Source organism: Opisthocomus hoazin, chromosome 2 (assembly GCF_030867145.1).
Source record: "Opisthocomus hoazin isolate bOpiHoa1 chromosome 2, bOpiHoa1.hap1, whole genome shotgun sequence".
NCBI classification, from domain to species: domain Eukaryota; kingdom Metazoa; phylum Chordata; class Aves; order Opisthocomiformes; family Opisthocomidae; genus Opisthocomus; species Opisthocomus hoazin.
This window is the reverse complement of record NC_134415.1, coordinates 5,164,559-5,286,454: the sequence shown is the minus strand read 5'-3', so window position 1 is coordinate 5,286,454 and position 121,896 is coordinate 5,164,559. Positions and strand designations below refer to the sequence as shown.

Here is a 121,896-nt window from a genome sequence, read left to right as displayed (position 1 = left end):
TCAGGCAGAATCATATTACAGAATCATAGAATCATAGGTTGGAAAAGACCTCTAAGATCATCCAGTCCAACCATCCACCCAACACCCCCACGCCTGCTAAACCATGTCCCCAAGTGCCACATCCACACGTTTTTTTGAACCCCTCCAGGGATGGGGACTCCACCACTGCCCTGGGCAGCCTGGTCCAATGCCTGTCAACCCCTTCAGTGAAGAAATTGTTCCTATTATCCAATCTAAAACTCCCCTGATGCAACTTGAGGCCATTGCCTCTCACCCTATCGCTGGTTACCTGGGAGAAGACACCAACCCCCCCACCTCACCACACCCTCCTTTCAGGGAGCTGTAGAGAGCGATAAGGTCTCCCCTCAGCCTCCTCTTCTCCAGACTCAACAGCCCCGGCTCCCTCAGCCGCTCCTCGTCAGCCTTGTTCTCCAGACCCCTCCCCAGCCTCGCTGCCCTTCTCTGGACACGCTCCAGCCCCTCAATGTCCTCCTTGGGGTGAGGGGCCCAGAACTGAACACAGCACTCAAGGTTGCGGCCTCACCAGTGCCGAGCACAGGGAGATGATCCCCTCCCTGCTCCTGCTGGCCACACCATTCCTGATCCAAGCCAGGATGCCGTTGGCCTTCTTGGCCACCTGGGCACACTGCTGGCTCATGTTCAGCCGGCTGTCGACCAGCACCCCCAGGTCCTTCTCCGCCAGGCAGCACTCCAGCCATTCCTCCCCAAGCCTGCAGCGCTGCATGGGGTTGTTGTGACCCAAGGGCAGGACCTGGCACTTGGCCATGGGTAAACCTGCACAGGGAAACCGCCTGGAAAGCTGTCGCTGCCGGTTCTGGTCACCTGCACCAGGATGGAAGCGGCGAATGAATTCCTCACTTGGCTTTGCCTACCTGTGGAACCGCCATTCTCTCGCCCCCGGAGGTTTCTCACTCCCTCCCACCCCTCCAAGTCTCTCCCCAGCCTGCCCGGGGGAGGTGGGCAAGCGGCTGCGTGGTGGTTAGCTGCTGGCTGGGGTTCAACCACCACACACGGTTTTCAAACTGCTCTGGGAATCTTGACCCAGAGGCTGCATCTCCCCTACGAGGAGAGGTTGAGGGAACTGGGCTTGTTCAGCCTGAAGAAGACAAGGCTGCGAGGGGACCTTATAAATGCTTACAAATATCTGCAGGGTGGGTGTCAGGAGGATGGGGCCAACCTCTTTTCAGTGGTGCCCAGTGACACGACAAGGGGCAATGGGCACAAACTGAGGCACAGGAAGTTCTGTCTGAACATGAGGAAGAACTTCTTCACTCTGAGGGTGACGGAGCCCTGGCCCAAGCTGCCCAGAGGGGCTGTGGAGTCTCCTTCTCTGGAGATATTCAAGACCCGCCTGGACAAGGTCCTGTGCAGCCTGCTCTGGGTGACCCTGCTTTGGCAGGAGGGTTGGACTAGATGACCCACAGAGGTCCCTTCCAACCCCTACTGTTCTGTGATTCTGTGATTCTGTGAGATACTGGGGTCTGTCTATTAGTGTGTTCGGTTTCGGTCTATTACAGCGAAGCACAAATAGATTTATATTCTTTTTATCAAAAGTCCCAAATCTCACCCTGTGCTCAGCTGTCAGATACAATCACAAAGCGAAGACACTCCCCCGAACTGCCTCACTGCAAGACTGGAAACCAGCTGCAGCGTGTTGATTTCCCACCATCCCCCTACCCGATCTGAAAAATTCAGTTTCTAGATTCTAGACCAGCTCATTCTCAGCTGCCTCTCGGGCAGATTCAAGGTGCCCCAAACAGAATCACAGATTCACAGAATAGTAGGGGTTGGAAGGGACCTCTGTGGGTCATCTAGTCCAACCCCCTGCCGAAGCAGGGTCACCCAGAGCAGGCTGCACAGGACCTTGTCCAGGCAGGGTTTGAATATCTCCAGAGAAGGAGACTCCACAACCTCCCTGGGCAGCCTGTTCCAGTGCTCCGTCACCCTCAGAGGGAAGAAGTTCTTCCTCATGTTCAGACAGAACTTCCTGTGCCTCAGTTTGTGCCCACAACTCCAACAACATGGAGGAAAGCAGACTGTAAAGGACAATACACAAAGCAGCACAAAAGCCTCAAATGTTATATTTAAAGTGACTTTATTAAAACATTGTTAATATAAAATGTGACCAAGTACAATTTTTTTTGTAAGAATATTTGATAAAAACATATTCAAGAAAGAAGGAGCATCAACTCTCGTCAAAGCACAGGAAAAAAACCTACCAGGATAAGTAAAAAGTTCTGCAGCATGTTCTACCAGCTGGTCCCAATGTGTATCAGGGTCGAGTTGGCCGAGGGAAGAGAGAGGCAGCCCAGCCCTTCCCTAAGAAGCTGTGCGGTATTTAGAGGAGGTTTGAGATCCCGCTCCCCAGCAGCAGGAGACCGGGCTTTCCGATCTCCCCGCATCAAAGCAAGACGGGAATGGGCACCCTCATGCTGGATTTACAGCTCTCCAGCAGCTGAACGTACAGAAAAGCGGATTTAGTGGTAACAGTAAACCCTGGGGTTAATGTTTGCGGGCGCTGAAGTGAAGGTGCAAGTCAATACTGATTATTTGCCTAAAGGATTCGTGCTGAAGTTGGCCCGAGCTCTATTAATGCTGGATGCTTGTAGCAACCACTAAGAAAAGGTCAGCTAAGAGAACACCAGCAGGAAAATCCAGGCTGTACTTTCTGAAGCGCCGAATGCAGAGGTAACATTCACCAATTACCGGGGTTTGTACATCTCGGGAAGCATGGAAAGCAGCTTTCAGAAGTCTGCAAATCAGGCTACGCAACGACTTCTACTCTGTGGCAATCTTCCCCTTTAGCCAAGAAACCTTTTGAGAAAACACTAGAAAAACAGGAGGTTTATGGGCTTGGTGGCTCTATTTTTTTGGAGGTGGGAGTAGCTTACAGCATTTTCCTTGATCGACAGGGGAGTTTTAATGCTCTGTCAGATCCTCTGCTTGCTCGGCGCAAGCAGCACACCAGCTAGAGGCACGGATTCTCAAACTCTTCCTGTAACAGGGAGAAGAAAATCCTGCGGCATCCAGTCCCGGCAGTTTAACAGCGTCAGGTGCTAATCCACGAGAAGCCCAGCACGACCGCGGTCTAGGAGACGGTGACCTCCTTACAGCCCTGGCCGGGACCCACTGCACCCATCAGAGCCCTGTGTTTTTACCTTCTACCCCAACAAATGCTACGGGACGACCGGTGAGGTAAAGGGAAAGGTCAGACCTTTGGCATTGGAGGCAGCCCAGTCGCTGGCTGCGCGTAGGGGGAATTAAGGCTTCAAGGTGAGGTAAACACAGTGAGAGTCAGTGTGTAAATCATGCTGCATTTCAGAGACGACAGACTCAAACCACAGCTAGTCTCGTTCTCTACATTTTAAACACCAAAGAAAGATCATTCAGGACAGAACTGGAGGCAAGGCTGCCGAGGGCCACCTCGAGACGCCTCTCCGCACCTCGGGACCAAACGTCGCCCAGATGTGGAACGCCGAAGAGAATGTACCCACGAGGAGGAAAAAGCACCAAAGTCGACGAGTCCTTGAGACGACAAGCTGCTTAAAAAACAAAGAAGCCTTCTTCTGCTGTGACCTCCCACAAACATGGCGGTTTCCTGATAGAAAGGTAATCTACACACCAGCGACTCCCAGTGCTGTACTGGGAGGCTGCTGTACTCCGAGGAGTTATGCTCTAGGAAGGAGGCAGCGAAATCAGGCTTGCGTTCCCTGAAGAGAGTTTCTCCCTCGCGTCCGGTGTTGTCCCATTCCCCTCCACCCGCCGCCAAGTCTTTAACCCAAAGACCACAAACACCCGTCATTTCCCCAGGTCATTTCTGTAACACTCTCGGGTTGTTTTAGCAGGTCGGTAGGGTACAAACACAACGCTTCTTTGGATCCATCGTTTTGGCAATGCCTGTGCCCTCTTCAGAGAAAAAGCGTTTTCAAAGAAGTGGTACAAAAGTCACTTTCAAACTACATGAAATATAGAAATTAATGCGATTCTTCTGTATGTCTATTTTTCATACTGTTCTTGAGAGTTGTCTGAAGTATGGAATTCTTTGCTCATTTGGACCCACTGCATGTACAACACTATTTCTTACAAGCTGTGCTAGCAAGGTTTCGACTGAAAAGAGCGATCTGATCCTGCAGGTTCCATTTCTAGGACATGGAGACTCTCCTTTGTTTTTCTTTAACGTGTACGGTAACTTCTCCCATCCTCTCAATACAGTAGCTACTAAAAATTTTAACAGATATTAAAAAAATATTCAAATGAAACCACACTTCTATCACTGTTTAAAAAACAAAAACGCGTATGGTATTACAAAAGTTCATACAAAAGCAACATTGAAGAGTTTGAAAGTTACTTCTAGAAAAAGACACAAATGCTAGTAAATTAACATACATGGAGGAAGGTACTCCACTCCTTCCCCAAAATTCGTTTGATCTATTCCGAAGTATCTTTTACCAGTTGTCTAGAAAATCAAAGCCAGTCTTCAAGATTACATTGCTTGTACTAGTCTGCAAGGAGAAAGAAGAAATAAGATGTGGTTGTTAATTCTGGTATTACAAACTCAGTACTTGTCTGCCTATCTACAAAAGAAAGTTTCAAATGTTGTCTGCCAATATTTCAAGTTCTTCACCTTGCTCCGGGGTACCTAAGAACCTACCCCAGAAAATGCTACACGTGGAAAAATACTGACAATGACCAAGAAGGCAATTCCAGATAAAAATAAAATTCTCGTAGTGGTCTGCAGGCAAAACGTTATTTTTTTTTTTCCCGTGGAAAAAATCATGAAGGTCAATTTTTAGACTAGAGTGGGAACTGCAGAGAAGGAAACACAGAATGCAAGCACCGCTAATTCGATGGATCGCCCGTTGCAGTGACAGCCGGTTGTTTCCAGAAAACCACACAGGTTAAACTGTGTCAGCAAGTTATTTATTCAGCTATCAAGAACATGCTCACTCCTTCAGGGCTGCACTTTGAGCCGTGATATTTAAGGTGATATTAGTGGTCAGGAAGACTATTCAAGGGACAGAGCTGAGTGTCTGGATTCTCCTCCTAGAGCATGGCGCTCTTCCCCAGAACAGGGAAGATAACACAGGAAACTAAGAAAATTCTATCACGCTGTCTTCTCTGCTACTCCGTTCTCCACAAGGAGAAAAAAACCCCAGGCTTTTCAAACTATTTCAGTTAGCTGGAAAACATTTGCAAAGGAATGAAAACTGTAACAAACCATTAATTTGTAGGAAAACATGATAAAGCCTTTAACTAAAAATAAAGGACTACCGCGGTCACGATTTGCAGCAAAACAGCTCAAGAAGAATTACGTCTGAGCTTCTGAAAAAAATAACTAAACACAGGGCTCGAAATACTGAAGTGGCTTAAGTATTGTTCTCTCCTAGGTGCTCCCACTTACTACTTCTTGCAAGTATTTACCTCACCCTGCATCTTTCTGACCTGAAATTATCTTGTTCGGAATTTAGACAATCACTGTTGGGAAAATACGGTAGAGACAAAGCTGTGAGACACCAAGCTTGGGTTGTACAGTAACTCGTCAGGCTCATGCCAGAGTGACGCTACGGACTCCACACAGAGCTCTCCCTGAAGGACCACCCCTCTTCTCTGCTTCACAGCTTCCAGGCTTCAGATTTCCTCCTCTCCTTTCCCTCACTCTGTCATGTCCTGTCGTTCCCTTTCTTTTCTCACAGGTCAGCATCTGCTTTTTCAATAGCTGCAACTGGCTAGCGAGCTGCTTAAGGTTATTTTTTTGTTGTTGGGTTGTTTGAGTTTCTTTATTAAAAAAAACATTGAGAAGGCTAATTCTGGAAGCTCATTCCATTTCCATTTTGGACTTTAAGAGAAAACACATTTGCAAGCAGCCCAGCTGCCTGGGACACAGCACTGGGAAGCAGCTCTTGGGCTACCGCTTAGAACGGCGGAAAAACTAGTTAGCCACTCACCGCCACGCTGGGTGTGCCAATGCAGTATCCTGGCCTCTAGCTTATCTACTTACCAAGCTAAAAATCTTCTTTTTTTCCGTTAAGTGTTTTGCTGTTCCAAGGAAAAAACCACCCTCTTTTACTTGACATAGCAAGCTCTTTACCCCAACCTGTTAGGCAGCCTGCTGTCAGGAGCCACTGGATGCCACACCGGCATTCCTGGTGTTGCATTTAAATGATGCCTTTATCCTATGCACTTTATTATATTAAAAAATACTTGACTGAAACCAACAATGGCAGTTAACATGTTGGCTAAACAGACTTCTTTAAATTCACAGGATAAAAAGCCAGCAAGCTTAGCTATGGCTTAATGCTTTATGGAGTCCCTAATCTTCCAGAGCTGCCTTGTCAGATTTTCACGTTCTATACAGTTTTTAAACCTAAGGACAGCGGAGGTAGCAGCCCTTACCTGTCCGGGCATTTGTGGATCCGTGAGTACAGTACCATCAGTATCTTCCTTGTTTGTCCTAGCAGATGCCAGGTCCTGTGGCGGGTCAGGAAGAAAGAAGTCATCTAGAGAACTAGCAGGGAGTTGAGTGGGCCGAGGTTTCTCCCATTCGAGAGATGCAGAAGGTAGGCTGGGGGCAACAGACTTCTCTGGTTTAGTTATGCTGGGCTTCTCAGCTTTCGCCATCTCCTTTGGAGCAGACTCTTGTCTGTAAAAAGAGGGAAGGGGCTTCTCTCCTTTCTCCATGGACTTGATCTGGCTGGGGGTCAGGGACTGGAACTCAGACTTGTCTCCTTCAAACTTCGAGCGTTCTGCGTTTATCTTCCAGAAAGAGGACTCCTCTTCCTTTCTGGATGCTATCAACCCATCAGAGCCAGGGGCCTTACTGGCCTGAGAAGGTTTGAGGACTTGGACACCAGGTGCTGCTTTCACGGGCTGCCGCTGCTCGTTTTGCAACTGGGCACCACCTTGTTCTTGTATGGACAGAGACGCAATGCTGAACTCCATCTGACTCTGTTCAGGGTTAAAGAAAAACAGTGTTTCAAAGCCCTTCAGAGACACAGTTCTGAACTTGAGATCTTGATGCATGTAGGTAACACCTTTACCCATGGCTAGGCAACTCCCAGACAGCAGATACCACAGCAAAGCTAACTTCTTTTCTCCATAAATGTCTATCTTTGTAGCTACGTAAAAATAATAATTTTCAAAAGTCTGAACTGCAAGCAAATGCAAGAGTCCTAGACCTGCCTCAGAGGAGTCAGAGAAAGCACTTGTACTGGGGTTACTTAGTGCCATCCAAGACAGCAAAGCACAGCATGCATGGCACTGAAACGCTGGAATAGCGGCACTAAACCATTAGAACAGTCGTGGAAGCATTTTGAAAGCCATAGATGTTATACATGAAAATATAAAGCAAAAAAAGCTTTACAGTGTAGTTTAAAAGGCAATCTTCCATCATAGCCTTTTAAATACTTGGCAACATGTCACAACTCCATCTACTTCCAAGATAGAGGATGAGATGTAATGGGAATGCATAGGTAAGTGGGTTTTACAATTCTAATGCCCCTCTGAAGGAAGAGCAACCACTCCAGCAGGACCAGTTCTTCACTTATTCCAGAGCCTTGTGTTGTTCCTACTTGCAGTGCAGATAGCTGCACTCACTTCTGAGAGGTAACACTGGGTCAAGGAAGCAAGCGACTACAGTTAAAACATGATACAGATCTTGCAAAAGCCACCCAAAAGCACACAGCGCTTCAAAACGTTCACTTTACTTACCACCACTTCAGTAATCTGGACTGTCGACTAGCTGGACACCTTTTAGGCTAATAAAAGTTAAGCCTACTTTCACTCTGAGGAACACGCAAGGGTTGCTGTATTCAGGAGCACAGCACCACAGCAAGTGCCAGAAAAGAACAACCTAACATCTAGACTTTCGTTTGTAAAATGCAACAAAAAATGAAAAAAAAAACCCCAAACCAAAACCAAACAACAAACCACCAACAAAACACCTTCATTTACTGTTAGAGCTATGCTGTTGTCATTATGGGCCTGATGATTAGTTCTGAAAAAATTCAGAGGATACTTCAAATACGAGCTTTTGCTACAAGTGGTTAATAGATATTTTTGAAGTTCATTACAGATCTGTGACGTTTTCCCCATTCTGCTTCATTACCCGGCCTTTCCTGAGTAAAACTCCAACAGCACCTATGGGCCTGAGTCTAAACCAAGTCCCAGGTGCATATCATTTTCACTAGAAGCGTTTGATCTTGAGTTCTGCGTTACCGTGCATGTTCAGTTCAAAGGGACTCCAGATCTAGCAGGTCTCACACGCCCAGTGTTGAATATTCAGAAACTTCTCATCAAAGTTCAAATGTTAACTCAGCAAGTGATTATTTACAAAACAATTTTTTTAAACAGTCAGCAGCTGACTACGCATCATTTGATTCATGGACTGACATCTAACCTTTCTAAAGAATTAGACACATTAGATATTTTTCCAGAGTTACAGGCAAGGAGGCACCAACTTCCACGTTTTCATTAAGAACATACCGTGTTATCAAAAGCTGCAGAACATAAACAAGCTGTAAGTAATTATAGCTCAGCTAGAATAAGGTGAGTGCAAGGACAGATGCAACTCTCGCCAAACAGCTCAACACCCCTCCCTGCCTGCAAAAAACTAAGATGAAAAACCTTAGTACTCCAGTGGTTTTTTTTTCTTTAAACGGAAGTCATGTCGTAAAGTTCAGAACAGGAGATTTTTCCTTAGAAAAATTCTTCATAAGCGAACTACAGCTGCAATGGTGTTGAGGATTACTGACAATGACTGCCATTCCCTATATTAAAATATAGAGATTTATTTCCCTAAGCTCATTTGGCAATACTACCAAAAAGAGATTTACTGCCCTGAAGTTAAGATGCTTTAAGACTTCAGAACTGATAAAATCCCAGCTTAAAAAATCCACAATGCAATATAAAATGGACCTGCACTTCCCCAATACCGGGGGGGGGATTAAAAAAAAATTCCATCTTGGAAGACTTAAGTACCTTGTCAGGTGGGAATTTCAAAAGAGCTGCTTTCTGCCCTTCAACAGCCCTCATTCTTCCGAGCAGCCTGTCCCAGGGCTGACACCAGAGGTGACAGCAGCAGCAGTTTCGGCGAAAGGATTCCTTCACCCTCCAGCCCAAGCGAGAGAGAAGGTCAGTGCCCAGAGGGGCCACCACAGCCCCAGATCCACCAGAACAGTGCTGGAAACAAAATCCAGGACAAACACCGCTGGAAGGGAAGCAGGGCTCTGTTAGAACGAAAATTAGGAAAAGGAAAACCAACGAGATGGCTTTGCCTTACGGCATCAAGACAGACAAGTAAAGCTGGGCCTCATGGGAAGATCTTACGCTGTGGAGCAAAAGCCTGCGGTCATGTTTTATGTTCTTCTGTATGGGCCCAAATATCAACTCGGAAGTCTGGTGTGGAAATGGCAGATCGCTTCTAGTGGAGAGAAAAGCGTGGCACTGCCACAAAACTTCCAGCAGTTGTGCCCTTCCCAACCCACTCGTGGATGCTGTGTTCTGGAGAGGATCCCTCTTTGTCCTTTCAGAACGGAGACTGTGGGGCGTACCTTCCCGTTCCAGAAGACACGACCGCCCAACACTGAAGACTGCGTATCTGTGTCACGGTATGTTTTGGAGATCAAACAGCACAACCTGGCACCGAGTAATCTGAATGAAAATACTTCTTCGGGGGTTTGCTTTCTCCCCCAAGGAAGGCAAACAAGACAAGACCACTCCGACAGGTTCTGAAAGCACTGCATCTCAGCACGATGTCAATACAGCCCCGCGAGGTCAGATGTGGAATTCTGCTTCTAGGATTTAGCTTGAGAAGCCAAGAACTTCTGTGGACCAGCCACAAGTTATTCTATTTTCCTTGAAATGTATAATGCTTTTTTTTTTTTACTTTCAAGGTTACTTAGGACATCTGAACCCCTAAGAAAAACAGCTGATGAAAGAAAAATATTAATATGCAATATCTTTCAAGTCACAAAATTGGCAATAAAATATTATAAACACCCTCCCCCCCCACCCCCAATCCAACAGAACAGCAGTATAAGCAGGGAGATAATTTCCTGCAGAGATGGAGAAGATGCATGTGTGAAACACCCCATGCTGACATCGAAGTCATGAGCAGTACTGTATGTTCTAATGAGTCACCAGGCACTAGAAATGTGAGCTTAATTAGCGTTCTGCTCTCAGTTTCTTACATTGGATTGCAAATTGGCAATTGATTGGGTCAGCGGGAGAGGGAAGGAAACGACATTTAAAAGCCTGTTATCCCCCCAAAAACTTCTCCTTTAAGTTTGCCAATCAAACTGATGGCAGCAGCCAGTCTGTCCAGGGCCGTGCCACGCGTCCGCCTTCCTCGGGCCGAGGCAGAGCTGCTGCGAGCTGCAGTTGCACACTTGAGCATTCAGCAGCAGAACCGCACTTGTGGCACTCCACCAGCTGCCACCTTGGGAAGCAAACCCTGAACACGGCGGTAAGATCCGATGGTCAAAAGTGAAATGTCATCCAGGCACAGTTTGAGATTCTAAAGGAAAGGTTTCAGTCACCAGCTGCTTTCATAGATTTTGTACGACTTCGAATGAGCTGCAGTTTCTGTACTTTAACTGCCCATCTAAGGAATAAAATAAAAATACTTTATTTTTTCTACCATTTGTCCAAATTGTATTTCTGGAACCGTTCAGCCCAGAAAGTCTCCAGAGCTTACCGACAGGCTAGTACAGTCCCAACTGCAATTTCTAGAAGTTACCAGAATTTAAATAAAAGCTATTAACATCGGTAGTATTTTCAAGATGTTGCAAGAGCAAGTCATTCTCAACACATTAGGAGAGAGAAGGGGAGAGAGAGTGCATGTGAAAGCACGCACAAAGTAGTATTTAGAGGCAGAGCAAACCTAGAAGTCTTTTCAGTCTTATCCCTCTGGTCCTAAACCACTGCAAGGCTTAAAATAAAGGATGCCTAGGTCTTGGATAATCTTTCTGTCTAATAAATATAAGTAATATTAAAAATTGTGGGGTTTAGGAAGTTGCGTGTCCGTCTTTCTTTAAAAAGACTATATTAAGGTACTTAGGAATTTTATTTATTGGATAAAAAAATTTAGACCTAAATTCAGTGAGAAGGCAGAGATCACGCACCAAATCATAATATTGGCTCTTTGTACTCATGGGAAGCAACGTATTCTGAAAGAGGGGCATCACACACTAAGAATGTAATGATTTAATCATACTGTACAAAATCAGGTCTCAGTTCATAAAGTCTATATTAAAAACAAGATGACCACAAAGAACCCAGGAGCTTTTTTTTTTTTTTTTAAGCATCTTATTCACTCATCAGGAATGTGTAGTATTTTACTAAACAGTCAAGCAAACACAGCCAAAGCAAATTGTTTTGCTTGGCAGCCGGAAAAATCCAAACTGTTGAGACAAAGACTGCAGAAATGCTGTCAAAAGCAACTACATTTAAGCACAGCCTGATACATGCAGAGGTAAGAAAGCCAAGTTTAAAACGATTTAAGAGATGACTTTGCTTTGCTGAATGGACAAAATCAAAACAAATATGGGACCCAAAGTAGCTGCAGTTTTTGCTTTGCTTCCTGTGCACACCGTGGGTGTTTTCAGGATCTTTTCAGAGTCAGAAGGAGCTCCTCGAGTCAGCAGAGACCAATGGCAAGGGCAAAAATAGAACAAAGCACTCAAACACAAGCTAAGTAATTTTAGTCCGTACAGAAAGTCAATGCCAAAGATGCATAGCGTGGGGCTTCGGAGGGAATTTCATGATCTCCTCTTTGGTGATACGAACAGTGTGCTAGTCTGCTGCTGGTTAGCACGAGCAAACTCCTGCTGACCGTATCTGCAATGTGCACAATTTTACACTCAAAAACAACTGTCTAAAGATTGATGCAGGCAGTTGAATCCTTAGCTGAGAACATCTGGCCATGCAGATTAAAATAAACCTTGAACACAGCTACCATTACCACAAGCTGCCTTTTCCTTTTTGCTCAAGGACTAATAGTCAACAGTAGTCTGACAGCACTGTTTTAAAGGTCTGTCGCCTAGATCAAAAAGGGAAGGGAAAACCCAAAACCTCAGGCATCACTCTTCTTTCCTGCAAAGGAAGCACTGCCATTTATGCCAGCTTGATAAAAATAATCACACTGAAGTATAGTTTGTAACAACCAATTCTAATATCAGGCTGCTAAGGAAGGAGGAGAAAACAATTCTTTTCTGCCACTTCCTTCCGATTGCAGAAAAAGAAAAAAAAACAAACAGAAAAACAACTAGGACTTGTCCAAAGAAGGCTACTGGAGACTGTCTTTTAGTTTTAGATAAAGGCAACAGTTTGCAAACCGTGTTTTTTAGAAGTGCAACATGATTTTTTTCTTTCTAAACCATCATTGGGATTAGATCGCTTCTGTAGCAATATGATCAGGGAATTCAGACAAGGAGTTGGCAACCAGATTACTGAAGCAATGGATCGGAGCTTGACACTTTCTCTTTTCACTTTTTATTGGTTTGTTTGTTTTCAAACACACCTGGAATGCTTCTCTTTTCAACAAATATCTGAGGGCCTGCTGAAAGTAGAAGAGAGCTGGAGGAGGGAAAAAGCCAGGAGTTAAAAAGTACAAAAAGGACTCTCTAAAGATACCTTTGCAACTATTCTACTTGTGTCAAGACCACCAAATTTTTAGATGTGTATGTGTCAATTTTAAGCGTTTGGAATAAAACCTATTTTAGTTAGGAGCACGAATTAGAAATAGATTCCAACTTATTCCCATGCTGCTCTGTGCAGTCAATGTGCTAGCTGAGGTGGCAAACTGAAATTGTATTTTCTGCCCACTACTAAATTAATTTCAAGAGAAAACAAAAATAAAAAAAACCCACACCAAAACCAGAAAGTTCTGAGTTCAGGCAGAATTGCAGAGAAATTTAATTTATTTTTTTATTTAAAACCCAGGCATGATTCTTCTTTTTCCATTTATATCTTGGGGTCCGTGCAGAGTTCCACTCAATTTTTACTTCAAACAAACCAAGAAACCTCAAAGGCTAAACTCAGCCAAACTGTCGGCTTTCATCTCACTTCAACCTGAAGCCATAAATAGAATGCCCTGAATTCATAAACCTGGCTTCAGCTCCAGCTAAAAATGCAACCCACATTTCAAGATGTGTTATGTTCATGAGGGCTCCACCCATGAACCAAATGACTCCCTCCAGTTCAATCTCTCATTTTAACATGTCAGCTTATTTGCAGTGCCGTAAGAACTCATTGCTTCCAGAGTAGTTTTCCTTCTGAGAAGCGCTACAGTTTTCTAGTAAAAATATTAGTGCTTTAAATGCTGTCTAACAGCTAACTCAGCAATTTACATTGCATTTCTGCTTTGGTTGCCTTGTTTGAGGGTTGAAAAATGAAGAGGTAAGACAACAACTTTAAATACACACTGAACAGCTAAAAATGGTGGAGATATTCATGCAAGTGCTTGCTGCGATACAAATGACTTCAGCCGTACCTCACATCTGTGTTTAAAATCAGAACACAGAATATTTACTTTTGACAGAAGTGATCAAGCCCTTCAACGATGTTCTGCCCAAAATGACAGCAGTTCAGTGCACTGTTCTCTGGGCAAGTTTGACAGCCATGGAATTAGGGAATCCACTGCACTAGCTACTGCAAGAAGACGTTGCCCACGCGTAATCAACTAGAATCACCATTGGCATCGCTGTCCCAGCTGAGAGGGGCTCCAACTTGCAGAAAACAGGCCCTCCCCTCTTCTCACTACCCTCGCAGTTTTCCTGAAGTTAGTTACAGACAAATACCAGTTTTGCTGCTTCATTTTTCTTTGCATAAATGTTAAAAAAAAAAAAAAGCCTATTGGTTTTACTGATTTACATCGCTACTTTCTCCTTCTGTGCAAAAGCAGAAAGCGAATACCACATTCCCTTCCTTGGGCAGGCCAGAGCATACTCATGCAAAGCTGCAAAAGAACAAAGGAATTTTGTCATCACAGCAATAACATGCAAAAAAAAAAAAAAAAACCACCAAAACCTCTGCTTTAAAGGGAGATCAGGGAAAAGAATATCGTGGAAAGAACAACCCATCATGGGGCAGAGCTCATGGAATGGAAAGAGCCTGACAGCCTGAATCAGCAGTGGGAACAGACCTGGCTCACAAGACACCGAGTGTGCATTGGAACACGTCAACCTTCTTAAACATTCAGGTTTGTTCACTGTTTCCCCACGCTGGACCAATCTGGCAACGATACTTCTCCCTCAGCCAGTACCTCACGGAGAAACTGCCTTCCAATATTATCTTATGAAAGTACTGGTTAGGGAAGAGATCAAAGAGTAAGAACAAAGCAAGAGCTCCACCTCGAGAAATGGAAGACTCAGCAGTTGAAGGATTTGGTTGAAAGACTGACACAACATCGGGCACTGGGGAAAAACCGAAAGGAAGCACCCACACAACCCAACCAACCCACACCCCGTAAAGCCGGACAACATGGCTTCTCTAGAGCCTTGCTAAAGGAAAAGGTCACGCAATTTTTTGACCTACAGGCACAGCTTTTTTTATCTCTGGTCAGCAAGGAGGGAGGCGGGGAAAGATGGAAGCAAAGCTTGATTAGCCGAGACCATTATTTCTGAAGCAACCTCCTCCCCACCTCTCTTTTCTTCAGCAGTCAGACGAGTGTTCCCGTATCTTTCTGTGATCCTCCGTTCATCACCGAAAAGCATGAAACTAGAGCGTCTATCCATTGCAGTCCCTCATTTTGAGACACCAGGAGGACAGTAAAAATAATCTTAATCAGCAAGGGACAAACCACAGGCTGGGTTGAAAAACACTTCACTAGACACACAAGCATTTAAAAGAAAAGACAACTATCAATCAAACAGAAAACCCATTTGAGCGCAGATGCAACTCATCATAGATCACTAGTCCGTGCGTTACACGAAGCAGAATCTCCAGGAAGTTCCAGTATTCAGAATGCACAAAATCCTATCAAGTCACAGCTTAGAAACACAATTACAGCTGCCACGTTCCCAAAACTGAGTTCTAGGCTTTGCACCAAAAAGTAGGGGAGAGACAACACTGCCGTCTCCAGCATATGATTTATGTCACCTTATTGTCAACGAGGTCCACACTCTTCTCACTACTTTTCTTTTCTCGACAGCTTCAGTAAAAAGCCTCTTTAGTATTATGCTAAAAGCCTCTTTCTTATTATACTAAAAGCCAGTGGCTGCTTCTTCTAAGGCTCCTGAAAGACCTTTTCAGGAGGGCTTGCGTGAGCTACCAGGCTTCCACTGCAGGAAAGCCTCTGCTGGCTCCTGAACCACCACAGCTTGCAAGGGAGTTTTCAGGCAAGTGAAGGAGGGCAAGGGTTTCTCTCCAGCTGCAGCACCATGGGCTGCAGGGACCCAGTAGTCACACCAAGTTATGGGTTAATCAGCATCTGCAAAGCACAGATGGGCTGCTAGCTACAGGCAGTGACCTTGAGCAGGGAAGGCTGACAACAAGTCTAGGGTCAACCAGATTAATTAAGTATTCACCAGCATTTCCAAACAATTACTCTGCATTAGGCTAAGATTATATTCATAAGCTCACACACGATTATCTACATAGTTCAAGGGCAAAAAGTGGAAGCAACAGTGGAGAAGCAGCTTCCTCTGGCAGACAAAGCCAGAAAACACAAAGTCTGAAACATGTGATTAAATTAACATGCCCACCATACCCAGCTAAGAAAGGCAACGAGCTGTGTGGTTTTGCTCCCAGATTTTCTTCAACAAGAAGAATTAAACTTGATTTCACACCACAAATACGGCACAACCGTATTTCTTCACACTGCGGGTTCAGAAAGATGGAGAACCCTGGCTCTGTGTTAGCCTTATGAGAATCCCATCGTAAATAAGGCTTGAACAAACTACCAGAGTTAAAGCGAGGGGGGAGAGAAAATAAAAAAAAACAAAACCAAAAACCAAACCAACCCACCACATAAAAATACACTATTTTTTTGCAGGAGCTGCATTTTGGAGAGGCAATAACGCAACACTTCTAGCATAGCCCCGGGCTAACAAGTTTCATTACATTCTAGTAGGTAACAAAAAGAGGAAGCGTAAGACAGGTTTTAAGAAAGAATCCAGTGAAGTTACTAGAAATCTCTACCTGTCTCACCTCATTTCCTAGCTACTTTACTCCTGACTTCAAAAACGAAATGCAGTTATATTTATACAGTACCTGAGACACTGGTCTTGCTAAACATGGCAAGTTGTTTAAAAAGCTTACAATGAATAAATCAATTTGTAACAAATCAGTTCTACACCTGCACTTGAAGGCAGAACACTCTTCCATGAAGCACATTTTGCGTTTCTGTTGATGTAAATCAAAGCACAACAGTCCTGTTTCATCTGCAGGACGGTGACTTCACACATTTCTCACAGAATGTGGGTGACATTAGCCTATCAAGTCTCAAAATGAAGACAATATAAATGCACAAGGAACAGTATAAAACGACAAACCAACATAAAAAAAATTGATGCATATTTACCTTTGTTTCCCAGGAGAACGGAGCCGAGTGTTCATCTTGCCAAGTTATGTCCTGAAATAAAATTCAAGAATGACGAAAAATCAGAAGAGCAGCTTTACCTGCTCAGGAGCATCACACAGATGAACGTTACGTTGCGCTGCGGGAAGCATAACCACCGCTACCACGGAACTTGCCAAAATGTGAGAGCACGACTTAAGAGATGGCACTGATTACATTTTAAAAGCTGAAAGCAGGTTCTCTGAGGGGAAGATTAGAAATTAGTACACCAATTTAACCTCCAGAATACATGCAGGTTTAACCTGGTCTAAACCTCTTGAAACAGCTTCTCTACAAAGAGCTTTGAAATGTATTATATTTCCAGTTTTCTACTAGGCATTTTCTTTGGTAGCCACTAGCAGCACACAGCGACAGAAACAACAAGGGAAATGAAGTCCCGTTTCGTCCCCTCCGCAGACCCAAGCGCACGTGCGCGGCGGAACAGCTGTGCATCCATCAGGCCCAGCCACAGCTGGATCCAGCCCTGACAAGTCACATTACCCCACCTCAGTGTCGATCAGTCTGAAATGAGCGTTCAGTGCCGTTGGAAGAACCACGCTATGTCCAGAGGAAAATCCCAATCCGAAACGGTTTCTTTTAAGAAGGTATTTTTCTGAAAACAATCCCAATTTGAGAGATATAGCTAATCCCTTCATACACGGCACGCTCTCCAGAAATACACGTGACCCACATCGAAAAAAGAAGGGGTGGAAAATCAGTAAATAAATTATCGTTGTTCATGTGTGTTCAAAATGTGCATGACCCCCAGTGATGGATGCGTCTCATTCGGGCATCGGATGCTCGCGCGGGTCGAGGTACTGAGTCGCACCCTCCGTACCGAGCTCGGCCACCCCAGCACATCACGGGAGGAACAGGAGTGGGAACAGCGGATGGAAGGAGAAAGGCCAGGAGTAGCCAGGTGCAGGGAAGGAGAGGACAGGACAAGACCCAGGGCGCTTGTTTCACGCTCCCGCTGTTCAAAGAGTAACAGAACCAGACCATGTTTTAAGCTAACGGAAGGAAGCCCACATCTTACCACGACTGCCCTTTTCTTATTATTTCTGACCTCTCCCTTCACAGAAATACATTTCTCAGACATCTAATAGCGTTCTCCCGATCTGCCACCTCTTATTTCACCCTAGGCTGATTCTGCTGGCCAAGGGCTATGAAATCACAATTACAAGCGTCTGAAACCATCTCCTAAACATGAAAACGTGCCATTCTCCAACTATTACTCATCTGTGAAACACCAGGTTTCTAACAGCAAAGTATTTGTGGTATATGTGAGGGTGATCACACGCTCCTAAAAAGAACTGGGGTGATAGAGACCATCCAAAAGATAGGCCTGAGCTCTGCTGGACCACACACCCTGGAAATTTGGTACAGGAAATTTCCACCAAGAACACAAGTGTAATACCAGGTACTATCAGTCCAGGCTGTTGATACCCGTATTCATTAACATTCAAGGGAAACAAAGGCAGTAAAAGTCTGCTTTTCAGTAGCTGTTCTAACTCCTATCAGTGTTTGCACTGCGGAGCACTGCAGACCACATGGGAACGCCACGCCAGTTGGGTGGGATGCCTCGCAGCAGGCCAGTGCCAAACTACCTGAAACTCATTTCAGGACCATGTCCTCTGCCTCCGAAACTGGTGGAGCTGGCACTTCATTTCTGAAGCACGCATGACAGGAATCATGGTCCAGGAGGGAAGAGACAGGAGAGCCCGGCCACCGGACTGAGTGTCATGCACAAGGTAGGACCGCAACCCTTCTGTCCACCTTGGGTTGGCACACATCAGAACTCGACTTCAGCCACAGCAGGAAAGGACAGAAGCAAAGCCCTGCAGACAGTGTCACACTCTGACACGCTGTCACAGCACCTTAAAGCTCCAGACCCGTGGGCATAGCTGTCACTGGGTTTTACCTAAGGAGTTTAAATGCCTATAAATATCTGCAGGGTGGGTGTCAGGAGGATGGGGCCAGACTCTTTCCAGTGGTGCCCAGCGACAGGACAAGGGGCAATGGGCACAAACTGAAGCAGAGGAAGTTCCAGCTGAAAAGGAAGAACTTCTTCACTCTGAGGGTGACGGAGCCCTGGAACAGGCTGCCCAGGGGGGCTGTGGAGTCTCCTTCTCTGGAGATATTCAGACCCTGCCTGGACGTGGTCCTGTGCAGCCTGCTGTGGGTGACCCTGCTTCAGCAGGGGGTTGGACTGGGTGACGCCCAGAGGTCCCTTCCAACCCCGACCATTCTGTGATTCTGTTTAAAAGAACCTCTGGCTTCTTGCCATTTACAGGACATGCAAACCAGCCATGGACCAGTTTTTAAATTTAGGACCGAGTCAAGACGATCCTCGTCCTGGATCAGAGACTGCCAGTTCTTTATTCTCCTGTATTTGAGGCAAGCGCAGACAGCACGGGGAGGGACATGTCTTCACCCCACGCTCCCCGCACATCCTCAACGGAGTGATGACGCCGCTGCTGTGAGCGAGCCCTGCTGGAAACAGGCTGCCCACAGAGTGGTGGAAGAGCAGCACAGGGAAGGCAGATGGAAGATATGAGGTTGTCGTGCACCAGGATACCTCATTCCCTACCTACAGGACGGAGCAAGCCAGCTTCCCGCTTCATAGAATCCGATGTCTTCTCAACTGCCATCATGCTTGCTGGCACCTCAACTCACCTCAGCTTCCAGCTTAGGCAGACAAAAAGCTCCTGAAATGAATTAACGGTATTTTGGTATCGGTTGCTAAAAAGTTCTTGTCAGAGCAAATATCTAAGACTTTCACAGATTATTTCAAAAGATGGAAGTAGTAGACACTCCTTAGGCAGGAGTAGTTCCCTGAAAGCAAAGGACCACAGATTTTTCTTCTTAAAAGGATGGCTCGTTGTCTCTCAGGCTGCACAGCCCAGCATGCCTCTGAGCCAGTAAAGCCTGAGGAGCTTGGCCCACATTCAAGAGATCTTCCATGGGATCTAGAACAGGATAAAATAGGTTCAGACATGGTTTGAGGACACAAAGCTTCAAGGAGTTGATGCCTGCTATTACTTGAAGCGTACTTGAAGCTAGAATGAAGGAGACAGTTGTCAGGTTCTGTCTGTTGTCAGGGAACGGAAGGAAGTTTGTGGTCTCCACTCTTGTGCCCTCACACAGAGGACATGCCGAGGACCAAGGGAGAAGTAGAACACCACAGTTCGATAGTTTCCTGTCCGATGTGCCTGACTGATGCTTATCACCAACAAAATCTGAGAAATAACTTTGCTTTCTCTAGAATAAACAAGTTCTCACACGCTTGAAGAAAATGGGAGCAAAAGCATCAACTGTTTCAAAATTCACAACAGTAAATTATGAGTGGAAATTCTAGAGAAAAGGGCTTCAAGGCTATTTCTCATCAACACTGATCAGAAGAGATCCAGATCTGATCAGCTTTTGTTTTCAGCACACAACAAAGCCTTCTTCCAGACAGAAGGCAAATAAACAAACTTTTGTTCACCAGTGTTAAAGACCCTGTTTGTAAGAAACGTGGCCTCACGCAACGCATTTTTTCTCCTTTAGTTTTTTAGCTATAAGAGAAAGACAAGGAGAAAGACAGGCAAAAATCCAGTCATACACTTCACTTCAACAACCACCTGCAGAACATATAAAGAAAAATCACAAACTACATTTGCTATATGTGGACAGCTGGCTGCAAAACAGCATCTGAATTTCAAAATGGAAGACACTGGTAGAAACGTGCCAGCGTGTCCAACACGAGCATTGCTCAGAGCAGCTGACAGGAGTCAGGCAGTCACAAACCTCCCCACCAAATGCACCTCGGAAGTGTTACCCGAACAGCACTTGCTGGTTATTGGGGTTTAATCGCAATCAAAAGCTGTCCTGCACTTCTTTTTTTTTTTTTTAAAGCACAAATCTGTAATAGACCCACAGAATCACAGAATGTTCGGGGTTGGAAGGGACCTCTGTGGGTCACCCAGTCCAACCCCCCACCGAAGCAGGGTCACCCAGAGCAGGCTGCACAGGACCACATCCAGGTGGGTCTGGAATATCTCCAGAGAAGGAGACTCCACAGCCTCCCTGGGCAGCCTGGGCCAGGGCTCCGTCACCCTCAGAGGGAAGCAGCTCTTCCTCATGTTCAGATGGAACTTCCTGTGCCTCAGTTCATGCCCAACATAAAAGTTATTGCTATATTGAGTATTTGTTGTGGCAAAGCACTTTAAAGTAGCAGGTTAAAGGGTCGATGCTTTGGCTTGGTGCCAAAGTTCTTAAGGCTGAGCAAAACAAAGACAGTATCTGCCTTCAGGTAGGTAAGTCAAGCTTCCCTATTAAAAGGTGATGAACGAAGCTGACCGAACTCTCTTACTTGTCTTTCCTCCACACAAAACATTTACCACTTCCTAAAGCACACAGCATTTTCTTCAGTGAAAAGTTCAGTTATTTCAAGTTCAATTCTCTGAGCTGCTGAATACTGCTCAAATACTCAATATTCCTTTAAAAAAAGAAAGAACTAATAAATAGAAAAATCAGACCTTAAATCCATGTGTATGCCACACGCTTGTGGATAAAGAGGGAGTGTACTACGAGAAGAGTGAGAACTTGCAAACTGAATATCCAAACTATCTTTCACTGAACTAAACAGGAAGGATCCACTGGCATCAACGAACATCAGGTCAGGTGCTTAACACAAGCTGACCACTGCGGTGCTCAAAGGGCAGCAGCCTCTCACACACTGCTGTTTTTCCACCTATTCCCCTCATGACAGCTCATAATTTACAGCGTATTTCAAAAATAGCCCATTTATATTACATTTATATTTAATCCTGGATTCTATTTCCAGATATCCCTCTGCCCAGTTACCCTTATTTTCTACCTCTACGAGTATTAGATATAAACAGAGAAAAGCCAGCAACTGGAGCCTTGTTGGGAAAGAGGAATCCCTGCTCGAAGGCTGCAGCCTCCAACAGCCCTCAGCCAGAAGGCTGTCTAGACACAGGCAGTGATGGTGAAGCAACAGCCTCCCGGTTCTGGGCCCACGCGCGATGACAGCGAGCCAGTCTTCAGCAAACAGGGCAAAACCTCTTTCACGGAGGTGTTAAGTGACCCTATTAGCCTCGACAAGATGAAAATGATACGCTTGACCTAGACCACACAACTCTAGAAAACACAAGAAGACAGAGAAGCAAGAGATGTAGGGTTTCACCGGGAGGAGGCGTTGGAAAACACCAAGGCCTGCAACCCCACCATGGTTATTGAGCTGGTGTATTTTGGGGTCCGTTTCAACCAGCAAGTCTTAACTTGTCCTGGCGAGGCTGACGGTGGACACGTAACGGCCAGCACTACCAGCTGTGGGCATCCTCACCATGACTGCGCGGTGCACACCAATAGATGCCAAGCAGGTGCCGCCCAACCCAACTCCTGTTGTCTGGGGAATCAGGGAGCCCGATTCCTGTACTTCCACTTCTTTCATCAAGCTTTCCGAGGCTTTTTACAACACCTTCAGCCCTTTGACAGCAAGATGGGAGATCAAAAAAGCAGCTGTGGTGTCCTGCCACCGCTCCCCTTTAGGAACTGCCTTCACAGTGCACGTACAGCTTCACTTACTAACTCCATGACTGGCAGTGCCATCACGAGGATCAGGTAATGGAAGAGAAGGAGCAGGGGAGCTTGGCTGGCTCTAGGTGTTTGCTTAGAGTCACAAACGGTGCTGCAGAGCTCTAGCATGATGAAATGACTGGATCATGGCTACCGGATGCCATGGTTCTGTCACCGCACATCCATCTTCTGTCACAGCCTTCCCGCACCGCCGACACAGCAAAAGGTGTTTTGAAAGTCTAAGAGATGCTTCTACTGCGAGAACTTACAAGTTCAGGAGATGAGTTTGGTGTTGGAAAAGTTACGTGGGAAACGGCGGGGGCGAGAAAGAGGGAACCAACTGCCCAGAGATACAAGCCCACTACGTGTATCTTCTGGACCACCTTCTCAAAGCGGTCACATGCATGAAAGTGGGACCGACATAGCGAGAGTCCTGGATGAGTAAATCAGGATCTTCAGCATTCATCCTTCTATTGCTTTCTCGCAAGTCCTCCGAAGAACACGAGGTGAAAGAGATCAACTTTCCACGCTTAAGCAAGCACAGGTAGATCACCACAGATTTCAACATCAGTTAACAGGGAAGATGAGCTGCGGCTGGAAACATGAAGCTTCTGGAGGAGGTGTCAACAAGAACATCACCAGACCAAACCACTCACACAGAAAGCACTGCAGCATCAACAAGTGACTCTGAGGTATGCAGGCTACCCTTGTTTCCTTGCCCCGGGGTACCAAACACCAGGAGACAGGGACAGCAGCCAGGACCAGCCTCATCGCCCCGACCGAGGGCTGGGTGACCATGGCACGAGCTGTCAGACCAGAAGACAGCAAGATAATAAAGCTCTGTAGGCAAAGCATTTGCAAGCCTGGGAAGCTGAACCAAAATGGCAAGAGACCGGCCGCAGCGGCTCTGGAACAGCAGGACAAGGAGGAACAACTCGTGAGCCAGGGCAAATGTCCAGGAACCAGGCCGGGAAGCCATCAGATGAGGGGCCGGGAAAGACTCCAAGGCTCAATAGCGCAGTTGGAAGAACTAAAATGGAAATGGAGGATGCCAAAATGAGTGGAATCTCCTTTCTTCAGAAATCTGATTTATATTAACTTCAGCTTGGAAGTCAGTTGAGGCAGATGCTTCCAAAATTAAACACTCTGCATCAAGCACTTTGATGAACCAGGCTTTCTTTGGTTAATGGCTACAGAAACTCTAACGACAGCAGTATTGGTATCATAGCTGTATTTTTGGGGAAGAGGGGAAAGAAGACAACTTGCCAAATTTCTGATGGCCTCCCTAGCTGTTCTGTCAAGCAGGAAATGATTACTTCCATACAGAGCAGCACAACAACCTACAACCTGCTTGCTTTCCTTCTGGATCCACATAATTCAAAGCAGACAGCACGGCAGAGCTGTCTGAGACTGGGAAAGCTGAACGTATTTACTTTCCACAGTCATCAACCTAAATCCTCTCGCAACTAACTTCAGGTTTAGGTCTCCTTTCACAGACTGCCTGCACAACCACATTTGCTGTCTTGCAACCTTCTATAGCTCTTTCTCACCAGAAGTTATGGTCTATTACTAGCAAGTATTTACCCAGAATTTCTGGTATCACGGACTAAACAAAACCGAGCTTGCCCATACGTTCTCTGACTCCAGAGACGACGTGGGACATCATCAAGCCTTCCTGACAGGCGAAACGCAGGCAGCAGTGGCCTTCTAGAATCAAGCGGGTTGGGAACCACGATGCCGAGTATCAATGTGCTTCAAACGCTTTTTACAAGTCCCGCTGCCAGGGATGTGGGCGAGGAGGCCAAAAGCAGCGCTGTTCTCTTTAAATTAGATGATGATTACAAACACAGGTTATTTTTTTCTGGTAGAAGTCACGTAAGTTCATTAACAACAAGTGACTTTAAGATGTTATGTGAAGATAGTGAATGATACCAGCTCCGTAATCACACCAAGACGTAAAAGACAACAAAACGAAGTCTCAAGCACAGGATAAGAGTGACACAGTATCCGAAGAGCACCGTTGGGTCTTTGCAAGCACCATTGGACCTTCTTCTTTGAGGGATTCGCGGTGACGTGACCCACGGCTCCGGACCAGCTACCCTCACACCCACGGATTTCTGGAAGGGCTGCCACGCTTCGCCGTTAGACGGCTCCCAAAAACGTCAAAACCCAGACTTTTTGCCACCTATCTTTCCACACCCTTGTTTTTCCTGCCGTGCAAGATGGAACAGGCTGGGTTTTTTTTTTTTTTAAGGTGTCAAAAAAACACTGAGAGCTGGAACGTTTCCAGCGTTGTATTTTTAACTGTGTCTAAAATTAGCAGCAAAAAGGAAGAGATTTAATTCGGCGTAAACTCTCCCCGCATTCAGCAGGGGACGGTTTCCAGAGCTGGCGACGGCCGTGCCCCGCTCTCGGTGGGGGGGAGGTACCCGGCCGCTTCTCCAAGCCCCCCGTCTCGCAAACCCACCTCGGGGTTACCACAGAGAGACAAACCCCGCGGCCTGGCCAAGACCCCCTCGCTGGCAGCGCAAGACCCCGCCATGGAGAGGAGGGGGAGCAGAAATCAAGCCGATCACCAACGGCAACGCCGGCTCCTCTCCTCAGCGGGGCCGGGCGGCGCCCCCCGCCCGCTCCCCTCTCCTCAGCGGGACCGGGCAGCGCCCCCCGCCCGCTTCTCTCCTCAGCGGGACCGGGCAGCGCCTCTCGCCCGCTCCCCTCTCCTCAGCGGGGCCGGGCGGCGCCCCCCGCCTGCTCCTCTCCTCAGCGGGGCCGGGCGGCGCCTCCCGCCCCCTCCCTCATCTCCTCAGCGGGCCCTGGCAGCGCCCCTCGCCCCCTCCCCTCTCCTCAGCGGGGCCGGGCGGCGACCCTCGCCCCCTCCCCTCCTCAGCGGGGCCGGGCGGCGCCCCCCGCCCCCTCCCTCCTCTCCTCAGCGGGCCCGGGCGGCGACCCCCGCCCGCTCCCCTCTCCTCAGCGGGGCCGGGCGGCGCCCCTCGCCCGGCGCCCCCGCTCCCCTCCGGCCCGGCCGTACCTCCTCGCCGAAGCGCACCACCTTCCGCCCGGTGTCAAGGCGCAGGCTGGGGTAGGAGGCGGGCGCGGCGGGGCGAGGGGGCCCGCGGTGCGCGGCGTAGCGGGCCTGGACGTGCGGCTCCACCAGGCACTTGTCGATGATCTCGTCCTGCTGGCGGGGCGGCAGCCGCTCCCAGTCGGGCCCGTAGCGCTGGCGGATCCGCTCCTTCTCCGCCATGATCTTGCGGGCCATGGGGCTGAGCGAGGAGAAGTAGCTGAAGCGCTTGCGTTCGCGCTCGTCCAGCGGCCGGTTGCCGTTCATCACCGCCGTGCGGGAGGCGGCGATCGCCGCCGCCATGGAGGCCATGGCCAACCCCCGCACGCACCGAGCCGGGCGCGCCCGCACGCCGGGAACGGGAACCGCCTCCTCCGCCCCCCTCCTCTTAGCTTCCCGGCTCCGCTCCCCCTGCGGCCGCCTCCCCTCGCTCCCTATAAAGGCCGGCACCCCGCCTCCCGCACGCCCGGCGCTCCCGGGGAGGGAGGCGGCTTCCCTGCTTCCCTCCCTCCGCCCGGCAGCCGGCGGGGGAGCGGGGCCGCCTCCCGGCCTCCCCTCGGCAGCGTTACCGGCGCCGAGCGGCGGGGAGCCGGAGGCGAGGCCCGGGCTGCGGCCGCGGCCCTGCCCGCCCAGGCCCCGCAACCGAGCAGCTCCATCTCCGCGCCGCCGGGGCCCGCAGCACCGGGAGAGGGCTTGTCCCAGCTGGCAGCGCAGCGCCGGAGCCAGCAACCTGCCTGCCCCCCTCCCCGCAACAAGCCTGGCTTGTTCCCGGCAGCCAGCCTGCCTGGGACGGGCCGCTTCGCCCAGCTCGGCAGGTTCAGCAGCCAGTCGGTCCGAAGCCTCTCTGGTCCGGCACGATAAAAAAGCTGCAGCCTAAGTGGAACAAGTCCAGGCGGTAGGCATGAGTTAGATCAGTCACGTATCTCCTATAGGTTTTTGCAAAACGCAGTGTGCTGCAAGGGGAAGAATGCTTTCTTCCAGATGGTCAGTGAACAAGGGGTGGAAAGCAGTTGCTGAACAATAATTGCAGCAGAACACTAAGATCTTAAAAGAATGTTTCTTTGCCAAGCTTTCTCAAATTGACTTAAGTTTATGGCCTCAAGTTGTGTCAGAGGAGGTTTAGTGAGGCCCCATCTGGAGTACTGTGTCCAGTTCTGGGCTCCCCAGTTCAAGAAAGATGAGGAGCTACTGGAGAGAGTCCAGCGCAGGGCTACGAGGATGGTGAGGGGACTGGAGCATCTCTCCTACGAGGAAAGGCTGAGGGAGCTGGGCTTGTTCAGCCTGGAGAAGAGAAGGCTGAGAGGGGACCTTATAAATGCCTGTAAATATCTGCAGGGTGGGGGTCAGTAGGATGGGGCCAAACTCTTTCCAGTGGTGCCCAGCGACAGGACAAGGGGCAACGGGCACAAACTGAAGCAGAGGAAGTTCCAGCTGAACATGAAGAAGAACTTCTTCCCTCTGAGGGTGACAGAGCCCTGGCCCAGGCTGCCCAGGGAGGCTGTGGAGTCTCCTTCTCTGGAGATATTCAAGACCCACCTGGACAAGGTCCTGTGCAGCCTGCTGTAGGTGACCCTGCTTCGGCAGGGGGGTTGGGCTGGGTGACCCACAGAGGGCCCTTCCAACGCCTACGATTCTGTGATTCTGTGATATTCGGAAAAACTTCTTTCCTGAAAGAGCAGTCAGGCCTTGGACCAGGCTGCCCAGGGCAGTGGTGGAGTCACCGTCCCTGGAGGGGTTCAAAAACCGTGTCGATGTGGCACTTGGGGACATGGTTTAGCAGGCATGGGGGTGTTGGGTTCACGGCTGGACTTGGTGATCTGAAGAGGTCTTTTCCAACCTTAATGATTCTATGATTCTAAATCGTGTTGCCAGCGTTATGACCAGCTTGTGTCAAGAGCAGGGTTCTGTTTAGCCTTAACTCTGAGTACTCGGAGAGAGATTCTGTGTTACACCAACCCTCGCTCGAGCACGCTGCCCGTCCTGGTGGCCCTTCTCCAGGCTTGGTGCTGGCTGAAGACATCTTCACTGACAACGGGCAGCTGGAGTTGTCCGCCACAACTCCCCAGCACACCAGCATTGCAGGGGACAGCCCAGCAGCGCTGCGTACCGTCTTCAAAACAAAAATCTCGACTAAGAATAGCTTTCCCGGCCTATGCGAAGGTTTCTGTATTCCTTTTCCACAGCCACCTGAGGAGCTGCAGCTTGTATTACCTAAGCTTGGAACTCAGTCTTTGGAAATTACAAAATACTTGGGATGAAATTGTATTTAATAAAATCATTTCGGGTACTTTCAGATGTTGAGTTCTCCATGCTTGCTATTCTCTGCCTCCTTTTTTCAGCCCACCCAAACCTTCCACAACCCGCAGATTTCGTTGGCAGACGCCGCTGCCGCCCTCAGCTCTCCTGGCAGCCCACCGCCGCCTTGCTCCTCCCGCTCAGACAGCTCCTCGCTCACTGTGCACGCGCTCTCTTTTCCTGCACCAGCTCCTAACATTGTGTGTGGCACCTCAGCAAGTGCTTTGCCAAGCTCCCAAAAGACCCCCAAAGTCTCCTGGGGGTGGAAAGCGTAGTTCCTTTACACAACAATAAAGCAAGCTTACCAAAGACAGGTAAATAGGGCGGAAGATTTATCTGAGGCTAAATCTATTTTGCTTTGTGTCCTAGGTAGCTGCACGGCAATTTTTTATCATCAAAATATATTACAAAGTTGCACAAATATTGAGGTTCAGATTAATGGCTTTTCATTGCTTAGTCTTTTTTCCCCCCCATCATTCTGCTTTCTTTAATATTATTCTTAATAGATAAATGGTTGGGGCTGCAACACATTAACGGCCCCATTTCAGAGTCCACACGATATCGCTAGGCCGGCTCTCCAAGATGACACAGAAGAGGATGGAAACTGCTAATTAGATTTTTCGACCTATCTGGTTCTTCGGAGGTAATTACAGCTCTCCAAGTCATCGCATGCCAGCCCCGTTACGTAATCTGGTTTTGTCTGTTCAACTTGTTTGAGAGCCTTTGACTTGAGCGCGATTTCTCTCTTAGTCATCTGCATCACGCCCAGAGAAAGGGGCCTTTGGAACACAAATACGCACGCTCACGGAGGTGTCACACGGGCTGCACCCACCCTCCCCTGCTCTCCCATTCATACCTGCTTTTTGGCTGTCAGCAGAGGGATGGGTAGGAAGTCAGTCACAGGGGTAAGAGAAAGGAGGGCAAGGAAGCCCGGAGTAAGAGAAACGAGGGCAAGGAAGCCCGGAGTAAGAGAAACGAGGGCAGGAAACCCAGAGTAAGAGAAATGAGGGGAAGGAAACCCAGAGTAAGAGAAACGAGGGCAAGGAAACCCTGCCAGCTGTACATGGTTGCTTTGTCCAGGGAATTAATTTTCTTCTTCCCCACTACCCCGTCTCAACTCCCTCCCGTCTAATCCCTAAAGCAAGAGACTTCTTATTTCCAAGTTCCAAGAGCTGTCTGGTCAGTGCCAACACAGATTTCCCCTTTCTCAATGAATAATGCAAGGTAAAAGAAAACTTCCAGGCTCAAAGGAAGGATCATACTATTAGAATACAACCAAGGCATAAAGTCGGGCATCTCATCCTGGCTGCTGTACCTGCTTCTCCGTCAGGCAGGCAGAAAACAACAATTCCTTTCCTCCATAATGAAATCTCATAGAGCTTTCTGAGACTTCTACACCTCGAAAACACCAGAGAAGCAAATAGTGCTTATGTGCAGTGGGGGAGGGGAAGACGCGCAAGCCAACGAATGGTGGGGAAATCCTTCTGTCGCAATCGGCCAGCAACCCAGTTCTTCCAGTGAAAACTCACAAGCCTCCTCTATCCTTACTGGGAAAGAAATACCTACTTTCATCCTCTGCGTAAATTCTGACGCAGAGAGAAATGCATGTTCATTCGTACCAGCCAGACAAGCGGTCAAATTTGCCTTTGTTACGGTTTGGTTAATGAACCTTAGGTCTGCATATAAAATTCTGCTTCTATTTCCCCCTCCCCCCCGATGAGTTTTACTTGCTTACTCAAAATTGTACCTACCCTTGCAAATGCTTAGCAACTTTACAAAGTGCATCAGTGCTCACTAGTAGCTACTAACATGGGTTCCAAACAGGTGTTTCCTGAGTTTTCTAGACTTCCTTGCATTTTGGGCACTCCTCTGTTATGCATCCCCCGATCAGATATATGTACCTGAACTTACTTAGTAATTCCCCCTGCAAACAAGAAGAGAAAAATGGGCTCGGACACGGGCATACTATTTGCTTTCTAATATTTGCAGCACAAATGTTGATTTCTACAGTTCGAGATATTGCACATTAGATCATTCATCCTTTGGCTGGGAGTCGGGGCACTTTTTTAATCAAATCTAACCATATTATCAGTGTAGCTCTAGTACAGTCCATGCAAATTTTGAAATAGATTCTAGACCTACTCTCAGACATACTAAAATCAGGATGAAAAACATCTAACAAAAATGCTGCTTCCTATTCCATCCCCTGCCTTCATACAACATTACTTCTGCTGTGCTTACAAAGTCTGGTAACAGTACCATAAGTCAGCGTGGAAAGAAGTTAATTCCGTAACAGGAATCGTTCTTGGGGAGGAAGAGTTACTACACAGACAGCAACATTTGTTTCAGCAACAGATGGCAAAAGGTGTTTAGTGGAAGGGAAGCACATTCTTTCCCTACCCTTGAATTTTCAACACACAACCTCAGAATAGAAGAGTTCATGAAAAACGTTCCTACGGGTATATGCACACTGCTGGTTTAACCTGGATCAGGAGCACGGTTTTGAAGCGAGTCTCCTCGTTTTCTCCACTTACCACATTGTGGCTCACAGTGCAGAGAGGTTTCAGAATACGTGTTGCTCCATCAGTTAGGACACTGTCTCCCACAGCATTCTCCTGGAGAAACTGGCTGCTCATGGATTGGACGGGTGTACACTTCACTGGGTAAAGAACTGGCTGGATGGCCAAGCCCAGAGTGGTGGTCAGCGGAGTTAAATCTAGTTGGCAGCTGGTCATGAGTGGTGTTCCCCAGGGATCAGTTTTGGTGCCAGTTCTGTTTAATATCTTTATCAATGATCTGGACAAGGAGATCGAGTTCTCCCTCTGCGAGTTTGCAGATGACACCAAGCTGGGTGGGAGGGTTGATCTGCTGGAGGGTAGGAAGGCTCTGCAGAGGGATCTGGACAGGCTGGATCGATTGGCTGAGGCCAACTGTATGAGGTTCAGCAAGGCCAAGTGCCAGGTCCTGCCCTTGGGTCACACCAACCCCATGCAATGCTGCAGGCTTGGGGAGGAGTGGCTGGAGAGCTGCCCGGCGGAGAAGGACCTGGGGGTGCTGGTTGACAGCCGGCTGACCATGAGCCAGCAGTGTGCCCAGGTGGCCAAGAAGGCCAACGGCATCCTGGCTTGGGTCAGGAATGGTGTGGCCAGCAGCAGCAGGGAGGGGATCGTGCCCCTGTACCCGGCACTGGTGAGGCTGCACCTCGAGTGCTGTGTTCAGTTCTGGGCCCCTCACCACAAGAAGGACATTGAGGGGCTGGAGCGTGCCCAGAGAAGGGCAGCGAGGCTGGGGAGGGGTCTGGAGAACAAGTCTGCTGAGGAGCGGCTGAGGGAGCTGGGGCTGTTCAGTCTGGAGAAGAGGAGGCTGAGGGGGGACCTTATCGCTCTCTACAACTACCTGAAAGGAGGGTGTAGCGAGGGGGGAGTTGGTGTCTTCTCCCCAGTAACCAGTGACAGGACAAGAGACAATGGCCTGAAGTTGCATCAGGGGAGGTTCAGATTGGATATTAGGAAAAATGTCTTTATTGAAAGAGTGGTCAGGCACTGGACCAGGCTGCCCAGGGCAGTGGTGGAGTCCCCATCCCTGGAGATATTTAAAAGACGTATAGATGCGGTGCTTAGGGTGGTAGACTTGGCAGTGCTAGGTTAATGGTTGGACTCAATGATCTTGAAGGTCTCCTCCAACCTCAATGATTCTGTGACTCTGTTTCTATGATCCAAAAGACTTCCAGACTGGAAGCTGCCTTGCTAACATGCACTCCAAATGCAGTGAGCAGACAAAAGTAAAGCCTCCGAAACACGTATAGTGTGGGAAGTGAGCAGCTTGTACTGGGTGGGATGCGCTGCCTGCTAACGTAGACATCGTATGCATCCACCTTCAGGGATTAATTTTCTCTCTCTGTGGAGATCCTTCATACACGTAAACACTCAGGTCTCTAGCTACCCATAGCTGTCCTATTCTGCCAGTGATTAAGGTAACAAACAGCAAAATCTAACCTTAAATCAACAGGACTTTTAATGGATGTCAGTACTCACAGCAGCTTCTAACTTACCTTGTGGCACTTCCACCCTAAACACACACACACGCACAGAGTCCACTTAATCTGATAAATACTTGTGTGGACTAATCAAGAAAAGCCCCTCCATTCAATAAATCCACCCTGTTTTCAGTCCCATTATTAAAGTGGGTCACCTATATCAACATTCTTGATGCTTTGCTGCACTTCTTTCTTCATTAAAGAGGGGACTGAGATTGCCCTGTGCTGTAGCCAGAGAAAAGCAACCACACCGCTGCTCTTGGTACACGTGCAGGATGCTCTCCCCTGTCCCTTGGTAAGGAACTTTTGCATATGACATATTACATATTACATGGCTAGGACAGATATTTGCAATTGCCCAGCAAAGCCCTAACCTCTAGAAAACTGGAAGCAAGCAAAGGGAAGAATAGACTATTTGTGTAGAAGATGACAGCAACACAATCACAGTTTAGACCATCAATATTAAATAAGTTGAAAGCTGTATCTAAAACAGAACAGTTTCATACCCTTTTTGAAATGCTGAATATTCAGTCCGGAATTAAAAAAAGTTGGTTAAAGCCACTGAGGAAACCAGAGATTTGCCTCACCATTGCTTGCTGTTTCTGAAATCACTTAGCCTGATGAAGAGCTCTGAAGTCACAGAGCTCAAGCTAAAATGAGTATAATTCAGTTGGACTCACCAGAAACAATATCATCACTGTTACAGCCACTGTTGGTTCATGGTACTGTCCACGTTGTTTGAGCTCCATTCGCCCTGCCGTACAGGACGCCTGCCTTGGCAGAACGCGGCCACTCTCCCTTCCTACTTGGAAAGGGAGGCTGAGGTACAGCTGCCGTGCTTCTGGCATTTACTCGCCAGGAGCCTAACTCCAAACATGTCATTTGTTTGGTTTTGTTTCCAGAGGATGTTTTCCTGAAACCCATTCTTTTAAGCTGACATCTGTTCCTTCCCTGGATTGCATTCCATGAAGTGCCTGGGTATTTACCACTTACTCACACATCTACAGCTCGTGAAGTTTTCCACACAGGAGACAGAATCACAGAATCACAGAGTGTTCGGGGTTGGAAGGGCCCTCTGTGGGTCATCTAGTCCAACCCTCCTGCTGAAGCAGGGTCACCTACAGCAGGCTGCACAGGACCTTGTCCAGGCAAAGGCTTTGAAAAAAAACAACACATGGGAAGCAGCACAGTGGCATTTCCAACGCAGATTACTCGTCTCTTCCCCCCCCCCCAATACATTTTTACCTGCAGTATGTTCAGATCATAACTGTGATGGAAGTTACTTACTGCTCTTTGGTTTGACCCTTAACAACTGTATTTCTTGTTAGAGTATGTCTCAATACAAGAAATCAGCTGATATACTTTTATTCTTTTTAATATTATTGGTCACTGAAAGATTCCTTATATTCTCACGATAACTAGTCAAGTAAACTTACTCTATTAAAAAAAAAGAAAAAAAACCCAAACCATTTTGCCCATAATTTCCCCTTCAAAATAATTTATGAAGCAGTACCTCTTGGACTTTTATTTGTATAAATTATACAACAACTATAGTTTTTTTTAGACAATGAGATGAGTCTGTATTTAGTACTTCAATCATCGTTCTCAGGGTTGGAAAAGACTCTGATACCGAGGGTAAGCTCTTGTAAGAAGGTGAAATACTGAAAAGAGAGAAAAAAAAGAAAATTATTTACCTTTTGCAGAGGTTTATGATTTACCTGGAAGTTAACACATTAGCTTATACTTCTCTTCATCCCTTCTCCAACAAATTTTGGACCTGATGAATCTGTTGCCCACAACCAGCTCCTCACTCACTGTACCGAATGAAGATAACGGCTACGTGAAGACCCTTTGCAAGTGGCAGAAGTTAATGCAAAATTTTATTGCTTTAAGTCTTCAAGCCTTACTTACCTTATGCAGTATTGTTCTTCTACCACAGACAAATTAGCCTCTCAGGTTAATTACCTTCATATTATTACTTCAAGTCCTTTGGGCTGTGGTTCTACAAGTATTTTTCTCAGCATCAAGCAAAGCCAACTTTAGCATTTTCTCCACTCTGGCTCATTCCTCGCCCATTATACCTCTCTCACTTGAGCCAGCAATACTATCGGTGGGACTATGCTGCGAAAAGGTCTCGATTAAAAATGGATTTGGTTTTGGAAAGGTTATTTTAAACACAAATCAGTTCCCTGACGTGGTTTGCTATGGATTACCACAGATTTCAACAGTACAGCTGAGAGGGTCAGAAACACATAGGCAGGGTTGAAATGGCTTAAGCTGACTTTGCTCCCAAGAGAGAAGTTCTCCTTTGGTAAAGATATGTCCTTAAAAAAAAACCAAAAAAAACCACCAAACAAAAAACCAAAACACAAACAGAGGATTAAGAAAGTTGAGTATACAAATTGGGAGATTTACAGTAAAAAACTGTGGGAACAATAAATATTTTACATTTCCAAGACAACCGAGTCACAATATTTGTGCAGTCTGCTTAATAAAAACCGCAACTTGCTACACTGTAGTTTAAAAATGCCACTCCTTAATAAATGCTGAATTTAACTGCATTTACATGTAGATTTTTAGCCTGAGCCTAACAAAGATGTCCTTGAGTCTTCTTAATAGCCTTCTTCATTTAGGAAGGATTTTATAGTCTAGAGAAATTCACCAGCCTGAGGACCACTGATAATGAAGTTAAACAACACTGATCAGTACGAGATATTCGGCACGAACAGCAGCTGCAGAGTTCCTCAGGCCCTCAGAATAACTCAGGCCGGACCAGACCTCAGGAGGTCTGTGATCTAACATCCTGCTCACAGCAAAGTCAGCTGTGGAGTCACACCAGGGTGTCAGAGCTTTGTCCTGCCCAGTCTTGAAAACCTCCAGGGACGGAGACCGCACAGCCTCTCCGGGCAGCCTGCTTGACTGTCTTCAGGGTGAAAAGATCACGCTCAGTCTGAACCCTGTTTCAACTCACATGTGCTGCCTTTTGGCCTCCCACCAAGCACTGCCCGGCTCCATTTCCTCAATGCTCACAGGTATTGCAAAGCTCCCGTTAGGTCAAAGCCTTCTCTTCTCCAGGCTGAACGAGCCCCGCTCGCTCCCGTTAAGGCAGGTGCTCCAGTCCCCGACCACCTCGGTGGCTCTCTGCTCAATTTGCTCCAGTTCAACAGAGTCTTTACTGCAGCTGCCCCCACCCTGGATGCAGTATGCTAGGTGTGGTCAAGGTGCTGAATACCCCCTAAATCTGGTTATCCAAACAGCTTTTTACCCATCTAGCTGTCTGTTCGTCCAGACCACAGTGTGCTATCTTGGGATGAGAGCACTGTGGGAGTCCTTGCTGAAGTAAAAATAAACAACATCAGTTACTCTCTTCTCATCCCCAAATCCAGTCGTTTTATCACAGAAAGCAACCATATTGGGTCACATAACATTTGGTAAACCCATGTTGCCTGTCCCCAGTCACGTTCTCCTTCGCATACCCTGAAATGCGTTCCTAGAGGACTCCCTTCATGACTCGCCCAGGGGCCCAGGTGAGGCTACCACCAGCCCACAGCCTCCCTGGCGCATCCATCTGGCCTTCCTGAAGATGCAGCCACCAAGCACATCCCCTGATGTGCCCAACCCTTCAGAGGTTACAGACAGTCTTGTAAGGACATCGGCCACTTCTCCCAGCACCTTTTAAGTGTCTCGACCCTGACTTGAAGGATACTAAAACTAGTTTTGTCTCTGGGCTGATTTGTGGATTTTGTATGGGGAATAACCACTAAGGGACAAATCAAATGCACCAGATTCATAACAGTGACAAGGAATTCACGTGTTCAGTATTCAAAAATCAAGCCATAGGAAAATGAAAATTTTAAAGCATTATACTGAAGTCGCAGTTATACTAAGTAACATAATTCTATATTGAAAACATCCATCTACTTTGAAAATACTTATTCTCCAAATTAAAATACCACTAAAGGATAAGCAAATGACTTTTGGCATATAATTTGAAGAGATCTGTAAGAATGGGAAAAAAAAAAGTTAATTTTCCCCTGCTTTTTTCACTCACTTGCTAGACTTGTTAATGATAAAATAATAAGGCAAATTTGACCCCTGGACAAAATGAAGAAAATATTAACCCAAATAATTTTCTCAGAGGATAACACTCACCTAACTGAATGTCTAGACTACTAGCTACTCTGTTAGACCAAAAATAAACTACTGTCTTCATAAATTAAAATCTTGTCTTATCAATTCCTAAACAGTGTTAAAAAAATACACTGAATCATTTACTAAACTCATCATTTCTAAGTAACATATTTTAGTATAGGTTTAAATTTTACACATAAAGTCTTTCATAATTTATATCCCCACCTCCCATCTAACAAAAAGATTTACCTTTTTAGATTCATCCAGCTCCTTGCTACCTTGCTAAAAGCTTCAGACCCTGGTGCTGTCATTGCTTCAAAATCAACCAGCTGAAAATGCAACAAAATTAAAAAAAAACCTTAAGAAATTCGAGAAGTTTTAAGTTGTCTAAGTTCAGAAAGTTAATCTTCAAATATTCTTAACATACAAATTTACAAATTCCACTTTAAAAACATACTCTTCCTTTTGTGACAAAATCCAGTTATTTTTTTATCTAACAAGACGTTCATACTAACGAGTCAGTGCCAGAAAATACTGCTTGTCTTCAGCCCTTTATTACAATGTGCAATTAAAATGGGGCTATCTCTCATTTCTACATACTGTAGTCTGTAAAATACTGTATCACGTGATTGGTAGATTTATACTGGACTGTCCAGGCATTCTGTATTTCTTCTTTCCCCAGTGGGGTTTCAGACAAGTTTCACTACATAGAGCCAAGAACTCTGTGCAACTTCGTATCTACAGCTGAAAATAAGTTTTCGGCAAAACAACCTTCAGTCAAAAACGTTGGCTCACTGGTACTGAAACACTGAAGCTGACATGTTTGTGGTTCAGTGAACTTAGGCTGAATTCAAGGATGGGCTCTGAAAGCATGCTGTCTACAGTCTTGGTAAGACAGGAGTAAGCTTACTAACTGCTCTGTGCCCAGACTACTTTGTCCCTCATCACCAGGGGAATACCGTTCCTCAGGACTCTGGCAAAAAAAGGAAAAAATCCCAGTTTCGTACAACTGTGGAAGACAATTTCTTCCAGTTGGTGAAGACTTTTCTGAAAATATGGTTTTGTTCCCATTCGGGCACTCTGTTTCAGGAAAAACCTTCAAATGTAAAAATGTCCCCAAAGCTTCCCATAAGTCAGAAATCCTGCTTTCTAGTAATCCTGAAACTGCTTGCCCGTGTAAAATCAGTCAGCAAAATGCACTACCCTACTGTGTCCCAAGGAGAGGCATAAGAAAACCTACACAAGTCTTTTACCTTAGCTTGAACTCCCACAGAACGGTGAGGACACCAGCTCAGTGGCGTAATGAAAAGGAAGCTTTCTTGCTACTAAGCAAGTGTAGTTTGCTCTTAAAAGCTACTACGGGTAGCTCTCACTCCTTTCATGCTGAAAAGGTAACACAGCTAACAGACCCACAGCTGCACAAAGAAAGGGAAACCCCTTTATTGAGCAAGGTGGTATAATATTTGAATGTAGTCACTTAAAAACTAGGCCTGATTTTAAATTAAACTGAATACAGGGAGGAAGTAGAAATCAAGAGAAGTTGCACATACATTTCTACTTACCAAGCCCTAAATGCTCTGGAATACCTTCAGAACACAGAAACTTTCTGCTGTGTGCCAGAAGAGTCACTAATTCTGCCCAAGCATTCTCAGCACCCTTCCCAAAGAAAGCTGGCAAGAGCAGCTCAGCACACTTGAAGTGCTTCAGTTACAAATACATAATTACTGGGGGCACAAACTGCTACAATTTGACTAAGCAGAATTATTGCAGGTACCATCTCTAAATCTCACCCGCTGTCAGAACAGCATTGAACTTTTCAAAACTCTCTCAGGCTGCAAGACACCACAGTACACAGCTAACCCAGCTCCAGCAAACAAGTGTGCCACTTCTGTTCATTCTTACATCTCCTTCCTCACGTTTACAAATATTGCTTTCTCCACTAAGGCTGAACCAGTGTATTCTGATACTTGCCTTTCCTTTAGGGATTTTTCCTGATACTTCTTTTCCACTTGCCATTAGTGCTCCCATGATCACTGAATAAGCTATCACACTAAAACAAACAAAATCGAAAACAAGTACAGTAAAAGTCTTTCCATAACGCTATTTTAGACTACAAAACAAATAGAATATAGTACTGTTTCACAGAAGGCTAGTAAAAATTACTGTGCTAGTTATTTTATTTTAGAAGTAAAAACAAGCATGAAAAAACACAAAATCACTGTTACTCTCCCAAACCACTGGAACGAAGTTACGATCCTGCAGACTGTAACTACTGAAGAGCACTGTTTCTACAGTAGTCAGCATTATAATTTCAGACTTACGAGTTCTTACAACTCCACAGAGCTGAAAACAAAGCAGACTCCTGTTCCCAAGAAGCTCAGCTGCAGCCCCGAAGAGTTTTTGAATTCTACTGCAACAGAGCTAGAGGCACTGTAAAGCTGTTCAGCTACCTAACTTTTTTTAACTTGTGAAACTCAGAGAGAATTTCTGTTAAGTTTTACATTCTGCAAGATAAAGGCAAAGTCTGAGCCTTTAAATGAAGCTTTTAAAAAATGAAGTCTTCGGATTTTTAAGATTTTATTTTCTACTGAACTGTGTTTAATAATAAGCTTAAAGATCTTAAGTGTTCTGTGGAATGGAGATTCACAAGTCTTACATGTAGCCAGGTTTGAATTCAACTAGAATTTCTGCTTAAGAGATCTGCAACATGTGGGACTTCATTCTAGGGTTTCATTTGGTGACCCTAACAGTTGCATTAAGTTACTAAAACAATATTTTAGTGTATTTTATTAAAATAAGTTATCTCAAAGTGCATTTCATCTTAAATACATGTTTTGGGAAAGCTTCTTGAGTGAAATTACAGTGGTTACATCAGAGGGATTAGGAACCCAAGCCCTACAATTTAAAAATGACACTTCTCAATCTGTGAGCTGAAGTTCATAAACACAGACCACTAATCATCTGAAATATACACGCAGTTATGAATAGTTACCATCAGCAATTACAAACTAGTTAAAACAGTACTAAGTCAGTACCTATCATAATGGCAACACAAAATGAGAGACTGTACAGGACACACAGCTCAACCCAGAGATTTTAGTTGGGTTTTTCTTTTTTCTATTAAAAAAATACATTAAGATACTGTAACACCTGGACATTTTACAGCATGCATCCAAGATAAGAGACATGATAAAGACAATCACTAACCTAGATCCTCTTGAAAGAGGCATTAAATTATAGAAGTAATAAACTAATGACAGGATCAAGTTGCAAACAGCATCTACCTCCTAAGCAAGAGAAAAAAAAAAGGAATTAAAGGTAATTACATAGCCAGGTAACACCATATAAAGGAATACATATTGGAAAGTCCTACAGTACTGTGATTACTTTTTTTTTTAAAGAGCCATTTCTAACATGAAAAGTGTCAAGCTGACAAGTTGAAATCTGATTAACAGATGTTTAAGAGTTATTTTATTGTATCTTTAAAACTTAGGTGAAACAGTTCATCTACACCGTGTTAAAGGATGAAAAGTGGAAAGCACAAGCTGAAACGTAGTCAGATGATCACTGCAACACAAATCAACACAAACACAATTCTAGTGATTCTTATGAACTTGTGTTATTTCTCGTCTTATATGCAGCCACCGTGAGCCAAATCCTAAGCAGTGTTTGTAAGGATGACAAAACAGTAAACACAGACCCATGAGAAAAATAAAGATAGTAAGGGGGGGAGGAAACACACTGTGATATTGATATCTTGTCTGGACTCTCTCTATTACTGCAGCAAAGCATAGCAAGTTTTAAAGTAATAGATAGAATTATGGCAACTTGTTATGGTATTTGTCATAAATGGCTTTAAGCAAGCAGTTGATTTTATTGCTTAAGATCTCTATCAAAAATTATGAGAACAGTGACGGTAAAACAGAAGGTATAAAAACACAACTGAATTTTATGAAGGCATTAATAATTTCCATTAAAACAGCCTTACCCCCAGCTCTGCAGACAGAACTAGAATTTTTCCTTTCGCTGTTAGATCCTTATACAGTGCATCTATTTCTGCGTGATACAGCTGCGTTCTCTCTTCTGTTGTCTGAGTTTCTACCGAAAATAGTATGTTCCCCACTCTATCAAGCAGATGAAACACAAAAGGAGGTAAGAAATTTTCTGAACAGAACTTCATGCATAATCTAGTATCCAGGGTAAGTTACAAATCTACTACAGCTAAATAACACATCATAACCTTTTTCCCATCATTTTTCCTTAAGCAGTAGATTATGTGCATCGCCCTCCTTTTAGTTAAAAAAAAAAAAAAATCACTGAATTAAAAACATTTTGTCACATTGTAAGTTTGTCTGAAAGAATATATAAAGACTTCTGTCTAATCACAGATGCAGTACTTCCAATGAAGAATACCTGACAAGCTTTAGTGTTTCACTTAAAGTGTAGGTAAAAAATAAGAAATATGAAATTTTAAAATATCTTCATGGGCTGGAGATTTTTAAAGAGTGAGGCCATACATTTAATGCCATTTCACTGTATATAGTCATATGATTTAGAATGTAAAATTAAAACCCAAGAGATATGTTAACATTTTAGAAGAGCAATTTAGCTTCCATGCCACTCACTGAAAGTACACAAGTTTTAGGAAAAATTCCAATGCATAGAATTTTAAATGCCATAGCCTAAGTTTTTAGCTAGTAGGAGGACAGCTTCTGAGCTTCAGATTAATGCTCATTCTTCAACAAGACAAGTAGCCAGTATCCATAAAGGGAGAATCATAGAATCATTAGGGTTGGAAAAGACCTCCAAGACCACCAAGGCCAACCGTCAATCCATCACCACTATGCCTGCTAAACCATGTCCTGAAGTGCCACATCTGTCTCACCCAAAGAGTGGCCCAAAGTCTCTGATTGTATCCTCAAACATTCAAGTACTATCTAAATTGGCACATGCAGATAGAAGATCTGCAAACATCTCAAAAACAAACATAAAAAAGGCCAAAAGTACAAACAGAAGAGAATCTCTTCCATTCTTACATCATAAAAATTACCATTCCATTCAGGACTTCTCAGTCACCGTAACAGACAAGGTCTTACAATAACAAATGTATTTTGACATGGATAAAGACTGAGATTTTTTTCCCCTTTAGGCATTTTATAGTCTAAGGTGAATAACAGTGCCTCACTTCATGTTTGTGCTATACGTTAAAGAATCATCTGAACTGGGCCTATTCCAGCAATGTTATCCATATTCCCTCTTTGTTAGGGAGCACAGCAAGAATCAGAAGTCCTCAGATGAACAATTTTTTTAGTTATTTAAAAAAAACGCCACCAGTGAAAAACAAAACCCACTTTATGCAAGTAGAAATCGCATTTGAGAAAATTAATTGCTAATACTTCATCATTACTTAATGGACCCGAACCCCGGAAAACGACAAACATACTTATCTCCTGTTATTGTAATTGTGAATCCATCATATTCTTTCCCTTGATCCTTGAGGCTGGGGACCTTTGTGTTCACAGTAAACCCATCTCTTGTTTTACTGTTAAACTGCTTTCGAAAGAAAAAGAAAAAAAGGTAATGTTAGAGTGAACAGAGACAGACTGCCTAGCTATTGTTTTGAAACGCCTAAAATACATGGAGCAGAAATGAAGATGGCCCAACTGAGGGAACAGGACAAAGAGTTACCGTCTCAACTACGTTATTTCATTTATCCTTTATCTTCTACTGAATGGAAATCATAAATATTGAACGAGGCACACTGACATTCAACTTTATAATTGTATAGTGAATACAAAGCAGAACTGTTTATTGAAAGCAACTGGAAAAAGCACTGAGTTGTACAGATTTCTCCCCAAGCCGCATGCTGATAGTAACCTTTTGGTGTAACAACGTAAATGCAAAGGCAGGAATTTGAGAGCCTGTTTTATGTTTACACTAAGTAGCAGCTGCATTAGTCTAAGTATGGATTTCAGAATACAGCTCACAGCAACAATTTCTTAACTGTGATCCAGTTTCAATGAACGTTTGTCCTCATCAGAAGGAAAAATATCACAAAGTTTAATAATTCTACAAAGCTACATTATCCAAGTGCAACACTGTAGGCCAAAAAGCTGTATAAACCGGGCAAAACTGTATGGAAGTAAAGCCAAAAGCCCAGCTTTTGACACATAACACTCCCCAGCTCCCCAAAGAACCGAACTACATCAACAGTAGCAGGCATTCATTTTATACAGGCACTAATAATGACTGCTATGCAATAGCGTTGAATGAATTACTCGGGCAACTATTTAATTTAAAACAGAACTTGTGATCCAGGATGTTTTGTTTAAAGAGAATCTGCATTTATTTTAAAGAAACAAATCCAAAAGCCTCTAATGAGAAACAGCGTTCCACTTGGATACAATTTGGAACGGGACACAGGGGATTTCAAATCAGAGCTAAATGTACAGGTTATGAAAACCAGGAAGAATATTTGCTACCAGTTGAGATATTTATTTTTAAATAAGTCACATATAGTCCACTATGCTTCTGTATTTTCATCACCTTCTTGGAGTAACTGATACTTTTAACTCCATTAATAGCAGTTTTCCTGGCCTACAATTGAACAGCAGCCTATCACGTGCTCAACAGGGCCCCGTTTGCACATCTGTGTCAGCAGGAAATATGTAATTGTCTGTCCACCCCAACATCTACTACCTCTTCATCACAAGTTTTTCTCTGGGTTGTTACTATCCACTTGGCTTCATCTTTCAAGGCCCAAAACAAGACAGTAATATAAAAAGGACATCCAAAATGATGATTATGTTCTTTGAAGACACTTATATTAGCAACACATATTAAAAAAAACCCATAGAAAAATTTAGTGCTTGAGCCGTGCAGCTTCTGTAAAGGTGTCTGTAGTGCACAAGTGAGTGAGCACTACTACGGTGAACAAATCCAGACCAGTCTATCAGCAGTGGCAGCAGTGTTATCTTCTGAGGGCTCTGTCCTATGGCAACCTGCCCTTTGCCTGGATACGAAGCAGCAATGTGGACACACTCGACAGAGACTAACTCATTGCTTCCTTGTTTAGACTGACTGTTTCTTCCCAAATTTGATTCCATTCCAAATAAAATCCTGTCTGATCCTTTACAAAGTATTTCTTTTTAAGAGCGTTTCCCCAAACCCAAATACTTACACACTGCTCATCCTAGCTTAACTTGGGGGAGTGCGAGGAGAGGGAGAAGACCTTTTACTTAAGCCCAGCCCAAGCCTTATTACTTGAGATAAGAGTATAAATCATTTTGCATGTCACATATACAAAGCCTTTCTGCGAAGACCACCACCAGCAAGAAGAAAACCTGCAGGTCTCCCCACTCCTTTTCTGACAGTCTTCCAAAGCACAACGACTTAAAATTTCATTTCAGCTCAGCTACCAGTCACTAACAGTAACTATTCCCCTGCTGCCCCCTGGCAGCCTCACCATGTACCGACCTGCACCAATGACCCTAAGGTAAAAAGAGCTTCCGTGTCCCCGATCGTTCAGATACACATCTTCCATTTTTTCCTTCATACTGTACAGGCACACTGCGAGCCCATTATGGTGGATCTGACCACAAACCCTCCCAGCTGGTAAGGCTGGCTTCAAAGAATTACAGTCAACATTTTGTTTTCCTGTCATTTCTTTACCAATTCACAGTTACTGCCAAGCCTTTCAAATATACATTATGTCTGTGTATATCAAAGGGAAGGCCATACCCTACATATGTAGATCTGAAATAACCCAAGTTAGTGTTTCCAGATATTCTTTTTAAGCTCATTCACAATGGTTCTATTCTGAGGAACCGGATATCTCCCAGAATATGCTGTATTATTTTTATCATATTTTGAAGTTTTTCTTTAATTTACCTTCATTATGGGAAGAAGATCTTCTACTTTATGCACCTTTTCCAAAGCTTCTCGAACCTCTAATAGTCCTTTCGGATTATTAGCACTGGAAAAAAATTAAATATGGAATTATGATGGCAGAACACATGTAACATTTCTGGAAATCCATCTAGCTTTAACCTAATTAGCCATAGCAGAATAAGTTACTGAAAGTTATTTTCCGAAAATTAGTTTGTTCACACTCAGCCACATGCATTCCTATTCTTCAAAAAGTAATTTCCTCTTACATCAGCTCAGCTTATTTGTTTCAGCTTCAAACCTCAACTTCAAACTTCAGGTGTATCTTACTCATTTGCTGCTGGCCACTCTAAAGCATTAAACAGCGTTCGCACAAGTGCGTGTGGCTAGGGGGGTGTAGATGAGGAAAGGCAGAAGATCATGTTAGAAATACTCTTAAAATGTATGAATCTGTGTAGCCTCAAAAGGTATGTGAATACTATAGATGCAGGCACACCTACTGAACTAGTGCTCTAATATTTATTAATTACTGTACACCTACATTTTAAGACCAGAATTATTTCAAAAAATCGCAGTACAAATTGCTCTGGTTTGAGGTCAAATGCTGCTGGCTCACTCTGAACAAACTCGCAATAGAGGACAGACTTCCCAGTTACTACAGAACTTAGGTATCTTCAGCAACTATCAGAAATTTTCTAAAACTTAAATGTTTTCAACCGTGATAAGGACTTTCTGCACTTTTGTTTTTTGAAATTTCAGTAGCATAACAAGACTGAAAAATGGAACTTGATATTTAAGAGAAGTTACCAGGCCAAAGAAAAATTAGAGGGTTTGAAGCTAAAAAATTTCTTCATTTTTACCGTTATCAGAACCCTGTTGCCACAAATAAGCCACAGGTGGGGAAACCATATTACTCAAAAAACTGGTCAAAGTTTGAAATAGATACCAACATCAATTTTCAGATTACCTTTATTCACATTCTTTCATTCAAGATTCTACAACTGTCTTCTGTTCCACGACAGTCTACCAACCCATCTATGTAACAGGTAGTAAAATTCTCTACTCTTTAAGAACTACTTGTCAAATGCCAGTTTCAATTAAAAATATCTTCCATATTTTCTCTTTTATCCTCACTCCAACTATTTAATAAATTCATCTCAATATTCAGAGAAACCATACTCTACCAGGAGGAAACCCAACATCTTTAATAAATCATTTTTAGAAACAATTGAGACCCACTCATGTCAAACCTGCAGGTACAAATTCAACATTGTTACTAGTTTCTAGGTATGCTGTAATTCATAACGTTTTTTCCCATTAGTTTAAGTTTCTTTACATGGCAATGAGTAGGATTTTGCATTTCCATAAGACAATTGCACACACTAAGAAAACCAGAACTTACTAAAATGAAGAAAATATCCCTCAGACTTTCCAAAATGAATGTTATGTAAATTTCAAATCAGCACTACAAGGGGAGTGAAGCAGGGGGAAAAGAAAAGCCATCAGTAATTTACCCATGATAAACAAGGATCCTATCTTTGATAAAATGAAGAATTTTCTCAAAATATTCCAGGTACCTCATGTTAATGACCTGTCCCCTGCAAAGAAAAAAAAAAAAAAAGTTTTTTTAGAGTCTTGTTTTTCAACCCAACATTCCAGGGCTAAGACGCAAATATCACTCATTAATAGTTGCCATAAGTTTATCCACAGATGCTTTGTAAATTAAAGGGAAGAACTAGAGGTTTGTCTGAAGTGGTCAACAGCCCATCCCCTATTTTGAATATAGATTCCACAGTGAACTTCCAAAAGCTCATGTATCATTAGGGGTGGTGTTCTCTGATAAACTACATTTCATGCATATTTCCCCATTTTCAGTGTGCCCATGTCCAGCAAATCTTGCCTATATGATAATTATCAATTTGTACAAGGATATAATCTTAGACACTTGTAGGTATTGCAGAACTAGGAGAGAATTCTCAATCTGCATATTGATTTACTTTGAGAACCAACACTCTCCAGTTTACATATGTGCCAATATATATGCTGCTCTGCTCTGACAGTCCACATACATTTTTATTTATTCACCTACGTCCCTCTATATTGAAGTAATTTTACTACTTGTAACCACTAGGAGTCAAAGCAACTGTTAAACAAAAAACATCAAAAAGGTGTTGTTTTTTTCCCTTGGACTACCAAGGAAAAAAAGTATACATTAAAAACTTGCTAGAAACCTGCAGGATTATAACCACTCTGAGAGGAAAAATTACATACCATTATTGCACTTGTAGGAGTCCTTCCTCTTCTCCCAGTCTACAAAACAAGATTTTATAAAGCAAACGTTATCGCTCTCTGAGGAAGCAAAACCACTGTCAATCACAGGAAGGTGTGTACACCTAGCTTTTTTTCCCCCACTCTAAGTGACTTTTGGCAGCTTAAGTCTAATGTCTCACTTGACAGTCTCACACTTTAGTAGGCCTAGTTTCAGAATAATGGCAGAATCAGTCTTTAAAAATCGAACAGAATTAGAACTCATATACATATCTGCACACAGGAAAGGGAGGTAGGGGAAAGCGGAAGGATGAAGACAAATTTGTCTACATAATTTGCCCTTGTTGTACGTCCCATCATTTTCCATCTGTATTACAAAAATATCTGTACAACAGGCAGAAGCGTGTCAGTATAAGGAACTGGGTTTTCCTGCAGTGGCATCTTGGAAAATACATCCAAACCAGACCTATCATTCTGTAACGCCCTCTAGAAACGGCAGTACCAAGCAAAGACTTCTGGTAGGTGGCCAGAAGTGATCTGTGTTTATTCCCACTCTTTCTCCTTGTTTAATAAACACTACCACCAAGAATTCCAAAGTAGCAGTGTTCCAGAGAGTGTCTTCATTTTTTCATAAGAATATTGAGTATATCATTAATGTTTAGGTGATCCCAAATCCTTGTTTCGCCTATGAAAACAACTTCAGCTTTCAAGAACATTTTCTCTACTTGAAATGAAACTTGGTAGCTTTGATCATTTAAGCCAGCAAAGAGACAAGCCAAAGTTGTCCCTGTCTACAGACCCATGAAGAAGTAGTGACAGCCGATATATTTGCATCTTGAGAATGTTCAGATCTGGAAGCCTATCCAACATTGCGAAGTGCAAGATGTTTCTTGTACACCTTTAACAAAAGGTCCTCAAATTGACTCAAAACAAACAAAAAAAAGTTTTTGTTTTCTGACACTGACCAGACATTTTGCCACTCTGGAAAAGAATCTCTAATTCAGCAGTCACTGAATGCTAGTGCCTCCATGCCACGACTCATTTGACAGGAATTACTGAGTGATAATGAGTTCTAAACACAAAGAATTCCGAGTAAAGAAAAAAGTTATATTAACAGATATCTAATCTAAATATTTTTGCACACAGAAATTACTGGTGTACTATTTAAACCAAACAAAACTTAGACACAGCTTGAGCTCAGCATGACTAGATCTATTATGAACATTAAAAGAACACCCAACCGCCACTGTTACACTTCTTATCTGACTGAACAGTTCATACCCTTGTATATTCAATAACCATAAAGGCTGCCATTTTTCAGCCTAAATAATCTACTGTTACACCTAGTTTTCAGGTAGCCATGCTACAGAAAGAATTCAGCCTTAGTCATACAGTTATGAGAGTAACTTTCAAATCATAAGCCAAACATAAAGCAATGTATGTCTTCCTGAAAAACAGCCAAAAGACCATAAAGTGGTCTCTATGAACAAAGAGGTGTTGGCTCGGTAGCCTATTAATATTCTCAATCAGCAGCCATTTTACAGTTGAGTAATGCAAGAAGGCAGTTATACAGATCTGTATAATCCATTAAGAGTCAACTGTCGTTTAGCAATCATAATGGACTAGAGCAGGCTTCAAAAGTAAAATAAAATTTAAAAAAAATTACCACTAATAATGATAATTTCTTTTATCCCTCCCCTCATGTGAAATCATCAGGAGGTAATCCAGAGGCGGAAACAAATCTCTACGGAAAGCTGAACAATGAAAGCAGCTATTACTTGGGACACAGAATGATCAAACAAGTCTGGGTTTCCAGAATCAAAAAGGATGCAAACACTGTCCAGTACTAACGTGTGATCAGCTCCTAAGGCAGCGGTACTTAGGCTGCTTCAGATTTATTATTCCTTCCAAAAAAGTGCCAAATCAGTAATTTTCACAGAACCACTACCTAGCTATCAAAAAAGCACAACCAAAATGCTGATGAAATCCCCCAAAGTCAAGGCTGAGCCAAACCCAAAAGGTTAGAATTCGATTCACTGTGGGCCTACCACTCTGAATGTTCATGAAGTTTACTTCAGATTTCTGCGAAATCACCAAAACAGATGGAACAGAAAATTATGAGTTTTGCTAGCATTCTCTGATGAAAGGAAAACAAGTGAAGCACTTTGGCCAGTGAAAAACAGAGCTGCTGACACCAAGATCCTGTACAGGGACACATTTCCCCAGATGAAATGGTCGATGTTATTTCAGCATGGTAATCAAGAGTTGTTCCATGAATGCCCTTCTCCAGCACAGACCACCCTCAAGCTTTTACTCTCTCATTTAAAATAAAAAGAGGAAGAAAGAGATGAAGTATGGAACACATCCTTGCCTCAAAGTACAGACGGTTGTGGTTTCTGCTGCATCGTACACGTGAGAAGAGAGAAATGCAGCAAAAGCAGACAGAGCTTGGAGCCCAGATGTAACACTTGGCTTGAGGGAAGACAGAAGCCTGAGCTTAAGACTGTTCAAGAAGCAGCACATCCTGCAAGGCAACTACCAATCTGCATTGGAGTTTACTGTACACGGTAACTACTCCCTAACACAAACGGGGGGGCTGCTGGGGTCCATTCCACAGAGCACAAGGAAGAGTGTGGACAAGTCCTCATTAGCCCCTGTACGTGAACATTAGAACATCATTGTTTTTCTCCGCCTGAAATTATTCTTGAGAAGGCTTTGCTTCCCTTCTCCTCCTTTTTCCTTCTCAAAAAAGAAAGGAATAGATATAAAAGCAGACTGACAGATCAAAGATTCAATGCCTCCCACAGGTTAGGGGGGGAAGGGATAAGATGAACCCTGGCTACATGTTTACTTACACAAACACACTCTGCTCCTGTGATTGACAGTGATGTTGCCACATGGAGTCTCTCACACTTGTACCACTTCATGGGAGGTAGCACTGTCACGACTACAATACTGAGTCTTGCAGCATGGGAGAAGATGGAACGTACAACAGTGGTTGAATCTTTTAAATTTTACCTTTGTTTCAAAGTGCAACTGTTGCCTTTCACAGGTCACTTGTGATTTTTGCTTTACTTTGGTCTGCTTTGAAAACATCTAAAAGAACTGTTTCTCCTCGCTATTGTAAATTGGTATTAAAGCTCATAGAACAGTCTTGTTTCATTACTGTTGCCACTATCTTTGAGAAGCAGCATTTGCAAAAATTACCACTGTGATAATCTAACTTTTACAATTAAGGTAACTGAGGAATTAAAAACAGCATGTAAAAATATGCATCTTCTGGATCCTAGTTAGATCTTGCTATAACTCAGTTGTACAACTGAAATTCAGGAAAAAGAGGAAGTATCATCAGGGCAAATCTGAGATGTACAAACCGCAATGTTCCATTGGAAAGTACAAAATAAATACTGAAGCAAAGCAATAAGTACATACACATTCAATACTGTAATATGTTGTTTCATGAACAGCCGGTAAGGTTCGGTACAACCCCTCAGCGTGTGGGGGAAGGCTGTTTGGTAAATCTTTCATACCTGATTAAGTTAATGTGATTATTGAAACCTCTGCTAAGGCTTCGGGCAGGCATTTGGTCCAACCAAAGCACAGGCTGGTCAGGGTCAGCTATCCTACGAAGACAAAGGACTTTAGTATTGGCACACATTTCAGCCCATGCAATATTTTTAGTTGAGCTTTGCTCCCACACAGAATGCTGCTAGGCAAAAGGTAGAATTCAGAGACCACAAAAAAAGAACTTCTTATCGAAATGCATACAAGATTTTCATTAAAAACCCCAACTTGTAAGCATTTTATGTTGCTGGAGTTTGCAACTGTTCGTTTTTGCTAGCCTAAGCTGCAGTGTATCCTATGGTCTTTCACAGTGTTGCCTCAACCACAAAATGCTATTCCCAACTCTTCCCCTCTTTTAAGAAAAAGAAGAAAAACGGAGTATTCTCAGAAGTGCATTCGTCGTACCTCAACCATCCTTCTCTTATCAGAACACCACCCAGTTACAGGGTGGTAGCGAGTGTTCATTTTCCCCTGTGTGACTTCAGCCCTTTGGTTAACTGAAACATGCATCCTTACCACAACCCCCAGAAAGCCAGCTCTTTTTTTACTATTACCTTCGCCACTTCACAGCAATATCAAACATATCTCTCCACTGCATCGGTCTGGTTTTCCCATTCATCCGAACTTTGGAGTTTGCCCAAGTCCGCTGCACAGCTTGCATCACTTCTAGCGTGGCCAACCCCATTGCTGGGGGTGGGGGAGGAGGAAAGAGGCACAAACAACAACGGGAGCAGAAAACCAGTTAGATCCAAACACTCATTTTTGTACGGACACGAGAACTGAAGCAGGAAAGCGATGCATTTACAGGAAAAGCATCGCCAACATTAATAAAGTCTGGGAGATCCTGATTTCCAGTCCCCAGTTAGGTCAAGAACCTGCTGACAATGATTAAATTTTTTATCTGTTCTGAAAGGAACAGAGCATAAAACTAAATTTGCAGATAGCAAATGTGTAACATTAAACTATTACCACGATGATTTTTTTCCCCCACTCAAATTTACAGAACATTTTCACTATACCTCTATGTATTCTTTTATTTGGAAGAAATCCTGGTGTCTCATACTGCATCATGGAACCCAGGTGATCAGCTGCACATACGAGTTCTTGCACATCAGGCTTATAGCTTTCAAAATTCTGAAATAACACATCTCTTACAGAGGAGAAAAACACGCATCAGACAACTTGGCAACAAAAGTCCTGAAAGTTGTAAAACACATGTTTATTTGTATGATAATCAATACTGGTTGTGTGAGAAATACTGAAAAGCAGTATAAAGAACACTTATTCCTCCTCCCACCGCACTGAACATACACAGTAGATGGCAGTTACACTCAATATCTCAAATGAAATCCTGGTCTTACTGAATTCAATGGCAGATCTTACTACTGTCAGAATCAGTACTTCACCTTCAGACTTGCTCATAATAAGCAACACTAAATAAAGTTCACAACTAATACATTATCCTTCAATGTTACACTCACCCTGAGCAACTTTAACACTATGTAAGAAAAGAATGCGAATAGAAACCGGAATCCTTCTTCTGTAACTTCTCCCGTAACTCTGTAAACACTTCTTCTGATATAAAGGTAGATTCTATTCATAAATTTTTAATTTCGTAATTTTTTACATAGATAAAGCGAATACATGAAAATATATCTAGAAACGAGTTTACAGCAGAGGAAATTGCTATCTTTCCTTTAGCTACATGTTTTTGAAGCCTATTTTAATAAATGCCCTGCTTTGTTGACTGAAATCACCCTCCTCCTAAAATACTCGTTTATCTAAATTACTCTGGAGAATACTTTTTTCCCCCAGTGAAACCCAGCTGCCATTAAAAGTCTATTAAGTATCTAGGAAATTACACCTATAACAAAATAAAAATGTAACACACAACAGGAAACTGTAATAAGGGTGTTACATAATGCTACACTGAGCATCTCAAACTTATCAACTCCTTAACTGCAAGAAAAAGAGAAACAGAATAGTTAATCAGTAAGGCCACAGAATATGAAACATTATGTGAATATTATTATGCGAAGAGAGAAGTGAAGAGAATCAGCCTAAGTTTCATTCCTCCTCTTTTATGAGCTAAACCAACTAAAATCCCTATGATATTGAAAAGGATTTACACACACAGCAGAATTCCACTTTCATACAGTATTAAACACTTACTCTGTTATAATGCCTCGAAATAACTCTTTAAAAAGCCAAACTGCAACACACATTTGCAGTAGGCTTTAAAAAAAAAAATTACTCACTTTATATGTGGCTGTAGCCCTGGCTGTTCTTCATAATTTTCTATAAGAAAAGGAAGATTTTTGGCCCAGTGGTCCTTGAAATTTCCAGGAAGATCTACATCAATATTATACTCCGTAAGAGGGATATCCAAATGCGCGTGCAAGTATCTAGAATACTCTGGAGGAAAGAAATAAAACTGAATACCATTTGCATAACTACTTGTGCAATTACATAACACAAAAAACTAGATCTTAAGTTTGTCAGTTATCCAACATGACTTCAATCTTAGACAATTTAATTTTGCTATTAGTTAATTTCCAAGACGGAAATAAGTCACAACACACTTTGCCGTTATACAGAAATGTGTATTTAATTTATGGTCCTAGTTTTTAACTGTATGAAAAAATAAGAATCCATGTACATTTTTTTAAACAGACACACTCAACAGTGCTCATGAGAATGCACGAAGCTTTCTTTAAAATGGTCATAACTACAAGCACGCTTGCACTTTTAGGGTTCTCGAAGGATTAAAAAGGTACATTAAAAAACCCACAACAATTCCAACTTACCTCGGAGGTATTTCACTTTCAGATATTCCGGGCTGGCCTTCTGACCTGGCAGTGGATCATTTAACATAACTTTGGTCTGAGCTTTTATGCCTTCATAAAACTGTCCCATGGCAACATGGCTGAGACCTTTCATGTACTGGCACACTTCATTGTACGGTTCTAGTTGCAGACATCTCTAGCAGATTAAAGGAACAAATCAAGAGAGAGAATGAGTGTCTTCGCGTAAACTAACCTGTTTGATCAGAAGACCTGCATGAAAAGATTTACTGATTATTAAGATCCACTTCCATCACAATTTTCTTTCAAATGATGCTGACCACTTAAAATGCTAGCGCATGTAAGAAAAAAATATTTTTAGCTTCATTAAAGGAAATAAAAAAAAGGAACTGCCAGTGCAAATATGCTTTTGATCACACTAATTGTTATGAAAATAGATCATGTTTGCTCTCATGATATTAGCACTAGACAAGTTTCAACGTTAGTTGAATGACATTAGGCACAGCATACTCCTGACAGTATTAGTAACAAGTCATTTTGAGCTAGTTCAACATATGTATCATAGCATTTCTTCTGTCCGTATCTTCGCTAGTTCACGCAGTAGTACACTTCACTATTGTTAGTCAACTATTTACTACATGTTAGAACACACAGCAAATTTTTATTTATCATTCAAAATTAATGCTCTGATTCTTCTAGCAATTATACGTCATTAGAAGACCATCTCCATGTTAAAAGTTGAAATATTTTTTAAATTACACTGGTATCTAGAAATTGTGCTAAAGAAGGTGAATATGTAATAACGCACATAAAGTGTTCTCCTTCGGATAAGCACACACTCAGAGAGGGATGTAATCATTTCCACATTTTATTTCATTCCTTGTTTTAAGGATGTGGACATATGATTAACATATGCCTTTACTGTCCTGTCTACAAACATTATTTAATGCCAATGGAGAGGGGCAAGATTTTGTTTGTCTATTGGAACACACACATTTTTACAAGCTCATTTTGAGTTTGTCAAAACATAGAAAACATATCCAAAACATTAGATAAATATTGGAAGTTTGTAGGCTTATTTTAAGCTTAATATTACAAAGACGACTACATTCCTTCTTCTGTCAGATATGAAAAAAACCTTCAGGTTTCAAGCCAAACTAAAATATTAGCAAGAACACAATTAACAGTTTAAAAAAAAAAAAAGATGAGAAAGAAAACATTTCCACCAGAGCCTCGTTTCAGAATTCAAAACACAGACAGAGGAAGTATCTCAGTTTTAGCAAAATTCCATTTTTAATTAAAAACTGTAAGGTTTTATACATCTTTTAAGACAGACTTCACAAAAAAAATACTTTTAGTTCAAATGCACCTACACATTCAGAATTAAAACCTTTGACATTTGTCCATTTTATTGCTTTTGTTGAATATTACCCCTTGTTAAAATATTTTAATTTTGTATTTACTTAGGGTCTGCTTACCTTAAAATTCTTCAATGCTTCATCTAAGCTACCGTGATGATAAAGCATCATTCCTTTGAGCTGTAACGTCTGAACATGATTTTGATTTAGGAGCAAAGCCTTCTGGAAGCTCTCTGTAGCAGCATCGAAGTTGCCAAGTTCTCTAGGCGATTCCATAAAGTGGGAAGCGAAGAACATAGAAGGCAACAGTGACAACAAAATTACTTGTTAAAAGTTGGTCTAACGCTTCCAAAGGGGTATCATTGAAGAAGAACACAGTATTAATGGAAAATATCTTTAACAAGAGCAGTACTTCTGACTGTTCTTCAGTAGCAATAACAGAAGAGCTGCACTGAGCTTTCCACTCCCAGAAATGTGTACTCCAAAATACAGCCCCACGAGAGCACAAACCTGCACAAGCCCCAGCAGACATAAACCATGAACACAGACACACACGGGGTATTTCTTCAGAAACTAAAAGAATCAAAACCTCAACAGAACACGTTCTTGGAAAACACTTCTGCGACAGGTCTTTTTATCTTCTAAATATAACATGTTTTTAAAGATATACTAACTATTAAATGCTGAATAAGAAGAAAGCATATGGCGTTTGAGAGCTGAAACGAACTAAAAACGTATTGACTGGAATTACACCATGTGCAGGACAGCTTTTAGTACAAAAAAGCCACAGAGAAACTATCATGAAAAAACTTCAATAGAAATAGTACAGAACTTAATTTTTCTTCAGTTTTTTTAATCCAGTACACTGATTCTTTTAAGTTTAAGATAATGGAATTCTTTCCACGTCAAATTACAACAGATTAAATTCATCCAAACAAGAGCAACACTAGAAAAAAACACCAAAACAAACCAAGTTTTACTCGTTTTAAATATATTTGCCAAAAAGAATTTTTAGACAGTGCAGTGATTAACTACAGTGCTTTCGTTTCAAATAAATGCACAAACACCGAAGTCACTAGATTTGATGCAGGAACTAATAGGTAAAATGCTGTAACTCGTGTTGTACAAACGGACAAATCAGACTCAATTGCCCACTTCCGCTATAAAAAGAATTCTTTAAAAGGTATTTTTAAGGGTTGTATTTGAAACTTATTTGCTGCAGAATAAATAAAGCATGAACTTAATATACAGTATTTTAGAAAGAGACAGCTGAAGTTAACAGAGTCCTGGAGAAATTAGATTATTATTTCTGCCTGTTTTAAGACCTGAGTGTTCATGGGAAAGTAATTCAGACTTTTCATAGCTGGTCACTAGTTAGAGTGTCCCTCAGTTACTAAGCAATATTCTATTCAGCTTCTGGTCTTCTCTAACTGCTGAGCATTTAGAAGAGTCAACAGTAATTGTGCTTTGTACGGTACGTTCTTAAAAAAAAAAAAAAAAAAAGGAAGAGGTGGATTTCTGTATGTTCCTTCCCCTCCTACTTCTGTACGTTCCTTCCCCTATTATTTCCTGAGGGTCAGAGAACTCTTGGAGGCAGGGGACAGTGAGAGAGAATAAAAGCAACAAATCTCAGCTGATCAGGAATACTCTGGTTAAGTGACTTTTGCTTTGTAAAACAACAATGCAGGGCAAAATGAGACAATTTAAAGCTTGCTTTTTTCTCTCCTTCAAAATAAAACTTCAGATTAAAGTTTTTGGACATAGGGTAGCATAGCTGAACACCTAGAAAGGCAGTCCCACATCCAAATGCAAAACAAAAAAGTTCAAGCATTTATTGGAGAGGCAAGGGCCCATTTTTCAGGCTAAATTATCGACTACGATTTAGCACCACAAAAGTACTTACACACTACAACAACAAGCACCACAGAAAAACTCCTGAGGAAATCTGTGATTCTACATTGAGTTGAGAATTCAGATACTGTGATAAATAAGGCACAAGTCCACAAAGCAAAGAACAACACAAGCAGTATCTAAGTGACACTGCCTTCGGTGAATACTGCCTGCTTGGTATGCTGAAGGGAGCATAAAGCCTGCAGAAAAAGAGCATGCGACCATGTAATGCTTGCACACCGACCCTGCCCAACTTAACCCTTGCTACACAGAAGTCATTTATGTTGCAGTGGCATCTGTGATGCAGATCAGCGCTTTCCAAAAATAAAAATCTGAAGCAGGAAACCAAAAGCTGACAAGACACAGCCGGCTGGGAAAGGAACTACAATGGGCAGAGAGATTCAGTTGCTGACTCTGTTACGTTCTTCTCTGGTGATATACAAGCCATACGTACTTTTCTCCTTAGTAATTATCTGCAGACCACCTTTAAAGTAATACATTTTATTCAACTGTAATTTTTTTTATCTTTAATTCGAATTAAAAAAAGAAGCTACTAGTTACCTTATTAAATTAAAAAAGCAATCTCTATTATAATTTGATTAATAGGTAAGAAGCTGCAGCTCTATACTAAAAATACTCTGAACAGGAAATCAGCTAAATTCTCAGAACTAGAAATCTCTTTGGGGAGAGATTAATTGATATAGAATCTAGCAGTTCTATAGGATACGCACTATGCAATGAGTTTTTCATAAATCTAAGTAGCACAGTAATCTCAGATGGCAACTAATGAGTATATTAATCAACAGTTCATATTAAACATTTTTATAATTTAAAAATCTGTAACATACCCAAACACATCCCACTGAAAACCGCCATTTACCTAACCTTTTCAGTCCTGGGGACTCAAAGAGCTACTGGAGAGTGAATTTAAAATACAAAGCAAATCTAGAAATTATTTATACTGAACATATCCAGACATAGCCATACTGGCTATGGGAGCTATCAAATACACATATGATTCTGCACAGTTTTGTAACATACGTGCAAAACTTAAAGGGTGCATTTTAAAGAACAGAAACAGACAGAAAACAGACTTTAAAACCATTTCTGAACAGAATTACCTGTAGGCTTGTCCCAGACTTTTATATGCATCTATGAAGTCTGCTTTCTGCTTCAGAGCTTCTTTGAATGATTCAATGGCTTCCTACAGAAAGACACCAACAGAAAAAACACTCACTACCTTCAATTTTAGCACCCTCAGTAGTTACTAGCCATGGATTTACAGTTATTTGTCAAAACCCTTGGAAGGAACAAACAAACTGTGAATTTGTTACAAAATCCATAAAGTAATAATCATAACGTAACAAATGAAATATTGCAGCATTCTTTACGATAATGACAGATTCAGATGGGATTGCTTTGTCTAACATGCTATGGGAACGAGTGATTCTTTTAGCATCCTAACAGAATTGAGAGATGAAATCCCTTCAGAGTTTGCTTTCAAAGCTCAGTCTGGTCCCTAAGGCAAAGCAGTCTTTCCTTACAGTCTTCCTCCTTCGTTCACAACACTCCTCAATTTTTGCAGTCCAAAAGACTCCCTCAAATCTGTACTCTGCCTGTCACTGTTTTATTGCGTGCTGTCTTAGTTGCAGTTAGCAAACATTCTCTTGAGGGATTACAGAGTAAGTGATCATCTTCACACAACAGCATGTACTGCTGCTGTGAGGAATATAATGTAATAAAAATAAAATGGCTAAAAATAATCATACGGATACGTGCAAATAAATCTTCCTCTTCAAAGGATTTGATTAAGAACTCAAGTTTTTAAACTGGACTGGCTATATAAATTGGCAAACACAGTACTGAGAATTAAGGATGGAATAATCAACTACTTTGTATTGTGAACGAATGTCTGAAAAGTATCCTGAAGTCTACAGTGCAAGAAATTTAACGCTATAAAGCAAAGAATCATTAGCATCTTCAGTCAATTTAGAGACTCTTATTCAGAAAAATTATCAAATATATTCTGAGTACTACAACATGCACAAAAATGTCTATTGAACAAAAATCTAAGATAATCTCCTACCTTTACTGATAGGTTCATGTCCTCTAGGTAAGTTCTAACTCCAAGATTATTCCCAAAAGCAATGATCCAAAAGCAACAATCTCTTATCACTCAAAAATGAACACACACCCACCCTCACCCCAAATCTCAGTTATCAGCAAGCTCAACTCAGTCACAGTCTCTCAGAACTTGAATATTAGAGAGGGAAGACACTTCCTTTGAGAAAAGAAATTGGGGGGAAGAAGGTGGTGGTGCAGAAATGTGTTGATGTGCGTAACAGAAAGATGACGACATTGCTTCTCTTTTGCAAACTGAGACATTATTTATCCTTCTCAGTTAGATTTCCACAATCACTTTCTGGGCTCTCTGCTGCCTACACCAAAAATCAGAAATTCAATCAGACTATTATTTGCAAGTAACTCATTTGACTGCAATAAGATACAGGCAGTATGTTCAATGACAGCCTGAAATTCTCACAGTGTACACTGAAACTGTGAAAAAAAATACCAGCTTGGGTACTAAGAAAAGGAAAAAAAAAAAAACCAAAAACCCACACAAAGCCCAAAACAACCCATGTGCAGTGACTGCCTATGAAAGGTACTGGGCTGAAACTCAGGAGCACTGGGTTGCCTCCAGGTTCTGTCAGGATTTCTTCATACAATATTTAATGAATCCCAAGATGTTAGCTAAGGTTAAAAAAAAGCTTCCACTCTGTTGGAATTTAGGAAACACATAGTTGCATCCTCACTTTTCAAACTGAGGATTTCGGACAACTTGCCTAATTACTGTCCCCTCAGAAAAACTGCAGCAGTATCTCTAAATACTTTACAAGCAAGAAAGAGGTGCAGTATTACTACACCTAAAACATCGAAAGGTTTTCAGTCAGAAAATGGTGAAACATCTAAAATGGAACGGGAAGAATTACTTCCCTGCTGATTTTAGAATCTGAGAGAGCAACTCTGTTCCTACAATTCAGATACCTGCATTTCAGAATCAACATATAACTGAAATACACACACACAGGTGCAGGGCTCTCTATCAGCAGTTTCCTTGATTACCTTCTAGCTCATGTGAGGAAGAATTTAACATTATTTTCCTCTTCATCTCTTTGCCCTTCACAAAACCTCGGGAGTCTCCATTTGACAGAAAGAAATTTGAACATAACCATACAGACACTAGCAGAGGTACCAAACACAAACACCTTTCAAAGCACTCCAGAAACACATCAGTTATCACTGGTTTACAAAGATCTGGCAAGATCAGCAGTATTTACACGTCACACCATGTAGTATTACAGTCAGCAGTGGCACCTTTTCATTTTGCTTGTACTCTTTTGCCTTAAGGAGTCTTCCTCATGTGAAAGAACATATGTTTATCAACATCTCTGATATTTCTGCTATTTTACAGAAGTAACTTCAAATAGAGGGTATTGTTCTACACAAGCTATTATTTAACATAACTTTACCTTCAGAAGTCCTCTGTGAAAAAAGGTTAAGCCTTTATAAAGCATAGCTATAGGCTGATTTTTGTTCAGTTCCAATGAGTGCTGAAAGTCTTCATGGGCTGTTGCATAATCCTGTGATAAAGAAGATCTTAGATGACAGGAAACAAATAAAAAGGAATACATACTTTTATTTACTTTTATTTTCATAAAAGTAAACTGAAGAGTTTTGTTTAACATATGAAGTCAGTCTCTTGGCTAAGCAGCAACGATTGTCAACTGCCAGTCAGAATATCAAAGAATAAGGAATGCACAATATGCTTCAAACTATTACAGCAAGTGCTATATAAAAACGTAGCAAAGTAAGTGGAAGAATAGCTGGAAACAAACAGAGTGAAATCAGAAAAATAAAGTGGGAAGCTATTTAGTATTCACACAGAGTTTGAAGATAAAGTTACTTGTTTTATATTAAAGCATAAGAACAACACACACAAATTCCACAGCAAAACAAAACATTAGCATTTTTGGAGGGTTTGTTTGCTTGTTTGTTGTGTGGTGGGATTTTTTAAGTATATAGGGCAGTTACTGCCTTGGCCATAACTGTTTTCCTTTTTAGACTGGCATTTAACAATACTGCTTAAATGCAGCTGCAGGTCATAAATCAAGTCAAATTCTTTATCTATATCCTACTCCTCAAACACACAGAACAGCCTCAGATGCACGTGAAAAGTACCTGCCCTCTGATTCTCTGCGTTAAATAGATATGCAGATGAAACACTTGAATACCTCTGAACCGTCAGAAAGTCAGCTACAGGAAAATCAGGGCTTTTGTTGTTATTGTTTTTAATTTAAATAGGAACCTCTTGAACAAAAGTGACAACTGGCACAAACAACAAGAAAATAATCAACACCATCCACACAACCAAACCCAAACAGAATCCCCCAAATCCACTAACCTCAGATATGAAGTAAAGGGTACCTCTGTGCCTGTAGAGCCGTGCTGATGGCTGTAGCTGAATAGCTTTGGTGAGATCGGATAATGCTTCACTGATTCGCCCTAGTGGGGACAATATCTAAGAGCACAAAACAGAATGACAGTTTAGAGCAAACAGGCTGAATAGACTTCTTTTAGAAATATGAAAATTATTCTTTTTCATGTTCAACTGTAACACAGTAAGTCTATTTGCTAGAAGAGGCAGAAAAGTTCTACTATAAATTTCAGTATTTATTGCTTCTAAACCACTATCAAAGGGAAAATCTGAAAGCATTTTTCTCCAAAAAGTATCAGTGGACATGAACATCATAAATAACATTTGCAGAAACCTAGTAACGTAAATAAAAACAAGTTGGCCAAAGCAAAATACTCTAAGTTACTTCAACACATTCAACTGAAAACATAAATATTCTCACAAACCATTTTATTTTGACACAATATTCCTCTCAATAGAAAATGGTCTACTTTCCAATTATTTAAATGCCTTAGATCAAGATTATTGATAACTGTATTAACAAACCATTAAAAACATGAAAATTGTGAATTACAATTTCATATTATGGCAGTTATATGGTATGCTGACTTCAGTAAATATTTATGTTTTCGATTTGTCTACAAATCTGCTTGACATCTATTTTTTGTAATTTGATTAGCAAAAAACAAAACATGATTTTCAAAATCAAAAATATCTGCACATCTGAATGATAAAAAACCATAGAATATTTGATTAAAAACTTCTTTATACGCTTAGCATTTTACCAACTAGTCCTAACAATAAATTTACTAAGGTGACACTAAGCGCAAACAGTAGGGTTCAAATGATATTTTTATTCATTCCACTAAAAAAAACCAAAACCACACACGATCTTGCTACATAGTATGTCAAAACCTAAACATTTAGACATAATATATGCTATTCTATTGGCTACAGTAACTCCATATGGTGTATGTTTCATTTTAAAAATAAACATTTCAGAAATTATGCTTTTCAAAAGCAAATATGTATATTTTAAAAGAAAGGAGGAATGTTCACAGAAAAACACAGATCAGAGCTTTAGTCATTAAATCAGTGAAGAAATTCTTGACAACACTGTATAATTGCAACTTCTCCAAAAATCTGAAGAAGAGACAAAGTATGCTCACTTCTGCTCGCTGTTCAAATACTTCAGGATGATCCGGTTCTAGGCTAATCACCCTACTGAGCTCAAACAGAGCAAGTTCAGCATTTTTCACATCCTGAAAAGGAGAAAAATAAACAAGGTAAACAACTGCGCATACGTAGAGTAACGTACTCTGAAGACTGGAGGACAACTAGACTGGCTAAGTTTCTGCAAGTGTATCAGTTTACATTAAAAGCTCTTCACACCTTTGCTAATAACATTAAGATGCAATATTGTACAAAATAGCTGGAAAAAACCCACCTATCTGCTATAAAAAAGAATAAACTTTGCTTGTACACACCATCTTTGTGCTGTACCTCTAATAATTTTTTAATATAACTGAATAAAAATTAGGTTCATGGCTCTGTAGGTATCTTTCTTGGTAGCAAAGCTGGCTCAAGCTCTCACGTGAGCTCCAACACTCAGGCACACTCTCACCCACCAGTGTTTTCATCAGTACTGCCTGTAACAACCCAAGTAGTATTGGTGAATGGCTTGATGTCATCAGCATCTTGCCTATCTGAATTTTTATACTGCCCTCAAATTGTAGGATGGAAGCAGCTAGTTAATTGAAAAAGAAATCCAGATTGGTTGTACAGCAAGTTCTGCACTCGATTTCACTGATCTTTTTCTTCTTTTTCAAGGCAAAGAAATTTTGCCGTGCTTAACATAATCTTTGTGTCTTGAAAGGGTCACTCACAGAAACTTTTATGAACTGAAGCTGTCTCAACATCTAGCAGAACTGAGAAAAACTCATGCTGGTGTTAAAAACATGCAAATATGAGGGACTTCAAGCTCCTGTCAGCACCACTAAAGAATTAAATCTTCTGCACAAAGGAAATTGTCAAGCAGTTATTCAACTATTCTTTCTTCTAGAATTCCACCAACTATTCAATCGTGACTCAACAGGCCACAAACTCAAAGGACCATAGACTACTTTTAAACTTATTTTTTCTCATAATATCATTTGAGCATTCAGCTGTAAGTAATTTAACTTTGATTTTTTTTTTTTTTTTAAACAAATACAAGGTGGTTTATGTGTCAAGAGGCACAAGCAATCAAGAAGCAATATAAAGCCTACTGGATTGCAAGAACTGACAATGTTTCCAAGTTGCAATAAGACTTTTTTGTTTCCAAATACAGACTAGATGAGGAGATAAATTCAGTGGGACTTCATAAACCCACCTCTCAGAGCCAATACTGCCTATTATCTTATCAGAGAAGTCTTTCCAGTGGCTGTGACTCCCAGCCTTACTATCCCCCACTCACAACTGTGCCTATATTCTCCTTTGGCATTCTTGCTTCAGGCTTGCTTTATGTCCACAGTCCCACAAAAGAAATGTACCCATGGCTTAAGCAGTACGAGCCACTAAATCCCTCTGTGTTACAGAGCACCTACCAAGGGACAGACACATCATCACAGCAGGACAGCATACAGACTGTGCAATGTACCTGTCAAGTTCTAATCAGTCTAGCTCCTCCTGCTACAGGAATTCTTATAGTTTGGATTCAAATAATTCAGTCATATATTGATTTAAATAATTATCTACTCACATGTAGTCCTTTTTTGCCGTATGCTATCCCTCGTCCATAAATTGCACTAACCAGCTCTGGTTCTTCCTGTTAAGATTAAAAATTAATACAATAATCAGTTGTGGTTTTGGTTTGGTCTTTTACAATTATTTAATTCTTGCTGATCTTAAGTAGTAAGCAACTAACAATCACAATTGTCAGGCCAAGAAATTCACTGTGTTACAGACCATACTTTCATCTGCTCACAACTTCCAATTCAATTTACTGGAATTGTTCTGGAGCATTTGTCTGGAAAATGAGCTAAACAGAGCTAAACAGTTACAGTGCTGGTGACCACCTAACAGAAGTTATGTACACATTAGTATAGTCTGTTGTCCAAACTTCCTTACTTGTAATCTCCTCGGTAATTATATGCCTTCTTTTGTCTAGTGTCACTGAAGCGATAATAAAGACATACAATTCTGCCACTCAAAGTTTGGTTTGTTTGTAATTTAAATTCCAGATCTAAAACTAGGAAGCAGGAAATAGTGACATCCTGATGACATTTGTATTCAGGTAGCAACTAAAACCAGAGGTATTCTGCCAGAATAGTTCTGCAAAATTCAAACAAACCTTCCTTGGGTTAGATTTAAGTCCCTGAGTTGCCAACTCGGGCACTTAAGGAGATGCATCTTACACCGTGAATCTACTTCTTGTTCAATGTTATTTACTCCAGCCATGGTCTCCCATCCACATTTGAGGAACTACAATTGCAAAATTGGTTTCCTTGGCACAACGACGACTATGCAGTCAGTTTCCCTGAAAACCAGTCTGGAATCACACAGCATCACACTGCAACCAATGCTGCTGTGCTACAGAAGTCTGTAGGGCAGACCCGGTCTCATTTACCTGGGACAACTGCCAAGAAACAAATTCTTTCACTGACCAAACAGCTACGTGGCACAACAACGCTGGCAGCTTGCTGGACTTGAGCCGATTCCAAGCCTACACTTGCCAACATCAGCTCCAGGTAACCTCCCTGCTTTTAATACAGCGGTCAAGCAAGGCTGGTTTGTTCTGCTAAATGCTTTAATACATACTTCCTACGCATTTAAAATTGCATTACAGAAGACAGAGTGAACAATCACAACCACTTTACAGCCTTTCAGGCATACAAGAGCACGATACTCAGTTCAACCGAGACGCGTGCATTGCAAGGGTACTCTATTGCCTACACACTTCTCAACATCTTTCCACAGTCGCTGTATCTCGCTTATCTTCACATATATTAAGTTGCCTTCTTAATAAAGAGAGGCAGGAAACATTGCATAAGTTCAGTGATTTTTGAAGCAGGATTTCTCATTAGGGTAAAAAAAAAATCATTCCTCACATTAAAAACAAATCAGAGATCACAAAACACCTAAAAAACCCAAACAAACAAACAAAAAAAAACAAGAAAAAAAATATTCTGGTCCTAAATTGCCACACTTCCACCCAATTTAGGACGAGCCATTTGAGTTAACAAAAATACATGCCAGTATTTGCAGTATTACTTTCAGCTTGCACTTGCGTAGTACAACCAGTTTAGATCAAAAAGCAGGGCCATGCTTTTGGTAGTCCCAGGCTCTTAGCCGCAAAAATACAGGATTTCGAAATTAGCTTTAGTTGAAGCTTTTAAACTGTTGGGGTTGGTTTTCTTTTTTTTTCTTTTTTTTTTTTTTTTTTTAAGTTGCTATGTTCTGCTTCATAGAAGAAGATTCTGAATTCTTTACCTTGGTTGGAAAAAAAAAAAGTATCTTCAAGCATTAGTTCTGCTATACTCACATATCAAACTCCTCAGATGCTTACCACTGAAGAAGGATAAACCCAGCATACAAAATCATTTATCATTGTGAAAGCAACGTGGTACTTGCCACTAGCAATCGGTGATCTCCGCAGTAAGTGATCTCTGTCAGGTTATTTTTTTTTTTATGATACTGGCAACAAGCTAACTGCTGCCCAAAAAAACCCACATTAAAGTATCTCAACCTGCACATTAAGAGAGCCGTTAATGGAACATCAGTTTTGCACAGGTCAGGTTTCTGAAGGCGCTTTTTTCTTTTTTGTCAAAGTGCCATTAAAAGTTTATTCCTGCAGATGAGAAAAATACTCAAACAACGAAGATACTGAATCACCCGATTTTGAACAAATAATAGAACAATTACTCTCATTTTTAAATCCTTCATTGAATCTTTGTTCTAGCAAAAGCCATATGTTGTAATGGACAATTTCATGAAGTAATTTTTTAGGGGTCCAAACAGAAAACTTACCTGCAGCATTGTTGAAAAATGCCGTATGGCTTCATCATACAAGCCGTTGCCAATCAACACGTAAGCAATTGCTAACAAAAAATTACAAACGTAAATAAAACATCTGATTTTTTTTTTTAAATACATTTTACAGTTTGGTCGTATTTAACAGAAGTTCCCCCACTGCACTGAAGATTTAAGTAGTCAGATGATTTCTGAACTGCTACTGAAATGACTTCCCTCAACCATTACCTAGCATTCATTAATTATTCAGTTCACACTATGCTCATCAAAATTGTTTTCAGGTTTTGTGGTTTGTTTGGGTTTTTTCCTCTCCTTTTTGCAAGTTGTTCAGGAAAGGGCCCATGTTTGCTTCTAAAGTACTTAGGCCCAGGAAAGGCACCAGGATCCCTCTCAGCAGCCCTTGCTGCTTTCTCAGTTGTAAGCGAGCCTGGCTAACACTGGCGAAGTTTTTTTGATAATTCCATTAGAGAACATCTGATTGTACTTGTTTGTACACATTTTGGTAAACTTCACCTGCTTACAGTAAGTTTTTCCTTCATTTCAATTACCTAGAAAAACTGCAACTAAAAAGATTCCATTGTTTATAAAAATGAGATTGAAAAACTACAGAATCTTTACCCATGTTAAAATTAGGCAAAGCTTTAAAGTTCTTGCATATCCCTCCCCCCCTCTGGAGTAGAAGCCAAGTGTTTGAAAAAGAAACAGACCACTGTTTTAGCAACACGGTACTGTAATCTCCACGAGATTTAAAAATACAGTCAAGTCACAAGACTGGAAAGCTGTGGTTGTGCTTGCATGACTGAAGTTCAGTTCTGACAGCTGAGTATCTCAAGATTGTTTCATTTCACACGTATTAATCTCTCACGGTTCTTGACTCCAGACTAAGCTTTGTCTACACTGCCCACAAAAAACAAGTACCTGGCAGACCAGAGCTATGAAAGGTAAAGCACGACTTTTCCCCAGGCAGTTCACATACTTCTAACGAGCTTTAGCAGTCACCCAAACAGAATGGAAGAAGCTTAATTATTTACTCAAACATGAGAAGAGACAAATAAGCCTGTTAGAACAAAGGTATTTTTAACAGATACTTATCTTTCACTCAGGCAGAGCCACATTGTTTTGTCAGTGTCACTAAGCACCGCTCATTAAAGGAGGAAAAATGTTAAATGAAACAGGAATAAGAAATGTATTTAGTTCAGAGCTTGCCTCATTCTGGGGGCACGTCTATTATGCAGAAGGAAGTATTTGTGTGCAACATAAGCTTTTTCCTCAAGACATAAAAAGCTTCACTTGGTACAGATACATAACATTGCCAAAAAAGGAAAGAAAACTGGCAGAGTGAAGGACAGGCTGAAGAGCTCTTGAATTTTCCTCCTTTCATTCTCCTTCAAGATTACACAGTTCTTATTATCATCTTTATGCTTCCAATCCCAGAACACAGAGAAGTTGGCACATAAAATAAAATCAACTCAACCATGCCAGTATTAAGGAAAAAAGTGGAGGAAGCAAGATAATGAAGACTCATTGTCTTGCTGATGATGAGTTTAGTTTGTTTATCTAAGACTCTTGGTAAAACGCAGGGGGTTGTAGTCTGTGAAACTACAGCAAGTGACTGGCAGCTCACAGCTGATACAGTATCAGCTTCTTTTAAAATTATATCTCTTTGATTAATCTTTTACTCTTTAATTAAATACTACAAAAATACAAGTAAGTACTATATTATGAAAAGTCTAAGCGTTAATAATGGCCCATGAGCCCAACTATTTTGGTACCCGCATTACTTCAGACTGCCCCTATATTTCACATTGCTTTTCCTCAGAACAGCTGAAAGTAACACAGACAAACAAGAAGGACCCAGGCTCCTCACACCATGACATAACTGAAATAAAATGGGTAGGGGCCAGCCTACAGGCCAAACATGAGAATGTCCACAGAGCAGTGACTAAAAGCATGAAGTATTTTCTGCTGGATGGAAGGTCAGTATTCCCTGCAGGATTCTATGAACATAGGTATGCTAGGGATATGAAAAAAAATTAAGCCTCTACATTTTCCCGGATAAATCTGTGAAGGCAGAAATTGTGTCAACAAAAAACTACTCAATTGTTTTAATTTCATTAGACAACTTATGAGTAAAGTCTTTCTTTGCTCTTATACAAAACCAGGTCTACTGCCTTCCTTGACACACATCCTCAACAATCTCTTTGCTGCCTCAAAATACTTCTGCTTCTTATAGAGGATACTAGCTTGGAGAAGCAATGTAAATAACTCCTTCCTCAAGTCCTTTGAGAAAAGTATTTCCTGTTGTTTTGTTTGAAATGCCTGTGTTTTCTGCGCTGAATGTACCTTGATAAAACACCGAGTAGCCTGTATAAGGACATAATTCAGAAAGCCTTCCTGCTGCCTGTAAGCGTTGATGGGAAGAGCGTGTGAAGAGGGGAAGACAGATCAAAGATATATGCTTGAGAGAAAGCATATTCCATTGGTAAAATTTTCTGGACCTTTGAAAAGTTTTACTCATCAATAACGACAGAAAAAGGGAAGCAGGAAGTAGCAGAGACTGTTTAACAGGTTTTAATCAAAATGCTTTCCGAACACCTGCTTAAGCAGACATGGTGAAGAATTCTAGTGAGCAAAGCAGAAAGGATTTTTAGGAAGGCAGATACATATTTTCTTTGTATGACCAGAGAAAACTCACTGTATTTTCAGCCTTATTAGGATCACTTTAAAATGAATGTATCACTAAGGAATCATCACTTAGTTTCAAAACATCCAGTGCTAATAATTAGCACATAATTCACCTGCACAAACCTTATATAAGGCATCTTACCCAATTCTTCATTTGTGTTGTCATTATCAGTAGCAAATGGAAATCGTTTTTGCTCTGCAAGCAACTTCGCTTGACTCTGTAAAACATCATGTTTTTTAAGTGTTCAGCAAACAACAGTAAAGAATTTAATAGAAAACCCATGTCTTAAATCCCTAAGAAAATGCCTTAAATCAAAAAAAGTTAAGACTAATGTGATTGCTTTAAGGTAACTGAAAACAAATTAATTTCCAGTCTTCCACAGGGAGAAAAATTGCTCTTCAGTCAGGGGTTGCTGTTACCCTCTCTAACCTCAAGCTAACCAAACCTTTCAGATGAAAGGATATTGCCAGCATTTTATCAGTGGCTGATGTTTCTGTATTACATCTGCTTAAAATGAAGTTTTGGAAGTCTTTTTAAGACACATGCTACCGCATAAGAAAGTTGATACTCTTAGCCCCATTAATTATTCCTTTGTCTCCTACAAGAGAAAACACTTTACAGAGGAGTAAAACACTGAAAATGAAACACTGAAAGGAATACTGCTCCAGTAATGAAGACAAGTTTAACTTAACAGTGCCATACCAAAGCAAAAGGGCTGGCCTTTTAACAATAACTTTCTATCAGTTATAGACTGTGTTCAGCCAATTTTAGCCTCGTCTCAGATTTCCGTTCCCTGAATCATGTGCCTACAGAAACCAATCTTGCCAAAGACAGCCCCTCAGAAATACTCTACTCTGATCATTTTCACAGAGTTTTTCCACAGAGAGCTGTGAACTTACCAAAGCAGTTGATGTTAAAAAAATACAAAATGCTCATTTAATTAATAGGCCTTCCTAACTGTTTTAGGAAGCAAGAAGGGAAAAAAAAAACCCCAAACTTCTCTCACTGCTCAGTTCCCTTCTTTTGCTTCAGCTAAGCAGCACATATGTACATCTTTAACTTCAGAGAAGGCAGTTAAACACCTTAAGCTTCAGAGAACTTATTTAACTCATCGTTTCCTTTACTGAGAGGACTGCAGTTTGTCCTCCTCCCTTCCACTTTTTTTGGCTTGTTCAATCAAAAGTAGCCTCGTAACCTGTGTCCGTGACAGGCATTTCAATGATCTACAAAGCATAAAAGTAACTGGCCAAAGCCCATTGTACAGTTCCTGCCTGTTCATTCAATAATCTTAGGAATGAGAAGAAAGTTTGGTCTGCTCTAAAAATTTGTATTTTGGAGGGTATGAGTGACTAGCAAATCAGATTTTACAAACCTTGATTTTACTAAAATTAGAGATCATGTACGAGCTCCACATTACACTACAACGTTCTGAGAATTACCATTCCACCTACTGCTGCATCTGTAACAGAATGGAGTTCTTTTCTCATAGAAAAAAGACATTAAAAAACAGCACAAGAATGAGCAGGGTTCAACAGGTATGCTAATTATAAAACTAAACCTACATTGCAGACCCTATATATTTACAAATCACACACCTTCAAACACAACCTTTTTACATCTATCATGGCCTTCACGTAATTTCCAGAAAACCGACTTCAGAAAATGACGTTCAATATTGAACTTTGCAAAATGTTATTCTTCCGTAACTGTCTTACAGTTAACCTTAGGAAAAAAAAAATTATTTTTTACTAAAGTATAACCTTTTCCTTGATGGATTTACAAAAATGGCCTACACTTCTTTGCCTGCAGACAAAAGATAAGATATAGCAAGATTCCACACTGGGTATTGGAAAACAAGCTACAACCAAAAGAATCTGGCATTACATCAATATCCTATGAATTACCGAGCTGCATGTGACACTCGGCAAGAGAACTGCCACACAGTTTCCTCTGCCCTCATCTACATCCTGTGATTTATTATTATAGAATATCAGATTTGGTTCCTGGGGCAGAGGAGGAAGGGGATTCATATTTCTTCAACAAATTCCAAATCCAGTTACAGGTTAGATACCCTGCAGCTCTATATGCAAAAATTGTGAGTCATTGTGCCTTCAAGAAACAAGAGAAGAATTTATCACAGCAGCAGCTCCCAACAAAACAATTGCTTCTTCAAAGCAATTTTTTCTGAAACAGGGAAATTTCTAACAAGCTAACATACATTTCACTGCTTTTGAAAGAATTGCTGGTACCGCCAGACTAGACTAGACAGAAGATCTAACTAATATCTGATGAAGTAATGTCTAGGGAGCATATTCAAGTTAAATAATTGGCTTGGTGGATTTGCAATAGAGTACTTTTATTCCAAATGCCACCTTTTGAGAAGTTGCTTCAAATTAGAATATTGTTTCCACGCTCCCCTACAGGCATTAATTTCTATAAATTTCCCAAAGCTTCTTTGTACATTCACATCAGAAATATTTGAAGATTCCATATCTGTGACTCTGCTGGACTGAAGAAGTAACATCAAACCTGTGTTCTGACGTAGACTGAAGACTATATTTGTTCAAGATCAGTAGGTTAACAACAGTGTTGCAGGAAAACCTAAATTCTAAAATAACACTCTTGAAGCCTCTCTACCAAAAGATACTCTTCTCCTGTTAGAATATTCTCCACATACCACGTCCATGCTATATTTATTGAAATGTGGTCTGAAGCCTCTAATTCTGTCATCTGTGCACAATGTTATTTCCGTGGCGATTGCAAGTTATCACTCCTACTCTTACACACATCTTGTGGTAAACCTCCTTATGTAGTTAACCCGGGTAAAAACTACTGCTCCTTTCCCTTTTCCAGCCATAGCCCCTGCAACCCTAAAAATAATAATAAAAAAAAAAGTAGTTGGCAAACCAATCCAGGTGAAGGTTACCTTTCAGTGGAAACACCAGCTTCAAGTAGCTGAAAGTGCTGACAGCCCTAGAGACTCATGCTGGAGCACTACGAAATCATTTTTTCATGAGCAACTTGAGTCCACTCATACTTTAGCCTTTTGGGGACCTATGCCTACCAGTTAATAGGTTCTATTTGTAGTTATTTGCCTGAACTTCATTCTAACTGGTTATGCAGTCTATGTGATCTGCGACTTAAACAATCCACTTAAAAATTTATTTGTATGTTCTCGAGAGCATACCAGAATTTTTTCTGTGTTGAGAGAAAGCACAGATTCACAAGATGAAGATCCTCCTACGTCACAATCCGATTCATGGAAGTGCAAAAATGATGAATCTGGGGGAAAAAGAGAGAAAATACCTTTAGGAACTCAAAAGTTACACGTATGTTCTATTATCACATCTCATGTTTCCTCACTTTCATCTGAGCGGCTTCTGCACTGGGCACTCCACAGGGCAGAACTGTCGCAAAGTGCCTTCTGCACACAGTACTACATCCACACAGCCAGGGGAGTAATAGTTGACGTGACTACTTTTATATAATTAGTTTTATCACTATTTCCATTTACACTATTAGCTACAAATGCATGGGCGGAAAAAAAAAAATGGAAGTGCTAAAACAGGAGCAGGGGAATAAAAAGTGAGGAAGCTGGAAGCACATAAGAAAAGTTTTGGGTAGACATGTCCCCACTTGGCATTATGATCCCATTCTCTGGCCCAAGGAATTAAAGACCAGATTTTCATTCCAATTCCAGAGATGTAAGCAAACGAAATGGACCATACAGAGGTAAGGAAAGAGCTGAAGAGGTGCTGCTGGAAGTCCAGGAAACGGAGGTATAAAAACTGTAAAAAGCAGACAGAATAGTGACGCGAAATTGACTGAACATATACAAAGGTCCTCACAGGCCTATTACCAAGAAGGCCATTGCAAGCAGTATAAGATCGACTGAAATCTATGAAAAGACAAACACAGCTTTTTGGCATACCAGAGAAAAAGTTTAAGAAAGGAAACAAACAAATAAATAACAACAAAAATCAACAACACCCTCCCAGACTAACAGACTATATGTCACCACCTCACCTATGTGGTGCTTTAACTGCTATCCCAACAGAATTGTTAGCTTTTAAATCTTCAGGTCTTAAAGCTTCTATTAACTTGATATATTTCAAGAGCAGACAAGAAAACGCAAACAAACACTATTATCTCTTTGATTCCATGTCACAAATATTAAGATTTATCATCCCCCCTAACCTTTGTAACTAGAAGTTTGATGCCAAGTTTGAAAGGCTGGGGCAGTGTGTGTTTCCAATTCACTTTTACAGGCAGTGCTATTCTTATATTTTGATTACATAAAGGCTGCAGTTAGTTAACTCCCCATTTCTCACAAGTACAGTGCTAAAAAGAGAAAAAGAAAGCATCTTCTCACAAAGAGAAGTCAAAACAGCATCTAAAAATCATTCCCTGTAAATAGAAACTTGGAACTAAGTTGAGCCATAAACGATAACTGGTGGGAGAAGTTTTACAACAGAAGCAAGTGGGGTGAAAAGCAGAAGGTCAAAGTTTCAAGTCAGAAAGTCCTGTAAGAACAGTGGCTCAGCACCCATAGTTTCCAGAAAAAGCATTGCCAAGTTAAAGGTTTCAACATTGCCCTTTGTTCTTCACACTGGCCAAACCCTTCTGTGTTATGGCAACGTTACAAACACATTACTCGTTCTGTGTTGGTGCTCATAAGTCAGTGCCAGTTAAGAGCCATCGCTGTGGATTCACTGAGCGACTTCTGCTTCACAAACCAAAACAAGGAGGTGCAGGCACAGCCTACCTCCAGAACACTTCTCTGCATAACAGCAAGAATTTAGTGAAGCAGTTTTTTAGTCAGGTGGCAGGGAATAAGAACAGCCTACCTGTCACGACCTACAGGGGGAACAGGACCCTTCAAATCTTGCAATTCTTGGGGCAATAAACTGCGTTACTCACTGGGAGAACAGATCTGCCTTGGTTGCCAAGTTAGATACAGTCAAACCTGCACCACACTGCCTCGTTAACAACTTCATGAAAAAAGTAGAAAGACCAACCAGAGAAATTACTCTGGACCTTGCAGTAGGCTACAAGAGAAACTATTTGAGATGAAAAAGATTCTCAGCTTCTGGAAAAGTTGTACTAAAATAAAGACTGAGAGCTTAAGGAAATTTTTCATCTGGCAATTTATTTAGTCAGAGGATTTATACAGCAAGGAGTGAAGTGGTATACAGCTATTTCAGGGTAAGTATGCTGTTCTGTAATTAAGGGCCATCTTCTTGTCAGTGTATGCAAAGTACCTTAGGTACCTGATGAGTTAAGCTGAATTCCTTATATCGATCCCAATTACACTGCTCTTTCTAAAACAAGGTTCGCCATTAAATCAAGCTCTAATCTTCCAAACACACCTCTGAAGGAGTGTCCTGAGTCAATAATTCATGTCTTAGTACCGGAAGAAATGTAATCCAATGCTTTGCCATTTATTAACTTGTAGGGTAGACAGATTTTATCTCAACTCGGTGAAAGTCTTTTTGGTTTCATGCTTAAGCTTGAATGATTCAGAGCAATGGTCACCCAAGATGAATGCTAAATCAGATCGTGAAAGTTATGTACTATAGCTTTCAGACACTGTAGCCATCCCCCCCCCAGAAAAAGCAGCTGATGTAAGATATCTACTTAACACAGATGATAGAAACTAACCACAAAACTTTAAGCTGTGGTGACAAAAGCACACATACAAAGAAAGAAAGAAAAAAAGCAGATGCAGGAAATTCATAACAAGGTATTTCTAGAAAGTTTATACTTTTGAGTGGATTATACTAGCTGTATATTGTCCTTAGGGACCACATCAATTGTTGATATGAGCAAAGACTTTATGAAATAAGTAGGGAAAAAATAAAACAACCCTGCAGACAGCTAAGCAGTCATGACGCATCACTGGTTATTCTCATATAAACAACTGAGTGTCTATATTGCATTAAATTGATAAAATCTTATTCCTCATCTGTATTACATGCACATTGTGATTCAGACTGGCATTTTTGTATAGCACATTCACATTATGCTCACGATCATATGAATCATACCAGATTACTTAAGTCACACGATCCTGATGCAACAGATATTTAAGCATATAAAACCAGTTTTAATTGTGCCTGGATTACAAACCATCAATTAACATGAAAAAGACCAGAAGATCTGCTACCTGAACTCAACGCTGCGAAAGACAAGCATCCAGCTCACCAGCCAAATTTATCTAACTGTAGCTGGGGCTCAATCATATTCAACCGGATAACAGGAGCACAAGGGATTGGCATCTCTGTGTGCTACTGACCACAGCGACTAAAAGACACGCAGAGCCCAACAGCGAGACTTGCAAGCAAGACAACAGGAATCACAGAATCACTAAGGTTGGAAAAGACCTCTAAGATCATCAAGTCCAACTGCCACCCCATCACCCCCATGCCTGCTAAACCACGTCCCAAAGTGCCACATCTACACGTTTTTTTGAACCCCTCCAGGGATGGGGACTCCACCACTGCCCTGGGCAGCCTGGTCCAATGCCTGACCACTCTTGCAGTGAAGAGATTGTTCCTAATATCCAATCTAAACCTTCCCTGATGGAACTTGAGGCCATCACCTCTCGTCCTATCACTGGTTACTTGGGAGAAGAGACCAACCCCCCACCTCACCACAACCTCCTGTCAGGGAGCTGTAGAGAGCGATAAGGTCTCCCCTCAGCCTCTTCTCCAGACTGAACAGCCCCAGCTCCCTCAGCCCCTCCTCAGCAGACTTGTTCTCCAGACCCCTCCCCAGCCTCGCTGCCCTCCTCTGGACACGCTCCAGCCCCTCAGTGTCCTTCTTGTAGTAAGGGGCCCAGAACTGAACACAGCACTCGAGGCGCGGCCTCACCAGCGCCGAGTCCAGGGGCACGATCCGCCAGGCTGACACCGCGGGCCCTGCGGCTCAGCCGCCCGGGGGCCGGGAGCTCTTCCCGCGCTCCGCGCCTCAGCGGCCGCCTCCTCACAGCGGCACGGTGCTGCCTGGGGGTGCAGCCTCCGCAGAGAACGCCTCGCTAGGAGTCAGCCGAACGGCACAGCCCGTTCCTCCCGCCGCCAAGACCCCGCACCGCCCCGGGCCCGGGGGCGGCCGCCACGGCAACGGCCCCCCGACTCACCGCACTCGGCCGAGTACTGCTCTGCCCACTCCCCCGTCGAGGCGCAGCCCCCCGGCGGGCCCTGCCGGTGCTTTAGCAGGGACAAGGCCGGGTACTGCTCGGTCAAGGCGAGCGCCACCCGGGCCAGGGCCAGCGCGGCCAGCGGCACCCACAGCCCCCTCACAGCCGCGCCGCCGCCGGCAGGTGCCATCTTCCCAGTGCGCATGCGCACCACTTCCCCCTCAGCCGGTCGCAGAGGGCGCCCCCCAGCACCACGGGCCGGGCGGGGAGGAGGGCGCCGCCGCGCTGCCCGCTGGGACACGGAGTTCCCGCGCCGGCGCCGCCTGGCTCGACGGCGGCAGCAGAAAACTACAACTCCCGCAATGCACCGCGGCGCGCCTCCAACCCTGCCCCCGCCCCCCCCCGCCCTGAGGCGGAAGCGAGGGGGCTCGGAGCGCTGACAGGCTGGGGCGTGCGATGGCGGCGCTCGGCGCTTACCGCTGCATCGAGTGCAACGGGGCGGCGGCGGAGCTGTACAGGGACTACCGGTGCGGGGTGCTCCGCATCTCCATCTGCGTGAGTCCCGGGCGGGGGAGGGAGGCCGGACGGGCGGGAGGGGTGCGGGCAGGAGGCCATCGCGTTTCTCTGAGGGCGGGACGGCCTTGGGTGCTTCCAGGGAGGGGGCATCGATCAACTCTCTGGGCAACCGGTGCCAGGGCCTCACCGCCCTCAGAGGGAAGAATTCCTTCCTTATATCTAACCCAAATCTCCCCTCTTTCAGCTTGAAGCCATCACCCCTTGTCCTATCACTCCATGCCCTTGTACAAAGCCCCTCTCCAGCTCTCTCGCTGCCCCTCCAGGCACTGGCAGCTGCTCTAAGGTCTCCCCGCAGCCTTCTCTTCCCCAGGCTGAACAGCCCCAGCTCTCCCAGCCTTTCCTCCCAGCAGAGGGGTTCCAGCCCTTGGATCATTGCTGGGGCCTCCTCTGGCCCCGCTCCCACAGCTCCAGGTCTGTCCTGTGCCGAGGGCTCCAGAGCTGGACGCAGGACTCCCGGGGGGGTCTCAGCAGAGCGGGGCAGAGGGGCAGAATCCCCTCCCTTGCCCTGTGCCCACGCTTCTGGGGATGCAGCCCAGGGCACGGGTGGCCTGCTGGGCTGCCAGCACACACTGCCAGGTCATGTCAAGCTGCCCATCCACCAGTACCCCCATGTCGTTCTCCTCAGGGCTTCCCTCACTCCCTTCACCACCCAACCTGTATTTGTGCTTTGGATTACCCCAAGCCATGCACAGGACCTTGCACTTGGCCTTGTTGAACCTCATGAGGTTCACACAGGCCCACCTCTCAAGCCTGTCCAGGTCCCTCTGCATGTTGACTGCACCACTCAGCTTGGTGGTGTCAGCAAAGCTGCTGAGGGTGCATTCGATCCTGCCATCGGTGTCACTGGTGAAGATACTAAACAGTAGTGCGCCCAATATGGACCCCTGAGGGACACCACCGTATTTACATATGAACATATCTATTCAAATTACATTTAGGCATGAAAGCGTGGAATTTGTGTAAACCACAGAATTCCTCTATGGTCAACAAGGGTGAGATTCAGTTGACCAGGTGTAGATGTCCAGAACATAAGCATTAACAAGTAAATCAAGGATAAGAACGTCCCATGTGTGACCAAGAGAGAGAAACAGGCAACCTAAAGTGGATTTCTGCATTGAGTCAGAAGAATTATCATAGAATCACTGAATGGTTTAGGTTGGGAGGGACCTTATAGATCACCTCGTTCCACCCCCCCTGCCATGGGCAGAGACACCTTCCACCAGACTAGGGTGCTCAAAGCCCCATCCAACCTGGCCCTGAACCCTGCCAGGGAGGGGGCAGCCACAGCTTCTCTGGGCAGCCTGGGCCAGGGCCTCAACATACGCACGTTTTCAGTCTCTGCAGTGTGTAAAACCTTGGAGCACTTAGCACCCTATATTTAGCGTGGGGAAAAAAATAAGAATTTTGGAATGGAAGGATCTGCAAATACATCTCGACTAAGCCTCTGATTTTATCTGTGATTGTGTTTCACGACGTCCTGTCTGTTCCTTACAAAACTGGGAAAACTTGTTTTTGAGTATTTTCTATTTCGGAAGAAATTAGTTGTGTGTCATTCAAACTTCCTTTGTGGTTGTTTCTTCCAGTTTTGTAGCCTTTGGCATTTTGAGAATGCTGCTAGAAGATGGGTTAATGTACTAACTATGAAGCTGTAAACGTAACAGATGACCAGAAAGCTTTGTATGAGACCTGTGATGAATTCCTTTACAGCTTTGTAACTTTGAGTCATTCAAGCATTTCTTAGATCAAAAACAGAGATTGTAGGCAACCAGATCATAGAGTTCTGTGGCCAGTTTTTATTTGGGGAAATAGTGGTTGCCTCAAGCTGAAAGATGTGCATGTTAGATCTCAGCTAGCGTTATCAACAAGAGGCTGTGAAAACAAGATATGTACAAATTACTGATGATAGTAGAAAGAGCTGATTCACATCCTTCTCTTTTCCCAGCCCAGCAGTCAGCTGAAACGGCTTGCTGCTGTAGAGCATAAACCAGCTGAAAACATACACAAAAATCTCTGCAGACATTTCAAAAACTGGAGAGATCGGCAGTTTTCTTAGGTAAAAGACAAAGAAAGTAATAGAGATTGATTTCCACTGGCTTTAGACATGCACGCTGCAAGGAAAAATTGATTTTTAGTTGCTTTTTCATGTTAGTATAATGTGTCATGTTTAGTAGTGGGCATGAACTACATCACATCATAGGTAGTCAGAGCATGTAGTTGAAATTCATTATTGGTAATAATGAATTATAATAAAAATATAAATTTTTTTTTATGTTCTTTCATGTGGAGTTTCAAACTCGTCTTTGAAATCAAGGACAAGTTGGATGCAAAAGGACAAGTATAAAGCTTATGCCTGCAGCCACCTCACGTACAATTTTAGCACATCTTGTAAACCCAGGTCATCAATTATGGCCATTAATTTGGCTATAATAATCTCCAAGGGAAACGGAGCCAGTAGATGGCACCCGTTCCTCTTGGCATTTAACCGTCTGAGGGCTGAAGAGCCGGGTCTCCCGGAGCTGTGGCATCCTGTGCAGAATCAAAGACTGAAGTCCCAGTTGCCATGTTCATCACCATCCTGGTTTCGTCGGGGATAGAGTTAATTCTCCTCCCGGTAGCTGCTGTGGTTTGGATGTAGTGCCAGAAGGATGTCGAGAACACTGATGTTTTCAGTCGTTGCTATAAAGCGAGGACTTTTCCCAGTTTCTCATATTGAGCTAAGGAGCAGGCGTGGGCAGGGAGCACGGCCAGACAGAGAGCCAAGCTGGCCGATGGAAATATTCCGTACCATGGACACCATGCTCCTTCCCATCTACACTGCCCTGGTGAGGCCTCATCTAGAGTACTGTGTCCAGTTCTGGGCTCCCCACTTCCAAGAAAGATGAAGAGCTACTGGAGAGAGTCCAGCGGAGGGCTACAAGGATGATGAGGGGGCTGGAACATCTCCCCTACGAGGAGAGGCTGAGGGAGCTGGGCTTATTCAGCGTGAAGAAGAGAAGGCTGAGAGGGGACCTAATAAATGCTTATAAATATCTGAAGGGTGGGTGTCAGGAGGATGGGGCCAAGCTCTTTTCAGTGGTGCCCAGCGACAGGACAAGGGGCAATGGGCACAAACTGAGGCACAGGAAGTTCCGTCTGAACATAAGGAAGAACTTCTTCCCTCTGAGGGTGACAGAGCCCTGGAACAGGCTGCCCAGGGAGGTTGTGGAGTCTGCTTCTCTGGAGATATTCAAGACCCACCTGGACAAGGTCCTGTGCAGCCTGCTGTAGGTGGCCCTGCTTCCGCAGGGGGGTTGGACTGAGTGACCCACAGAGGTCCCTTCCAACCCCGACCATTCTGTGATTCTGTGGTTTACAAGTAGGGGTTGGCTTGGGGGAGGAATCTGCTCGCTCTCGTTCTTCTGTGAGTTTGAATGCTCTCCTGTCCAGGAGTTCAAACTTTTTGGGGAGTTTTGCGAAATTCGCAAGTTTGGCGTTCCGCAGTCGCTGCTCGGGGACTGGCTGCGAATTGGTCATCAGGTGGTGAGAAAAATTGAATGTAGTTTGTTTTGAGTATTCCTTATTCTCATTATTGTTATCATTAGTGGTAGTAGTATCGTTATTAGTATTTCCTTTGTTGTCCTATTAAACTGTCTTTATCTCAACCCACGAGTTTTACATTTTGTCCATTTCTCCTCCCCATCCTGCAGGGGGAAAAGGGGAGGGAAGGGATGAGCGAGCGGCTGTCTAGTGCTCACTTGCCATCTGCTGGGTTAAACCACAACAATCACAAACACCAAATTCTTACAAAAAGAGTAAAGACCAGAGTAAAAGAAAGAGTAAAGAGTCATATTTTCGTAGCAGCTTGGAATTCTGTCTGCCTTTCTTCATGCAGGACCAGGTCGGTACCATTTTTCACTTACTCCTACCAGTCTGTTTCCTCTGTCGCTGTTGCGAGTTGTCATGGTTCAGTTTCAGTCTTAGTCCTGGTTGCTTTTATGTGGTGCTGTGTTGTACCATCTCTAACCCTTTCTCACCATTTCTGGCCACCCAGGAAGCACTGACAGTAGGAGCAGTCCGCAAGAGGAATGGGCAATACGAAGCACATTAGTAAGAAACATGTTAGCTCACGGTTTGTAAAGTGGAGATGAGAAAGTTAGCAGATTGTCAAGATCAAAAGATTCCTTCAGTTGAACTGATCTGAATTCAGCTTTATCTGCGTATTGCTAGAAAGCATTGCTGTCTTCTCCAGCTACCAGGAGCTCATGGTTTCTAATAGGGCAAATCTTATTTTTTTGATTTTGATCCGGACAAATAGTTTTGTCCCTGCACTAACCCTCTGGCAGCATTCTACTCCTTGCAGGCAGTGCTGTGCCCTGGCCAGAGACCCGGAAAGTTGGTCAGCATCATGCTACTGACAACAAAAAGTGGGCAAGTACAGAACGTGATTTGATGCCCTCCACAGACTTTCACAAGCAGTGTTGTGATAGTTTGTTGGTGTTATGAATCATCTTAACCTGAAAATAATGATAGCTTTGAAGACTTCTCCACTTCAGAAAATACAAAGATCCCAATTATCAATGTGAAACAGTATTTATGTCAGGTATTTATAAAACTTAAAAGAGTGCAAGCGTCTAAAAACTTATGAAAAGCTGGAGGTGTTTAAGAAAAATTTGAGGTCTGAGGTGAGATTAGAAGGTGTAACCACTCAGCCCGAGAACAGTTTTCATCTGTCTTTGTGAAATTAGAACATGAAGTACTGCTACTCTGTTGTAGCATGAGGGAGAAAAAGTGAAAAATACACAGAAAGATTGTGTAGTGATACTCAAAGTCAGGCCGATGGACATGGTCTAGATAATTTTTTTGTCAAAAAGCTTTGGGATACTTGTGTTTGATTCCTATTTTCAAGTAGTACATGAAAATACTGACACAATAAGGAAAAAAAAAAAAAAGCTAACCCAACATCTGTTCCATATGATTCTTTCCTTGTTTTGGCTCCAGAAAATTAGGAACAAGCAGAACATTTCCAAGACCATCACTGTTCTATGCTGACCTGTAGACTCGCCCCATGCTAGTTTAAAGTGATCCTTGATAAATTAATGAATCTGTATCTTAAAGGTCTTTGCCATTCTCAGGGTGCTCCTGTCATTCAGCACCTTTTGGAACATCATCTTGAGGTTGAAGAACCTAAGTTCTCCCAACAGCATCTTCTATCTTGTCCTACATTTGTTTTTAGGATGTGTTTAACCTGATCTGGGCTTTTTTTTTAAGGTGGAAAATTTAAATTTGAGTGCCTGAGCAAAATAGGATGATTTTGTATTCTGTTATTAATCTGTTAAGAACAGAATGGATTTTTTCCAGGGGCAAATACTAAAATCTTCCATGAGGGAACATCTGTTTCCAGCCCACAATATTAGAGTACAGTTTTGGAAATTCAGCCTAATATTCACGGTGTTGCTTCAGTTCCTGCAGCATTTGTTGTTGCTCTTAAGATAGTTCAAAGTTTCTTTGAGGTCCATATCGAAATTTTAGTGCAGGCAAGCATTAAAGACCTCATAAGTGTTAATATCTACTCTGGAGATAAATTTGCAATGGATACTGAAGAAGCTAAAGAAACCTTCTTCCATCAAACATGGAAGTCCACTCAGGACCATGAAACTCGGGACGGAAAGGTCATGTCTTGTGTTAAGAGCTCTGCAAGGTGGCTAACTGCCGCAGATTCTTCATGTTCCATAACTTTTTTTTTTAATTTGTTTTGTTTAAATAAGGTCACCGTCGGCAAAAGCCTAGCCCAGACCTCTGATATTGCACGTTCCTTCTTACCTGGGATTCACATTTAATGAGTGGACCTTTTTCTCATCCTGCGTATATTTTGCCATGGAAATACCATTACAAGAGACAGGTGGACTATTGCTTCTTAAAAACAACTTAAAGAAGAGGGAGCCGTGTTCGATAGGTTTTTTTCTTCAGCGTGGTAGCCGGGGGGTGCGCAGGCGTGTTAGGGTTGCCTCCAGCGAAGGTGACTTCAGGTGGTCGCTTTGTGGCTCGTGGGTCTGGTGCTGGTCCTGCGCTGTGAACCTGCTGATGTTTTCCCTGTTCCGAACCAGAAGCGATGGTGAAAGAAAGCCTAGATGGGTCTTTACAGAGGAGATTTTTGTTAATTATTTTGAGATCCTTAAATGATCTGTAAGTAAGACAGCGAATCTTCACTGAATGTATTACGAACCAGCCATTAACAACAGTAACAAAAAATACTGTTCAGGTAACATTGCCACTACAGTATTAATGCTGTCAGGGGAAAAAAAACAACTCGCAGTCGGCTAACCTGGAGTAAATTCTGCAGTCAAAGTGCAATGAATATAAAAGGAAACTGGCAAACTTGACTCCTTCAAAAATAGAAGGAAAACCATACAATTTTGTAAAATTTCATTTCAAATTACATATATGTTGTTGTGTTTAAAAAGAAAGTTTCAAAAATGTTAATTGTTCCAGACTAATAAAGAGCATTAAATTATTCTTTGCAATATGTAGAGCTCAGTCCGGATCCCCCTTGTGTTTTGTAATAAGAAAGCCAAATATCCTGAGCAGTGCACACTTCATTTAGCTTTCCCGCAATTAAAAAATAATTGAAAAGCTCTTTTATTGCAGCAAGGCAGAGAGACTGTGAATGCTTTGAATGCAAAGCATTTATGTGGTAAGGTAAGGAATCTGTCAAGAGTACAAAGATCATCCTAGAAAATAAAGTATGTTATTTTTCTTATTTACATACCTCAGTCTACAGACCAGCTCACTACTGGAAAATGTATAGGAAAAATTATAAAGCAATACTTTTAATTTCAGTTTTCTGAAATGGAATGCATCTGAAACTGGGCTGTTTCGTTTTTCAGCTTATGACACTTAGCAGCATCCCTAATAAAGAACCCATTCTTGAAAGCAGCACGGCTAATTACGTTTTATTGTTTAAGGGTGCAACTGGGAATAAGGGTGCTCTTGCAAGCTGATGGGTCTGTGTTAGTTTGCCCTGTGGACCTATGTAAATGGACTTATGTTCATGCTGAAGCTATGTAAGTGTTGTTAAAATTTGCTGTATATGTAGTCTGGCAAAAAATTGTAGCTTAATTTTGCCAAACTCCAGTCCCTGGAGAAAGGAATACTAAAATGAGACTGTTTCACTGGTGTCTCTAATATCCAGAGATTTGCAGACATAATACTGGTGTGGTTTTCATGGTATTTTCAGTTCCGGATGAAGCCTCGTTATTCACTGTGTATTTTTATTTTCTGTAATGTCCTGTGGCTTCCTCTTTGAGAACATTTTTCCCTTCCACCACCCTCATCCTAAAATACTTTTACTTAAAAATTCAGTTATGTTTTAATGTTGGAGAGAGCACTCTAAAAAGAACTTTGCCCTGTGCCTGGTAGCAGGCATCTCCTCACGTATTGGTACACTGTAGTGTATTTGTCATACGTGTGTGAACTGGGTTCGGAGTTGAGCATCGTTGATGAACAGAGACAACGTGTGTCTTTTGAGTAATGCTTTATAAAAGGCTGATAGACATGCAGTCAGAGTTAACATTTCTGTTCTTCTTTTGTCTTAATACAACCAAGATGTTAGAACATATGTTACTTCCCTTAACTGTTTTGGATTGCTTTGATCAGAAAGAATCTGATACGCTGCGCTATGAAGAACATGGTTGTACTGGCTTTTGAAGATTTCTTTTTTTTTCTTAAAGCTACCTCTGCTTTTTTTTTTTTTAAAGATAACTAAGCAAATTTCTAAGTTAAGAAAATGGAGGATCTTTTTTTTATTTTTTGAAACAACAGTCAAGTATAGTCAAATATTCTGAAATATTTAGTCAAAAATTCCTAAATATTTGATGAGTCAAACAATTCCTAAACTAATATCCATTTAAATTCATTAGAATATTGAAATACATTCAGGACCCTTTTTTTAGGATTTTTCACAGTATCTATTGGACTTCTGTGTGTTAGTATCAAACATTTGTAATTTTCCTTAAATTTTCTGATTGAGAAGAAGATGTGTAAATAGAATTTATGGTGTTGAGCTTTACGAGCTTCTGCAACATAATCTGAAAGGACCTTGTAACAAAAGGCATGTCTATATTTTCAAGGAAAGATACGAGTTATTTCCTGTTTCTGATGTTAGTTACATATTTAAGGAAGAAATTTAAAACTGGTTAAAAACAGAAAAATCCAGTTAGTTCTTTCTATCATTTTAGAATTGGTTACAATAATGGGGGCATTTCTTTGAGAAAGCCTAAGGAAGATTGAAAAAGCTGAGCGGCCCATACTGATTTTCTCTGAAAGTGGTAGCGATTATCGATGTCTGTAAAGTTGCATCACTTTAACTAGATAAAGCTACGTAGTTGAACATATGTGTACTTAAACTGCAGTAAGCCTAGCTTGCGTTGATTTTGCTTAAGTCAGGCTTTAGTCACAAGTTTCCTTCCTAGGCATTTAAGGTGAGTGCCAGATGTTTTAGTAGTACAGCTGGAAAAAATACCAAAAAAGCCATGTATGGAGAAAATTTCATCCTAGTGGACCTGTTGATGCTGTAGTGCTCTTGGGGTATAGCAAAGATCATCTTCGCTTTGTCCGTTGAGCCTGTGGCAGTGCAGATGCGAGTCTCTGGCGGTGCGGTGGTTTGCAGGTCTCCTTCATACAGCTGAGACTCAAACAGAAATAAAGTACATTAAGAGTAGGGCTCTCATCCAGCTCTAGAAGACAGGCAGACATGAATGTGCGTGTGTGTGTGTGTGTCAAAAGCCCTCGAAGATGGCTGCTCTGTTGTGATAACGGCAGATTTTCCTTTCCTGTCGCGGTAACACAAGAGAAATAGGATTCTAAAATGTTTGGTGGTGGTATGCTGAAATACTGAATTAAGCATCGTTCTCACAGCTGCAGAAGATGTGGTTGTGGCTGCCAGAAGCTGTGGAGCAGAAGACCCATTCTGACGGGTGACGCCGCTATCTGTGTATTCTTTCGTAGCAGTCTCCTTAGATACCTGCAGTAGGATTACTGTGTCGCTGGTTTTGCCTGGAGGGTTGGTCTGATGTATTTTAATTGCCTAGAATTCATGTTGGCTGTCAGTGAAAATTTGTCAGTATCTCTTAACTGCAGGTTTTTTGATTGGTGTTTGGTTGGGACCCTCCACTTGAAAAGATCGTTCTTTACTCTTCTCAGGAAGATTTTTGACCTTGGTCAAAAAATATTCTGCTGTAGGAAAATTGGAGAGTATAAATCCTGGGGTATGTAGGGTATCTTTCATCTAACCTTTAGAATGCCCATTGTCTTCAAGAATAATCTTCTTTTGTTTGTGCTTGTCCACTGCTTGTGTGAATAAGCCTATAAAATAAATTGGAGTTTTCCTGTGCTACATTAACCCAGAGATATGACATATGTAAATGACCACCTATAAGAATGAGTTCCCCCTAGAAAGAAATGAAGCAAGACACTGCCTTTAATTATAGTTGCAATTTCTTTTTCACTCTATTAAGCACTGTATCTGTGGTCTTCTGTTAATTATGTCCTTTCTTCCATCTCTCTCCCTTTAATTTTAGACCTATCAAACTGTTGGTTAATTGAGTCAGTTTTTTAATTTGTTACCTCTAACCTTGTGTATTGTCATGCACAGCATTTTCTTTTCTAATCCAAATGAGTTTGTTGGGGTTTTTTCTTGAGCCGGACCAAGAAACACTGATTAGTGGTAGGAACTTTCCTTAGATACTCTGTTCAACTTATGCATTTGTTTGGATGTTTTTGTTGATGTGGATATTGGATTTTTGAGTCAATTTGCTAGTGAAAGTTTGCATTCTCAAATTCTCCAAGAATAATTCTGGTAAACAGCAACGCACAGTCAACTTGGACACAAGGAATCTCTATAAAATTCAGAGAACCTTTTTGTGCTTTGCTGGGAGTTTGTCTGTAGGTGTGTGTGGTCTAATGCTGCGGGTTTGACCATTGCAGGATCTCAGAAGGCTGTGCCTATGGATTTCCTTTCTGGCAGCGCGCAGCCGTGCGCTCACTGAAATGGAAGTAGGGATCGTCCCTGTGAGTGTTGTGCTCAGAGTGTGGCAGCCGACGGGGAGGCCCGGGGGAGTGGGATTAGCTGAGGAGGGGCTGGAGGAGACCAGTAGCTGGACTGGAGGGTGGGCAGTGGCAGAAAGCTGAGTTGCCCGCGAGCACCCTTCTGTGAGTGAGCTGAAGTAGCGGTGGTGGGTTGATGGTTGGACTTGATGTTCTTGGAGGTCTTTTCCAACCTTTATGATTCTATGAAGGGCTGGGCTGCTGGGATCCACTGCTGCAGCAGAACTGTCCTGCTCACAGTTAGTATAGCAGCCTTTCGTTAGCCCTCCTCGTTTAACTTGGGTCAAGGAGCAATCACCCATGCAGGTAAGTCAATAAATCTGACGGGGGTTGACGACAAGCCGTTCCCAGTGGTCTGGGTGGAATAACCTCTCTGGGAGGCACAGTGGATGCGTTGGAGAAGTCACGCTCTAGTGTCTTACCGCTGTTCAGTAGCAACTTCTGACTCTTTGGCTGTATCTGTCAGTGAAAACTACTTTATCAATATTCTGAATATCTTGGTGTTTGTTCAATAATGGAAAATCAGTTGAAGCATCTGGACGATTTACCAGTATGGAAGAACAATGCAACAGCAAAAAACATTTACCGTCTTCTTGAAAGGAAGAAAAAGGTAGGATGGGAAGATAAAGCATTAGGATAGGAGGATAAAGCATCTCTGAAAAGAAGTGACAGAAGAAATTAATTTTCCTTCCAAATAATACCAAGCCCCTCCCCCCCCCAAAAATACACAGTAGACGAGCCGTGATCAGTTAACCTTTAACAAGATACTGGTGCGTTTCTTGAGCCATGGGAAGGTGGTTTGGTAGGGCAGAAAATGAATAGCTAAGTATGTCCTTGCATAGTTTATTATCTGTGTAAATCTAGAGCCTGTAAAAATCCGTAGTGTATCTTTGTGTTTTATAAGGGAAGACTGTGTGTCAACTGTAGTGTCAAGGGAGGGGAAGAAATTTTCTGGATGGATTAAAAGCCTGTTGAAAATGAAGATAACAGTAAGAAAAGACTAATAGGAATTGAATAGCTAGTTTGGATTTATGCCATTGTGCCAAGATTAGAGGAACATTTCATAAACTCTTGCTTTGTTTCCCTCCCCTGCCTTAATTCTTCTTATTTTGTGACTTTCAGAAATCCTGCCAGAAACCTGTGGACAAATACATTGAGTATGATCCTGTTATCATCTTGATTAATGCTGTTTTATGTAAAGCACAAGCATACAGGCACATTCTTTTCAACACAAAGATAAATGTAAGTTGCTGTGCCCCTACCCTGTGACTTTTATTAACCATATCAAAAGTATAGCAAAAGATAGTGGCCTTCACATAAAACGCTCTTGATGCAGAGTTACGTAGTCAACTTAGTTGTGCTGCCCAGGCCAGAGTGTAGAGGTGTAGCTTTTCTGACAGAATTGTGTATTTTTACTTTGAGGATTGATTTCCCAGGAGAGGGAAGCTAATCTAGAACAAACTATACAGGCATAAGTGTGTGCTGCGTTCATGTAGATACCTCTTGGCCAGTCCAGTGTTAAGCAATGTAGACAAATATAGTCGCCTCGTCTTTCAAGCATAAAGCTGAGTAAAGATTTTTAATTCATTCAATGCTTCTGGTGACTGGTAATGATGTTTTCCATGAGGCTTCTGTAGGTGACCCTGCTTCGGCAGGGGGTTGGACTAGATGACCCACAGAGGTCCCTTCCAACCCTGAATATTCTGTGATTCTGTGATTTCATCTATTCAAATAAATGGAGTTGAATTTTAAACTGGCTTAGCCTGTGCGTATATGTGTGGTTGGCATAACTAGTCTCTAATGGAAAAAGTAGAATCCATGCACAGAAATTGCATTGGTTCATTGAAGTCTGCAGGGAATCAGACTTCACCCCCTATGCGTGCTGGCTCAGCCTGTTTAATGTGGAAACCTGGTGACTGTGGGCCCTCACGACACCATTTGTGCAGTCACTTCAGAGGATATTTTGAAGTTTTCTTTGGTGATGTTGCTCCATTTATTTTGGGTACCTCACCCTTATCTGAACTAAGACGTGGTTTTGGTATAACTGCACTACCAGTTTCTTCTAATGGAGATTGTCCCAAGCAAAAAGAGAAACAAGGCTATTTAAACCAGTTGACTGAGTGGAGTAGTTGGCCTTAAGCTGAAATTTTGGATAGTATAATTCTACCAGCTATGACACAAATTTTTAGTTATGTTCCTAACTGAAACAGCCTTCCCAATTTTAATAAAAACATAGAGCAAGCTTTAGAAACCACAGTTATATACCTTTTTCTGTATGGAACTGTTCATGCGGTTTTCTACGCCCTCTGATTTGCCTGTCATGTTAATTGATATTAAAAGGATGATGTGCTAAACTAGTGGCTCAACAGAAGTAATTTGCTTAGATTTCTAAACAAAAATAATAAACCTACAGAGCTTGTTTGTGTAGAGATGTTGAAATGTATTTTAAATACCAATTTCGTACTAATGCTTTAATTTATGCTGATTTAATACTAATGCTTTTATTATCCTTTCATTTACCAGATCCATGGGAAGCTCTGCATATTTTGTTTGCTCTGCGAGGCTTATCTCAGGTGGTTGCAGCTACAGGATTCAAGCCAAAGTGTAGATCCTGATGACCTGATCAGATATGCCAAGGAATGGGATTTTTACAGAATGTTTGGTGTAGCTTCTTTAGGTAAGGGTGTCACTGTCTACACTGTAAGCACTGAATAGCCTCATGAGTCTTTCAACAAGGCCATATTGCAAAGATTAACACAGAAAGGATGTCATGTCCAACCCACTATGGTTAAATGATTATACACATACTCTCTAATTTGCCTTCATTTAATGCAAATGCGTATTTTGATCCTAATCATTGCAGTTCAGGCTGATGTGATCGGCATTAGATATCAAAACACTGAATAGTGGCAGTATTCAGAAATCTTCATCTGAATCCATTTACACATTTTGAAGACCAGTGGAGAGCTCAGCCTTATTCCATATTTCATGTTGACTTCAAGGTTTATTATTCATTAAGATGAATCAACGTTAAGGATGATCCTTACAGAAGTAAACAGTAATTGGGAAAAGCTGTATCTGTTGGGGTTTTGTTTAAAATGAATACACCAAAATACAGAGCAGTGTCATCACGGGTAAAGAGTAAATACTTCTGTGCTTTAAGACTGCATTTGAAGGCAGAGGAGGGTTTTCTGTTTATTTTGGTTAATACTTTCATTCTCATACTTTTCCTGGTGATAGTGTTTAAATCAAACCCTCAGACTAAAATTAGTATTTCCCTTAGACTTTCAGAGTTTAACTGAAGTCTAATGTTGCTCTAAGTAGATTTTCATAACGTGTAAGTAAAAATGTTGGAACTCATTTTTCAGTAGTAGTTCATCTATCACAGTTGTCGTGAGACTTTCTTTGACATCTGCATTAATTCTAGCACTAGACAGGGGCACGGTGTCAAAAAAAGTCTAATAGCGCAATGGTATTTTCACCTTGGTGTTCTTTCTCATGCTGGATGGAAAGGGTTCATTGCTGGTGACCTTCTCAAAGAAGGCAAGTGTTGATTTTGTTTTACAGGCTACCAGACAGTTGGAAAAAACTTCTCCTACAGACAGAATTCTGTGATAGAATTATTCTGAATGTCACAATACTGAATTAAAGTAAGCAATAGTAATATTTACCTGTTAAAATGAACACGGGAGGTGGAGGACGTGTTCATATTTGCATATGTCTTCTAAATAGCAGTGGCTCAGTGGCATTTGGGACATGTCATTTCACTGAAATTCATCCAAAAAAGGACTTTATTTTGGTGCTTCATTCTCTCTTTCCAACTCCTCTTATTTCCTCTTAGAACAAACTTCATTTTTGGTTGGCATTTTTATCACCTTATGGTGCATGAGACCCGAGATGCTGAAAACAAAGTCTGACTTCATTTTACTTCTCAAAGCACTGCTGTTGTCCAGCTATGGAAAGCTTTTGCTAATTCCAGCTGTTATTTGGGAACACGACTACACACCTTTGTGCCTTGCGTTTATAAAAGTGTTTGTCTTGATATCAAACTCTCAGGCAATTAGAGGTATGTTTTTGCTTTTTTCTTACAGCGTTATTTGTATAGAATGTGTGTGTGAGATTGCAGCTGTTATAGAAGTCATTATTATTGTTGAATTTGTTAATCGGTATCAGATATGTGACTGAAATAGGTCTAGCTTAAAACTGTTATTTAGACTGTAATAGAAAGTGAATGAAACAAAACACTTTATCAAAAAAGAAAAAGCACCTCTTCTCTCACCAGCATCCCTTTGTATATGCTGTATTATATCCAGCAGATCCAGCAGTTAGAATTTGAGACAACTCATCATGGATCATGGAAACATAAAATAGATTTATTTGTGTGTCAGGAAAATGAAAATTTCATGTTAATTTTATGCATGGCTTTAGAATGCAGACTTTTAACAGATTTGTGTGATTTCTTATACATACAAATTAATATGAAATCTCACATGGTTTCTATGATCTTCTTAAATGGTAAGTGATAAATTTGTTCTGTTTTCTTTTGCAGTTACATTGAATTTGAACCGAATGCTCCCTTGGCTGGCCATCTTCTTTGGATTAATTTTGGAAAATGGTGTGGTCTGCTTGTTCCAGAAAATGGGATGGGATGTTTGAAATGTCAGCCCGGATCTGAAGAAATACTAACACCATGGTGATCATTTCTAAGAATGGTCTCTGCCAGCAGGCTCCAAAGACGCTGTTTTCATAGTGATAAAGAAGGTGATAGATAACAAAAACTTGCATTAGTGGCCAGAGTGGACAGTTTTAGGATGAGTTAAAATGAGAAACCTCAGAAGTTCAGCTGTTTAATGTGGTGAGCCATAAAACTTCAGCCTTAGGTTGTTTATTTACCCATTAAAAAATACGAATGTGTCGCTGTTGTAATAGCTTTATAAATCTGGCTGTAACAAAAAGGTACACTAGAAAAATTTGACACTGCCACCAGTCACTGCATTTTGGCAGAAAGAGGAGGATGAACTGTTTCCTTAAGAGGAAGGAAGAGAGTCAGTGGAAAAATGTAAAAGCCAAAATTGTTATTTCCACAAATACAGATTTTCAAAAAGAGAAGTGAACATGTGCAAACAGTTTATTGGAGAAAAGGCAGGTACCGCAGAGTAAAACTACGGTGAGAAAACGAAGCTGCATTCTCTGCAATGTTTATATAACAATCCAAAATAATAAAATATCTAGTTCTAGAGTAATCTTTAGGAACTATAGTTTTAACTGGCTTGAAATTTGATGTGATCTCATAAATGCTGCTGCTTTGTTCTGAAAGCTGAAAAGAGAGTGAAAGGACTCTGGTCCCCAGCACACCAGGCTGTTCAGCATACTGCTGCTTCTGCAGACACTATTTAGCCGCATTTCCCGCACCCAGCCCTCGTCTGGCAGCAGGTTTAGTGGGAGCAAAACGTGAAGTATGAGGCTGCTGTTAAAAACAAACAAACAAACAAAACAAAAAACAACCCAGCAAGTTTAGGCCTAATTTAGTGAAGAAGCATTTATAGCCGTTCTGCACCTTTTTCCCCAGCAGGCAAAGAGAGGGCTAGATGGCTGACAAAGGAACTGGCAGAATCGGTGTCTGCGAGCCAGTGATTAGGACACGAACCTACTTCTTTTGTGCAGACCAGTTTACCTTATGTTCCATCCAACGTGTAATTCTCCTCCTTCAGTTCTGGAAGGCTGTACTGTCTATAGGTACTACTTCCATTCTTCATTTTCCTTAGATGCAGTCTCAGAATCACAGAATCCCAGCATGGCAGGGGTTGGAAGGGACCTCTGGGGATCTCCCAGTCCAACCCAATACCAAGGCAGGGTCACCCAGAGCAGGCTGCACAGGACCGCATCCAGGTGGGGTTTGAATATCTCCAGAGAAGGAGACTCCACAACCTCCCTGGGAAGCCTGTTCCAGGGTTCCATCACCCTCAGAGGGAAGAAGTTCTTCCTTGTGTTCAGCTGGAACTTCCTCTGCTTCAGTTTGTGCCCATTGCCCCTTGTCCTGTCGCTGGGCACCACTGGAAAGAGTCTGGCCCCGTCCTCCTGACACCCACCCTGCAGATATTTACAGGCATTTTTAAGGTCCCCTCTCAGCCTTCTCTTCTCCAGGCTGAACAAGCCCAGCTCCCTCAGCCTCTCGTAGGAGAGATGCTCCAGTCCCCTCATCATCCTCGTAGCCCTCTGCTGGACTCTCGCCAGTAGTTCCTTGTTTTTCTTGCACTGGGGAGCCCAGCACTGGACACAGCACTCCAGATGGGGCCTCACCAGAGCAGAGCAGAGGGGGAGGAGAACCTCCTTCCACTTGCTGGCCACACTCGATGCACCCCAGGAGACCACTGGCCTTCTTGGCAGCCAGGGCACACTGCTGGCTCATGGTCAACCTGTCATCCATCAGGACACCCAGTGGTTTCTCCTACCTGTGCTTTGCAAAATGCCTCAAATAACATTGTGCGACATCTTCAAGTTAATTCCAGACAGGTTTAGGGTAAGTCTAGATCATGACCACAGAAGGCGTCAGACACGTTTGTCTGATGCAGCTGCCCACACCACGTCAGTTGTTGGGTCAGAGAAGCAAATGGTTGCTGATTCTCTTTTAATAGGTGAGAGGCTGGCACCACTCATGTGCGATTTGTGTTACACTTTACGTCTTCCTGAGCGTGTAGAGAAGGCTGAAGGGTGTAAAAACCCAAATTGCAACCTCTGTAAGTACAGGAGCCAGTTTAACACCGCAGCTGCCCCAGCCAGCACATAGTTGTGAAGGCGTATGAGGGACCCACCTTGCTGCTGGTGTGAATCAGGGCTGGACAACTGAGTGTGGGTGTGCAACTGCTCACTGGGGAGCGGCAGCTTTGGCAACACCGTGCCTACAACATGCTTTGTTTTACATAGTTAGATTTGGGGAGATACTCCACCCCCAAAAAGCTTATTTAAAAACAGTATGTTGCCAAAGGTGCTGCGAGTAGTGCTCATCTTCCCCCCACAACACCAGCACACAGCATTGCAACAGAGGCTGCAGGTTGCGAAGGTGCAAAGAGAAAGAGCAGTAGATCTGTCAGAAAAGCTTCAGGGGTGCTGGTCTGGCCCGCTTTCCTATTTCTCCTTCACCTTCTGCCTTGAGTTTGAGAGGGAATAAAGCTGTGCTGCAGCAGAGAGGATGCCAGAAGAACATGCACCAGGAAGATGCTGGTGCCTGCTGAACCAAACGCTGTTTGTAGCAGTCATCTGGCTTTTCCCAGCTCGCTGTTCATCTTAGTACAACCTTAGCGTTGCAGCTGATAACGTTCCTCACCGCTCTGTATGCCCCTCGTCAGGAAACGTGCATTCTTTCTACCGCCAGTTTTGTTTTTCTGGTGATGTAACAACAGTGTTTTGGTTTGTTCCTCTTAGGCTGGATTTTTGTATTAATTGTATGTGTGCTGGTTATACACAAAAGATTTTTTTCTTTTCAGAAATTTCTGCCTTGTGGGCTCTGGCACTGATTTGTCTAAAGGCTGAGTGGAGCACGTTGAGGTGTGACTAACGCAGGGGGAAGATTTTGCATTACATGGAATGTAAATGTTACCTAGCCAGCAGCAAAATTGTAAATACGGTGTATATGAATTTTGTCTGGGGACAGTTTTCTTAAAGTTTAATTTTAATTTTAAAAAAATGGATTTAAGGACATTTTCTGATTTTTATTCAGAAGACCTAGAATGTACACGAACACACTGCGAAAGAAGACATGCGTCTCTGTGGTGTCATGTGTGATGACAGCGTATCAGTTGTGCGCTCTGTAGTGCTGTCAGGAGCCGCCACTGTCCTTGTGCGACTTGGAGGATGGAGAAGAAGATGAAGAGCTACAGAGCTGTGGAACGAAAGCAGGTGCTGTACAGGTTTTCAGTCTTCAGAGGCACCGTTCTTGTCTAGTAATGTAGGACATTCTGCCGTGTGTGGTTTTATGGGTACTCATTTACCAGAACTAACATGACAAATACACTAATATTTCATAAATCTTGGGGGAACTTAAGGATACCTTCTGTGCGGGGGGGCAGGTGTGTGTGCATTTTTGATGCCTTTGGAAAAGGATTCCATCTGGTGCTTCAGAGAACCAAGACTATTTTAAGGTCTTCTCTATTTAGAACAGTCATCTCTCACTTTTATTCCTTTTTGTCCTTTGAGCTCCTCTTCTTTCGTAAACTCTGTGTAATGAAATAGTTGTCTGTGCTGGAAGAGGTATGGCAAATAGCCTGCCCTTTCTCTGTGTCTTCAGTTGCTTCGTTAACTTCTGGGAAGGGATTTACTTGGGTTAAAAATTTAACACCCTGCAAATGAACTCTTTTGAGTTTTTTGCTTGGAATCAAAAGGGATGTCATGACCTATGGGAAATTCGTGGGCTTATGGAGCAAATTCCAGAATTCCGGAGGATGCAATGCACAGAACCAGCGATGTTATTCAGGCTTGGGCTGAGCAATGGGTTAGTGGCTGTGCAGTGGGAACTTCAGCTGGGTCCGTAGGTCGGGTAACAAGTATTTAGAAATTGCTCTATACAAAATTGGGAGAATTAGAGTAGGAGGTAGGAAGGGTCAAAAGAGAATGTAGGTGTCAGGCAGACTTCTACAAAACAAAGAGTTGAGAAGACTAAGGGGGCAGAACCTCAAGAAAAATCAGAATGTAAGAAAAGATGCAGTATAGATGAGTATGAGTGTATGATTAAGCAAATACGTGAATATCCTACTCCTAAGTTTTCAAAGGATGAACATGAAGGAAGAACATTATTTATTGCAGACATTTTTGTAATAGTCTAAGGGTTGACGTGAAATGGCAAAGGTTGTCTTCCAAACAGTAAAGTCTGTGGGTTTCCCTAGAAAACTTACTGATAACTTCATTACTTCAATGGTTTCCACTCCATCCTTGAACATACATTTCTATGAGCAGAATTACCAATTGTGCAGAGATAGAGTTAGTCACTGCGACTGGGAAGAGCTGTGCAACAGCAGAGTTTCTCCATTCTGCAGTGGTGTGTGCATTAGGTCTTGCTGGTGGAGGAGGCAAGGGCTACTACCCTTGCGACCTCGTGCAAGCACGGACAAGCGAGTCCTTTCTTCCAGGATGAGTCGTATCTCGGGCATATAAACCGCCATTTGTTAGCCCAGGCTTCACCAAACTGAAAAGTAAAATAGGACATCTGCACTGGGAAACTACTAGCAGCTGATTTCCCATAAAACAAGCAAGCCCTTGTGTGTCGGGAGCTGGCGTGCGTTTGCAATCCGTCGGCAATCCCCGGCTGGGAGGTGTTAAGCACCACAGTGCCATCTGCAGCTATTGCCCAGCCTGGAAGGAAGGAACATGAAAGCACCACGTGTATGGATTCTTCAATTATTTTTTGTTCGTAAAATCATAAATTCGAGCTTTTAAAAATTAACGTTCGTTTTCAGTTTGGAGAAATGTTAGAGTGAAGTCGGTGATGAAAAACAGGTCGCAAAGGACTTGTTTTGGTGACTTGGTGTCACGGTCAGTTCAACAAACGCACCATGAAAGCTACAAAATGCAAATTATTTTAGCACAGCATCTCTTTGTGTGAGACATAAACAGTCCTGCAAGCTGGGATTATTCTCAGTAGCCTCGCTGAGCTCAGAGAAAATTCATGTGGCGAAAGACACAGCGAATGCTTTCTTCCGCTGCTGAAAATCAATGGGAATTTTGTTGCTGAATTAATTTGAAACCCAGGTTGCTGCAGTTAGAATTTGCAGGAAGGGCTATAGAACAAGATTCCCACTTTCTCTCCTGCCTCTTATAATGCTGTTCTGACCTTCTTAGTCTTTCCAGTAATGCTTACCATATTACTGAGGTGGCTAGAAAGAAGATCTGAACATGAGGAGCTTTGTAAAATCTTTTTCCTAAACATGATCCGCTGTCCTAAATTTGTAAAGCTCTTTTGAGCCCTGTATAAATAAATGGGAGGTCTGCAAAGTGGCTAGGAAATACTGCCAATGATGTTTTAATTGCTGTTCATTAGGATAATAGGTATTATTTGGTTTGGTTTTTTTCCCTGGGTAAAAATGTGGTTTAAATTCCTTTGCACAGTAGTGTGAGCGTGTGAACTCGCACTGTTTGCACTGTGCTGGCTGCTGCAGAAATAAATCCAGATGCCCCCCAGAATTTCTTCTAATCTCTACCTGTAATTCTGAGTACGTTTTTAGGCAAAAGAACTGTTGCCCGTAAACTGCACTGAAGTGCCTGCCGTAGCTATCTGAGCAGAGGAGTGGGGACCTGAATTAAGCCTAATCCTGGCTCTAAGACCGACTGCCGCTGCGACCTTGAGCCAGTCGTACACGTGGCTCCAGACAACGATTGCACCTCCGCCGTCTCGGGATTTGGGGGGGGGGGCTTCGTTTGTTCACATCTGCTTAAAAAGATGGAAAGCATTAAGCCCTGTGAGCTGCAGGTCGTTGGGAATCCGTCAACACCATGAATGTCAGCTGGTGAAACACACGCCAGCAGCCAGAGAATGTGAATATTGAAGGTGACACGCTTAAAGTCTTCGTTAGGTGAAGGGGAGCTTTAATTCCGACCCTTGCTGGCACACAGTTCTGTAGCACACCCCCCTGAAAACTTTTAGCTGTCTATACAGCGAATCATGATTCCCTCACGGTGAATTTTAAGCTACCGCAGCTGCGGTGTGCCAAAATAAAGGTGAAATTAGTTAAAAAAACTTGGAGGGAGCTGGCACGTTAACTGATCTTACTTTTGGCTAGCTGAAAGGATAATTAAGGTGTCTTTTTTGACAGTTTGAGGCTTTGAGGTAGACAGCACGGGTAGGTCTTGCGTAAAAATGAATTTTTAAAAAAATATTAGAAACCATTGGTATTTTTGCAGTAAACGAATCCAGTAACATTGCACAAACGTAAACGAGAAAACAAAAACCTCAACAACACAGAAGCGCTTCTACTGGCCTGGCACTCTCTTCCAGACCTGCTCCTTCGCCCGGTGAGCGTCCGCGAGCGTCACCTTCGCCGCGGCTCCCGGCCACGCGTGCCACCGCCCGTCCCATGCTGCCGTGCACACCCCGCTCCTAAACTTTGATCCCTCCTTTGCTCTCTCGCTTCACTTCCAGCATAAAGCTTTGGTTCTGACCTTCAAAGCTGCTGCTGCAGCGTGTCTCGGCTGCAGCACAGATAGCATCGCTTCCTCGCAGTAGGACTACAGCGTTCTTTTGATCACCAGAAATCAAAAGCCCACAGAAGCGCAATAATAACCAGGAAGAAAACATGCTCCATCCAGAGCAGCCACTGCGTAACAAAGCGCCACATACCAGCACCAGGAAAATCAGCTTGGAAATTGCAGGATGGGGAGCACAAGGAATGTATCGCTCCGAGGACACTCCTTATCGATTTCTTTCAACAACAGGAATCTCTTGTTTCCCTAAGAGGACGTGTTTCCTACTTAGGAGTCTGGAAATGGCGGGTGGCTTGCACGCAAGGAAAACTCAGTCCATCCCTTACTCATGCCATCCTGGGAAAGAGTAAAATGACAACAAGTGCTGATAGGTGAAGAATTTTTTCAGCTGGGTTGGACAGATTATTCAAAGCGTTTCCTTTGGAGAAGCAAATTAACGTTGCTGAGGACGAACACAAGGGTAGGTATCCATTTCTTTACGTAACCGCATGACAAGACTTAGCTTGCATTAAAACTCGCATCTGTTCAAACTTTATTTTACACTTCAAGTGGATTTTTCCCAAAAAATGTTCCTGCTCAATGGAATTGTGCAGTTTCTCTAAATGATGTGTGTTTCTGTGTGCAGATGGAGAGAGAGGGAAGGTCAATCCTATTCTTACAGCCTGTCCATCTTCTGCCTCGTCTGTGTATGAAATTGTGCAGCCTCTGCCCTTAGGAAGGTCCCACACTGGAAGAAAATGCCACCTGGGAGAAAGGCACCTTATCCTCACAATAGTTTGACTATTGTGCAACAGGACAGATCGTATCAGTTAACAAAAAAAGAAGTCATGTCCCTGTTCAGACAGCATCAGAAACACATACAGAGCACCTCTCCCTGCCCTCGTCGTTACTCATCTGCTTTCACTCAGAAAACGCCAGCCTGGTGATGTTAATCTAATCCAGCCACAGGAGCGCTTTGATGGCCAGTTCAGAGACGCGTTCTGAATCCTCTACAGCGCGTCCTGATAGAGGAGGTCCCTCACATGCAGACCCTTCCTCTCTGCAGCAGCTGGGTGGAAGGCGCCGTCTGTAATTTCACGCCATTGAAAAGCGCTGGCTCCTCGAAACTCCGCTCTTTGTCCCAAGCTGGCAGCTGCCTCTGCTGCTGGGAGCCGTTTTGTTTCCACAGAATGGGACCGGGCTCGAAGCGAACTCACAGGTCACCAGGTCCTTCCTCCGGTGCTCCGGACAGATGTTCTCGCTGGCAGCCGGAGGTACTGGCTGCAGGAGGCAAAGCCAAGCTGCCTTTCCTGACCCCGGAGACCTGTCAGCTCTTACTGCCTGCAGCGGCACTGCAGTGCCCCGCTGGTTTTCAGCTATGACCAACTCTTCAAGCAATACAATTTTGTGAAAATACAAGATTTTACCTGAGGAATTCATTGTAAAGATGGTGGCTTGATCTTTTAGTAAGTTTGCATCTGCTACTTTTATTCTCCAGGTAATAGAATCATAGAATGGTTTGGGTTGGAAGGGACCTTGAAGATCATCTGGTTCCAACCCCCCTGCTATGAGCAGGGACATCTTCAGACCAGGGTGCTCAGAGCTCCATCCAACCTGGCCTTGAACACTGCCAGGGAGGGAGCAGCCACAGCTTCTCTGGGCAACCTGGGCCAGTGTTTCACCACCATCATGGGGAAGAATTTCTTCCTAATATCTCATCTAAATCTGCCCTCTTGTAGTTTATAGCCGTTCCCCCTTGTCCTATCACTACACACCCTTGTGAAAAGCCCCTCTCCATCCTTCCTGTCGGCCCCTTCAGGCACTGGCAGCTGCTCTAAGGTGACCCCAGAGCCTTCTCTTCTCCAGGCTGAACAGCCCCAACTCCCTCAGCCTGTGGTCATAGGAGAGGTGCTCCAGCCCTGGGATCATCTTCGTGGCCTCCTCTGGCCCCGCTCCAACACATCCATGTCCTTCCTATGCTGGGGGCTCCAGAGCTGGACGCAGGACTCCAGGTGGGGTCTCACAAGAGTGGAGTAAAGGGGCAGAATCCCCTCCCTCAACCTTGGTTGGTTGCATGCTTCCAACTCCCTGCTACCCTGCTACCCCCTGCAACAACCTTGCTACACCAGCAACGTGCATCATAGGATCACTAAGGTTGGAAAAGACCTCTGAGATCATCAAGTCCAGCCGACACCCCAACACCACCATGCCTGCTAAAGCATGTACTGAAGTGCCACATCTACATGTTTTTTGAACCCCTCCAGGGATGGTGAAAATCCATCAGTCAGGTTCCTTGGCTGTAGGACTGCAGAGCATTTAGGACTTTTAAATGAAAAAGGCAGCCTCTACCTCTTCAGATCTACTACAGGCTTCTTGTAAGGACTTACACACTGGGTTACACGCAGTTAAGTTCAAATACAAATACGAGCATTGCCTACAAAGTAAAGCATTTAATTCAGAACGGAATGAAAGAACAGGCATGGAGAATTGAGATCTCTGTTCCTGGAGAATAAACGCATCTGTACAAACTCCCTTCTAATTTGGAAAGGAAAGCATAGTGTAAATGTCCACACTTTTAAGCAGACGCTCTTACAAATGAATATCTGTGGTAACAGTGAGATAGGCTTGGCTTCTCTAATCCTGATTGACGCGTTCTGTCCGTACACACCTGCATTTGAAGGCACAGAAAAGAGTTTTATTCTCTGTGAGAAGGGGCATTGAAAGCCTAGAACAGTCCCTACATTTGCAACAGAAACAGAAAGGACTTTGTGAATGCCTGGCTAGTGATAAGTGGCGAGGGGGAGAAAAGTCCTATTGTGTAGCCACAGAAAGCACTGGAGACAAGACAAATCTCTCTACATATGAAAACGCAGACCTCAAGCAAACCTTATGGAAAAGGACAGGAGACACAAGAAAAGAAACGCCTAAAACAGAACTCCTCCTTCTCCATAGAGATTCCTGCAAATTCCTACCTCTCTCATTTATCATTACATTTGTAATTTGTACAGCAGTAAACAGATGAGAAAGGACTGTCGAGACTCTTGGGGAGAATATAAACACGCTGTGTTCATGCAGGATAAAAAGCAAATGGTAACAGGACTTTGATATTCTAGTGCTATGAGAAATGAATTTTCACTCAGATTTGCCGTATTATTTTTCGTTCAGCTGATTCTGATAAAATGCCCTTCCCCTACACCAAACAACTACTTTATTGTTTCAGTAGTTTACCTTTTGTGTCATGTAGCATTAAAAAAAGAATCCTACTCCGTGATATGAGCAGCCGATGATGCTATTTAGTAGTCATGGAACAAGTTAGAAATCTGGTCCTGTTTAAGCTTGAACTTTACCTGTTCGAAACTTCACATCACTCCTTGTTAATTTGCTTCTGCGTGCCCTGCTTGATCTTCCCAATATCTTAAGCAACCCTAACAAAATTGAGGGCTTTCAAGACAAATAATCAGTGCTACAGGTTTTTGTTAAATTCCAGATTCTGTTAAACTGAAGACACTGTAAAGCGTTGAGCTGAGAGGAAAAATAATGAAAGGTCTGTCCCCATCGCTTTTATAACTGAAGTAACGACCTCGTTACGCTGCCTTTCTGTAAATGATTTAAAAGGTTCTGCTGTTTGACAAGGCAGAGGAGTTTAAGCAAGAGCTGGGAGGGCTCAGAGAGGCAACTTCATCATTGTGATGGTGCCTGGTATCCTGAGCCAGAACGAGCTTTGAAGCTCTTCTTCGTGTGTCCGGCCAGGTATTCGCAGGGACGCTTCCGACCCGCGGAAGAAAGGCTTGTGATTTCTGAAAGAGAGGAGTTCGCCCTGCGAGGAGGGCTGAGCTGCTTCTGCTAACAGGAATTTAAGGCAGGGGTCTGGCACACGGTTGAACTCTCCATGCGCTAACAGTTCATTTTCCTTTAATTCTAATCATCCACGATTTGCATGGGATTTCCCCTCTCCTTTTGAATTGAGGGATTCTCAGATATTACACTCTCTTGAAGACATTACCTTAATAATGCATGAATGCATTTAAAACCCACGGCAAAAGTTCAGGGAAGAGTTCAAATAGTCATAAGCCTGCGTATTTCAACAGCAAATGGGTTTCTCTCTTTAAATGGCATACCAACCTTATCTGAAAAATGTAAATTCTACTGCTAAAAGCACATTCCTCTGAAATCAGATGCGGGCTTCATTACTCTGGGCTGGTTGTTTCCAAGTTCGTCTAATGAATTTTCCTGAATAGAAAGGATGAGAGGGAGCCAAAAAATTAAGGGAAGTAGACTGCTGCAGTGAGTATCCATCCCCTCCAAAGGCTGGGTTGTTTTTTCCGTTTAAAAGCAAATGGCCAAAGTCCCCACTGATCGCCTGGAGTGAGAGCTCCTTGCTGATCCCACCGCTTCCTCACCAGGCACGGTCGCCTGGCAAGCTGCAGGCGCCAGTCCAGCACACGCTGACCCTCACCAAAGGTTTAGCCCATCGCATCTGCTCTGGACCTTCTGGAGTGCAGCTCTGCGGAGAGGGACCTGGGTGTCCTGGTGGACGACAGGTTGACCATGAGCCAGCAGTGTGCCCTGGCTGCCAAGAAGGCCGATGGGATCCTAGGGTGCATTGAGAGGAGTGTGGCCAGCAGGTCGAGGGAGGTTCTCCTCCCCCTCTACTGTGCCCTAGTGAGGCCCCATCTGGAGTACTGTGTCCAGTGCTGGGCTCCCCAGTTCAAGAAAGATGAGGAGCTACTGGAGAGAGTCCAGCGGAGGGCTACGAGGATGATGAGGGGACTGGAGCATCTCTCCTACGAGGAAAGGCTGAGGGAGCTGGGCTTGTTCAGCCTGGAGAAGAGAAGGCTGAGAGGGGACCTAATAAATGCCTGTAAATATCTGCAGGGTGGGTGTCAGGAGAATGGGGCCAGACTCTTTCCAGTGGTGCCCAGCGACAGGACAAGGGGCAATGGGCACAAACTGAAGCAGAGGAAGTTCCAGCTGAACACGAGGAAGAACTTCTTCCCTCTGAGGGTGACGGAGCCCTGGAACAGGCTGCCCAGGGAGGTTGTGGATTCTCCTTCTCTGGAGATATTCAAGCCCCACCTGGCCACGGTCCTGTGCAGCCTGCTCTGGGTGACCCTGCTTCGGCAGGGGGTTGGACTGGGTGACCCACGGAGGGCCCTTCCAACCCTGACCATTCTGTGATTCTGTGACCACATCTGGGCTCTGTGGGGCCACCTCCGCTCTCCCAGACCACCCCAGCTCAGGAGAGCTTGTCACCATGCGCAGATCCCCCAGGTTCTTCAAGCCACAGCAGAAACCAGTCTTGGCAGCAGACCCTGGATGTTTGCGAAGCTCACTGCACACTTCGGGTCACCACGATCGCGGAGCGGCCAGTTAGGAAGTGTTAGCACGTCGTTTAGGCAGCTTGGAAACTCCCAGAAAGTGTTAAAATCAATATAAGGTGACTTTGCAAATAACACAGAGCTTTTAGCTACTTTGCTAAGACAAGGAACCAGTTACTTCCTTCAGTCATGCAGCATCGTTTAGAGTTAAATTTAGTAGCTTCAAATGAAGCAAAGATAACAACGGGTGGAAAAGTGTACTCTTGAGGGGTTGTTTTCGGAGAAAACGCATGTAGTATTATGAAAAGGAATATGAACTCTGATAACACATCCTCTGCAGGCAGGCGTCCCAAAAACAGGAGTAAATTCTTTCCGAGCGGCCCCAGGACGCAAAGCTGCACGTTGAGAAGTAAAGCCCAGTCGGTGGGGTTCCCTTTGGCACGTACTCGATTCATCCTCCCATTTCACATTCCTCCCCAGCAGCCAGCTGACCGGCAGAGCGGGGGAATCGGGTCCCCTCGCCCTCAGAACAACCTAATTCCTCAAACGAAATTAACGGCTTCAGCAAGACAGCAAGGCAAACGCCTTCTTTCCAGTTCTTACCTGCAACGAATGACTGTAACATTGAAAACACATGACCAGTAGAACAACCACAGACTTTAAAACAGGTTGAAGAAGGACAGGACAATTCCCCCAAGCCGTGAGCAGCTAACGAGACACGGGATCTCAAAGAACTGCTGTCCCAGGACCTCAGCGTCTCCTTCCGAACCGCGCAAACCTCCAGCCTCCAAAAGCTCCACGACATCCCTCGCACCTTCCAGCACCCCGTTTGGTCCCCAAGGCGACACCTGGGGTCTTCCCTGGGCCCCTTCCCCCTCGCTGCACCCCCAGTTTTCACCCTCGCTCACCGAACGCCGTGCTGCAGGCTCCCGCCTCCTCCCCACGGCACCGGGCACGTGCTGCTGGGCGAGTTGAGTTTTACCTGGGATTCTGTCCGTGGAAGCGCCGGACGTCCCATTCCTCCTCCAGCTGCTCATTTTCACAAGGTTTATAAAGACAGAGCGACTTTCCAGCTTCTCTGCGATGTGGTTTAGAGCAAACAGACTGACAGAAAACGCCCGGACAGCCATTGCGTGAACTTTGGTTCCTCAGGAACTAAATACGAGGCACCACCTTAGGTTAGCAAATAGATACTAATTTGATCAACTTTTTTTATAGATGCTGGTGTTTTCGCTGTTGTCTTTGTTGCATTCAAAATTTTGCAAACCGAATTATTTACAAGAAAACGTAAACATATTTTTTTAAAAAATTAACTTATTTGAGAAATTCATGCAAAATTACTTGGTTACCTATGATTAGGAATTGAATTATTATTTACAAATAACAATGATTTTTTTCATAATCCTTCTCCCAGCCTTTCAATTTCAAGACAACACTCAATTTTGTATTAAAAACCTCACCTTTAGCTAGCACCTGAAAGATGAATCCAAGCTACCTGTGCAAATTTGCCTCACCTTTATTGGAAAACTCTTTCTGTGAAGCAACCCTGATCTTTTTCAGAAGTTACTCAGCTGATCGTCTGTCACAAGGTTCACTGCGTTACACAGTAATACCTCTGAAAACCTTCATCCAGCCCCACTAAAACCAACAGGGCTGACATCAGGAGCTGAAGCTGGAACTAAACGCCCATCTTTTTAGCAAGGCCTGTTGTGACAGGACAAGGAGTAATGGCTTTAAACGGAGGGAGGGGAGGTTTAGACTGGAGATAAGGAGGAAATTTTTTACCATGAGGGTGGTGAAACCCTGGCCCAGGCTGCCCAGAGAGGTGGTTGATGCCCTATCCCTGGAGACATTCCAGGCCAGGTTGGACGGGGCTCTGAGCAGCCTGACCCAGGTGAAGACGTCCCTGCTCACTGCAGGGGGGTTGGGCTGGATGGCCTCTGAAGGTCCCTCCCAACCCAAAGCATTCCATGATTCTATGCATTACACCTGCCAGGACATCAGCCACCGATTCTTTTTTTTACGATGCTCACTTTCTTGAGAATGGAGCACTTCTTCCAGATTCTTCTTTTTTCGTAGATAAAGAACACTTCAAAAGGACTAGACTGCGATGTCATTATGACTGCACGACTCTGCAACTGTCCTAGCAATGAGGATGGCACGTTGTTAAAAAAACCTTCAAACATATCTAGCACAGACCTAATAATCCCTTATTTCTAACCATTTACCACATTTGTAGGCCCTTTGGAGAAAGGCCAGTGAAGAATTACCGTGGCAGATTGCCTTCTGAATGGCTGTACTCGCAGTTTTCCACCTCTGAGCAGCAGGAGCCGGACTGTCCTCGTTTCCTTGAAAACCTGCCTTCTCCTGCGCCAGCAAAGCCGGCTGCGCTGTGTGGGACCGAAAGAGTTGTGTGGTATTCGCTTGGTAGTGAAGTTTTCAAGAGGTTCTCTCCTTAAAGCCTTAAAAAGTATCCTCAAAAGGTTATATGTAAGTCAAATTGACAGCCGGCTGAACATGAGCCAGCAGTGTGCCCAGGTGGCCAAGAAGGCCAGCGGCATCCTGGCTTGGGTCAGGAATGATGTGGCCAGCAGGAGCAGGGAGGGGATCGTGCCCCTGTACTCGGTGCTGGTGAGGCCGCACCTCGAGTGCTGTGTTCAGTTTTGGGCCCCTCACCACAAGAAGGACACTGAGGGGCTGGAGCGTGTCCAGAGAAGGGCAGCGAGGCTGGGGAGGGGTCTGGAGAACAAGTCTGTTGAGGAGCGGCTGAGGGAGCTGGGGCTGTTCAGTCTGGAGAAGAGGAGGCTGAGGGGGGACCTTATCGCTCTCTACAGCTCCCTGAAAGGAGGGTGTGGTGAGGTGGGGGTTGGTCTCTTCTCCCAAGTAACCGGCAATAGGGTGAGAGGCAATGGCCTCAGGTTGCATCAGGGGAGGTTCAGATTGGATATTAGGAAAAATGTCTTCACTGCAAGAGTGGTCAGGCATTGGACCAGGCTGCCCAGGGCAGTGGTGGAGTCCCCATCCCTGGAGAGGTTCAAAAAACGTGGATGTGGCACTTGGGGACATGGTTCAGCAGGCATGGGGGTGTTGGGGTGACGGTTGGACTCAATGATCTTGGAGGTCTTCTCCAACCTTAATGATTCTATGAAATCAAGGTTTCGGAGTAAAAATGGGCAAGAGATCATTGTTGGTAGGTGGTTTGGACCAAGGGTTGCGAGCTTTTGTCGTAACACAGCTTGTTCCGTCACGCACACTACTCTGACTTCAAGCTGTATGTAACAATTCCTCCATGTTTAAGCTGTACTTACCCACCAAGCACCTCTCTTTCAAAGCCATTTCCCTACTTCCCACTGTTATGACGTGGGGAAGCGATGCAGCTCACCGCCAAGACACCAGGCGTAGAACTCTGCCTCCGGAACAACTGCTCAGTGACATCATACCAAATTTACTGGTTTTGAAACCTCTGCCTCGCTGGCCAGGCTTCACTGCATTTCAGTTCGCCTTAGGAACACAGCCCATAACTTCCCTCCCGTGCCAAGAAGGTGGCGTTAAAAGGGACAAGGGGCTGAAAACTTGGCAAGTCCGAATCACCCCCCCTTTTCCCAGTGCAGATGGTGCTGTGGAGTGATGCCTTCAGACTTCTACGCTTCTCTCGGTACAGCGAATACCAGCCAGACATTCCACGTTCCCCAACCCACCAGCACGCTGCATTAAAATCAGAAACGTAAATCATTTTGCCTTTTAAGTTTCATTTATGTAAGAGAAAGTGCCGTGAATTTTCCTCAAGTCCCTTCTGGCCAATGGGACTATTAAGGAACGGCACTGTGTAAGGATCTGTAAAACAGAACCTTTAATTCTAGCAGAGACAGGATTCTCTCTGCTGAATTCAAAACCGAGTAGAATCTGATTAAGACACAGAAGTAGGAAATTCACATTCCAAATATAGGCAGGTAGAAGCTTTCCTTAAAAACCGCTTGCTTCGATCCAGGGGTGATGACTAGTCCTAGGTTTTTTAGGGGGAGGCTGGGAAGGGGGGAGAGTCTGGATCGACCGAAATGGTAAATTAAAATAGACACAACGTTAAAAAGTTACGCTAAACATCATGCTTTTTATTTTTTGAAAAGAGCAAGAAAAGAGCAGTACTTCAACAGACCAGAAAAAGCCTCATCTAAATGCCAAAAGCACAGCAAATGATACTCAAAGCTGATACATTCCTAAGTCAAAGCACAAAGTTGTACGTCCATATGTGTGTATAGATACTCGTACATACACACACAGCTTCTTCAATATCGATGTAGCCGTGTGGACGATCTGCGTTGGCCTTATTCATTTTAGTTTGGGTGAGTCAAGTAATTAGACCAGAATTAATGTTGAAAACAACACCTCTGACTCTTGCACAGACTAGATGCAGAACTGTTCCGTCTGAACATGAGGAAGAACTTCTTCCCTCTGAGGGTGACGGAGCCCTGGCCCAGGCTGCCCAGGGAGGTTGTGGAGTCTCCTTCTCTGGAGATATTCAAGACCCGCCTGGACAAGGTCCTGTGCAGCCTGCTCTGGGTGACACTGCTTCGGCAGGGGGGTTGGACTAGATGACCCACAGAGGTCCCTTCCAACCCCTACTATTCTGTGATTCTGTGAACTTACACACATACACAGTTACTGCAGTGTCTTTGCTCTTGTGGCCTTTAAATTCCCCTAAAAGAAGCCGGTTTTAGAGGGAATGCACGAAGCCTCCACCCTGGAAGGCTCTTGGCTTTTCTCACCGCGACATCCTTGCCTTTGCTAAAAGGTGAGAGAGGAGCTACCCCAGCGTGCGAGCGCCGGCTCCTTCAGCAAACTGTACGCACGCCAGGCATGAACCAGGCAAAAACCTTTGGAGATTTAAGCCCTTAATTATCAGCTCGTGTCAAGATCCAGGCACTGTGCTTTGCAGCAAGCTTGAGAATTCAAGTTAAGAAATGAAAATCGCGCTGGGAGCCGATTTTACTTAAAACAGAGAGGGGGGAAGACTCAGACGGCTGGCAGCTCTCATGTTCCAAGCTGATGAAGCATTACAGGTACACACTACGAAATAATAAAAACTTAAACCGAGTGCTTTAGTAAGTCCTGGAAACAAAAATAAGTTATACTTCAAAGAACAAGTTAGTATAAAAAGTTTTAGCATACGCAAAGTATGTGCTCAAAATACTTATTCTGCGTTTTTAAAAAGAGCTGTAGTCTACCTTACAGAAACAAAGTTCCCCCAGTACAAAATATTGCAATTTGTCCCATTGCGTCGTAGGAGAGGTTTCCTTATTTTTCAGACGACCGAGAACGCTTGCACGAGAGTTCAAGGCATTCCAAGCCACACAGTGGCAGACAGACCACGTTTGAATCTGTGCTTTTACTATGCTGTAGTAAAAGCCAAGCAAACCATTTGGGAGCCAAGATGAGCAGGTCAGAGAGCTACGCTGAGGCAAGGAATCCGGACAGCAGTATAAAAGTTCACGCCAAGTGGCAGTACCAACAAAGTGAATTAGATCAACAGAAAAAAAAAAAAACCAAAACCTGCTGATAACATTCACCATCGCACGTACAGCTTGTAAGCTGGGAATAAGGAAAGTCAAAATTAGCTTAAGGAGGAAAAAAAAAAAAAAGGAAATTTAAACTGTGTAAACAATCCACCCAGTAGAAAACTGGATGCAGCTGATAAGAGCAGAAGTAGCTTAGTAGAGCCGAGGATGTGCGTGCATCCAGATGCCTGTTCAAAATGCATTTATCAATACCACTGACCCCCCCTACCCCTCAAAAAAGACAAAAAATCACCTAGAGCTATTTACACCACAGCGGAGACTTCCCCCCTGCCCCCCTACGAAGTTATCACAGCTCAGGAAGTTGCCGCTGTCTTCTACGAGTAAAATTCCAGTTATAAGCTACCGTTCCTAAGTTGAAGCCACCCACCTTGCAAATTAAATTGAAAAACTCTTGTCGAGCATGTTTGAGGACTCTTCAAAAGTCAGAGTACGGCACTTTCCTCGAGTGGTATTTGCAGGAGTAACCTGTCCTGACAGCCGGTGAAAATAAGGACACGGCTCGGGGTAGCTGGGTGCTCCTCCTCGGGAAGGGAGATCCCTACAGTTTCCAGTCGTTCTCGCCGAGGTGCGTCACAGGGAGAGAAGGGCAAGAGGACCTCGGTCAGCCTGGAGGTGATTTTCCCGCTTCTAGAAGTACTCCTCCTCTTCATCAAAAAACCCATTTTCCAGAGCGTACGTGCAGTCTGCGTTAGAGTCGGCTTGGCAGGCGCCTTTATACTCCTGAATGGATTCGTACAGGGAGTACAGCTGGCACAGCAAGGACATATCCAGCTGCCGAAGGCCAACCTGAGCAGGGAAGAATTCAAACAAACAGTGTTAAAATCGCGATTGTGCTGGCAGTATAATGCCATGTATCTTTCATTGCTGAACAAGAGGATCAAGCTTCTTTCTACCTTGAGCAGTTACAAAATAGGGAAGTATAATTCATTTGCTAAGGTGACCAGACTCCCCACGGGACAGAATCACAGAATCATTAAGGTTGGAAAAGACCTCTAAGATCATCAAGTCCAACCCTCACCCCAACACCCCCATGCCTGCTAAACCATGTCCCCAAGTGCCACGTCTACACATTTTTTTGAACCCCTCCAGGGATGGGGACTCCACCACTGCCCTGGGCAGCCTGGTCCAATGCCTGTCAACCCCTTCAGTGAAGAAATTGTTCCTATTATCCAATCTAAAACTCCCCTGATGCAACTTGAGGCCGTTGTCTCTGACCACTCTTGCAGTGAAGACATTTTTCCTAATATCCAATCTGAACCTCCCCTGATGCAACCTGAGGCCATTGCCTCTTGTCCTATCGCTGGTTACCTGGGAGAAGAGACCAACCCCCACCTCACCACACCCTCCTTTCAGGGAGCTGTAGAGAGCGATAAGGTCCCCCCTCAGCCTCCTCTTCTCCAGACTGAACAGCCCCAGCTCCCTCAGCTGCTCCTCAGCAGACTTGTTCTCCAGACCCCTCCCCAGCCTCGCTGCCCTTCTCTGGACACGCTCCAGCCCCTCAATGTCCTTCTTGTGGTGAGGGGCCCAGAACTGAACACAGCACTCGAGGTGCAGCCTCACCAGTGCCGAGCACAGTGGCACAATCCCCTCCCTGCTCCTGCTGGCCACACCATTCCTGATCCAAGCCAGGATGCCCTTGGCCTTCTTGGCCACCTGGGCACACTGCTGGCTCCTGTTCAGCCGGCTGTCGACCAGCACCCCAAGGCCATTCTCCGCCGAGCAGCTCTCCAGCCACTCCTCCCCAAGCTAAATAAAATAAACTGGACAAAAGCACAAGGAACAACGCGACGCAGCAGAGCACGGGCAAAGCGTTCTCCAAGATTTTGTCGCATCACAGCGCCTTCCTTCGCTTCCAGCAAGCAGTTCCCTCCTACCCAAAGCATTACAGATAAACACACGAACTCCATATTCCTCATTACGCAAGAGACATTTTTCCAGTAACACTGCGTGTCTCTACACTGCCCTAGTGAGGCCTCATCTGGAGTACTGTGTCCAGTTCTGGGCTCCCCAGTTCAAGAAAGGAGAGAGTCCAGCGGAGGGCTACGAGGATGATGAGGGGACTGGAACATCTCCCCTACGAGGAGAGGTTGAGGGAACTGGGCTTGTTCAGCCTGAAGAAGAGAAGGCTGCGAGGGGACCTAATAAATGCTTACAAATATCTGCAGGGTGGGTGTCAGGAGGATGGGGCCAAGCTCTTTTCAGTGGTGCCCAGCGACAGGACAAGGGGCAATGGGCACAAACTGAGGCACAGGAAGTTCCGTCTGAACATGAGGAAGAACTTCTTCCCTCTGAGGGTGACGGAGCCCTGGAACAGGCTGCCCAGGGAGGTTGTGGAGTCTCCTTCTCTGGAGATATTCAAGACCCGCCTGGACAAGGTCTTGTGCAGCCTGCTCTGGGTGACCCTGCTTCGGCAGGAGGGTTGGACTAGATGACCCACAGTGGTCCCTTCCAACCCCTACTATTCTGTGATTCTGTGTCTTTCACACGTCTCTCTCGCACCGTGTCACAGCCTCTCTCTTGTTGTTTCGAACGGCCTGGATTAAAAGTTGCAGGTGGAGCTGTGCCTGAGTTTCCACTTCCCACCTAACTGTCTTCTACAATTATTTTCTTTTCCCTGTCGACGCACGCAGGCGTCTGACAAGGCTAGGGATGTCTAGCACAACACAGCATGCTGCCCAAAAGCACCACAACTAAAGCAGAAGTGAGAACGCCCATCGCCGCCTGCAAACCTTCCGAGTATTTTCACATGCTACTCCAGCATACGCTTGAGTTATAGTTATGCCCCTAATATTTTGGTCCCCCAAACTTCCAAAGTGTTACTTCCAGAGCTAATTAGGGATTTGGAGCAACATTAAAAAACAGGTTACCTTGTAGCCTGCGTCTCCATGCCAGGTACAAAACCAGCACGTTGCTCCACAAAGCAAAATGAAGGCAGCCACTGAACTCAAAGCAGTTTCCCCCTCTGGCAACAAAGCGGAGGGTCCATCTGGTACGTTGCCTGTCCGAGCCAGATCAAATTAAACTAGCTTTGTCTCGCGGTAAATTAACACCATTGCCCATTTCAACATCTTACAGAAGCAGCCACTTCTGCCTAAACTTTCCAGTAAGCGTTCAGCTGACGGGCTGTTCCTCGCCAGACTCAGTCCCACCAAAGAAAGTTTTTGCTGCAACTCATGTTAAGGGGTGGGAAATTTAAAAAAAAAAAATGTTAGTAGCCTTTACTGCCAGGCTACATTTTAGCCAGAATGAGAATTCTTACCTCAGAAATCTCTCCTTACACGTCTAAATTCTAAGGACAGATACGCTCAGCACCGGAGAAAGCCACATGAAGCTAGCACAAAGATCTTCCTTTGGCATTGGTGAACTACTCTACCAGCTCCTTCTTCTGAAGGTGGAAGCAGGAGAAAAAGAAAGAACCACAACACCACTCCAACTCAGAAAAATAGGATTCAGCGAGACCTGGACAGGCTGGAGAGTTGGGTGGAGAGGAACCTGATGAAGTTCAACAAGGGCAAGTGCAGGTTCCTGCACCTGGGGAGGAACAACCCCATGCACCAGTACAGGCTGGGGCTGACCTGCTGGAGAGCAGCCCTGTGGAGAGCGACCTGGGAGTGCTGGTGGATGACAGGTTGACCATGAGCCAGCAGTGTGCCCTGGCTGCCAAGAAGGCCAATGGGATCCTGGGATGCATTAAGAGGAGTGTGGCCAGCAGGTCGAGGGAGGTTCTCCTCCCCCTCTACTCTGCCCTAGTGAGGCCCCATCTGGAGTACTGTGTCCAGTTCTGGGCTCCCCAGTTCAAGAAAGATGAGGAGCTACTGGAGAGAGTCCAGCAGAGGGCTACGAGGATGAGGAGGGGACTGGAACATCTCCCCTACGAGGAGAGGCTGAGGGAGCTGGGCTTGTTCAGCCTGGAGATATCTGAAGGTGGGTGTCAGGAGGACGGGGCCAGGATGAGGGGCAATGGGCACAAACTGAAGCAGAGGAAGTTCCACCTGAACACGAGGAAGAACTTCTTCCCTCTGAGGGTGCCGGAGCCCTGGCCCAGGCTGCCCAGGGAGGTTGTGGAGTCTCCTTCTCTGGAGATATTCAAGACCCTCCTGGACGCGGTCCTGTGCAGCCTGCTGTAGGTGACCCTGCTTGGGCAGGGGGTTGGACTAGATGACCCACAGAGGTCCCTTCCAACCCCTAACATTCTGCAGTTCTGTGATGCAGCATCTTTCAGGTCCAACACGAATTACTTGGTGAGGTCATGAAGCCGAGACATGATGTCCTGTACGGACCATACACGAGGACTTGAGGACAAGAGATGGACCCAGACGCGGAACGCTGCGCTAGCTGCCAGGAGGTTACAGACAAGCCCTCACCTCGGATCTGCGCTGCTTTTCTTACCCATCTCCGTTTCCCCCTGTAACGAACACGACAACTTTCTCTCCCCTCGCCGTTCAAGCACGCGCTTGGCAGGAAGCGTACGCTACTCTTCCTCACTCTCTGTCCTGCACGAGGAGACCAGCACTCATGCAAACCTTCTTCTACAAAAGTCTGTAAACCAAAAACCAGCCACGACTGCAGGAGGGAAAAGAGAACGGAGGCGTTTGTACCACCTCCAGGCCCCTCCGCCTAGCCCTGCTGAAGGAGTTTCTTTCGGCTTGTTAAGCTAATGGCTGTTTACCTGCCCAGCAATAAAGCCTGAACATCAACTTGTGGAGGTGGCAGTCGATGAAGCTGGGTTCACCCCACCGAAACTGCTCGCCGCAGGTGAGACAGTGACCTCATGGTGCGAGACGTGAACATGAGACCCACCAGGCAGACCTGCAGCACAGCCACGCGTCTGAAGGCTAAGACTGCGGTGCAGAACTGCTCCAAGAGAGGAGCGAGCGGAGCCAGAAAACTCACCCTGGAGACAGGCGACCGGTTCTTCGTCTCCAGAGGAGACCAGGCGCGTTTCGCCAGCAGCTCTCCCGTCTCAGCTCCGTAAAGCACATCAGCGCTTTCTGTGAAGATCAGCTCTCCACCAACCGCCATCGCCAAGCCAGAAATCGCTCAGCAGAATTAACCCAGCAGGCCTTAACACCAAATGAGCTGCGTTTAGCATCTCATTTTTCTGTAGCTACCACCAGTGTCAAACAATCAAAGGAGAACAGTAAGTCTGTCGAGAAAAACACAGCCTCTGGCTTTTCACAGCTTTCAAGTACGATCCCCAGGGCAGCAGAAGCCTGAAGCGATGTCCAAGCCTGCCAGCACCAAGTTCTTCATCCCAGCCCGTCTGCATTCGACTCTGGAGTTTCATCGTAGCACCTGCAAGACAACCTGATGCACAGCCCCACGCGATCACCTCCTTCCCTCAGGACCACAGCTCCGACGTGACCTCTCCTTCCATCCCTCCCCCTCTGAAGCATCTAAATCCATCGCTTTCCCACCTTTAACAACTTACAGACACAGCACCTGGTTTGATCACGCAGGGAAAGATGCCGCGACACGTTTCCTTCTCGTTCACTACTGGAAGCTCGTTACTCCACGGAAATGCTACCTTTGACTGCCAGAATAAAGAGCGTTCAATATGAATAATCAAGTGCTGTTATCTGCTTGACGGAGGGCAGGCTATTGGCAGGCAAGAGTCCCTCTAATTTGCACAGGCCACAAAAAAGCACACCTGGAACTGAGGAGACTGCTGCTCGGAAGTCTTTGATGCCTGCCGAGGTACTGTATTTTTTTTTTCTCCTCAGAAGCGTTTTATCAAATTATCATCAAGGATAAGCAGACTACCGAAGGGGAAGTCTAGCAGTCAAGTGACTTCAACAAGCATTTCCTTTGCTTTTCCATTGGGAAAGACAGGTTAGACCTTTATAAACGAGGTATCTTGGCTTTTTTGGAAAGGATTGTGATGACTGAGAGCGTGGCCTTGCTTCCCCTTAAAGCACTGCAGAAAAACCCCAGCGCTCCACGGAGTTCCTTCAGCGCACACCAGCGGCTTTGAACACACGGGTTTAAGAACATCTCAAACTGTATTTGAGCAACTGGTTGCAGACCAAGATCTCCCAGAATCCCAGCATGGTCGGGGTTGGAAGGGACCTCTGTGGGTCACCCAGCCCAATCCCCTGCCGAAGCAGGGTCACCCAGAGCAGGCTGCACGGGACCGCATCCAGACGGGTCTTGAATATCTCCAGAGAAGGAGACTCTGCACATGAAGTCCTCCTAAATCCATGACCATTCTCCTTACCATGAGAAAAAGGCCTTAAAAGGGGCAGATTTTCAGCCATATCACCTTGTATGTGTTTCAGAACACTAAATGCCCAGCGCTGGGGTTATCAGAAGTCGTTACAACAGCGGCTGGCACCAGCCGAGCACCAACACCCACACTGGTGTTTAACCAAAAGGTGCGCCGGGTGGCCCGGGGCAATCTCACCAATAACACCAGACAAAGCCCCGAAGAAAACCCGGTCCCACTGCACACCGCTTCCACCGCATGAATCAGCGCCCATACCTTTTTTTTTTTTTTCCTTTCTTTTAACCTTCGAAAATGGGCGTCGGGTTCAAATGGGTGCCCCTGAACCAGGCGCTGGCTGCAGGGCGCTCAGCCCGCGGGCTGCTGGGGCCGGGGGTCCCGGCTCTCCCCACCCCACCGTTACAGACCCAGGGTGCTGGGGGGCACAGCTCTCCCCACCCCACCGTTACAGACACAGGGTGCTGGGGGTCCCAACCCCATCGTTACAGACACAGGGTGCTGGGGGTCCCGGCTCTCCTCACCCCACCGTTACAGATGCAGGGTGCTGGGGGTCCCAGCCCCACCACTACAGACCCAGGGTGCTGGGGGTCCCGGCTCTACCCCACCCCCACCGTTACAGACACAGGGTGCTGGGGGTCCCAGCTCTCCCCACCCCACCATTACAGACCCAGGGTGCTGGGGCTCCCAGCTCTCCCCACCCCACCGTTACAGACCCAGGGTGCTGGGGGTCCCGGCTCTCCCCCAGCCCCACCGTTACATACACGGGGTGCTGGGGGTCCCGGCTCTCCCCCAGCCCCACCATTACATACACGGGGTGCTGGGGGTCCCGGCTCTCCCCACCCCACCGTTACAGACACAGGGTGCTGGGGGTCCCGGCTCTCCCCCAGCCCCACCATTACAGACCCAGGGTGCTGGGGGTCCCGGCTCTCCCCACCCCACCGTCACAGACACAAGGTGCTGGGGGGCCCAGCCCCACCATTACAGACACAGGGTGCTGGGGGTCCCGGCTCTCCCCCAGCCCCACCATTACAGACACAGGGTGCTGGGGGTCTCGGCCCCACCGTCACAGACCCAGGGGCCGGCGGTCCCGGGTCTCCCCCGCCGCCTCCCGGTGCCCGCCCCCCGCCGCGCTGCTCGGGGGCCCGGCGGGCCGGGGCCGCCCTTCCGGCGCCGGGGAGGCCTCGGGTCGGAGGCAGCGCCCCCCGCCGCTCCCGCCGCGGCCCGGCCCCGCTCACCATCTCCTTACGGAGCAGGGCCAGCGCCGCGTCCAGGTTGGGAGGCTTGGGCGGGCGCGGGGAGCCCCGGCCGCCGCCGCTCAGCTCGTCCTGGATGCGGGACTTCTGCGCGTAGAGCCGCTCCAGGTCCCGCCACCGCCCGCCCCGGCCGCCGCCGCCGGAGGAGGAGGAGTTGAGCAGCCCGCTCAGGCTCTTGGGCAGCGGCGGCAGCCCCGCACCTCCGCCGGGCCCCGGCAGCCCCGGCCCGCTCATGCTGCGCCGGCCGCCGACGGGAAGGAGCGGCTCGGCCCCGCGGCGGGAGGGGCCGGGGGGAGAGGCGCGGGGGGCGGGGCGAGAGGCGCGGGGGGCGGGGCCGGGGCGGGGCGAGAGGCCCGGGGGGCGGGGCCGGGCGGGGGGAGCGGGTTCGGGCTGAGGCGAGGGGGCGCGCGGCGTCCCCTCAGGCGAGGCGCGGCGACGCGGCGGGCGGCGTCCCCTCAGGCGGGGCTCCGCGAAGCGAATCTCCCAGTCGGGAAGAGCCGTCTGTCGTTATTTATTTTTATTTTTTTTCTTTTCTGTATTTATTCACGGAGGGGTTTGTCGCTCCGGCCGGCAGAACTGCCCGCGGCCTTTCGGAAGGGTGTCAGGGCAGGGGGCCGCGCTGTGGGACGGGGTGGCGGCGGGTGGGGGGCTGCGGCACCGCGATCCCTGAAACGGATCACATTTCATTAAACACAATTGAATAGTTAAAAAAAATACATAAATAAAGTGGCCAGTAGGGCGAGGGAGGTGATTCTGCCCGTTTACTCCGCTCTTGTCAGACCCCACCTGGAGTCCTGCGTCCAGCTCTGGAGCCCCCAACACAGGAAGGACACGGATGTGTTGGAGCGGGGCCAGAGGAGGGCCACGAAGATGATCCCAGGGCTGGAGCACCTCTCCTACGAGGACAGGCTGAGGGAGTTGGGGCTGTTCAGCCTGGAGAAGAGAAGGCTCCGGGGTGACCTTAGAGCAGCTGCCAGTGCCTGGAGGGGCCGACAGGAAGGATGGAGAGGGGCTTCTCACAAGGGTGTGTAGTGATAGGACAAGGGGGAACGGCTCTGAACTAAAAGAGGGCAGATTTAGATTAGATATTAGGAAGAAATTCTTCACCATGAGGGTGGTGAAACACTGGCCCAGGCTGCCCAGAGAAGCTGTGGCTGCCCCCTCCCTGGCAGTGTTCAAGGCCAGGTTGGATGGAGCTCTGAGGAACCTGGTCTGGTGGAAGATGTCCCTGCTCATGGCAGGGGGGTTGGAACAGGATGATCTTTATGGTCCCTTCCAACCCAAACCATTCTATGATTCTATGATTCTATGAAACTGCCAGCGTGACGACAGGTCCAGATGGATGGAAACACGACCTCCCTGCGCCAGCTGCAGCTGCTCTCCCTGCGCCTTTCATTTCTCGCCCCGTTTTCCTTCACGTGCTTGTATCTCTGGGGTCTCGTGAATAAATTACGGTGATTTCGGATCCTTCAAAATCCAAAGCGAAGCAGGGTGTAACTTTGGGAGTCCGGGGAATGCGCTGCCGTTGGAAAGCCAGGTTGTTTAAGGGTGAAGTCCTGGTACCACAACTCTGTTTGGTGGGGTTTTCTCCTCAAGAAATAACCAGGTCTGGTGATTTGGAGTGAATCCTCTCTGCTGTTTTCAGTTTTGTGTGTGGCTTTTTCATGGCTTCAGTGCCGTCAGACTCTGCGACCATTGTTTCCAAACTGCGTGCAGTGGAGGAAGCTTCTCCCAATCTATATTCATGTTTACGCCCTGCTTTGGGGATTGATTTTTCAGGCTACCCAATCTGCTTTTTAATGCTCTGTACTTCAGACACTAGGAGAATTGGGTTTTCCCCCGTGAGCCGTGATGCCATTTCTGCCCAGACTGGTTGTGAAAAATAAAACACTGCTGATAGCTTTATGAAACCAAAGGCATTCAAACCCATCCCTACTGCAGATTAAAAGCATCGACAAACCCCTCGTCATTCCAGGCCAATAGTGCCTGACAGCAAAAATCCTGATTTCGTTTGCTAAGGGTGTCGGCACTGTATTATCTTCCCGCTTATTAGCAAACAGATTTACTTGTTCTCCATCCAACCCCCCCCCCTTTTTTTCCACATGACACCTATTTGGAAAAGCTTGTGAATATTCTTGTTTTATCTAGACCAGCTCATCTTAATTATTTTTTTCAGCTTGCCCGATCTCATTAGATTGTGAGTGCGTTTTCTTCACACTTGGGTCCTTCAGGCACCTTGTTGCCATATCGTTACTATTGCAAACGTCTTTGTGCTGGCTTACTGCTCAACTTTGTCAGCTGAAAAATGAAAAAAAATTACTTCTTGGGTTCTCAGTGACTCTCCATTGGCAACCTTATCGAGCCCTCATTCATATTCAATTTGCATCTGTCCTTTAAGATCTAAATCTACGGCTTTATTTCATCTGACCTAGTTATGACGTGTTGATAATGGAAGCGGGAGTCTTTTGCAGTTATGTCTTTTGGTGGTGGAGTAAGCCTTTGTTAGCTGTACGAACCTCTCGGTCTTTGGGGGTTCCTAGAGTTGGACTACAGAAACCTGTTACTCCTCTAAACCATCCTCTGTTAAGCACGTTACCTACAAAACCCGGCATTAAAAATACATGTGTTTTATGTCATAAAGAATTGGGAAGTGCCAGAAGAGAGGTGTCCTGCACCATTTCCTTATGCACATGGTATATTTTTAATTTACATATGCATATGTGATTTTTTTTTCCCTTTCCTCATTCATTAGGAGGATCCGCAGTGCCTGCGTATCATTTGCACATCGTTTACTAATATTCCTCTTTCCAAATGTAGTGATCTATACGCATTGTATTGTCTCTTGAATGGATATATTAAGGCTGTTTCTGTTTCCAGCGACCTTTTCTATGATGCTTTCCCCTCTCATAACTGATTTACCTACATATGCTAATGAATTCTTCCCTATGGCACCCCTGTGACAGAAGGTGGTATTGTCACCCACAGCGGGAACCAGGACACGGGGAGCTAAAGGCAGAGCACGGTAAAAAACATCTCCTGATTTGAAGTGCCCGGTTTGTGGTTCTTCGGGGTGATCTTCCGCCCGGCGGAACTGACCGAAGCATGCGTGCCTCCGCCTCAAGCCGCCCTGCGCAGAGCAGCACCTTTGCTGGAAGCCGCCGTCGTTGGAGAGCTGAAGGAAGACTGCAGGCTTTGCAGTGATGTGGCTGATGTCACCTTCTGTCTGCTGCACAGCAGGGATGCCCTAAGCTTGCCGGACACGATGCAACCCAAGCTCATCTGTCGGTGCCGTCAGCCTTTTTAAATCCTTGTTGTGTTTGCAGGGTGTTTCTCGTTGGGTTCCCCTGCGGTCAGGATTGCTTGTCAAGGGCAGGGTCCAGGTATCACAGGCTGGGCACGTGGAAGACAAATTAATAGTCAGCGACACACGCTTTACTCTTCCATCTTCTGTGGTCCGAGTGCCTGAACGTGCTCTGTTTCTCACGAGGCCTGTGGTTTTCATCACCGATGTGGGGGAACAGAGATCACACGGTTCTGTGATGCTCTGGGAATGGCATGAGCATCGGTCCTTTGGCGAAGGAGAATTTAGATGATGCTGGCGCCTGATACATGACTCCACAGTGGCATATCCGAACAGAAATCAGATTTTCAGCCAAGGATCATTTGATTCTTAGGCATCATTTATTATCAGAAAAGCAGTTTTAAATACAATTGGTCAAGAGTCCTAATTTTGACACTTTTTCCCCAAGTATATTTCCATATCTTTGAGTAAAAAGTGAAAGCCCAAGTATATTCTGACACAGAACATGACAGTGGCATCCAGGTAGGTCCCTAGTAAAGCAGTTTCTTTAGATCTAGAGCATCTACCCTCCTGTTAAAGCTACAGGTGTAAATAGGAGCAGTGGTGGGCTGTATCTTTTCCACAGGTCTGCTACCACACAGATACCCAAGCAGGGCACCTCAGCCTTTGTCTACAGGGTTCGAAACGAGCTGCTAGAAACCGAAAAATACAGAGATTTGGGGAGCCAGGCTTCAGTTAAAATTCTTGATGAGACATGTTCTTGTGGTTGTAAACCCTTGTGCATGCCACTTGCTTTCCCAGCCTGTTCCTCTCGCCCTTGTTGGTTTTTCACCAGTTCCTGTCCTTGTATGGAGCCAGCTGCAAACTGGTGTCCCTTAGCTATGGTCTGTGATGCCTTAGCACCTATCCCTGCCGTTTGCTTTTGTCCCTCTTGCGTCTGCTGCCACGCGTGTGCTCTCACTGCTGCCTTCCTCAGCAGGTGATTCTGCCCCTTTACTCCGCTCTCGTGAGACCCCACCTGGAGTCCTGCGTCCAGCTCTGGAGCCCCCAACATAGGAAGGACATGGATGTGCTGGAGCGGGGCCAGAGGAGGCTACGAAAATGATCCGAGGGCTGGAGCACCTCTCCTATGAGGACAGGCTGAGAGAGCTGGGGCTGTTCAGCCTGGAGAAGAGAAGGCTCCGGGGTGACCTTAGAGCAGCTGCCAGTGCCTGGAGGGGCCTACAGGAAGGATGGAGAGGGGCTTTTCACAAGGGTGTGGAGTGATAGGACAAGGGGGAACGGCTCTAAACTAGAAGAGGGCAGATTTAGATGAAATATTAGGAAGAAATTCTTCACCATGAGGGTGGTGAAACACTGGCCCAGGCTGCCCAGAGAAGCTGTGGCTGCCCCCTCCCTGGCAGTGCTCAAGGCCAGGTTGGATGGAGCTCTGAGCACCCTGGTGTGGTGGAAGATGTCCCTGCTCATGGCAGGGGGGTTGGCCCCTTCCAACCCAAACCATTCTATAATTCTATGATTCTCTTCGATACGTAACGCTGCCCTGCAGCCTTCTGTGGTGAAGTCAGACTGCCAGTTCTCGTTTTTACATGGAGAATGAAAGAAAGCAAAATTTAGACGACAGGATGTGTCTAGGGCGTGGGGGATAGGTGTGACAGAAAGGTGGTTAGGAGTGGGCAGAGCAAGGGCAATAGATCCAGCGGGAAGTGGGAATCAGAGAGGTTACACCTAGTAGAGGTCTGGAAGTGTGTGTAAGTAACAGTGTCACCACTGAAGGCATCTTCCAGCCAGCAACAACGTGCATATGGGGTTATTTTTCCCCCCTTTTTGTTTGCAAGTGGCAGCTACTCAAAGCGGAGCTCTGTTTCCTCTCCCCTTCTCACAATGAGGATGATACAGATTTTTGAACTGATTGATGCCAAGTGTAAAGCGGTGAGAAGCAGTGTGGGAATCCGCAGAGCACGTGCGTGTGGCAAGTAGGCAGTTACGTTTCTGCAGTCATGAGGAGTCTAATTCCTCTCTCTCGCTGTTTTTTTTTTCTTTTCACGTTGCAATCAGGTACCAAGTGCTGCTGGTTTGCATTGAGAAGGTGAAAAAAAGAATCAAAGCGTGTACTTCCATAGCAGAAATTCTGGTTCGGGATTCAAGGAGGGATCATACTCAGGAGAAATAAGGACCTGATCCAATGGTAAAGTTGACGGGACTTACAGTTAAGGTAACCAACCATTTATTTCCCCGATGATGCCAAAATCTGGCTTGTTCACATCTCTGTTTAACCTGAGATCAAACTTCTCTGCAGTATATCACTCAGTGTTCTGCAACACTGGTTTTAAAATCTCCTCACTCCGTCCTTTCACTTTATTAAATTAGATGCAGCGGTATCAGGGTTTTTTTCCCCCTGCCTCTCCAGTCTCATAGATTCATCCCCATGATGTGAACTCTAGACCACACCAAATTCATATTCCTGCGAGGTTCTGGTCTTCAGGATTTCTGCTGTAATTAACACAGAAAGCTGTTCTAGTGTTTCGTATCAGCTGGTAAAAGCAAATCCACCAAAACTAAATGAGAAACAGCGGCAGGTCGTAGGAGTTAATCGTTTTAGTGTTATGTGAAAATTCATAGGCATGAAAGAACCCAGCAGAGTTTTGGGAGAGAATTATCTAATAAACTAGCCTCGTGCCCGCAGCTCTTCATGGCTCCGAAGGTCTTCCCTTCATCTCCTTTCACTGTGTCAAAAAGACAACAGGAAAGGAACTTTGAAGTGCCTTTTGGTATTTTTTTCCCCCTTTCCTGTGAGTTCAGTATGGTTCTCATGAGCATTTGCCTCTTCAAACAGACGGCTCAAGGGGGCATTTATTACCGCCGCCGTGCCGTGCGTTCAGTTTGTTGGCCCCGAACCCCGTGCTGCTTCCTCTTCACAGCACCGACCTGACTTAGTGCAACAGCTCTCTAAAATCTGATTACTGCAAGCAGAGAGCCGAGGGATCAGAGCTCCAGGCTTTAAGGGTATTTGTCTCATTATCCTAGTGACACTGAGCAGAGCCTTTCCTTCAGCGGGATCTGCATCGGGGTCAAACTGGAGGGTGCTGGCTAAGCTGGGCCGAGGTCATCTGAGGTAAAAGTGATGCGAGTTCTAAATCTGCGCGGCAGAAAGCAGGCGCCGCTGAGCGGGGATGGCTGCGGGCGTGCGGAAGAACTAAGAAGGATTTGTGCTTGCTCCAGCAGTTCGAGACCTGACTTGAAGCATTTCTGAGCAAGGAGTCAGTCATTTTTTTAAAAAGAATTCTTTATTTCTCTGCAAAATGGTCAGTTGTAAGCAAGCATGGAAGCTTCTATATACTATATAGTATAGTAGTTATATATAGTAGTATATAGTAGTTATATATAGTAGTACTATAGTAGTTATGTTCAACTACTGGTAATAAAGAGATCACATTTCTTGCTTCTTCCTTCTGCGTTCTCCCTTAGTAAATGTATACATGAGATTTATTTTCCAGGCTGGATACGATGATCTGTTAGACAACATAGCTCTCCGTAAGACAGATGTGGATTACACTGCTCAGGAGACAAACACTCCTCTTCAGCGGTGAATGGCTGCCATGTTTGCTGGGGACAGGGGCACAATTTTGTGTTCAGATACAGATT

The 121,896-nt window shown here is 44.2% G+C and overlaps 4 protein-coding genes across 6 annotated transcripts; 1 reads left to right on the top strand and 3 right to left on the bottom strand.

Moving 5' to 3' along the window:
- Positions 1 to 2,110: 2,110 nt before the first annotated feature.
- Positions 2,111 to 25,616, bottom strand: C2H1orf198 (chromosome 2 C1orf198 homolog). Its single transcript, XM_075412068.1, has 4 exons — positions 25,188 to 25,616; positions 16,541 to 16,591; positions 6,415 to 6,966; positions 2,111 to 4,523 (listed from the first exon to the last, which is right to left on the bottom strand). Exons 1-4 carry the CDS (start codon positions 25,530 to 25,532, stop codon positions 4,467 to 4,469), a joined length of 1,005 nt encoding a protein of 334 aa, XP_075268183.1. The 5' UTR covers positions 25,533 to 25,616; the 3' UTR covers positions 2,111 to 4,466.
- Positions 25,617 to 32,646: 7,030 nt separating this feature from the next.
- Positions 32,647 to 74,966, bottom strand: TTC13 (tetratricopeptide repeat domain 13). 3 transcript variants are annotated; one of them, XM_075412057.1, is made up of 24 exons: positions 74,762 to 74,966; positions 70,811 to 70,905; positions 67,765 to 67,840; positions 64,935 to 65,005; positions 62,668 to 62,733; positions 61,097 to 61,189; positions 59,916 to 60,032; positions 58,984 to 59,094; positions 56,575 to 56,657; positions 53,684 to 53,825; positions 52,209 to 52,383; positions 51,660 to 51,816; positions 50,421 to 50,551; positions 49,956 to 50,088; positions 49,368 to 49,460; positions 45,084 to 45,167; positions 43,573 to 43,657; positions 41,126 to 41,235; positions 39,671 to 39,806; positions 38,890 to 38,969; positions 37,654 to 37,732; positions 35,932 to 36,011; positions 33,065 to 33,212; positions 32,647 to 32,706 (listed from the first exon to the last, which is right to left on the bottom strand). In XM_075412057.1, exons 1-23 carry the CDS (start codon positions 74,964 to 74,966, stop codon positions 33,089 to 33,091), a joined length of 2,526 nt encoding a protein of 841 aa, XP_075268172.1. In that variant the 3' UTR covers positions 32,647 to 32,706; positions 33,065 to 33,088. The 3 variants fall into 3 exon arrangements, with proteins under 3 accessions (XP_075268172.1, XP_075268176.1, XP_075268173.1); XM_075412061.1 differs by lacking the exons at positions 67,765 to 67,840; positions 70,811 to 70,905; positions 74,762 to 74,966 and having other exon boundaries at positions 32,648 to 32,706; positions 45,147 to 45,167; positions 64,935 to 66,357; XM_075412058.1 differs by lacking the exons at positions 67,765 to 67,840; positions 70,811 to 70,905; positions 74,762 to 74,966 and having other exon boundaries at positions 32,650 to 32,706; positions 41,126 to 41,232; positions 64,935 to 66,356.
- On the top strand, positions 74,965 to 90,673 carry ARV1 (ARV1 fatty acid homeostasis modulator). Its single transcript, XM_075412066.1, is given in 8 exon segments — positions 74,965 to 75,069; positions 75,071 to 75,088; positions 75,090 to 75,201; positions 75,204 to 75,316; positions 86,540 to 86,659; positions 87,941 to 88,094; positions 89,259 to 89,483; positions 89,967 to 90,673. Coding segments are annotated over 8 exon segments (954 nt in total). The 3' UTR covers positions 90,074 to 90,673.
- A 15,326-nt stretch (positions 90,674 to 105,999) lies between these two features.
- FAM89A (family with sequence similarity 89 member A) lies at positions 106,000 to 115,212 on the bottom strand. The gene is made up of 2 exons (XM_075412051.1): positions 114,936 to 115,212; positions 106,000 to 108,263 (listed from the first exon to the last, which is right to left on the bottom strand). The coding sequence occupies exons 1-2, from the start codon at positions 115,185 to 115,187 to the stop codon at positions 108,105 to 108,107; spliced, it is 411 nt and encodes a 136-aa protein (XP_075268166.1). The 5' UTR covers positions 115,188 to 115,212; the 3' UTR covers positions 106,000 to 108,104.
- Between the last annotated feature and the right edge of the window lie 6,684 nt (positions 115,213 to 121,896).

Excerpts from the sequence above, each read along its gene's own strand:
- TTC13 (XM_075412057.1), bottom strand. The coding sequence starts at position 74,966 with ATGCGCACTGGGAAGATGGCACCTGCCGGCGGCGGCGCGGCTGTGAGG. Across the intron at positions 62,734-64,934 it reads ATTTTTCAACAATGCTGCAG|GAAGAACCAGAGCTGGTTAG; the intron begins GTAAGTTTTCTG and ends TAATCTTAACAG. Across the intron at positions 37,733-38,889 it reads CCTCTTTCAAGAGGATCTAG|TGTGATAGCTTATTCAGTGA; the intron begins GTTAGTGATTGT and ends TGTTTGTTTTAG.
- C2H1orf198 (XM_075412068.1), bottom strand. The coding sequence starts at position 25,532 with ATGGCCTCCATGGCGGCGGCGATCGCCGCCTCCCGCACGGCGGTGATG. Across the intron at positions 16,592-25,187 it reads TGGTGCGCTTCGGCGAGGAG|GACATAACTTGGCAAGATGA; the intron begins GTACGGCCGGGC and ends ATTTTATTTCAG. Across the intron at positions 6,967-16,540 it reads CGTTCTCCTGGGAAACAAAG|AGTCAGATGGAGTTCAGCAT; the intron begins GTAAATATGCAT and ends AACCCTGAACAG.
- FAM89A (XM_075412051.1), bottom strand. The coding sequence starts at position 115,187 with ATGAGCGGGCCGGGGCTGCCGGGGCCCGGCGGAGGTGCGGGGCTGCCG. Across the intron at positions 108,264-114,935 it reads CCCTGCTCCGTAAGGAGATG|GTTGGCCTTCGGCAGCTGGA; the intron begins GTGAGCGGGGCC and ends TTCCCTGCTCAG.